Raw genomic sequence first — 144,179 nt, 5'->3', positions numbered from 1 at the left:
AAAGGATTTATGAGTATTTTATTTAAATATTTTGAATGATAATTTTCTCATTCATCAATTTAAGTGAGAAATTCATAATTTCAGGGTGAAATCTGCGTTGGATTTTAATTAAAAAAAAATCATATCACATAAAGGATTGTTTTCAACATCATAAAATCAGATGAATCGTTATATTTTTATATATATTAAGAGTTTTTATGAATATTGTTTATAGGCTTTTGATTGATTGAATAAAATATTTTTTGTCAAATAAATTCTTAAGTATGTCAGGAAATAATGTTAAGGTTACGTAAGACAAAAATTATCATAATTAGTACGGTATGTGCGATGAGTACGAGATTGGACCGAAAAATTAATACTATATGTAGCTATATGTAAATATATCTAGATATATGTTGCTATATTCAGAAACAGGATAATAATAAATCAAACATTAAAAATAGAGCTAAAATATACTGAGGTAAAACTAATGCGATTTAAATAATATATGAGATGTATTTTTAAAGAAAAATCGTCTATATTGTGAACTGACAAAGTCCATACTTAAAAGTTCAACCAAGTGAATGTTATGACAGCAAAGAACAGCTTCAGCAATATTTACTACCATCCGATCTAGAAAACTATGAACACTTGACTTGAACTTTAGTTAGAGTAAACATTATGCTGACAATATGATTACAAAATGCTGTGATGATTTCTTCATTCAATTTATATGTATGTATGTATATGCAGCAACGTTGTGTACGTTACTTACTCGTATATGTACATTATTTAACACAATATTTAATATAATAATTAAGATTTCAAATAAAAAAAAATCTAAATTTACTTACATGTTAAATGATTTCAAAACGAAGCTCTTATTAAGTTCAGTTGATGAAATCTAGTATGAAATTATTCCATATCGATAAGATTTCTAACGAACTAGGTCAGAACGTCGGAGGGAGACGGCGATCAGATTAAGCTATTTATTACATGCTATCTTCTTAAATAACTTAACGGAGTTTCTGTTACAGCTAAGAATTACTAAGCTTGATCGATAAAGAAGCAGTCTGTCCGTAGTTTGTTGAAGCCTCACAAAGTGCTAATGAGGTGGGTGTTGTAGAAGCAGTAATAATTAATTTTATGTCCATAAATCTTTTTAATACAATCTTCAAGTTTGTTCAGTTGCGGAACCTTTTAATAAGAATGCTTGATAAAAAAATATCTTTAATTGGAAGTAATAGACGTATATGTATATCGAAAGGAAAAAATTTTTTTGTGACGACGTTTCAGTTTTTTTTCCTGCTACCAGTCACTGTTAGCTGCAGTTGTGTGATATCATTGAATGGACCTCCGTTTTCAAAACGTACTCTCAAGTTTGAGCTGAAAACATTCATATCAAACGGGGCGTAGTTAAAAAGTCTGTAGGGCTGGAGTTTTCGATTAAATGGGTTTTGTTTACACAAGTTCAATCAAATTTATATATTTGAAGAACATATCGATTTGTACTTGGCGATGTATTCAGATTAACTTCTATATTCAACAACTTTTAATTCCCTGAATTAGTTACGAAAATTTACATATTCATACGAGCCCTTTAACTTTGATAAAATATTAATAAGTGATCACCTTCAATTAAACAAGCTTATTTTATTTATAATATTGATAAGAGCAATTTATATTCTGATTTTTCAAAACTACCTTCAAACTAAGGTTTATTAAGGCACGTCTACTTAATTTTTTAAGATTGTCTGAAAGTTGTAAATTTTAAAAAGTTGAAAAAGTTACTAAGCTAAAGAAAATTATTTCTATTAAAAAATTGAAAAAAAAAACATTTAAATACTGGTATGTTAATTATCTATTTTAAGAGTTCAATCTATATGTTTCTGACTTCAAAGGACAACGAAAAGTTAAGAACACAAGTTTACTAAAAGTTACAAACAAAACTCCCTTTAATGTTTAAAAATAATTACGTACGACTTCATTTCCATTTACATATTTAGATACAATAATTATAAAGCAATCCAAATCAGAGTATTAATTAATGTGATAAATATTTGTTGAAAAATATGAACCAACAAAAATTCAAATATCCCACAGATCCATTAAAATGTCGTTACACGGTATAAAAAGTAACTCAAACACCTCCCGTGACAGTTGTTGGCAAATATCATTTAATTTTAAAATTACTGGCTATAAAGAAAAATGTATCCCGAAATTAACAGCAATTACTGTCCTCCGAGTGAAGTAAAACATTTATGGCCTGAAGCTCCGACAACAGATTGACTCTGTTACTGACGATGTTTTTAAATTACGTTTTTCCTACGACTTTGGTAAGTATGCTGCTTATATTTGCTCGAAACTGTTGCACAACAAGTATATAACGCTATAAATATTCACGTCTAACAATTGATTAAAAGGTTTATGATAATTTCTCGAAATAAAAAATCTATTTCTGATTATATTTAATTTTCAGTTTTGACTCGTCGGGTAACAAATTCATGTTTTACATTGACATTTTTGTACTTCGAAGATATATCTATATAATCATAAAATTTAATCCAACGTAACGCAACTTGATTCGTCCAGGCCATGGGAACTGTAAAGGAAACAAACTTATTGGTAATTTTAATATATAGTTTTGATGTTAGACCGAGACAAGTGGTTAATTTATCAAAATTAAATTCGTTTTGACAAGAACAGAACATGATACCATTCATATTGTGTTTGCTAGGAGGCTACAAATCTAAATAATATTTAATTAGCGTAGCCGTCATATAAAATATATCGGCACAATTCTTATTATTTGAATAACTAATAATTGAGGGTAGTTGAAATGATCACCTGTCACCCGCATAACCACCTGCGTACCCACCTGTTTAAGTGTAGTCACAACAATGTTCGTATAAATATAGGCGAGAGTACAGATTATGGAGAGTCTCGCTCGAGCCGTTGCAGGTTTCGGACCTCTTCGAAGTAAGAGATTCGTCAAACCGTCTACGAGGTTACCTTCCAGAGTCTGAGGTCCTGATGTCATTCAAGAACAAAGGCATTGGTGACGCCAGTTATGCTCAAGTCACTCTTTTTAAAAACCATGGCTTGGATTTTACTCCGACAAATATTACAAAATAATATTATAACAGTTTTATTAAGAAATTACATTGAAAATTGTCTTCTTTATACTCGTATGTGTATTAAAAGTTTCAAATGATTTTGAGATGAATACGAAAAATATTTAATATATTTACGAATTTGAAAACCTTCTGTAATAGGATTTTCTTTAAATTATGTTATAAATTGTAATTTTCCAAATACAAGAAAATACTTGCTATCATTTCAACGTTTACGTGAATTTCACGTTCTGTATGTTTGTGATGAATTGGATTTGCGAGTCACAATTTGTATGTTGTCTGTCAGAGTAGCGATTGAATTTGAAGAGAGTAATAAAATAATCATAGCCATGGTACGAGCTTTCAAGATTGTGTTTTGTTAAAATAAATTACTGTTTTTTGTTATAAAATATCATTCAATCATTTATAATCTCGGGTCAGTTAGTTGATTTATCACGACGAACATCAATTTAAAAATATAGATATGAGAAAGATAAAAATTATGTTTTTCTGTTAATACAATATATAAAGGTACATATCCTAATAATTATTAAATATATCTGTTTTAAAAAAATATAGAATTATGAAAAATCCATCATTATTAATTGAAATTTGTAGAAGTAATCATTTAATTGCTGTTAATAACTTATTCATTATACCGTTTTATTTCTTAAAATCTTTCGCAATTCTTTAAGATTATTAATTAGTTTGTAATATGAAAGAGTTCTGGTCACAAATCCATTTCAAATAAAATATATGATCACTGAAAACGAATAAAATGCAGTGGTTTATATACTTAGTGTATAATGTTTTGTAGTTTTGATTTTAAGTAACATTTTAATGGACTGGTCATATATCTATATATGCAATGCACTAGTCTGTGATCATAATTGCCGCAGTCCAGTTGGAAGCGAACTGTTACATGTAATGTAAATTGAATATCCTTTCACTTCAACGTCCTTCTAACCTAACTTCAAGCATAGATAAATCTCACCTTACGTACATCCGTATCTGTATTTCGAAGTATCACACCAAGGTTAAAGTTGTATTTCTTTAAGTAAAATTTGTTTAAATTAGAATTCCTAGTAGCAACTATGACTTGTAAATTTATTAGGATCTGAACCTGTAATCACCAGTTACCGCTTTTTAGTTGCTTTACCAATTAAACCTTCGTGCTCTGACCCGAGTCGGTGACATAAGCATTCTTTATATTTCTATTCCAGAACTAGAGTAACATTATTATGAATTTAAAATCGGTAAACAAAGATTTTCATAAAGGTACCCTAAATGTATTATAAAATTTCTAGAAAACAATGTAATATGAGAAATAATAATACTGGTGCCTTTGATTTTTATGAAAAGTACGTTATCCGTTATTTTATATGAAACACAAAAGGTATGTTCTCAATATTAAAACTAGGAGACGGAAAGAAAAGGATCTCTGCTATATAGTAAGCATAATTTTACGTCCTTACATATTCCACTACAATTCCAATTTTCTCCAAACTGCGAACGACTCCTATAATTAGACTATTTCAGCGTAGTTAGTTTAATAAAACAGATATTTCCCGTTCATAAAGTGCCCTAATTGGCTCCGTATGTAGATAAACTCAGTATGGGAAAACGGTCGACCATGTTCACAAAATAATAGATTTTATTATACATTTATTCACTTCAATAGTCGTTTAGAATTTTTACAGCTGCCATTACTTGTGTTATTCTGTAGAGACTGTATAATGCAAAGTGAAATGACTCTACTTTCATAAATTCCTTTCATTTCATTTATTGAATTCAAAACAACAAAAAAATCAATAACTTGGGTAATTGTGGTCTGTATGTTAAATTTAACTTTTGAAAAATAACTCTTAACTTCTTATGTATAGGGTTAGAAATTTAAGTGAAAATTTTCATTAACAAAAATATTATATATAAAGTCTCGTTTTGTTCTCCGCTCCGTTTATCACACACTCGCTAAACATGACACACAAATGTGAGATAACAGTCTCTGCTGTCTTCGCTTTTATAATGTTTTTGATATTAAATAAATAACATATTTATTTAACTTACACAAGCTCCAGTCATAAAGATTTCTGATTTTTTCTAAAGTAGTTTAATAGCTATATTAAGTTGAAAATATTAAATATAAATTTAAATAAAGAATTTATTCAATTTACTTCTGGTTTTTAATACTTAAAAATTTAAAAACATATATCCATCTCTTTCTAACGAAATATGTACTGTATCTTACCTGTTATTCTAACTTTATTATGTTAAGTTACCTTATTAATGAAGCTACCTTATCAAAAATGTATTTCACTTTAAATTGTAAAATAATTTTACAACGGAATTTGCTGTCTGGTGTACTACAAAACCACTTGTATTCATTTTTTATTCCAAATGAAGAAATTTCAAAGTTTTTCAAAGCTCAAGAACTTAAAAATTTAATAGTTGCAAGAATCATGAGGGCTTTCAGAGTAGATATTATGAAAATAATTTGATTTGTTGTTTTCTGTAGTCAGAATTATAACCAGCAGTTTCTAAGCTCAAAATGAAGCAGAAAAAACAGATAATGTCAGATATATTATAAAAACATCGTACAAAGCCCACCAAAATATACCAACAGAAGCTTCCGGCTATGCATATATAAATAAAAAATAACTTGGTTCCCTGTTAGAATATCAAGCTTTACGCTTTATTTTTATAATAATAGAGTTGAAAGTATTCAGCAAAGATTTGCTTTTTGTGTCAGCGACAGTATAAATCGCACGCTCCATCCACGTTGTTAGCATTTTAAAATTTTAAGATACGTGTGTACCAGAAATACATTCTTATAATAACAATTTAATTAAAACATTAAAATTAGAAAAACGCAAACGAGATTTAATCTAATTATAATTTCACAACTTTATGGTTAATATATTCAAATGTAATTATGATAACATTTTTATAAGAATAGACGTTCACTCATTGTCATAAAACAAGCGAACCTTCTCTCCTAATAAGACTATTCCATTTCCATGACAAAGAGATATTGCCATATATTAGATAATAATGTTAGTTTTATGCGTTTTGTTAGCAGTATATTACGAGATTACAATGAGGTCGCATGTAGTGATGGAAAAGATACTAAAATCTACTTATTATTGAAGTTTATTTTAAGCAACATTTTTTTGTATGATTTGAAAACTGTGGCGATTCGTTTTCCGGCAAAAAAAAATCAATTGTGGTTTAAAAATTAATTAACTTGTAGATTTGGTTAGGTTTGGAACAGCTGACAAAAAAGAGGTTCTTCACCATATAAATCTAAATTAAAAACATTAAAAAGTAACAGTGCAAACGATATTCACCGTAGGTTATGTCGTATATATATGTTTATGTACGCAATAGTTACTGCTAAAAAAACAAGAATCCCTCGTGTAAAATCACATGCAAATGAAAATGCACAAGCTTTATCCATAATAAACTAAGCTGTTAAATGTTTTGTGCCATTTTTCATAACAGGTTTATCCCAATTTGGGTAACAAAAAATACAGTAACATAAAAATCTAAAATCAGAAAACGAGAAGGGATTCTAATTGTTATGCCGTAATTCATTTTTTAAACAGGAAGAACTTACGCTGATTATATAAACTTATTGCGAATGTCACGTCCAAGTTTCTAAAAAAAACCTTAAAGTAACGAGTAGTAAATTCGTGTGTCACTCTGTAGGTGCTAATCATGTACTTACTCTGGTTCTTCAACCAATTCCAAGACTTGATCTTTTCAATCAAGCATCTTAGTCTAATTTTTGGTCTCAATTCCGAATTTAAAGATATTCTGTTCGATTCATAATATCAAGTCTTTGCAACTAAGGCTGAATATTATATTTTGTATATAATTTGGTGATTACATGGTACTTTCTTGGATTTGCTTAATTTCTTTCTGCTATTTTGACGTAACTCTCAGCTCCCAAGTAATATAATAATAAATGATTATATAATCTACACTTGTCTCTATGAAACACAATATTTTTATTCGTTTTAAATTGCAGAAAAAACCCTTACCATTTCTAAATTTCAAAATCCAACTTGTATGAACTGTCTTCTGTTTGAACAACAGAAAGAAGTCTACGATAGCATTAAAGGAGAAGGTAGTTTATATTATAACAAAACTAAGGCTTAGAAATAACAGGGGAACGAAACCGGTTCATTAAAACACAAAATTAAAGGAAAATTAGGTAATCTCAGTTTTTAATAGATAATACATTTAAAAAAAAATTCACTACTGAAAGAAATAACGAGAAATAAACACACCATTGTAAGTTTCTAAGTCCCATTAAAGATAGGACATATTACATTAATTGAACTCGATTCTTATCAATGGCCGATACAATAGATTCTTTTTACTCCATTTCAATCTATTAGCATTTGTATGCCGCATGGACTAACAAACCTGGAATGCATCTGGCAGGGAACCAATTTTTAGAGTTTTTAGATTTAAGCTCTATTGAAAAGATCTAGTCTTCCAATATAATAGAATCCAAAAATAAACTTTATAAAGGTTTTCGGTTCACTATACATTTTGTGTGATAATAAACCTTCACAATTTTTTTTTACTTCCACACTTCCTTCAGAGCAGTCTTTTTTAATTACAAATAAGACCACATTTGAACGAACAATAATAAATGTTTATGACTTGAATATGACACACTATTGGGTCAATTACATCTTAAAAAAAAATGTGAACCAATTTGTAAGAAGAAAACTAATTACTGTAATAGCAACAAGAAAATAGATAACACAGTCGAAGGCTATTAGGCGAGAGCTTAAGAACATTGCATAAAGCTCCTTAAAATATACGACGAAAAACGTTCTCTTATGCAGAAAACAATAGAAAGGAAATTCTTATGACGGCCGAAGATAATTAAAGTCTTATTTATATAACATTAGAGTACAATGTATTAAGCGTAAAGAAGATAAAATTTGCAGTTATATGTATAATGGAGTGTACACAAAAAATGCCATCTGAATTATATATGCCCAAATAGAAATTGTCTACATTTGGCAAGGTTCTTAAATAACATTTTTAAACAATCATTTTTATGAGCCAGATATATTGTTACTAAATCAAATAATCCATCAATATAAATAAAATAAAAATCAAATTTTGTAGGTGGCAGAGCCTAGCTGTAGTCATATAACTACAGATCGCACATGGGCTGGCTCGACCAGGGAAGTACCACCCTCCCACAGAAGATCGGGGTGAAGTAGCCTTTAATGGCTGCGTTCCGTCCGATGAGTGAGACAGCCAGTTGCATTTTCGCAATTCCCACCATTTACTGTAATTTCCTTTTTTCTTACCCCTCCCTCTCCCTAAAAAACCAAGGCTCGCGACGCATCCGCAACAGAGATGTTGTGGATGTCCATGGGCGGCGGTTACTACTGCTCACCAAGTAGGCCGTCCGCTCGTTTGCCACCTTTCAGATTAAAAAAAAATAATCTAATATTTTTTGTATCAGCCTTATTAGAGGCATCCTTTAATTAAAAAGTATAAAGTACCTACACCACTCAAGTATCAAACGAATCATTCTCACTGACAAACAACCTTCACACATTTAAATACACTCACACAGTCCATTTGTCTAAGTACATTTCTAGTACGAATAAAATATGTATAATACGACATAAATATGTATGTATACATACAATAAAATCGTTCACGGGGTCAATTCTGTACATTGGAAATAAAAGAGAATATACGCTATAGGGGTATTCATAGAAGAAAAAGATGCCAAAAATATGATTTTTGAATTTTTTGTCTGTCTGTTGTACACTTATAACTTAAAAAACAACTGGACGGATTTCAATACAATTTTATATGGGGGTTACTGATCACCTGATGCAACATTTAGGGTATCTTTTGCCATAGGAAAATGCCTCATTCCCATGGGAATATTTTAAACTACTTTGAAGCAAACTTATTTAAAGTTAATTACATTGAACACTTAATGGCTTCAATAATGACATATTGTATATAAATTAATATAGTATTTTCCGAGGGAAAATTCAATCCAATCGGCCCAGTGGTTTAAAAGTTTTTATACCATTGGCAGCGCCACCTACTGGAATCAGTTATTATGATACCGAAAGCTAATAAATTTTACAAAAGATGCAAATTTTAAATTGTATTTAACAGGAAATAAAAATCGATAAACAGGTATACCCCTGTTACGTACGCGCTAGATATTATAAAATAAATGAACATCGCCGGAGTGACATCGTTGTATGGATAAAATATCATATAACGAGTGACGCTGCTGACTCCGCTCAACGAACACCAAGCCGTGTGAACCAAAGGATTCCTGATACCAAACAAGCTATGGAATGGGATTGCTATCCTAACATCGGGGCAATCATGTAGTCTTAGGTATAAGTTGTAAGTTTTTGTATGTATATTTATTATAATACACATATAAGTAAGTTTTGTAGTTTTCCTGGAACCTCCGGTTGCCACCTTATATAACTCACCATAGCGAAGTAAAAAAAATATATTTTGAGACCATGCCGACAACAGTGTCACCTACCGTGTTTAATAGTTATAGCATTTAGAACTAACTCAAAACTCTGCTACTTATATAGATAAAATTTCAACCAAATCAGCCCAGTCGTTTAATAAGTTTCATACCAATAGCAGCACCACCTACCGGGTCAAGCTGTAATAGTCCCGAAAACTAAAGAAATACTTATAGGTACATACGAATTACTAACTTACGCCCGTTATTCCTAGGCCTTATCAATGGTTAGCAAAACCTGATTAAATCGCTCTTACTTACCGTGAGTTCACGTACACAGCGTGAACTTGTATGAAGAAATTTTGTATTGAGGTACTTTTTCTACGCGAACAAAGTCGAGGGCACAGCTAGTGACCTATAAGAATATATATAATTTGTTTTGGTATCTGTATTTGACAATAACACATGAATAAATGATACAATCAGAATGTGCTTAATAAATACCATAATTCAGATGATTGATGCATGCTAAAGCCGACAATAATATTAATTTTAATTACTAACACACATATGAGCACACACACACACACACACACACACACACACACACACGCGTACCACGAAGCTCTTACACTCGTGTTTTAGAATATCAATTTTGGCATTGACACATCTATATTGAACTTTTCTGCTATAACGACCACTTTATACATTTTTCTCATTTTACTACCGTCTAGAAAGACTAGTTACTGCAAAGACTACAAAGTAAATAGACAATAGTAATGCAACATGACTTTGAAGTTAATGCAAGCATTTCATTATTATTATAAAAATATTTTTTATTTTTAATCTTATATTATAACTCTAATTACAAATAATACTTTGGGTTTTTGTTTTCAAAAGAAAGATTAAAAACTGTAAAATAACAAGTACTAATATTTCACTATTTATTATTTAATTACCTTTTATATTATTATTTTATCTTTTTTTCACAGTGCGATTTATGGTTATTATATTTTTACTTTCTTATTTTTTTGGTTTATCAGAATCTGTTTAATGTTCTAAACGATTCACTGAAAGTTTTCTTTTGTAGTCGAACATAATATTAAACTACGTGATTTTATTCAATTATCTTTATAATTTCCCAACATTTCGAGTGTTTTAGAGCAAACCTGATTAAGATTAATCCAACAAGCAATTAAAATTAGAGAAACATTCTAATTTCAATAGAGAATGGCTGACAATAAACTAACACATGGGATCGTAAATCAATAAATAAAATCCCATTTCCGTGACAACACAGCAAGAACTCAAGACACAGTTAGCGCATCTTACGAACATCGAGAGCAGTAAGCTGGAAAATTAAGAAATCGTTGAACGTACCTGACAAATAACAAGACTCACAGAACTCTCATCTCGTCTGACCGTGACCACATAGTTTCATTTTAAAGGTGTACGGGAAACACTTTGATGTTATTATAATATTAAACAATAATTTTATGAGTTCATCTTATCATTATAAAAAAATACTATGCCTTAGAAGGCTCCGGATCTGTTACAAAGTGTTAGCACCGCTTAAAAATAACAGCATTTTCTCCCTTGACATTCATAGCAAGCATCTCGTAATTTGATAAAAAAATATACAAACGTGTCCCTTAATGAACAACAATTTCCGCTATGTAAGTAATTTGTACCCTTTTGTAGGTTGTTATTAATATTTTGCGTTTTGTGATTTGCGTTTGGGGAAAATTGTTCATGTCCTACCTTCGTAATATGTCATACCATTATGAGGATGCGTAATTATGCTTTATAAAAATGTTGATATTGCTTTCACCTAAACCTTATTTTTTTTTTTGATAACCTATAAAAGATTTAACAATCAGATACATAATATTATCAACTGATTATTCTTGATTAATTTTTATATTATAATTTATTACGCGACTTAGAATATCAAACTGTAGTATTTTTTATAAGTACGAAACTAAAATTGTTACAACCAAGTATAATTCTTATGTATTATATAGACAGCATTGTTCTTCAAAGAGCATCGGTTGCGATAGTTTTAATTTTATTACTTCAAAGATGTATTTGAAAATATATATTTTATTTTTTGTTACAGATCATTTAAACTCAAAGTTGTATTGCTATTTGTTTGTTCCAATAAATAAACCTCCTAAGAAGCATTGAAAACTATCACTTAAATAATTACTTTTTTTAATAAAACAAAAACACACGTTGATTATAATTGTGCTTTAAGTACACATTATTTAATAAAAGTAATGATCAGTAAGTTTAAAGAGAAATATTTATTCTTCAATATTTTTTCTTTCAAGAGGGTTTGTAAATTAAATGAACCTTGAATACTTAATCCTAAAAAATCACTTATAAACTCAATCTTCTTTCAATTCTCCGTCCTTATCTCAGGTCTCCCCAAACAAACTCGATTAATATTTATACTCCCTTAGTGCAACTTTGTGATCAGATTTCTGTTTACTATACAGGGTGGAACAAACGAAACGGCCACTGAGGGAGGATAAATATTGAAAATATCAAATTTTATACTTAATGAAATTTATTTTAAAAATCAATTCCCACTATTTCGAGATAACTAATAAAGGGAAATATTTATATTTGACGCATACAAAGACCATGCATCCATTAAATGGAAGGGACAGCTAATTTTATATTATTAAAAACATTTATCACGTTTAATATATTGTGTAATGAGATTTACGATTTTCGCGAGTATTCATGGAAATAAAACTAACATTTTTCGGATTTACTACGCCTTTATAATTATTTTTAACAACATAGTCCCAACGTTTCTGTTACTTTGACCCCGGTTGCTACGAAGTTATAAACGCGAAGTAAGTAAAAACGTTACTTTTATTTTAATTTATTATGTCCTCACATATATTCACTTTCATTATGGCCAAGAAGAAGATAATTAATTTCTTTTCTTATTTTTTACTTTATTTTTATTTATGTACGCAGACAAATTTTTTCTCATGCATTAATAACTACTATTTTATATTTAAAACGTAACCATCTTAAAATCAATTTTTAAAAGTTTACATATAATTTGTGTTTATTCAAATCTTTTTGACCAAATTTATTGTGATTTATAAATAGGAAGTAAAATTATGAAGGCAGTGCTACGTTCCAAGTTTTGGGAGAAAATAAAATAAGTCATCCTAATAAGGTCAAGTCGACTATTTCTAGTCGGCCTTCGAATGGAGCGGACCTTTATAGGTAATCAATAAATCATTAAAGTAACAACTTTGTGGGATAATCAAGTTTTATGGGGCACATGGCAATTTATGGTACGCACATGACATGCTTTTCTGAATGACGAATACATTAATACAAAATTTGTGCTGTAATTTATGATTGAAAAGCTTTTCATGCTTTTCCAATATCAACATATAATTAAAGTAAAGAATACTAGCTGTTGCCCTCGACTGCATCTATATGCTAAAAGTTTGATACTTCACAGGTTAATGATTCAAAGGCTGTTTGAATTGATGTACCTTGACATGCAAATTTATTTGCAAATTAAAGTTTTGTAATTTTTTTTTATCAACCTAATAATTTTTTTCAGGTACATTATGCAAACAAGAGGTTTCAAACTATTTCATTAGAAACAAAAAAAAGTAATAATATTTATAATGTTTCTCAAAAAGTTGTTACTTTCTGAAACATATTCATCTATAGGTAGTAATAAAGATATAAGCTTTAAGGCACTAGCCTTGTCTGAAGCAGTTAATATCATTTATAGTTAGAGAAAATCCAAGATTCATTTGTCGTATCAGATTATCATTATATATTAAAATGTTATAAATATGTATGACACAACCCTCTTCCTTGTTACCTTGGGGTAAATATGATCTTGAGGGTAAATATGATATGTATGGAAAATTACGGTATTAATATACGATAAAATATATGATAAAGCTAATTTGTTTTGTCTTTTGAAATTACCGTTTTGTATTCCTTTTGATTAAAGTTTAAAGATTTAATATTTATTCCCATTTATCTTGCTACGAACCAGACACTAGCTATAAGAGCGATATTTTTTTGTTTTAAAGCCAAAGTGTTAGAATTTCCTTGCAAAAGATCGATTTTTAAAATTTTCCTTTCTTATTTAAGTGGTTCACGCAACATTTCGTTGAGTAATATTAATTTACAAAAACTTGGAAACAAAAATATATCATTACATAGTCGGAGAAATAAAATGTATTACTTAAAACGATTAATGTTAGTAACTCGTATAACACTACTTACAAGTTAAATTTCAATCATTATGAAATAAATAGGATGAAAATCTTGACTATCTCATAGAGCAAAAATAACAACCATAACTGAAGAATCCAAACAAGACAAAATAACAAGTTACACCTGAACCGCTGAGAAATACTCAAACCATTACCGAAAAAGAATTATCTAGCTCACATTTTCATTTGAGTTAATTTTTTCACTCCATTACAGTACATTTAACGAAACTGTCATTGAATGTTACATGCCAACAATAGTCAACGTGGTACGAATCATTTAACTCCAATTAGCTTGTGACGATGTTTTGATGAGGTAATTAGTGATGTGCTCAGATAATTAACGACTGATGCGGACATTCACTTGATGCATGAATATGTTTTGTAGCTTTGAAGTTACAGTGCTCTTAACGTGTCCTCGTAATTTATAAATTTGATATAAAACATTAAAGTTTATATAACGAGTAAACTTTGGAAAATAAATAGCCTGCTTAATGGCGCTTTGATCATGTTCTAAGCGCTTAGTTCTCCATAGGTCTCTCTGTAAAGCTTTCAGAGCTTATCGGCTAATCTCTTTTAGTTTCAATATCTGGGCTATATATCTAATACTGTAAGTTGTTTTATAACTACTTTTCCAGTTAATGGTTGAATTATGATTTTTTTTTTAACAATTCATAGTAATGAATACTTCTAAGCACAGTAATTACAAGTAAATAATAATAGAGAATCCTTAATATTACAAGCGAAAATCCTACATTTTTTTATAATTGATTAGTAATTAATTAATTATCGATCACAAGGGTGCTCCTCATTAAATTTCCTTGAAGCGAAGATTTTAGAAAATGTACTCGGAAATATTTGTTTGGTTTGCAATCTTTTAAAAGTATCACCAAAATCTTGTACCAATTAACGCTTATTGAAGTCCGTACCTTAAAAGACTTACCTTTAAAGATACGTAAAATATCATTAAGCTCTTTAGTAATTTCGTAAATAATCACGTGATTTTAAGGCTCTTAAGACTCAATACTCTTATATTTTTTCTCCTATTAATGAAAAAATGTCTAATTTGTCTCGTCATTTATTTGAATTTTGTGATACATAACAAAATTTTATTGAATTTTGAAAAACTCTAACGTTTTCATTGTGATATCATGATGACTCTGATACGTAATTAATGGAGTAATCAAAATAATAAAATTATTTAAAGTCAAAAAAGAATAAAACAGAAATAATATCCAAATAGCTATAATATTACCCTAAGGCATCAACTTCAAAAGGTGTTTAGATATTAAGAAATTGTATATATTTAAATAGGCATTAAAAGTAAATAAAAATAAAGTTAGTCTATCTACATTATAAAATAAATACGTCGGATAAAATGAGTAGAGTAGCTGTTTTAAAATGGGTAGACCTTGCTTAAATGCATCGCGTATTAGAAAAGTAGAGCTCAGAAGTCAGAAATTGACAAAAATGAGCGTCTAAGGCGTCATAGAGAAAGAAATATAGCACGACGTCTTCAAGAGTCATCAGAATAACTTGAAGAGAGACGTTCTCAAAGGCGCATTTATGTATAAACAAATCATTACCCAATTTTTTTTTTACATTTTCCTCTTTTTTAGAAGATACCAATTTAAAAATCTGGCTTGGCGACCATTTGACTTCCTCCTTTTTTGAAGACGGTTGAAAAAATGCTCACATCGTTTTGTAAAAGGGCGAATACTCTTACACTACTGGTCTGATATTAACTAAATACAGCTACTGAAAGAATATTCGGTTTCAAATGAATAAAACCCCAATCGAAATCGATCGATCCATTTGAAAGCTACGATGCCACAGACACGCACACGCACACGTACACACACAAACGTCAACGTAAACCTTATAACACCTCTCTTTCTCCCTCGGAGGTTTATATGTTAAAATGATAAGTAAATACAATATAAAATGTATTTTAGAATTAAATAATGATATCTGCTACCAATAAATTTATCAAACGAAGCAAACTCAAATTCTAATTGAGTTTAGGATGGCAAAATGAAAATGAATGTCTACTTTCACTCTAATATGAACGTTTAATTAGGTTCCTTGAGTGTTAATGTAGACATAGCAACAGCAATTAAAGCAATCTAAATTTAATATTTTCGCTAAACTGAAGTAAATTTTAGAGACACAATTTATTCATATTACATCAGTCAGAGATATAGAAATATAATTACTCACATTTATATATATTTTTTTATTTTTTGGATTTATTTGAACTTTTGTAGGTTAGTGGTCTTCGAATTTAAGGTGAATAATACCTGGCAAATCACTGTCATATTTGAAGTGATTTGGGAATATTTTATTATTTATGAAAACAGGAAATTGAGAAAAAAGGCACTGGAGAGAAAAATTTCTTTCATATTACCTTTTCTTTTTCAACTTTAATGATATTAATTTAACATTTAGGAAAACGTAGCCTTAGATAAAGTATAGTATATAATATTTGCAATATGCAAAATAAGTAATTTGAATAGGAATGAGCTTGCTATTGTTGTGGCCAACTATAGGCAGAGTCAGATAGGCAACTCATTTTAGGGTCGCGGCTATTGTGGATGGAATTACCGTTGATTCTTTGTTAAGGAAATTAGTTTTGTTCGATTTGTATTGTTCTGTTCTTGGGTTACAAACCCTTTTACAACCAGTGATGGGAGAGGCTTAATACATTCAATAATAAATATTATTTTCGTTCAGGTCTGCTTTGGAGTTTATTTTAATTAAAATAAGGCTCTCAGATTTTTTTTTTATCTCTCAAAGTTTTTATTGCAAATTTAAATTATTTTCTACATTAACACTTCACATCTTTCTAAATAAGATTATTTAGCTCAGATGCCACAGATTTTTATGATACCCTTCCCTGCTTACTTTTCAAAATAAAACGTAAAAAATAAAACTTATCATTTATGCATTTCATTTTTCGGGAACTAAATCTGTAAATTCTTTAATGAGTCTATCATTCTTACCAACTCACTAGCGCTGTTAATAATACTGACCTCGGGAGTATTCAATTCTATTTCTAAAATATTTTTTTATAGTTTTTAATAAAGAAATCAAAATATATCAATAACTTGAAATTATATTTTATGTAAGTATATTTAAAAATTTTATTTTATACTACAAATCACATTTCGGGCCCATGTCTTAGTTTACTCGTATGCAAAAATAAAATATTTTTTGTTGCACAAAAGTTTTAAAGTACAAAAGTATTGTCACATGATAGAAACATCTGACTCAATATGCATGCTCTAATTCACTGAAGCATAGCGGACAGTTCCATTCCATTAGGCGAAAACCGAACCCTTTCAAGTTTAAACCTGCGCGGATTGATTGAATTCCTCAAGACGAAGGACTAAGCTGCGGCTTGGCGAAGGTATTCATTATGGATTATTGGAACCAGTCGGCGTGTTAATTAAGAGGCGCCTTTGACCAAGTTAAGTAGACTGTGGTATTTCATTTCTAGTATTCTTTACCTGAAATGGCAAAGGAAATATATAAAAGGTTTCTTTCTTCTGTATTACTTTTTTACGTCGGAAATATTTGTTATATTTTCCCTTCATGAAAGTAGTTGTTGATTAAATAAGGTTATATTTTAATCAAATTGTCAAACAAATGGAAAATATTATTTATTTAAATTTTATGACTCATATTTTATTTTATTTATTAAAATAAATAAAATTTCTGCAAAAAAAGTAGCTTCGATTATTAAATAAGCTATCTGCCCTTGAAAGTTGCGCCGCTATTGGTCTAGCCATTTCCGACAGTAAAACGACAAACAGGCAGAAATAAACATTGTAACATGGTATCTTAGTATAATATAGTCAATGTACACACGTTTAGTAAAAAGCGGTTATTTTAATATTATAAATAAAACTCAAATTTATATATTTGTGTATAAATTCAGTTTACTTTAATATAAATATAAAAAAATACAAAAGTGAGTCAGTAATAAGTATTGTATAACTACAAAGGAAAAAAGTTTACTTTTTTAAAATTAGGTGAGTCCTGGCCAAAAAATTTATAATTATTTAAAATTTTAATTTCAAACACTTAAAAAGTGAAAGTTAAATCCCGGATGACTAATATATTTGTTTTTCATTTTCGTCTTAGAGGGATTAGCTTGAAAATAATAATTATTATTGATTTTTTATTTAATATTTTATTTTTTAGTTATTATTAAATTGATAGACATGCATTTTTTCTTATAATGAAATAGAAAAATGTTGCAATTTAGATCTGTCGTAAGAGAAAACCATTTTCTATCCAGGTTATGCTCAAGCATTTCAACTAATTTGCGTTACATAAAGAAATGTACCTTACCATTGTTTCCTTTATAATAGAAGAACAGTATACTTTTTAAAACAAATAGAGGCGTTTCTTTTACATGCCTTACAGTAAAGTGAAGTGCCTTAAAATGTCAGTTTACTTAAAAGTTACAAATTAATTACATGCCCATGACTCCAATGTAAATACAAAAAATAAATTAACTTTTTATTAAATATTTCATTTGTGAATGAAGTCTAACGGTAATAAGACGGGGAGAAATATGATTTTATTACTAACTGGATAATCAATTCACCTGATAGTAACATGACAATGAAGAAATAAATAGTAAAAACTATCTTAGTAAAATTATATTCATTTTTGTCTTAAAAAATCTAGATTGTAATTGGTAGGAAACAGACAAAGTAAACTGTTTCAATACTTTACCGTGTCCATGAGGATGGAGAAAGTGTATCGTTTCGTCCCGATATGAGAATGATTTGTAACGAAAAGACGAAGATACACCGGCTACGCCCGACTATTTAACGATTGTGTTCAAGGCCAACTAAATTGAGTAAACCAAATCACGATCACAAGTAACCCTTTTTTAGCGAGTTTTTCCACAATTAATTGAAGTAATATGTTTTAAATTCTGTGTAACATTTTTAATAAACTTATAGAAATACTTTTATCTTAAATTATCCTCATAAAACCTTCTGAAATGATTAAACTTGTATTTTTATATATTAAAATATTCTGTTCCTGCATCCAAGTAAAAAATTAAAACTCAATTACACGGAACTGAACCGCTTATCTGTATTTATTTCTACGATAAAATCTTACATCAGTATGTTATGTTTGAATTTGTTTACGATAAAAGATATAACTTTATAAAATTGATTAATTTAATTTCTTACTTACAGCTTTTTTATTGATAAATATTGAAGTTAAATACAAATTACCGAGAAAAAGTACAAAAGATGACCGCTATAATTGTAGCGTCGAAATGTATGCAGTTCATAACTTAATGGATAAAAATACAGATTTTTAAAAAAAGGTTTCCTTATAAAGGGTTATCCAACTTCGTTGGTGAGAATTATTCACAAATTTTTTACACTCCAGATGGTATTTTGTGAACAAACCTTGTTCTTTTGTCATTATAATCAAAATTTTATGACAGAAATTCACGGGAATATAAGAATTGAGTGAATTCCATTTGTTGTAAAACATATTGCAAAACACAATTACGACCAAAACAAAATGCTTTACTGTTCATAAAAAAAAAATGTCCCTTTTTTTCTGGAACGAGTTTTATTTTTGGTATACAAGCTTCAATAAACCAAAAAATATTTAATAAATAAGATTTTCCATGATGTTCAATAATAAAACAGATTGGCTATTGAAAACATTTCAATAATATGTTTTTTGTCTTTGTCAAAGAACAAAGTATTGGGAAAAACCAGTACAAATAAAAAGCGTCAAAATAATATTAAACATACGATTGTGAATAAAAAGCGGAAGCCCGTTAACAAAAATACATTTTAAATCAAAATCACTCAATACAAAGTGGCAGTTTTTAACTTTTGTCATTCTCTGTACCGAATAATTCCATTTTAACGAACCAAACGCAACTTCCATAACTGACGGTCACGGCCCTAAAAACGTCCAATTAGAGATATTTACTGTACTGAAATACTTTCTAATATTTATTAAATATTTTTTTAAATATTTTGTTTTCTTTTAAATAGTGAGCATCACTGTAAACACAGGAGGGAGGAACATGGGACCGGTAAAAGAAGACACGGCAGCAATTTACTCTATTGTTTTATTTTAAATTATGTTCAGTGCAACCTCCAATAGACGGGGAACTAATTGAAACCGCCATGAGCACCTTTACTCCTCTAGTGGACTCAGAAATGGTCCAAGTTAGGAAAAAATACATTTTTATTCTTAATAATTATTAATAATAGAAAGAATAATAATTTTAACAGATGCTTTATAAATCAACGAGTGACAGTTGCTAATTTGTTATTCTTATACTGATACAATAAGGTGGCTTGCCCTCTCTTTACTTGCTTTGACTTTTAAAAGAAATACTTGCCTTTATCTGTAAGAACAATATATATATTTTTTCTTTTTACATTACTTTTGTAAGGAAATTTTCTTGAAATTCAAGAAATATGATAAAGATACCAGTTTAAAAAAACAGGGTATTTTGATGAAACCTAGTACAATATTTTATTTTTGGAATGTTGCCGATTCTGATCATATTTAAAAAAATATAAGTGAAAGGATATTGAGATTGAATGCTTCTTAATTTTTATAATAAAAGAAAAAATGGAAGACGAAAATAAATAAGACACTCATTTATAAATTACAATTTTATTGTGAATATCAAAGTACAGGATGTACAATTAAAAAAAAAATTCAGATCTGTTCGTGTTTGTTAATACAGATTTTGTTTAAAAATATGGCTTGTGGTTTTTCATGAAGCCTTTGGAAATAATTTTATGCAAATTACTATATAAGTTAAAATAAAAAGTAAAGAATAAAGACAACGTGAAAAATTATTTATGTGATAATTTTATTACATGCATCACTAAGGTTTATTTTTTTCTTTATTTAATCAGTGCTCAGCTTTGATATTTTAAAGTAACTAAAATTACTATACTAGTCTGCTTGTAACATTACATAACAATTTATTTATTTTTCAGATTAGACCAAACCAGCACACGAACTTTATTGCTAATTCCCGAAACCCAATAAACGTTTCACTTCGCCACTTTCACTGCACCTTTTTTAACCCCAATCTATATAAATTCAATTCGTTACTTTTCTTCGGTCTTGTTTTATAATAGTTTGTTGTTCTCTCACGTTTTCAAAAATTTTACAGAAATAAACACAAAGTAGAGCAACTGCTTTTAAAAAAATTGTTAATGATATAAAGAATCATCATCATCATCATTATCATCAGCCTATAGGAGCCCACTGCTGAGCACAGGCCTCTTCTCACATGGAAAAGATTAGAGTATTAATCACAACGCTTGCTCAAGACGGGTTGGAGATTTCAATCTTATAATTTTAAATTATAAGACCAGGTTTCCTCACGATCTTTACCTTCACCGTCCGTCAGTGGTGTCTAAATACTCTTAGAAAGTACCTATGAGTCGGAAAAGATCACATTGGTGCTTGCCAGGTTTGTAACCCGCGCCCTCACGTATGAGAGGCGGGTCTTTAACCTCCAGGCCACCACGACGGATATAAAAAATATATATATTAATAAAATTGATTTTTTAAATAAAAGTTCTTGGCAAATACCTAACTCTATCGGATCTCATTTGAAGTTGCAATAAAAGTTTAATTGAATTGTATGTGGTTTCTATCATGAAATTGTCTTCGGAAGTATAAAGCAATACAGCTCTATTGTGCATTTCATTTTTAGTAACTCGATAAAGTGTTCAAATATAAATAAAAGAGAACGAGTTTTGTATATATGAAAAAAAGCTACCTCTACAAAAATATAGTAAATGGTGTAACTGTGAACTAGTTTTAATCCGTTTAAAGGACAAACATGTTCGTGAAAAGGGCCTGGTGGGATTACGAATGGAATAGGAAAACTTTGAGGATCGCGTTTGAAACATCCCTGTACGAAACTAAAACGTTATGTACATAACGTTAACTGAACTTAGATATTGTAAATGTTTGCTAATATGCCATTATTTTGATAACCTATTTTTGGAGTTGGAGTTTCGAACAGTTTTCAAGCTCACGTTTCAGACGTGATGAAAGTGATTGTCAGCTGGTCTTGTATTGTCCTCTATCGTCCAAGATGTATTTATTTTCTCCCTTAGTATTTTTGATTAACGCAGAATTCACTAACTGTACCTTCAAGTCTATTGGTGTGGACATGGAAGTTTTTGATTTTGATGAGAAGATAATTTGGACCTTTTTGTTCTGATCTCCTCTTCAGATACGGACAGAGTTTTTGCGACATGTCTTCTTTAAATTTTGTTTCCTTTTTTTCTCAATATAAACACAGACACAAGAATTTTACTTGATTTTATTAAACAAATGAAAATTTAAATTGCTAAAAATATTTACAGCCAACTTTAGTAAATAAATTAAGGCATCAAATATCAAAGTTGTCGCTATTAATTCACTTTACAATCAAAATTCCGTTTAACATTCAGACTGTATAAGCGAAACGCTGCAATTCGATGTTGGATATGCAAATCCAGTCTTATCGATGTTAAGTCCTCCAATATTAATAATAGCTCCTCTAAGACGAATGTTGTAGGCAACGTTAACTTCATAATAGTATATTTATGGAAATAATTATGTACTTTTATGTCTTACTCTCTTAAATACACCCTAAATGTTTTGATGTAACCATAAAATATATCTTTATTTTCATTGAATGTTATACTTCTCCTTGCTTAAGCTAAAGTCATTATTATTTATGCAACTATTTTATAAATAAAATAATAATTATTATTATTTATTTTATCTCAGAAGCTTTTATGTTAAGAATATGTGACTTAATTTCATTCGAAAAATCTCAAGACCATTTAGTAGAAACTGACAGCTATTACTTAAGTATTCGATATGCAAGATGTCTCCAATAGAATGGTTTGAATTGAATGATTACTTTCCTTAAATATTAAACAGTGTATCAGCGGATTTAAGAAAAAAAATGCTATTATTATACAAATATATGCAACATTACAATTTGTAAAATTTAATTAAAAGAACATTTTAAAAACGAATTTTACATGTTTATTATCTAAAATACATAATGCTATCTGCCTTTATCATTCAACATTGTTAATAAACAATGTATATATCACTTGAAAAATCACAACAAATAAAGTTATAAAGAAATTGGATTGTGCGATATTTCCAAAACAGATTTGTAGCAAACTTAAAGCTTTTTGATATTTTAAGTATTTTTAAAATAAATGAAAAATTATGAATAAATGAGTTGAGGCGTTAAAATATTTAATGTCTAGGCTTTTCTAAAGGAAAAATTTTTAAACTTCAACACGTTAGAGTCAGTTCAAGCCAGACTCAAACTTCGTAAAATGGACTATTAAGAGATTTTTGCATAATTTTTAAGTTTACATCTGAGTCCTCATTTAAAGAGAACTTCTCAAACTACCGCAAAACTTGTTATGAACTTCGACCGTCTAAAGCCACTGACATGTTTTTTTTTATTTCCTTAAATGACATTAGTTAATAAGTTCGTCAGGTTATATTTTCTTTGTATTCCAAATAAAACAATTGCCGATTCAGGTCTGTTGCGAAATAAAAATGTCCTATGCATGTCAGTTCACGTACACAAAACAAAATTTTTTGTCTTAATTTTTAACAAAATGCGTGGTGTCACGTGTTAATAATAATAATTTGCTTTATTCTTACATGTTTAATTATTTTGTTCCATTTCTTTTAATTTTATTCCAGAAAAGATATATGAGATATACAACAATTTAATTTTTAAAAGCGTGAAGTTGAGTATTCCTACATATATACTAAGCACAAAAATATAAAGTCTTGAAAACGCGTTCAAAGACGAAGTTTAAATCAATTGAAGTGAGTTTTAATGGAATGCCGGTCTTATGGAAAATGTCCTACATACGAATAAGCTCATGACTGATTAAATATACCAAGTTCCATCAAGTTTGGTAAAGTTTAATGAAGCGTTCTGAAGTTTATATTTTTACTTACATTTTTAAATATCTAAGTAGTCTTAAGTCTGTTTCGAAGGAAATTATTTAGTATTTTAATAATGCTTACCAAAAGTGTATTTATTAGTCTCATTATATTTAAAGATAAAGGAGAACAGACTTTATCATCTTTACATCACTCAGATCTGTTACGTTATAAGATTAGTTTGTGGTCACTTTGTCGCTAACATAACTGATTTGTTATATTATATCAGATTTACATAGATTTATATATTAAAAGGGATTCTAGAAATTACATCGTATTACTCCCAAACACATACATTTACTTCAATTAATGTAACTAAGTGCCTTAATTTATTTTATTTTGCAGGATACATATTAAACATTTTTTTGATTAATAACATAAATGTTATTTATACTATTCGAATGAAAGTGAAGTAATTTAAAATGCCTATTGTATTGAAGTTTTATAAAAACAAGAAATTGAATAATTCAAATAACAACACAAATAAATGTGTAAACAAATTTGTAATATACAAGTTACATTTTGGATGCAGTGCAAATCCGTAAAAACTAATGTCGCCGAAATAGCTCAGTTGGGAGAGCGTTAGACTGAAGATCTAAAGGTCCCTGGTTCGATCCCGGGTTTCGGCAAATTTGCTTTTTATTCTTGCCTGTAATTTATCTGTCCGATAGAAATATTGTTTACTTGATTAATTATTGACGTACACATGTCGTAGATATGTAAGGAGTGCTTTAAATATTCACTTTATTTTATTAAAAAAAAAATTTCAAAGACAAACAGGCTGACCTAAAATTGCTTTAATATTCTTTTAAAATAATTGTTTTGAAAGTATGTTCACAAATATAGAAAATTAAATGTTAGTGAATGAACATAAAATAAGATGCAGCCGCTGTTACAAAGATTATATTTTTGATATTATTTTGAGAAAAAAAAAGATAAGAAAAAGATATCACACATTTAAATTATGCGTTTCTTTGCCATTGTGTGTTACTTACAAGTGTTTTTTACACACGTTACAAACGACAAGTACAATCGAATAAATAGTAATTTCTCAGTATTATTTGTAACACATTTATATCAGAAAATTATGTTATATTGAACTTATTGTAACATTATATGAAGCTTCGTAGTATGGATGCTTGGTTGTTTTAAATGCGGCCTTAGTTCCATATAGTAATAAATCAGTGTCTTATCTGTTATTGATGGAGTTGAACACACTGTTGTCACAATTATTACGATGTATAAAATTTATCATATCAATTACAAATGCAACTATAATATTGAGTTGGAATTGTGTTCACAGCAAAATAGCCATTACGGTCCGGGAAACATAACGTTAAATGAAATATTGCGAGTTAGACAGCAAACGTTTGTGGACAAAAACCAGATTGGGTTCCGATATCAGAAGATGTCTCCTATCGGACCATTCGTACCGACAGCTTTCCTCTCGTGAATATTAAACGGACCGCCGAGAGTACAGGGGGAACAAACACCGTCTTAAAACGGGTACATAATTCAATTATATCCAAAAATTATTCCATTTACTTCTTGAACATTTCGATTGGATTAACTGTCGTTTAATTTATAAAACACGTTTTTAAGGTGGGCTGCTTATATCTATATTTAGGGTTTACATTTAGACTAATAAATATTTAGATTAATTTATACAAACAAAAACAAACCAAGAGTTTGATAAAAAAAAGTTTTTTTTTTTGTATATAAAATGAAGCAGCCTGTAGGACAGGATGTTTTGAACGTATCTGGAACGATTTTAAACTAGCACCGTCAGTTTCAACGTCTAATTTGATATGTGTGGTTCAGATAAAACTTTTAATTTTTTATTATAAGTACGAAATAATAAACAAAACATTAATTCTGTGTTTTGGAACCTATGATTATTATACAATAGTTCGTTGTATCTTTTTAATTTTTACTTTAAAATATTTTGTGATTTTGAATCTAATAGAATTAATGGTTTCTCTTGCATCATATGAACGACGTATGGAGCCCGATACAATTTTTAAAATCTTTCATGAGTTTGGTAATAATCAAATGTTTATATATCGGTATTTTAATAGGTAAAAAGATATCTCATCTGTTTGTGGTACAAAAAATTTTATCTCGGGATGTGAAGATACCACCTAAAAAACAATGACTTGGGACTTATTATAAAAAACGCACTGGTCATTTTTTAACTGATAATAAAAAAGTATTGCGATATAATCTAAACAAGTTCCTTAGCGATAGGCAAAATGAGGTCACATTAAAATTTTGTTTATGGAAGAGAAAATCTTCAAAAACAAAAAACCGTATTTATACTAAGAGGTATACAAAATTTCCCAATTTGTCATCCGAATACAACTTAGGCACTATCCGACTTCAATAATGGTCAGTGGTGGAGATAGCTATGATTAAGAGACTGAGCCAAATTATTATTGAAAAGGTATCAAAACGTCGGCACGAGCTTATTAAGGTACCATTCTTGAGAAGATGGTTAATAAATATCAAGTTCAATAACCAAGAAGTCTTTTCAGCAAGACTCGATCCGGGTCATAAATCTGGATCCAACGTATTTTGGCTAGCAACGAATGTCCCGGAATTGATATCTGAAGACTGGTCGTCAAATAGTCCTGATTTTTATTCACTATAATGTGACTGATCGTGAATCTCATGATTTATGATCCGATTAAGGCAGTAGGACGGTAGAATTTGGAGTGCTTAAACAATCCATTTTATTACAATAAGGAATTTTCCCAAGAAAAAAGTGACTGCTATTGATAAATGGCCTCAACGTTATAAGGACTATGTTGCAGCCAACGAAGACCACTTTGAATAAACTCTTTATTTTTTTTATTCTCTACTTGATATATTACACAAACATACTGAGATAAAAATAAAAGTAACGTTATGATAAAAAAATGTTTTTCCTTATAACAATAACTATAATCTATAAATGTGTTTCCATTCTCTTCGTACTCAATAAAAAATAAGAAATAATTTTTAAAGGACAAGTTTAGACTTGATTTTTTTAATAATGAGAAGATTGTAGGTGGTAGAGCCCAGCTGTGGTCAAGTAAATACAGCTCTTAAATAACATTAAAAAAAATCATTTTAAATGAGCCAGATATGTTGTTACTAAATCAAATAATCCATCAATATAAATAAAATAACTATCAAATTTTGTAGGTGGCAGAGCCTAGCTGTAGTCATATAAGTACAGATCGCACATAGGCTGGCTCGACCGGAGAAGTACCACCCTCTCACAGAAGATCGGCGTGAAGTAGTCATGAATGACTGCGTTTCGTCCGATGAGTAAGGGAGGTGCCCTGAGGTTGCCCTTTCCTGTTCCCACCCTTTCCTGCCATTTACTTATTCCCACCCCTCCCTTTCCCTCAACAATAAAGGTTGGCTGGCATTGCATCCGCAATAGAGATGATGCTGATGTCTATGGGCGACGGTGACTATTGCCCATCAAGTAGGCCTTCTGCTCGTTTGCCACCTGTCACATAAAAAAAAATTAATTGACATAAAATATGAAATGAAACAAACATCAAACCTTCTTTAAATAAATAACTATGATTTCAATTTGCTTTAATTTTTTTTTAAGACGTTCATGAAGGAATATTTACTTTTATATTATCTCAAGATATTTATTAATTGCTAACAGTGCTTGAAACGAATAAATGAAACGGTAACCTAAATAAGTTACCCAAACATTAATCATGATTTCGCTAAAATTGATACGAGGACTTAGAGAGGTAACATTAATACCTAGTGTTTCCTTGTTTCCTTTGAATATGAATAATATTATAAAAAAAAGAGTAATTTAGTTCTTAAATAATTTATTGAAAAAAAAAAGAAAATGTGGTCTCTTCCATGAACTATATTGAAATTTTATTAGGGTTATCATTGTGACATATAGATAAAAAAAAGCCATCAAAAATACGAATCTAAAATAAGTAACTTGAATATACGCTTGCCAATACAAAACTGAAATGAACTAGTTATTGAGCAGGATTGATAAAAAAGTTTTTGATATAGGTTATTATTGAAGTTTCGAATTTGTGGGACAAGTTTTATTTAATGGAAAAGTCATATTGTCACTATGAATACCGAAGTTCGTCAAAAAATGTTACATTATAAGTTTCTTCTAGACGGAGGTCGTGAATAAATTGCCTGCCGAAGTTTTGCCGCAGTCGTAGAAAAGTTGGAATAAAAAGGTGCATTTTTTTATATAAGCCCATTAAATAAAATATTATTCGCAGATTTTTGCCTCATATAATATGCAGAAAATATTTTTTATATTTATGTAAAAGAGGTGAAATGGATACGTACCTTAAGAAAAAACCAACTAACTTTTCAATGAACGGATTAAAAATATATATTTTTTTTATGTAACTGTTAAAATGTGTATAAACTTAATAAACAAAAAAGAATCATTAATAATATAAATAACAATGCTTACGAATAGCTTTGTAATTTTTGGATAGGTTCCAGTATATACATTTTTTTTTTTTTATTTTACATCCTTTTTTTAAAAAGAGAAATTAATGCTGAATTTATTGTATTCTTAATAAAGTATTACTTATTATGTAAATCTATACTGCAAGTCCATTGAATGAAATAAATTTTCATTTCACGATATTTGATAGGAAGCAGCCGGTTTGGTGACAATTGGTTACTTTTGTCACGATGATGAATATGGAATGTAGCTGTAGGGTTAAGAAAACTAAGAAAATATTAATAATAATAATAACATGGGAGTCTTATCTTACATCCCAGTCAATGAATACGAGGCAAGTTTAAAAAAACTTAAATAATAATGCTTTATTATTTAATAAGCTTTAATATATTAGACTTAAAAATAAAAATTATCTTTGTCGATAATATAATTCTATTCCTGTGGAATAAAAGTGATTATATTTTCAGCCATTAGAATGAATTTTAACAGATTAATCAAAAAGTATTGCGTTTAAAGATATGGTTTTTTAATATTTTTATACATACCCGTGCAACAGTTCACAAATTAAAAAATATATATTTTTTTTACTTTTACTTTTCATCATAATTTAAAAAAAAAGCCGAGAGACTGCTTAAAACAATTTGACTATTGGAAAAGGAATTATTATTCAATAACTTATTTTAAATGGTGAAGGAAAAAAGGGTAGTTCGAACAAAGAAGTGGAATAAAAGTCGGTGTTCTGTCACTACTGACTTCTGTATCGACATACCGGTTGTTTGAAAATGTAATCATTCTGTTAATTTATGATGGAATTCATTTGTTGGACCAGGTATTGGAATATCAGAAACGTGAAAATGTTTTTTTTTTGTTGAGATTTCAATTTTAGATTGATTGTAATACAATGTTATGAAGAAACCACATTTCACGGTACATATACATGTATTATATATCTTGTGCAATGCATTCGCATCTAAATATGTAATGGCATCAAAATTCCTTCGGATCCTAAATTAGTTTGTACTGTGACAGCAGTCTAATACGACAGCTTGACACCTCTTAGTGCTCTACTAGGCTCTGTAATGAAATTTCAGTTAAATTGATGCAGCGGTTAATTTAACCCGAATAATGATTTCACCATGTGTTTGCTATTACCAAAAACTAGTTAAGTTATCCTGTTTTATTTTCATGTTTTCCATTCAACGAAAGTGAATCGAATAAACTATCCATTAATTCTATGGCACAGTTTTCTATCTCTAAATGGATTTACCGATAAGCTTGTCCCGGAAACTACGTCCGAGTTGTTCGAGACCGTGACAGTTGGATACATCTTAAAACGTGTACAATTTTTAATGCAACTTTTACTTTTATTATGAGTTGGTTATATAATAAGCTACTATGATAGCAATGAAATATTAGTTTTGTATCTTTATCTTCTCTCTGTTGACAATAAACATCACTTATCTATATTTTAACCTCACTCCTGGCTAGACTTTCTGTTATTTAAATCCACCATAAAGAAGCTATCGTTATATTTCAAAAACAACGTTTGAGTTTTTTTAAATACCGAGATTACACAAACTACGTCAGTTTTTGAGGTAGAATCAATTTTTCGCATATGTATAAACACACACGAATCAGTTCGATATTTTTGTTAAAGACATTCTTTTAATTCAAATAGTAATTTATAATATCAGGGCTTAAAATATACTACTTTATTAAAGCAAGTAATGGATTTTCGGTTATTTTGATAAGATATTATCATTAATAAGCACCCACATTATATTAGGATGTCATAAGTCATTGTGACGTCGCGAAAATAATTTACTTACGCGTCGTAACAAGATGGTTCCATTGGAGCATGTGACATGTTTCTCCTTATATTTACATTAAAATTAGTCGAAGATAGTTTATAGGTATGTATAATAGTAGATTTTCCAAGAACTTGGCGTTTTTACAGTTAAATTGTCATTATAAAAATTTAAAATCAATATTGCGACTTTCTCCGTTCATTATCTTGCCGAAATAGACGGTCGTAATTTTTCCTTGCAGTATTAATTATTAACTATATTAATATAAAAAAAGCTTATGCCGAAACCCGGGATCGAACCAGGGACCTTTAGATCTTCAGTCTAACGCTCTCCCAACTGAGCTATTTCGGCTGCGACTGCTTTTGTAAATAGAACATTCGGTACTTTTTTTTTCTGCTTAACTTAATAGTCTAGATAGAGCTAGGAATTTAACAAAATATCTAAAAATATGAGACGTGAAGATCCTCAGAAGGGTATACCAGAGTAAACTTGCAAAAAGTGAATTGCACGTTTACCTAGGTTAATAAAAAACTGGGGCACGCCCCAAGTGATATTCAGTACGTCCCCGTCGTGTGCCCTGGACCCCTTCCTGACCACCGTAACGGAGTGGCAGGTTGGGTGACCGAATCTGAATATCATTACTTGTGGCTTTTCGGAGTGTTTTCGTTGCGTTTTGTACTCTGCTATTTGATCCTCTCCACTTGGTGCGCGGTAACGCAGTGGCCAGTGGAAGGTGACTACTTTGCGGCTCTCCGTATTAACTGCTTTCTGTATTATCGATCCCTTATTGACTTGGCTTGCCTACTGGACCTTGTATCTATAGTGGTGTGGATCCGTTGATTTGTCTGATTGTTCCTTTAGTTGTTTGTGTTTGTCTGTTTTATTTTATATTTGTCGTTGGGGGAAAACATTTTTTCCCCAACAGAATCAGTCTTGGGCAGGGCCCTTGACTGGACTATGTCCGAGAACTCAGAGTCGTCGGACAGGAGAGGGGAAGCTCCTCGGAAAGTCTCCCCAATCCCCCGGCAGACTAGAAGCATGACGGCCGCTGGCTCGAGTGGCTTGGATTCCGAGGCTAACCCGAGGAAGCGGAAGGACTCGGACTCTCAGGGGGATTCTGCGTTGAAGTTCCCAATCGTTGTCCTTCCGAAAGTCCCCCGAAGTTCGACTGGTAGAGGGACCTACCACAATGCTGGTTTGTCCCAAGCCAGACGTGAGAGGAGGGAAGCGATGATGGTGGATACCGACACTGACTCCACCGTGACCGAAGTGGAGAAGGAACAAACGCGTTCCCCCAGAAAGGTGCAGGGTAGGAGGTCGCCAGACATTTCGATGGAGGACCTAGTGAATAAGGCCAAGGTGAGTTCCGAAAGGATTTGGATGCTGGTGTCCAAGTCCAAAAATCTGAAAGGAACCACCAAGAAAGAAATAAAGGATACCTCCATGGCCATAAACCAGCTGGTCGAATCAATCGCTGAAAGGTCCACGAGCGAGGAGCTCAAGAGGGTGCAGGCGGACAACAAGCGCCTAAGAAGCCAGCTGTCCGTACTCCAGGATGAAGTTGCTGCGCTCAGGCGAGCATTTGCTGAGCAGGGCAACCGAAGGAAGAGCCCTTTGGCCGAGGTGGAAGAAACCGTAGAGGAGATGCAGGCAAGCAAGCCTAGTGAAGGCGTCTCTAGGACGGAGCTGACCAACATCATGGAGCGCTTCCAGCAAGAGTTGACTGAGCAATTCGTGCGCATTCTGGGTGCCCGTTTGGAGGGGCTCGAGGTGGATGGCTGACTCCTTCCAGCCGTCTCGCACCGTCCAGCACTAACATCTGACACCCGGAAAAGGAGCAACGAGCCAGTACCCACCACTCTTGTCCCACCTGCGAACATGCCTAAGGAGGCAAGAGCTAAAAAGGGGGCCAAAGCAAAGGCTGTGGCAACGATCTTAGGTCGGGCTGCAGAGCAGACGGCGGGTCCCTCACACCAGGAGCCACCAATGGTTTTGGAAGGCTGGACAACCGTGGTGAAACAGGCAAAGCCCAAGAAGCCCGCGCCAGCTCCCGCTGCCCCCAAGGCTCAAAAGAAGAAGCCATCACTCCCGAAGCAGCCTAAAACCCTAGCGGTGGTCGTGACCCTCAAGCCAGAGGCCGTGGCTGAAGGCATCACATACAAGGATGCCATCACCAAGGCCAAACAATCCGTCAGCTTGGAAGAGCTGGGAATTGGCTCGACCAAATTTCGGACGGGGATAACGGGGGCTCGAATTATTGAGCTCCCTAAGGAGGTCTCTGCCGCCCAGGCGGACAACCTTGCGTCCAGGATTGGCCAAGCTCTAGGGGATGCCGCCAAGGTGACACGCCCGAGGAAAATGGCCAATGTCCGAATTTCCGGCCTGGACGACTCAGTAACCCCGGAGGAAATTCGTCTGGCGCTGGCAGAAAAAACTGGAGTCTCCCCGGAAGACTTCAAAGTCGGGCTTATTACCCACGGGTACACTGGAGTAGGCTCTACCATAACTGCCTGCCCCATTGAAACTGTTGCCAAGCTGGCGGAAGTGGGTCGGCTTTGTGTGGGCTGGAGCGCTGCCTCCATCAGGGTTCTGGAGCAGCGCCCAATGCGGTGTCACCGGTGCTACGGCATCGGACACCCGCAGCAACTCTGCCCCTCTAACAAGGACCGCAGTGGATTATGTTTCCGTTGCGGAGAAGAGGGGCACATATCTAAAGATTGCACAGCCCCACTTTGCTGCGCGGTGTGCAAGGACCGGGGCTTGGCATCGGGTCACCGAATGGGGGGAGCCCACTGTAACCCCCCTCCGGTCAAAGGCCGCTCCCTACAATGGGGATCAGCCCTCCGCTCGACTTCCGTGTCGGCCGCCCCTGTAGAGATGCCTATGGAAATCAACAATGCCAGTTAGGCCCATAGGTAAAGTTCTTCAGGGGAACTTAAACCACGCGGTCGCAGCACAGGACCTCTTGTGCCAGACTGTGGCCGAGTGGAACATAAATGTAGCTGTCATTGCGGAGCCATACTCTATACCCCGAACCCATAAATGGGCCGGGTCAGTGGATGGTTCCGCGGCTATTTTCTTTCCCGGCGTGGCCTGCACTCACTCCGTTGTGGAGAGAGGAGCGGGCTTTGTGGCAGCTCGATGGGGAGAAGTAGTGGTGGTCTCTACATACTTCTCCCCAAACCGCAGCCGGGCCGACTTTGAGTCGTTCCTGGCTACGGTTGAAGGAGTCATCCTTCGGGTGGCCCCCAGTCCGGTGCTGGTGGCTGGGGACCTCAATGCGTGGTCTCGCGCTTGGGGCTCTATCAGATCTAACGCCCGCGGTCGTGTCCTGGAGTCCTGGGTTCTGTCATTGGGACTCCAGATTCTCAATAGAGGCACCACCCCAACCTGCGTCCGGTGGCAAGGCACATCCATAGTGGACGTGACCTTTGCCACCCCATCACTTGCCGCCCGCATCAGGGACTGGCGGGTTATGGCGGAAGCGGTGACCCTTTCGGACCATCGGTACGTCCGATATGAGGTCTCCCCGACGTCCCCTGGGACACCTTTCCAGCTGGGTACCAGACCACCTTTCCCAAGGTGGTCACTTGTTCGCCTCCAACCCGATGTGGCTGAGGAGGCAGCGATGGTGAGAGCATGGGCCGAAGTGCCCGACACTATCGCTGGGGATGCGGACAGCATGGCGGACCTCTTTGCGGACGACATTAAGGTTGTCTGCAACGCCGCCATGCCGAAGACGCAGGCCTGCCCACGAAACAGGGGGAAAGTATATTGGTGGACGCAGGAACTGTCCAGCCTGCGTACCGCCAGTATGGGAGCCAGACGCGCCTACCAGCGTTGCCGTAGGCGCGCCCGAGGAACCCCCGTTGTAGAGGAAGCTCTATACCGGGCCTACCAGGACGCCAACAAGGCATTGCGGACGGCCATTCGCAAGGCCAAAGAGGATGCCTGGGACCAGTTTCTGGGTATCCTCAATAACGACCCTTGGGGTAGGCCCTACAGGGCGATTAGGGGGAAGTTGTCTACTGCAGCTTCCCTTACATCCTGTATGGAGCCTGGGCTGCTGCGGAGGGTACTGGGGACGTTGTTCCCTGATCCGGGACCTTTCGCACCTCCGTACATGGCAACCGCTGCTCTCGCTCAGGGAGAGCGGGTTGACGGCCCTCCTGTGTCGGACGTGGAATTCAATACGATCCGTTCAAGACTCCGTTACAAACGCAAGGCGCCGGGGCCGGACGGGGCCCCCTCTAAGGTGATGGATATCGCCTTGGGACCCCTGGAGGACCGGTTTCGAGCAGTGCTCGATACCTGCATGGCGGCGGCCCGCTTCCCCAGGCGATGGAAAGTAGGGCGGCTGTGCCTAATCCGTAAGGAGAGCCGTCCGGCGGATGCCCCAGAGGGATACCGGCCAGTGGTGCTACTGGATGAGGCGGGGAAGGCTTTCGAAAAGATTCTCGCCTCCCGCATCATCTAGCACCTGGAAGGTAGAGGACCCGACCTGGCGGAATGCCAGTACGGCTTCCGCACTGGTCGGTCTACGATCGACGCGGTGACCCGCCTAAAGAGGTGGACTGAGGCGGCTTTCAACAGGGGGGAGGTGGTGATTGCGGTGTCCCTGGACATCGCGAACGCGTTTAACACCATCCCCCATGAGTGTATCACGGAGGCACTCAAGTATCATCGAGTGCCTTCGTACCTTCGCGCCATAGTCAGGGACTACCTGCAGGACAGGATGGTCCTCTACGAGAGCGCGGAGGGCCGCGTCGAGTCGTGGAGAGTGGCGGCAGGAGTACCTCAGGGTTCCGTATTAGGCCCTCTATTATGGAACCTGGGGTACAATTGGGTTCTGCGGGGCGTGATGCCGCCGCGCATGGATGTCATCTGCTTTGCGGATGACACGCTGGTCGTGGCGGCAGCGAATGGTTGGAATGAGGCGGTCAACCTTGCGTCTTTCGGCACCTCTTTGGTCGTTCGGCGTATCCGCCTACTGGGTCTGGAAGTAGCCCTCAACAAAACGAGGGCCATCTCATTCCATGCCCCCCGACGCAGAGGCCACCTGGAGCTCAGAGTACTGGTAGAGGGGGTCCAAATTCCAGTAGAAATTCATACTAAGTACCTCGGCCTTATCTTGGACCCCCGGTGGAGCTTTGAGGAGCATTTCAAACTCCTAGCTCCCAGGCTATGCGCCGCCGCAGCCGGTCTTGGACGGCTCCTTCCCAACGCGGGAGGGCCGAACACAAAATGCCGTCGGCTGTATCACGGGGTAATACGGTCGATGGCACTATACGGAGCTCCGGTGTGGGCTGAGTGCCTCACATCCCGCACGCGAGCCCTTTTGCGCAGGCCGCAAAGAATAATCGCGACCAGAGCCGTGCGGGCATATCGTACGGTTAGCCATGAAGCGGCCTGTGTACTAGCGGCCACGCCTCCTTTGGAAATCGATGCACTTGTGCTTGCGGAGGTGTATCATCACAAAGTCGAGGCGAGACAGCGGGGTGATGAGCTTGCTCTGGTTGACATAGAGCAGGCCCGAACCGAGGCACAGAGAGAGGCTCTACACCGGTGGAAGGAGGCACTTGCCAACCCCACCGCAGGTCACTGGACGATAACGGCGTTTCGTCCGGTGTTAGAGGAGTGGGTGGGGCGCCAGCAGGGCAGCCTCACCTTCCGTGTGGTGCAGATATTGAGCGGACATGGTTGTTTCGGCCACTATCTGCACCGGATCGCAAGAAGAGAAGAGACGCCGCAGTGTCACCACTGCGGCGATCCTGACGACAATATCAGTGTGTCCGGCATGGCAGTATGAGCGCCGTGAACTCACTGCGGCGCTCGGCGGGAGGAGCCTCTCGCTTCAAAATATGGTCGAAGCCATGATTGACAGCGTTGAGGCTTGGGAGGCTGTCACTTGTTTCGCCGAAACAGTTATGTCGGCGAAGGAAGCCGCGGAGAGGGAGCGGGAGGAGGATGCTCTAGCCGCTCCCCTCCGGCGTAGACGAACGGGTCGGAGGAGACGGGTAAACTTGTAAACGCCTCTCTCCGATGACCTGGCGGTTTGACCAGTCTGCGTCAAATGGCACTGACGCAGGCATTGCATCTGGTCACCACGTCTGGGGGTTATCTTGGCTCTTCCGGGTAATCCCCTACCGGCGCGGTAGTCCGGCACACTGAAGTCGGGCGACCCGGGGGTGAATTTGGCGAATTGCTGTAGCAGGCCCCAAATCACCCTCAATATGGGCAGGAAAGGAAGCCGGGGAGTTTTAGTGGGTATTCCCAGTGCCAAAAACATCAGGCGCTGGGCGACCCCCACACACATCCCACTGTCGAGCCAGGGCAGTGGGCAGTCTGTAAGCGGATTTCTCCCCGAAAAAAAAAAAAAAAAAAAAAAAAAAAAAAAAAAAAAAAAAAAAAAAAAAAAGGTTAATAAAACTATTACAATTGTAACTTATGTAGAAATAATAATACCTGTTTGTGAAGTCATTTTTTTAACGAGGTCATGACTCCTGTTCTCGTTAGTGATAAGAAATGTGATTCCGCCGATTTTTATTTATTGGCTCCAATGGTGCAGTTCGAGATAATTATTCTTAAAAATATTATGGTGTCATTGCTCTTTAATCTCTCTTCTCCTCTTCTATGTCTCTTCTTGGTCCTATGTCCCTAGATGGGTCAGAGTGCGTCCACAGTACGCCGCCATCTCGTTCGGTCTTGAGCTTCGCCTTTCATGTCGCTCTCTAAGGTGGCAGCCCCACCAGTGAGCTAGGCTATAGGGGGCTTATCACTCCCTTACTTAAATTCAAAAAGATTAACGAAACCAACACACTACTGCTCTTTAATGAAATAAAATATTATATCAAAGTCAAACCAAGATCATCAATAAATTTTATTTGAGAATGTGTGTTTTTTAGCTGCCTTGGAAAAAAAATCCTCATGTGATAGCATGAATTTTTTTTATGTTCTCATAAATCTGTCGCTTATGAACCAATTATTATTTTTTTTTATTGGACAGGACATAATAACCCAAGGGGATACCAAGATCTGCAGATGTAACGAGGGAATTCTGCGAACTTCCTAGCTAATTATGAAATAAAGTCGTCTCCTCACTCTAGAAGTCGGCGCCAAGTAAATGATACAACAAATAACGAGAATATCATGTTACATAATATTACAAAGGCAAACAGTTACCGACTGATTACCGCATTTGACAAATATTGGTATAGAAATAGTTAATTTGATAGTATGTTCAGAGAATACATACTATGAATGTAACATTTTAAATATTAAGAACCTAAAAAAATGAATACAATTGAGACACAAATCAACTATGATTATAAAAAATGTTCTCTTAATATGACGTGACGAAGAAAAAAATATTTAAAAAAAGCTGCTTCAAAAAACAATATAGGTAGACAGTAAATAAGAGCAAAAAATTTTTTCTTAAAGGGAGAAGCTTAACTTTCGGTTTTTTTTTTCTATTTCTGTTCTACCTATTCATTTAAAATTTTTAGAAAAACTTATCAATGAGGAGTTGATCTCATTTCTTAAACATTTTTTTCGTATTACAACTACTCTCCTTTAAAAGGGGAGACATCGATTCTTCAACGAAATAATTAAAAGAAATACATTGACCAGAGACAGTCTTGGTAATTTCACGTTAAAGGCGTAGTAATCAACAGAGGAGAGGTAAATGGAAAATGCATACATGTACATACTCATATTCCGCATCAATATTCTTCAAAATTAGGTTGTCTAATTAATTATTCAATAAAAAAAGAAAACAAAAACAATGCCATTGTTCCTCTTGACACAAACTAATTAATTAAAAATTATTGATAAACAATATCAAAATATTGTTTATTATGTTGTGATTGGTAAATTTTACTGGTTTGAAGTCCTTTGTTTATTGGTTTAAAATAATTTTATTATTTTTATAGTTAATTGTTGAAAACTATATTTTTTACCGCTTAGCAATGGTGTTACAATTTAATTTAAGTATGCACTTGAAACAATACAAGACCAAATTGAGACCTAAAGAAAGTCGCCGTCGGGTGTTGAAAGTTCTTACTCTGAAATGAGCTAAAACTTCACAGTTTTATGAGTTTTGAGTTTAATTGAATTCTGAAACAGAAAAAGCAATACTATTCTCTGACGGTTACTTTCTTTAGATCGAGGGTGTTACAAAAAGTTATTCCTATTGCTTAAGTTGTAACGAGGCCAAAGATGGGCGGATGTATTTTATATATTTGCAATTGAGGTATAAAACATGATCTTGTTACGAATATCGATAAGAAGCTCTTGTGTTCATGAGTCGTAAAATTAACTTGGTGATGTGACGCAGTTGTCTCTAGCTATATCAAATATAAAAAATCACTTCATTTAAATTTTAGACACACTTTCATTTAAATATATTGATTGTCAATATATTGAGTAACAAGGAAAAACATTTATTTTATATATAATAATATATATTTTAATAAAAAATTAAAAGAAATTATATTGAATAACAAAGTTTTGAGGTAACAAATAAAAGGAATAGTTTTAATAGATATTCTTGTTTTTCCTGGTTATAAAATGTGTATGTTAGTTTTATAAAATAGAAATTACATTTTGTATGCAGTGAAAATGCACAAACACATTCATAGCCGAAATAGCTCAGTTGGGAGAGCGTTAGACTGAAGATCTAAAGGTCCCTGGTTCGATCCCGGGTTTCGGCATCTTCCCTTTTTATTCTTGCCTGTAATTTATCTCTATCCGATAGAAATATTGTTCAATTGATTACTTAGACATGTCGTACATACATAAGCAATACTTTTATTTTGGAATTGTATTATACTTAAACAACTTGCAACACGCTTAGGGTTGATTAAACACACTTTAATATTCATTAAAAAGGATATAATTTTATCGCTCCATACACATTCATAAATAACCATTACATGGAATTTAGTAAATTATTAATTTGGGAAGTTTTTATGTTTTTAAAAAATTTAAACAAATTTAGACAATAATTTAAGAAAACTTAAAAGTTGTAGAGAAAAACTCAATAAATCTAATGAAAATAACACCAGTTGAGTGCATCTCCCTTAACAAAAACTTATCGTCTACTGATCGTAACTACTACCACCTACAAACTTTCTGAAAGAGCGCTAAACATCCCAGTCCTTTATAGCCGGCTACTTGTTAAGTCGACAATCCATCGTGCTGTTAAGTGTCCTACGCCACCCAAAACCATTTTTTTTACTCTAGCATGCGTAAACTTCAATAACCATATATTATATATGTACAAAAATATTTCGTTATCAATTATAACACTTCAGCGTAATAAATGTTTTAAAAATTAATCGAAAAACAATCAAATTTCTTACAGATTTTAGATATTTAACTTTTTATACTACAAACGCTAAGAGTTTTACGCCTTGTTTCAAAACTGAGTTTCATTTCTTTTTTCATTTTTTATTCCGTTTGATGAATAAAAAAATATTACGAAAGGTTAAAGCTGATTCATTCACAAATTCGTCTAGCACGTATCTGTATAAATATTTCAAAGAACTTTATTTACACAAAACTGATCAATTTTCCATAATCACAATAATAAGATTGATAAAGCTATCATTTTTTTCATATTACACCAAAGTTATTATTTTTTTTATTAGATCATAACATTATTTTTATAACGATGAATAAAACTTTCACTATCTTTTTCCTTTTAACTTTACTTTTACTACTAATCTTTTATTTTAGGGTTGCCTTATATATTACTGCTAAAACATAATAGCGTATACGTTTCTAATAATTTACTCCTATTTATACATTTAATGTCATCATTTGAATAATTGCTTTTCATATGTCAAAGAGGAATGTTTCCCTGCAGTGTTTACAGCTAGGAAGAGGCGGAAGTAAATTAGCGTCATACATTTCATTTAAAATTTAAGAATTATCTTTCTTGTGTTCGTTTTTACTAAGTGAAGAGAATTAAATCAAGTGATGTGAAATATATATAGATAATTATTGCTTTTTTAAATCGAATAAAAAAACTCAATAATCTCTACCCATTCTTTAAAATGATAGTGAAATGTTTGAAAAAGCCGCAGTGTACGATGTTTCGGGACGCCATATCCGAAAATGCCTTTCAGACGATTTGAATCGATTGCTATTCTTTCGTGACTATAAAACAAAATATACAGAGTGTTCTCCAAATAAAACTTCAAATTAATTATTTCCAATCTCAATATAAAATCAAACAGATGTAGTACAAATTTTTGTACATTATTAATGTAACTCTATTATAATTGTCATAATCACCAAGTATAATTAAGCGTGTTGGTGTGCATTTTCAAACAATATTTAAAACTTTTAATTACGTTTCAACGTTCAAATTTAATAGTATCTTTTATGTAAAATAAATGTAATGATTACTATTAAAAGAAATTATATTATTACCAGTTACACACGTTTGAAAGACAATCATCCTCACTTTTTCAGTCACCCTTTGTTTTCGCAATTGCTGTGATAAGAATGTGAATGTAACACATCTATCGGATAGATTTAGCTATGCCAATATCGACTTGGATTGCTGATGACGACGATAACATTTCAGTCTGAATACCCATTTATAAAATCGCGACAGTATATAACGAGTTTAAAAAATTTAAGATTGTATTATGTTCAAATTAAACAAAAATAGTTCACAATATTTCCACTGGTAGAAGGTTAGAAAGTACAACTTTATGCTTACTCTATTCATCCAATCATAAATTTTCCTATATAAGAGCATTAACGTGTGTTATAGAATGAGAAACGGGAAAAGCTTCGTATGATGTTTAAAGGTGCAAACCTAGAATAAGCATACTTAACGCAAATATATCTGACTTGATACGCCTCCGAACACAACGTGTTTATATGTGAAGCCAATTTGAGGGTTCTGCCAAATAATAAAATAAATAACGGTCGTTATGTCATTGTTACCATTCAGTCTTACTGTATATCATTTCCAATAATATTTGACTAAAATAGATTATTATAAAATATATAGAACAAACTTTGATTAGTATCAAACGGTACGTAAATATAAAAAACTGAAAGGTTATTCTATTCTATAGCCTAGGACTTAGGTACTATTAGCGTAAGTTTTACAGAATGTGCGTCATAATTCTTTTGCAATCATTACTTTAACAGCTTCAGAGCTAGCTCATTATCATTATAATTGAGAGCCAATAAATGTAAAACATAATATATTTAAAACGATCAATGAAGGAACCTTAAAAAAGACTTTTACTAGTAAAAAGCTAACCAGTTCCTTATCGTTAAGTAAAACCATAGTTAGCGGTCAATAACGTAACATATTATCAAGATGGTAATAACAGAACAGTAATTTATTGTTTTTAGAATAAACGAAAATTACCTGCTTGAAATTGGGTTCTTTCTATTAAGTTTTATGAATGTGTCTAATGGGAATCTGTCACGAAGCACTTGTGTTTCATTTTACGTTCAAAACGTAAATTGATGGCAGATAGCGTGATTGATAGTAAGCTTTAAATTCCCTTTTTACATTATATACATAATATGTAGACGTCATAATTTAAAGTAATAAATTTTTAAACCATTCCCATTGATTTAAATAATTTATTAGTTTTATTCTATTTCGTTTTGTAATTAAATACTTAAACGGCAATGTCACAACCGTTTAAAAAAGGCCACTGAATAAAACCTAGTAGATATTTTAATAATGATCACAAATTTAAAAAGAAAAATCTTTAAAATAAAATAAAAACACCGCAATAAAGAAAGTTAGTAAGAATCGAAAAGAGTGTGTCAGTAATAAAACAACAGAAAATCTCAGGATATATACTAATACATTTATAAAATTTGAAGTAAATTGCCTAACTTAATTCTCTTTTTCGAGTGTTTTAAAGGATAAATTTTTAAAACACTTCTGTTCCACCGTAAAAATGAAATTTTTCTGTAAAACGTGCTATTAAATGTGTGATCCAATTTACTGCGATGCCCTGACTTTTTTATTTTTATCTGTTTTAAGATCATAAAATTAGTTTTTATTTCTAAATTCAGTGACTCAAATAATATTTAACTTAATACAATAAAGTTTGTTTTTTCATACATAAAATAATAATTAATAGTAGAAAAAAAATAAAGGTAAAAATATACATTGCAAACAAAACTAAAGCAAATATATAAAGGTGATGCAAATACAAATATGAAAAGCGAAATTGAAAATAAACAAGAGAAAAACGCGCACGTCATAATACTATAACGCTATGTGACTAAAAAAATTTGGTCGAAAATTAAGTAAATATTTAAGAGGAATTTCTTTTTAAAAATGTAAGGAATTTAAAAGATTTCTATTTAAATTAATACTAAATCTTATATGAAATACTCTTGTTCCGGAGTTTCTTACCAAACTCTTCGAAATAGCTGGACTGATTGTCATGAACTTTTTATGCATAGTGGTTAGTTTGTAAATCAGCTAACTTCTATCTGTTTTTCCTACCCTTACATAATATTTTTTTGAAATGAAACTAGTATTATTCGGATTTACTACGCGGATTTTATTATTTAAAAACTACATAATTCCGACGTTTCGGTTACTTTGCAGCAACCGTGATCACGGGCACACGAGGTGTGACACCACACACACACACACACGAGGTGTGACACAACGTCGGGATTATGTAGTTTTTAAATAATAAAATCCGCGTAGTAAATACGAATAATACTAGTTTCATTTAAATGAATACTCGCGAAAATCTTAGATCTCATTAATATTTTTTTTTATTTTATTATCATTTCACATTGAAAAATACATAAAATTTTCAGCCCTTCTCAATAAAAAACCGGTTTTTAATAGTCATATTGATATTATTTTGTTTATCTAGAGATCAAGAATAATGTCACATGATGGCAATAGAATATAACAATTACAGTACAATAAATTTTCATTTATAATTTATAAATACAATTCTTTAATCTATTTAATTTTGTTTTTGTTAATTAAAATTTATCTCAAAACCTTGACGATCGATAACCGATCTACTATCTACTGTCGATCAGTTATCTCCACCAGGTGACTTCAGTTGACACATCTCAATAAACTGAATCTCGGAGTAGGGATTCAAATCAAAAAAAAAAAATTCTCTAAGCATTACAAGGTTTCGATTCACTTTTTTGTGTCTGGATCGAGCAAGTGATTGTTCTCCGTCATTATATTATATACATATTTAAATATCATTCTCCTGTTAATTTTATTCTCAAAACGAATTAATTATTGTTTTTTAATGCCACCATTATTATTTAAAAAATAAATAAAAACATTTTTCACTGTTACCTGTTACTTTCTCTTTAACATTCGGCAAGGAACAGCGGTCTTACTGTAAGCGATGTTATCTATTATAAGTATTCATCAAGATGACTTCCTTTTTATTTGTTATATGGTATTATTCTTAACGTTTTCTTTAAATATTTTTAAATTTGAAATAGTATTAGTACATCAAATAATAAGCAAACGAGTACAATAAAAATTACATCATGTTTAACTTCTCACTGCTCCATATTAGTACCTACATTACGCCCGTCCGAAGCCGGCCGAGTCGTTAGTAGAATACAAAGATATCAATAGAGCTGAATTTGAATACATTACATAAGTGCTCTGTAAATGAAAACCATCTACCTAAAAATAATAATATTTGTTTTATTATTAACCATTTCACATGTTATATAAGACACTGAGCTTAAGGAATGTAAAATTTTCATCGCAATATATTTAATTATGTAGCTGTTTTATTAACTACGCATTTGAAAGGATTAGAAATGTTACGTCGACTTTAACTTGCTAGCCTTGGTTCTAAGTTCAGACATATTTTGCTATAGTTATAATAGAGAAAGTTGTATTTTCAAACTTATTTCATTCATCCTTACACCTTTACATTACAAGTTTTAGAAACCATATATTTCTTTAACAACCTTTTAAATATTTTTTTGACTTTATATGTACTTCTTTTTCCATTTCTATTGAAAAATTAAACGAAGTGGGATACAGTTTTATTTAACAGCTAAATCAAAATTATTATAGGACTGTGTGAATCTGGATTAAAATTCGTTTATTTTTAGTAAAGCCGCTGAAGTTGACCAACGCAGCGACATTCTCATCGTACAAAATACTCGTCTGTCAAACGATCTGAACCGATTGCCTTCCTTTCCTGAATATTAAATAAGAGGTCAACAGAGCAGATAGATAAATATTTTCAGAAAAGAAAATATATTATAATCTTAAGCTTGAAAAACATGTTTCAGAAGAATCACAATTTTGATATAATAAATGCAAGCTATTGTATAACAAAACGGTAACTTTAATTTTAACCTAGTAGTAAAAAACCTCCATAGAGGATTTCCCTAACTATAAGTAAAGACTTTCTTGTCTTTATCTCTTTTGCTCTTTAAACTATTTAATATTATTTAAGTAAAGCACCTAATTAAAAAAAAACTATTGTCGTTCTGTTTTTTAGAAACTTAAAGAATTAAGTTAATTGAGTGGAAGTTTCGGTGAATGATAAACGAATTTGAAGGAGGAGGAAGAAAATATAAAAATAAGATATAAAATAAAAATCAATTAGAAATATAATAAGAGTTTTTTCTTATCATTCCTATAAGCGACCAAATTGTTTTGACGAAATATTAGTTATTTATCAACATGGATATATGCTACCGTCTAAAAATTTTGAAACATCCTATTTTCATTTGATAAAAAAATTACCGCAAATAAATCTTTAACAATACACGTTCTTGTTAAAGTTCATTTATTTTTACAATCCTGCGTATAAAAATAATTAAGAAAACTACTTATTTCTTGTCAATTATTCCGTACTTTCACAAAAGACCGGCACACGTGTTTTATAACCACAAAAGAGGCTTTCTTAGAATTTAATTTCTTAGAATTGGTAGATACAAACATTGTTTTTATTTTGAATAGAAATCAGTTGTTTAAAATAAGTATATAATTCCATTAAGTATCCACTTTAGAGTTCACTGTATTTTGTGAGGTCCATGTGATAGTTACATCTGTTGATAACTGAATAAAATGGCAAAAAGGAAACAAATTTCTCTTGAAGATCGAAGTGTTATTTGTACTTTGAAAAGAGAAGGATATTCTTTATGCCAAAACGTGAAATAGGTTGGAGTTTCATGTAAAGGTGTACATTACACTCTTACACGAAAGCGAACTACGGGAGAAAATTGAGATAAGAAGAGATCTAGACGACCCAAATCCACAACGAAGCAGGAAGATCAGTTTATCAAAGTGTTATCAAAACGAGATCGACGTTTAAGCGCCACAAAATTGCTACTACTTTAAACACGAGAAAAGCCAGTTTCAATGACAACTGTAAAGAGACGTTTACCGTCTGCTGGCTTAAGAGGATGCGTTGTAGCCAAAAAACTAAGACTAACTATTACCCATAAGAAATATAACTAGAGTGGGCTAAAGCACTTTATATTTGGACGGAAAAAGACTGGAAAAAAGTCCTTTGGACGGATGAGTCTTAAGTTTCAAATTTTTGGATCTAATAGACGTGTTTTTGTGCGCCGATCAAACGACGAATGGGCTTTAGAAGCGTGTACTGTGCAGTCCGTTAAGCATGGTGGTGGCAGTGTAATGGTTTGAGGATGCATTTGTAATAATAAGCCCGGTCATTTGATTAAAATTGACGCAAATCTGAATAAAGAGGGTATCTGTAAATACTGCCAGAAAATGCAATTTCTTCTGGAATGAATCTGATTGGCCGAAATTTCATTTCAGCAAGATAACGACCCAAAACATTCATCAATATTATGTCAGGAGTTCTTACGGCAAAAATAAAACGAAAATTTTTTGTAAGTTATGAAATGGCCATCACAATCCCCAGATCTTGATGAGCTTCATAGAAGAGTTGAAAGTAGATGAGCTCAGCATAGTTGTGGCAACATTTACAAAATTAATGGAAGTCATTGGACCCCGAATACTTCTCTAAATTAATCAAAAGAATGAATATAATTTGTGAAGAAATAATTAAAAACAAGGGTAGTAATTTTGATGAGGCCAAAATTTTATGAAAATTACATTATTTTTGCACTTAATTGTACTGCCTATTTCTTACTTAATGTTAATCTAACGTTTGATTAAGATTTCACAGTAATAAATCATGACTTATATGTTTTATTGTTCTTTTTATTTTAATTACCAGAACTGAAGTCGTGGACAATATCGTCTAATATCATTTAATTAATTAAATTATTTAAAGTACTAAAGTACTAAACGAGTCATACTAAAGAAAATATCAACATTGAAATTGCAAAACAAAAAAAACTGTTGTTTTAAAAAAATCACACAATATTACTAACTAATTGAGTTTTTTCTTTGAAGTTTCATTTATGTGTCTAATGTGATTCCGTCACGAAGTACTTGAGTTTCATTTACGTCGAAAAAAGAAAATTTTATGTCGAATTACGTGATCTATAGTAATAAATTAAACATTGTGTTCCAATGTTATTTTACACTCTGAACATGCCCACATATTGATTTACTTTAAATAAAAACCACCTAGACAGCTGTTTTAGTAGCAAAATTTAATATTTAAACTAATATGATTTATTGAAACGAAATGTGTAAATGTAATTAAACCTGTAATTTTTTCTTCATATCTTCATGTTTATAAATAGCAATTGACATGTTTGGTTTAATGTCAAAATCCAAACTTATATTTAAATATTTAATTTCCAAGTAGTTTATATGATAACTAATAAAAACACGGCGGCACATTATGAGGGAGGCAAATTGTAATTATTTACGAAACCCTTAAATTCTGGTTTAGTTTTAAAAGTAATTGCAATATAAAGCAATAAAATATTGTCATACGAAAAACTTCAGGTATAATGTTAAAGTATGTATGTTAAAATTTTGCATATAGCCCAATATCCATTAGTTACCACTTTTTGAAACATTTTCCCATAAAATGTATTTTGTCATTGTGTGATAGGTTGAGTGTAAGTGTAATTGCTATGTAACTTGAACTTTCGCTCTTCGTAAATTATTGATAAATCACTTGTATTATTATAAGGTAATCGTGAAAGTGAATTAATTGAGTGACTATTTAAAACCCTCACTCTTAGTTATTTTGATATATAAACTATACAACTGTAAAGTTCGTTTATATTTTCTGCATAACGTAACTTATCAGTTCAGGTGTAAATACATTTATATGTTTTAGTTGTCAAATAAAACTGAAATATTAAAATTTGTTTTATTTTTACACTTAACGTCAATTACAATGTCATCGCTTAGTTACCTAGAGAACCATACTTTATTAATTTACATTACATTAGTCTTATATTTACAATTTGATACATTTATAAACAGTTGAGGCAATCCTTTGTAATGCAGATAAAATATAATAGAATAACATTTTATAATAATTAGTGAACATTGTTAACCATATTTATAAAACATGAATCCATGAAAATATACAGGATCCTGAAGTCCCTCACTAGACATATTGTAATGGAATAAGTCTTCAATTAAAATCCAGCGATCCGTTGATAAATGACGTTTTATTTCAGACAGTCTTCTGAGAATAGTAAGAAGTAGAAAATTATCCTGTTGTCATATTTATTACCGAAAACTAAAAAGAATTAAGAAAGTCGAATAAAGATATTCAGATGACACTAACCACATTTTAGTGTTGGTGTCCAGCTGTGACAGCGATGAAAAAAAAGTAATAAATATATATTCAAAAGTACTAAGAGACAATATATTACATACATAAACCTTACCTTCAGAGAATTTAACAAACAATCTTATTATAATAACGTCATTGTGATGAAGTGTTTATAGAAAGAAATAAACGAATTTATAATTATGAAGATCAAGCTAAATAAAACACGTAATATATTATATTTGATAAGCAAACTCAGGTCGAATTGAAGTCTGAAGTGTGATAAAATTTTTATTAAATTATGCTATTCTCGAGCCATGTAATTAGTTTGCAAGAAGATTGCATAATTCTTTCAATTTGTTCTTTATTGTACGCCTTCAATAAAATAAAAATCTTTTATGATATCTCTACACGGAACGGTTATAGTAGAAGAATAAAAATTTCTTTATCTTCTTTTCCTAGGCTGTTGTATTGTATTCCTATAAGTAATTTATGTTATTGTTAAGGTTCATAGAAAAACTATGTATATTTTGATTGTACAAGACTATTTAAATTATTTTTTAAGAGAGTGTTTATACCGCTGGCCTTCACGTGTAAGATATTCATACATTATAATGTATTATTATTTAATTTCATGAGGAAGACGTCATCATGAAGGTAGCCGATGATAGTTAATAAGTTGCAACAAATATCTGTGTAGGTGGATCTTACTTTTAATGTGATTTATATGATAATTTTTATAAAACGCACTGCTTACCAAAATACATTAGTTAGTTGCTAGAATTAGATATAAATGTCTCTATAGGCTGATAAATAGATAATAATTTTTTAATATTTATAATACAGTGAAACGGTGAAGAAAGTTATGGTTTTTATTTGGCCTTTCTCATACACAGAGATCCAGGTCAACCAGATTGCTCCATGCACTTACAGTGCGATGTGACCCTGACACGAACAAAACCATATTCTTTACCCTTTATTCTAGAACCATCAATACTTTATTAATTTCATCGTAATATCGTAATAACTAGATTCCACAACAATCTTTTACTGCTACCGCAAGTTTTATAGGATGCTGTTCATCCAGCAAGAAGTAAACTGCGAATCTGACGTGGATATTTATAATGGATATGATAAAAATAACATTTCTAAAACGTAGCCTTTAGACCTATGCATAATGCATATCTTATAGCTTTTTACAGTGTCACAAATCATCTGGTACAACGGCAAGGTTTCAACGTTTCTCGTCAAATGATTTTTTATCCATATGCTATTGTTTTCCCGCCCGTGTTCGTTCAATTTTCAAAATAAGAATCGCGTACTTAACTTTATATAAATAAATATAAAATACATATGTTAATTATGATCTAAACGTGATAGCAATATATAGTAAATATTTATTCCACAAATTTAAAACCAGAAGAGGACAGCTTTCTAAACTAACTAACTAACTTTCAAAAATTGATACCTATATATCTTAAGCACAGTGAAATATGTCTTAATATTTGCCCTTTTTATCATAATAGATTAAAACTATTTATGTCTTTAAATATATTTTAAAGTATTTTTCTTGAAAAGTGTAAACTTTTTCCTTTAACAATTCATAATATCAACAATATGTTACATACAATCAATGAGGTCAATTCTGTACATGAAATATATTTTCAAAATAACTATGGATGAGTGATCGAGACAGATGCCAAAAATACAATCAGTAAAATTTTTGCCTGTCTGTCTGTATGTTCTTTATAGAAACAAAAATTACTCAACGGATTTTAACAAAAAAATTTTACAATTATTTTTCATACTCCTGAGCAAGATATAGTATACTTTCCATTACGCTAGAATCAAAAGGAGCAGAGCAGTGAAGGGAAATGTTGGGAAAACGGGAGAAATTACTTCATGTTTTAAGCTTCCGTCGCGTGTGCAGCCTAAATGGTTAAAGCTTAATAGAAATGATGTATGACAGAAATATTTTACATAAAATTATATAAAAAATAGCCCACAACAGCATAGGTCTATTTTTTATGGTTTACTCACAATAACACATGTAACTCCCGATAACTTAGCAGTTCGATGCTTTCTGATTATATTTGTTTACTCTTACGTTTATAATACTCTCACTCATCCACAATTTAAAAAAAAAAACATAATCACCTATTCAATAAAAAATAATAATAGAAATCGATATAGAAACCCCAAACTTATACATGAAATACGCTAATAAGCAATCGCGTGAGAATATTGAATCATGTTATAAGAATTATTTTTGCGTAACGGTTGCCGCTATTGACGCGGCTCGCGGCGGTAGGGTATAAAAAGGCGAGTGGCGAGCGCAAGCTTCATTAAATTTTTGGCTGTTGATGCGTTCAGACCGTTCGACTTTTTTGACAGACAATAATTGATATTATAAACCGTGCTTATCTGCATGACTTATAGTCTCTAAATAGTTTATTTAAATTTCTTTTGCTGTTATTTTATAAAATATTTCAAAAAATAGAATGTTTGATGAACAAGAAGCCACAAATTACCCGATAGAATTTTTAAATTCTTTAGGTATGCCCGGACTTCCTTCTCATGAAATTTGTTTAAAAATTGGCATACTGATTATTCTGCTCCGAAATTTTACCACAACTTTGCAATGGAACTCGGCTAAAAGTAACCCAGTTGCAAAAAAACGCAATCGAGACTCAAATTTCAAAAGGTTTTAAAAGGCTGGAGAAACCGTCAATTTTCCCAGAATTCCCATAAAACCAAATCATTTTCCATTCCAATTTAAAAGAACGCAATTTTCATTATCGGTGTTTTATGCATTATGCATTTTATATCGGTGGATTAGATCTCGGTGTCAGTTGTTTCTCGCACGGTCAGTTAAACGGCGCTCTTTCCCGGGTAAGCAGTTCTAGAAATCTTTATGTTCACGTGCTGGACGGGTTAACTTTTAACACAGTTTTCCTGGAAGCTTTACGATGAGGTATTTTCATTCCATAGGCACTTAAGCCTCATGTGAAAGTGATCTCAACAATATTAGCAATACATTAATTAATAACAAACAAGAAGTTACACGCCGACGGAGTCGCGGGCTCAGATATTAGTAATAATATTCTGCGGTTCTTTACATTTTTTAACAGTATTGTGGAGTAACATACTGTATTGTCCTACTGAAAAACGAAGGTTAATCTGTCTGTTACATAAAAACTACTGAACCGCGAGGAAGTACATATGCTATTTTTTTACGAAAAATGAGAAAAACGCAGACGAAGTCGCGGGCAAAAGCTAGTATAAATTTAAGTTTTTGAAACAGTTTTCTTTTTTTTCTTATCATATTTGTGATATAACTTGTAATTTATCAAAATCAATAAAATATAATCAAGTAAAACAGTTATTCTTAACATCATAACCTCTCGGCTAATGTTCAATGTATATTTGTACAATATTTTTGAATCTCACATTTGTTGCTTGTGATATTTGATTAAAATACAAACTATTAAAAAACTCAAACTGCAAAAATGACGATTGAAAAAACAAATTATTATGACATATTCTTTGGACAATATTTTTATCCCTTAAATTTTAATAAACTTATTGTATACTTATTAGTTTTTGCCCGTAACTTTGTCGGTATGATTTTTGGAATTTGGCTCACAATTCTTCTTTTTGGCGTTCTTTTTATTATTATTGTTCGCTCTGTTGGTTTTATCAAAATCACCGAAGAGCATGGGTGGATTCAATGGGCGCTACCCTTGAAATACGGGCCTGAAGGGACGTGGAGGTGCACTTTTTCAAAGGGTATCTATTTAAGGCCGGCCATTGACTTAAGGTTTCTTTGAAGCGAAAGTTGCATCGAGGTATGTGAAAACGTCACGTCCAATAGGATAATGAAAACTGACTCCCAAGCATTATTGGAGCATTGCCTAACTTTTGCCCAGTGTGAGGCTTTGTGGTATCCACGATTTTTAAACAGATTACTCCGCTGACTCTACAGGACGCAGATGGGCAGATCCTGCACCGGCATAATTCTTATACAATCCGTGGTTGGGTAAACCCCAAACAAACTTAAGCAGCTTGGGCGTATACAGCAAAACCTCAAGGACTGGCCTTAGTCTTAGTATCTGTGACATTGTCCGGAGGTGCCAGGGTTTCTTAAGGTCTCTAGGTAGTTATAGTCTATGTCTTATTATGATGTTTAATGTATATTTCTGTAAAGTTTCCTTAAAACGTAACGTTAGTGTAGCATAACGTTAGTGTAGTATATACCTATTAAGTGTTTGAAATTGTATCTGTAATTTTATCGTATTCTTGTTTTAAGTGCTATATTTCAAATACTGTGGTGTATCGATTAAATAAATAAATAAATAAATACATTCGGCCATACATTTATAGATTTTAGCACACTATTGCCTTTATAGTATTAAAATGATAATACATTTTATATTGCAGTATTAAACGTGTCATAAAAAAAATAAAATACGTATAAACCCATTTATACCTTATGAACAAATATAGAAACTTTAATGTATAATATTCATATCTTGTATCTAAAATTTTGGTAATCGAAAAAAAAAATTATAATGCGACTAACTTATTAAAAATTTTTATGACTGACTTTCTCATCATCTTTTGTTTAAAATAAATCTCCGCGGGAATACTTAAACTGTATAAAACTTAATTGCTTCGTAAAACGTAACTCTACGGAATATTTTTTGTAATATGGTCATTTGTACCATTTTATATGACATTACTCTTTTAATATCAAAAAAGGAGGGGCTTTCTTAGCTTACAAAGATCCTGACAATGGTGCAATAAAATATATTTGAGTAGTTTTGAGGACAATAAAGAGGAAGTGACTGTCATGGTTTGTTCCTAAAACATCTCAAATATTGTATTTCTTGCGGTTTCCAGTCTTGCTCTTTCATTTTCTTGTCAAGCATTAATTTTTAGCGTCATAGCTGATAGACGTGATTTTTATAAACATCATTAAAAATAAAATCGACGATACACAAAACTCGATGCGGGGTCGATATTTTTATAAACACAACAATATAATCAATTGATTGATTAATCCACATGACAGCACGTCTCAAAATCTTGTTGTGACGTGCTTAGATACTAAAGAACATAGAATCAACATAGTACAACAACTAGATAAAAGACGACTTCATATAATATTTACGTACACTTGTTATTACACATAATACATCAACAAATAATATTAATTACAAAATATGTTGCTATAATTTCTTCAAACAATTTGACAACAAAGTAAGATTACTCATAATGTTGTAAACATTATTTCCCTGGTCACATTTATTCAGGCTAAGTTGGCATCCAATTAAATATACCAGCCTATTATTGAGCCTGTAATTATCATTTCTAATTGTCGGAAGAGTTGATTCCTATGACATGCTACAGTATGAGTTCAAGAACAAATTCCGACTCATAAAACTAATAATTTAGAAAAGGACTGAACAAATTTACAATATATCAAAGATAAATATATCTTAGATTATTATTAGACAAAGCACATTGAAGCAATGTCAGTAAATTGGTCCCAATAGCTTCCTATTTTAATTAACGTAATGAGAACAATGAAACTGAAAATTGAAACTTTGACGTTAATAAACAAAATATACCTTTTATTGTAACAGTCATTTTGCAAGTACTATTCATGAAATAATCACTTTAAAGTAACTCAACATAAGACAACTGAATTATTTAAAGAAGCTCACCTTTTCGTTTTCTGTGTATTCCGTCGAAGTTATATTCAAATATTTGAAAGAAAGCCCAGAGTTTTGTATTTAAGTCAATGGGATGAGAATAAGACAGTTCTATTTACTTAACCATTAAAAGGATTCAAAATGCTTTCAAATACCGCTGCCTTTCTTTGAATATTTGCATGTTTTTGTAGGACCTGAAGTTAGCAGGCGTATATTTAAGTGCTACAATATTTTTGTTATCTTAAGTCGCACCCTTTCTGTTGAACAATATACGAATGCGATATATGTGGATGTTTAATTTGTTTGAGCAATCAATAAAGAGGTTTATTAATAATTATTAGTTAAGAAAAGTTGTGCTTCAGCAAGCATCGGGAAAATGTCAAAAACATAATAATAATAATAAAATGGCATAGTCATATACGAAAAAGATAGTTTCATTTCAAATGGGTACTCGCGAAAATCTTAGATATTTTTATTAGAATTATAAAATCTTTTTATACATTGTAGCGACATATGAAACGATACGTAGACAACATCGTAAATAGAAACGAACTTTTGGTTTATTAGCAAAAAGATAGGCCTAGATAAAATTTCGGAAATATATTTCTTTCCATGAGTGTTTTAAAATATTAATTATAATTATAATATTTTTTCTATTATTACTAATAATTGCAACGATAAATACACAGCAGAAGTCTTTTAACCTATTTTGTACTAAACCTCATAAATCTTACAAAAGCACTCAAAGTGCTTTTTCAATCAACTCTAGTATGTACTCGTATATACTTCAGCATGAGATTAAGCCTACTGACAGAATAGGAAAAAAGGTCAATTGAGATTCAACCAAAAGGTACAATATCTGAACCTTTCATTTTCTCATTTCCAGTTATATATTTCTTATTGCTTTAGTCTGGTTTATAAGTACAAACGTACATAGTAGACGAATTCTCAAAAATATTTCATTATAATATTCGTACACAAAAGTGCTCGTTGTGTTTGAGTGCTCGCATGATAAATTGATGTCCAACAAACTGGAAAAATATTTAAATTTGTAATAAAACAATTATTAGTCCATCCTTTACACAAAATTTGCATTTGTACGTGAGACCGAAATGTATTTCCATTTTGTATGGAAAGTAAAAAAAATCCTATTGCATATTTTATTTAAACAGAATCCGACGTATAAATGAAATTTTATGTAGCATTTCTTCTCTGTGATACTATTAAATTACACATAAATTTTCACCTTGTCTCTTTTACGGACGCTATGAATGCTAATATGACATAAATACTTTTTGAAATTGTGATATGAACACACTTTCATAAGATTTCATCGGAGAAAATTTACATTGTTGTTATTGGAAATATATACAAAAAGAAATTATGATTATGATACAATATGTAGATTTACAGATACGTTAAGACTTTTTATTATTATATTAAGGAATGACTGAACAATTCATTTGTCTTTATCGTACTAAAGATTTCTGTATTAACAAGGCTGATCAGTTGCTGCAAACGTATTCAATAATATAAGAAGTTAATACCGTATGAAAGACGTTCTTTATTTACATAAAACGAAATACACATTCCTTAATAAATCAAAGTCGGCGGTTCTGAAGTTAAACAAGTTTATTAGGGACAACGTAATTTCATAAACAAATATACGTGATAGGTTCGAATAAATACAAAAGTAGAAGGCAGAAAAGAAAGAACAAAACAAAGTAATACTTCTACAAAGAATTACTTGGTCCTTCTTACATTATTATTATTTTTACTGTAAGTCTTTTCTGTACACGTAATTTTAGTCGGCTTTCTACTGATTAAAGTTGTTCAGTGGAATTATTAACCTATAATTCATGTATATGTAACCTTATTTAAAAATAAATTTCAACCTAATGGCCATCAAAGGCTATTAATAATGCCTTAAAATAGGGATAAGCCAATAGACTTATGTCTTTGATATGTGAATTACTAAGAAATTCCTCCGACAGTCTTGACGTTCACGTGTGGTTCCCATTACCCTCGTCAACGTCAGGAAGATTACTGTCACAATTGATTCCTGATGGTATGCTTTATGTTCCAAGAGTAATAGCTTTAAGCCGTTTCGTAGAATATTTGTCCGTTTTCAGGATTTTTGAGAGAAAAAATATAGAATTCACTGATTCAGTAATGACGCTGTACCGTCAGTTGAGCTTAATGTAAATTTTAAATAACGGGTTTATTTAAAAGTAAAAGAAGAAATATTAAAAGTAGATTCATATCACATCGACTTAAATAGTAAATAGTTAAGTAGATATTTACTACCGTCTTTCAAGTGCCTTCATATGTAGAAGTACTATTTTTCCATTGCAATTTAAACCGAAGAAATTTTTAATTAAAATATTCAAATAACTATTAATAAATACGTCGTCGTACTGATACCTTCCTATATTTAGTGTCTGAATTGTTGAAATTTTACCATTTGAAATATGAACAAATGTATTATCATTAAGTATAACGATGTAATTTTCTGTTAGGGAAGATGGTTGTGTGGGCTAAATAGATACTTCCAGCGAGTGTAAACAACTTTATTAATACGTTTTAACCTATTAAAAAATATACGCCCTTTGATAATATGCCATATTTTATAGGAAATATGGAATATTATTAGAACTGGCACAATTTTGATATTAGATTAGCGGTAATGTATACAATACAACGATTCTAATTTGTAAGCATAAAAATAAACAAAGGTTTTTTTTTAACTTATTTAAAGTTTTCTTTATCAGATTTATATTTTATGTTTTATACCATACGTTGTTAGGTAAACAGCCCTTCAGGATATTTAGATGAGTCCGGATATTGCTAAATGCGTGACGTTAAGTTTCAGAATACAAGGATGGGAAATTGAAAATATTATTTACAGTCACATTAAAATGTACTTCTCTTATCTTGAACAATAAAAACTAAATACAGTATTTGCTAACTCATTATTAGTCTCCAATATTTTATAAAATTTTATGAATCCATTAATATTACAAAACTAATATGACTATGAGCCTGTAGACTCATTTAAGTATTTGGTCCGTTTTTTAAGTCTTTACTGACTCTACCTATTTACTTAGAGTCATCATGAATATAAAATGTTTAAATTAAACTAATATATTTAAGATTACTACGCGTTTTTTTTATTTTAAAAACTGCATACTCCCGACGGCATGTGAAACATCTCGTCTGGCCGTCATAATGCTTGTTGCAAAGTAACCGAAACGTCGGGAGTATGTAGTTTTTAAAATAATAAAATAAGCGAAGTAATCCGAAAAATATATGTTTCATTTAAATGAATAGTCGTGAAAGTCTTAGATCTCATTATATGAAAAATTTTTGAAGAACGGTATATAAATATACATATATATGTACATAGACTTTGTAAAAAAAATACTGTTATTCTGACTGATTGGCTTGCCTACTGTAAGCAATCCGCTTAGAAAAAAGTGTTAGTTTTAAATATTTTTTTTTTATAATCTTGTAGGAATTTTATCGCAGAAAATGAAATATTATTCGTTATATTTATTTTGTTCTGACCAATTAAATCTTAGGACAGTATATTAATTAGCTAAAGTAAAAAAGAAACTGATGTCATGATGTTGTTGAGATTTTGGACAAAAAAGTGGAGGTTTCGGCAATATATTAGGAGAAAGATATTTCATAAATTTCCTTAATTAACTACCGGTGCTGTTATGCGTTTAATTAATATACAAAGAAAAACCAACCATGAAATAATAATTTCAAAGTAAAAGTGGACCAACATAAACCTAACTATAATGATATCTAAGATTATCGCGTTCACACATTTTAATGAAACTGAGTTTTTTTGGATGCTAGAAGTTTTTTATTATTTTATTTCTATATGATCACTTTTCAGAAACCTCGATTGTTTGCAGACAGCTACTGTCTGGCTGTGTCCATCGACAGACATATCGTGTAAAAACAAAATAATAAAAACTCGTAGTATCCGAAAAACTTAGTTTCATTTATAAATAAAAGAATTTAGAGTGAAATCCACAATGTAGTGCAACAGTTTTAGCTTTTTTACTTTTGTTTACCTAATGACAAATAAAAGAAAAATAATAATTACAACGAGACATGTAGTAGCTTTATTACTAATAATTTTCCTGATATTAAATATTTAGGGCTCCGTATAAGTTATAATTGTAGTGTCAAACCTACTAAATCTATTGATTTTTAAAATCGAAATGTGTTATTACCGCTTTAGTTAATATTACTTTTTTTTACCAGTGGGCTTAATGCAAGTTTGTAGTACAAAGTTTCCATTTTTTTAGCATTAAAGCAATACTCTCAATAAAAAACAATAAAATCGAGTAGAAAATATCGGAAGCACAATTTCATTTTCATACGAAAGTCTACTACAACTAAGCTCTCTACTAATGTACGAACAAAATATGTTTAATTCATCGACTCGAGGCAGGGCACAGTAGTTTGGATATTCCGAAGATTTAACGTTAGATTCCTGCTGGTTCCTATGAATTTGGCGTTAAATATTTTTTATCCAAATTTTAATTTCTGCACATAAATGAATAAAAGCCAAAATTGTAATTATTTTCAACGCTAATAATCAACAGAAGTATAGAAGTATGAGAAAGAAAATCTTTAAGATTCGGTTCGGTGTTTTGTTTGATCGTGTTTATTAAAACAGTATATTACGTTCGTGGTGTAACAGTTACACCATTGAAAGGAAATCAATGATCTAAACATAGCATTGTTACGAAATAGTACGTCAATATCCATGATAGTTCTCTGAGAAGCAATTATCAAGTTCTGATACTCTCATTGATAACACTTGTTCCTAGTGCTCTTTCACAGTGACATAAATGCTCCTACGAATTTTGAATTATTACAAGCTTAATTTGTAGCATCACTTCGTTTACATTGAAAGGTTAATGAAACAAATATTTGTTCTCGTTCATTTTATTAAAAGTTTTATTCTGGGTGAATTAAATTTAAGTCTCTGTACAGACTAGACACTTAATCAAAATACCAATTATCCCGTTAAAATTATACACAAACTTTTAACTAAATGTAAAAAATTAGAATTAAAATATTGTGAAAGAAAATATTGCAAGTATTCGCTGAGCTTAACATATGACTGTAATTTTGATTTAAAATCTTAATACATTTTTTGCATTATTTTATACAATACAAAAAAAAATATACAAATAATAAACAATAATCTGAAAAAAGTGTCATAGAATTAAAAAAAAATCTTAACAAAGAAAAATACGCCAAACCAAACATTAAAATTCACGGCGATAAAATAAAATGATTCATTGCTAGGCGAAGAATTCCATTACAACCTGTTATACCGATAGCTAAGATATTTACATATTTACAAAAAAAAACTATTGGTCCTTCTATGTTAAAACTTAAGTTAGAAACAATTATGCATCTCATATTTTATTGACTAATTTTAAAATAAACATACGTGCTTTAATCTAAACGATATTAATTCTAATTTACTGGATTTATACATAAGAATTGGTGTCTTTAAATTTTCACTTAAAAAGTTAAATTTTAAATTTCTTAATGGCAGTTAATACTTACATTAGCTTTTATAAAACTACAAGAAACTATATTCGGGGAAGTAAACAAATAAAGACTTTTTATTAATTTCTATAATTTAAAGTCAATGATTTTCTTTTTCCAACATAATAGTTATGAATTATTCCATTATAAGGATGGATATGCGGCTGGGTTTAACAGTTGTTATAGTATATACATAATTATTACCACTTATTTATTTACAACAATTTACAACGAATACATTAACGTCTCACACACTTTACCTCCGATCAATTCGAACTCTACTAATTTAACGTTTATTGGATATGATAATAATGTTATTGAATAGTTCTCAACGTCATAATCACTAGTAAATTCAAGTCTCATTAGTCACAGTTAACGCCTTCTAAATTGGAGCGCGTCAAAGTTATATATAGTCCGAAACGCACTCTAGAAGGTCCGGCGGGAGTCACACGATCTCGTCGTGGTGTACCACATCACTGCAACTGCCGGCCCGTTGCAGTCAGGCTCGCTGACGTCACACTCGCAACTCCTCCATAGTAACATTAGACTTCGCGTTCAACTGCGTATTCTTCTTTGTAAGTGTATTTGTGTTTATCATTTGCATCTGGTGAGCAGACAGCAATGGCTGATTTTCTTGTAACTGACCACTAGCTAATGTATTTATATTGGATTTTCCTATCTTAGGAGGTGGCGGCGCACGAGGTAACGTGGCCATCCCTGCGACATTATTACTTGGAAGATCAGCGAATTCTGGAGGTGGTAACTGATGGTGAGAGTGAGTGTGATGATGGCCTAAAATTGTAGCAGGGTCATTTTTGAGGCTTGTCTGATAAGTTAAAGCACTTTCTAAGTCACCACAAATATTGTTCGGCATTTGTCCGTTTTCCCCACGTTTCTTTAAATGTGATCCATTTGCATGATCTTGGCCATTCATTCTTGTTTTATCTCTTTGGTAATAGACACCAGCAAATATAAGAACATTAAGAATCAATAAGGAACAGCCTATTGCTATGGTCACGCTCAAAGCGGTCGAGTAAGCAGCAAAGCCGTCTTCAGGTGGTGCGACCGTCGTTGCATCAGACTTGTGAATATCAGTTACACCCGATGTACTGGAAGTCACTGGATTATGTCCGCCAACATTAAGGTTTAAGGAAGACGTCACATTTAAAAGTGATAGAAGTGGAACTTTTGTGGCCAAACCGGTATCCGTTAACAGCATTTCCGTTGTTTTCTTAAATGGTGGAGTAAAAGTTTTCAGTGTAGGCTGCAAGGATGACTCCTCATGATCTAGCTGATGATGCGATTGAGGTACATCCTCACCACCTGGTCTGTGAAGATCTGGTACCAAATTTAACCAAAATGATAACCTGTGGACAACACCGTGATTATATAAGGCTTAAATCAAATATGCATGTTTTAGCTGCATAAATAGCTGTAAAAATTACCTATGAGCACGGTAATGATTCTTTAGTTTAGATTTAATGTCAATATTCAAATATTTTTTATGGACGGCTTCATATGCAGTCCATTCGATGTTTTTCAGTCGTACTCTTTCTTGTCTTCCCGCTCGAATTATATCGCTATCTGGGGCTTCATTTGGATTACTAAAGAAAAGGAATGAACAATTAGCTCTTATTATTACCTTTTAGTTTAACTTATTCGAGAGAAACTTACCCTGACTTTACAAAATTGCCCCAATACAACATAACCGATTCCGACAATGCTACTTCAGATTTGGTATAGTTTCGGGGGAAGTGAGCCAACCCGCCGACTAAGGGTGCTCCAAATATATACGGCAACTCCTCGCCGTGTATACACCCTTGACGCTACGGAAACACACATAGAAAATGCGCTACGGGGCTTGTAAACATCACAACACAAAAAACCTGTAACTCATAACTCGCAACAAAAGTTAATATATATGGTTCCTAGTATAATTTTAAATCAATTATTTTAAAACGTCGTTAGTATAAAATCTTGAAAATTTTGTCTTAATCCTAAATATCCTACAAAGCCAAAACCAACAGAGTTTATTTGACTTTTGGAAGACGTCTCGATTCAACGTTAATATTAAAATATATTATGAAGAAACATTTTCATTTCATATATCGTTCAAACATAAGCTGGTATGATTTTGCGAAAAATTTATTAAATTTGTGATATATTCATACATTATGATAGGATGTATATAATAAAGTAAAAGAAAAATATTAAACAAGAAAAAGCTAAAGAATATAGAAAATTTATGTATTGTAACCAACTTCTGGATTCCGATGGAAATGTTACGAAAACAACATTTTAGTACTGAAATATTGCTGCCAGTCCATTTGTCACGCAGTGATTCCTTATTCTTAGAAATATCGGATTCAACATACCGATTTGAACTTCGCAGCGTGGGTTGAATGGTAATGGTAAGATTGATCCTAAATTCTAACATAAATATTGTGTGACTGCGTGTTCTACTTCAATAGAGTGAATTGAAACTAAAATTTAGGTCACTATAGAATTTTGCTTCTCTCAAATTAGTCGTTATAAATATGTCAAAAATAATATTGGGTGGTCGGTAGCTTTATTGCGATCTTATTTCCTGACATGCTTGTCTATAACTTGGTTAGATACCGACCAAAAAAATCCATTTTATATAAATAAATAATTATGATAGATGGTCTCGGAGGAATTTTAGGTACATATAAAATCTAACCTGGATTAAGTTATGCCTAAATATAGATTAAACGCAAAAGTATTCGTAATCAAACATAGGTTCTATGATAAACTGTAAATGAAACTTCAATTCATAATTAAAATTGTGCAAAATAAATAGTTAATTTAGTCCCATGTATACATGACAGATGATCTGTATAGAATATGACTGGCAAGCAAGTGATTAGCTTTAGTATATTTGAAAAATATAGAGCGCATGTTAATTGATTTAACACCATAAAAATGATTCCTTAATAGAAGCAAGCTAAGCCAAGTTAGTTAAGACTGAACCGCTATTGAGTTAGTATCTCGTTAGAAACTAGCTAACTGGAGATTTTCCGTAATATTGATATCAGCTTACACTGGCTAACTATCCTATTTATAAAGATTGCGGAACTTGTTCACAATAAACTATAATGTCAAGGGATTTATAACTGTCTTTCCTTATTTATCTCAGCTTAGTTGTTACAATATATTTTTCAATAATCAAAAGGAATTGAAGCTATTTTTCTCGTCTATATATTTATTTGAAATGCTATATATAATAACTTATTTAGCATTCTATATGCCATGTCAATTAGCACACTGTCGCAGTAAATTATCATACAAGAATTTCTAACAGTCTTGTTGACCCAATTTAAGGTTGGAGTAAATTTTTCTCGTTCCACTTTTTACGCGATCATTGAATTATAATATGTAATTGATATAAATATCGAGATGATAAGAACATGAAGATGTCTGATTTCTTTCATACGATTAATAAAACCTTCGAAGAAACATATACTCGTATATGTGCACTATTTCCGTAATTACATGTTACATTAAAATGTTTTCATTGAAATCGAACGGTAATGTCCTTTGTAATAATGTTTTCACAACATATACACGAGCGTCTACAACGTTAAACGTAATTACATAGTTGTTATGATAGATGAATCTCGGAATACTAACCAGCTTAATTACTTTGGGTAAATTAAGCGTTCGATCGCTGAACTTTAAACGCAAACAAAAGCCTCGCTAGTTCACGCAACAACTATATGCTTTAATTATGATCTTACTGCTTTTGATTGCACTTACCGCAATAAATATTTCAAGCCACGATACACTTCGCTATACGCTTATTTTATTGTTCCGGGGATGCAAATTAGCGGAATAACAAAAAACTCATCTAAATATATATATATATGTATTGGTCCGAAGACAATATTATAAACGTATAAGTTCTTAACGTTAAAAAACAAAATTTGTCGTAATATTAAAAAAAGGTAAATTAATTTTACTAAAGCTATTTTTTATTGATTGCATACTCGTATATTACAACATAGGACTACCTTAAATGCCAAAGAAGATTGTCTAAACATATCTCAGTTAATTTGTATGTGTGGAGAATTAGGGTGTATTTTGATTTTGGTGACTATTTCAATACATTAATCAATTATAAATTAATTATAAATAAATTATTTTTTTATGAATATAAATGAGTTATAAAATTGGGTAAGCAAATTGATATTTTTCATATTTCTTGCATTACAGATCTAAAGTTCCATCAAACCAGTTATTGCATGAATAAAAAAAACAGAAGATCCACATAATGCTTTTTGGCAAGGCCCGCAAGAAAATAATGTTAACGTTCCAAGTTTTGTAGTAAATTTCGAAAAAGCATTAAGCCACAGCGAACTCCATCATAAATGTTGTATTGAATTTGCCAAGTTTTCATTTTTATACAAAAGGCATTTATAGATTCGGAATTGCTTTCATAAATATATTTAAAGTAAATAATTTAAATTCAAAAATTTTTATACATATGGCATTCATTATTTGTCATTTTATAACTAAAAACTTATAAATCATATTTTAAATTTAAAACGATTTATGGCTTGCGGTTTTATTTCCCTGAAATTCGTATAATGCTCATAATTTACGTTGGGTCAGTATGTGTAATTATTAAATTTAATACAATGCTTTTGTTAACGGTAATTTCAATTATTACTTGTGAGTACGTTTTTTCAAAAGCCTTAAAAATATTATTATTATTTGTAAATGTGTAAGTAATGAGCAAATAACAAATTTGTAATGTTAATTGACAGCAAATAATAAAATATTTTATATGTTTTCCTATATGCCTTTTACGATTTCGTCCCCGGTTTCCCTCTTTGATCGACCCCGAGTATAGTGGAGTGTTGCTATACTTTCATGTTACCCTACAAACTCTATCATCCAACAAATGTTCTTTTGAAAACCATTCAGTCGTTCCAAAAGTCTCCTTACGAAAAGAAAACAGTCTCCGCATCGAGAATTTTTCAAAAAAAAAGCTCTTGTAAGTCTTGTTATCAAGAAAGCAAACATAAGCACTTGAGAAAACAAATTAACACATAAATATTAAGAAAATATGAATATACATACATGTATTACCTGTGGATAGTCTCCATACTTTGTCTGATAGTCGAAGACGTACAAGTAGGAGTTCCTCCTGAAAGAGGAGTGAGTATCCGCAGTAAGCACGGTCGGAGCAACTACCTGAGCGTCACTCAGAGCTTCTAAAGTCTCGTCTCTGTTTAAATAAATGTTAAAATTTCTAAAATATTTTGATTAATAGCAATTAATCTTAACTAAGTACAGCGATTATGTCAGAAAAAAATAATTTTATCGTATATTTTAAGATAACTATATCAAGATCGATATAACATAGAGCTTGTATTAATTAAAATAATTTTTCATTTAATTTTATCAATAAGAACTGTTGTTCAACTTATAGATGTATTTATTCACACTGTTGTTATTGTGACTAGGTAAAAATTTTAATTTACCAAGATAATATAGGAGTACCGCAAAAAATATATACAAAATACATTTTATTTATAAAAGTTCTGTAAAAAAATCAAAAAACAGTTTCATCCTTTCATTCTCAGTTTAATTTTAAATGAAATACTTTATATTTTTTCTTGTTACAATCAACATTTTTTGATATACAGTAAAGATAAAATGTTGCTCTTACAACATTCACGGCATGACATATTCATAGGCTGGAGCTCAGGATAACAACATTATTGTCGTTAAGGAGATACATATATACGCAGATTCGTTCACACTTGATAAAAAGGAATAGTGATAAAATTTGTGAACATTTATTTATTAAATTGATGTGGTGTATTACTTTTGTTATTATCAATAAAATAATATTCCCAGTCGACCTACTGAGGGTGTCCATACCTGATATTTATCGGATGTTGAACTGGTCTTTCCCAATCTGTGTATTCGTTAATAATAGTGGCCAGAATTTCTGATAAGTGATAAGAATACGTATTTCGAACAAAAGATTTTAAAATCTTCGATCTTCTGTCAGCTTCAATGCCATATTGTACATCGTCTCCACTGAAGGCAAAATACGCTTCCGCCTTAGTAACTCCGAGCATGAGGTCGTATCTATTAAAAGAAAGCAAAAGCTTGTAAAACACATTAAAAATTATTTTTTTTGTTTTTGTTTATCACGAAATTAACGTTCTTAATTCTTCAGTAAATTTTGAAGTTTCGTAGACGGAAGCGAGTAAACAAAAATAAGAGAGTATTTCAAGATTGCATTTATATTAAAACTTATACAGTTTTAGAATTTTACTTACTTCGTGAGCTGTGCAATGGCACTTTTACGCATGAGAACCGCATTTATTATGTTCACGGCGGTGGCACCCTTGCCGAGAGGAGCCCTCGCTGCTTGCCATTCAGAGCTTGGCTCGTGGTTAATGGAAGTATCTCCAGTGTCTACAAAACGTTAAATAAATTATTATTTTATCCGTCCGTTTCTTAACTTAAACTAAAATTACAAAAAAAAAACGTAATAATATGGTGATATTAATTACGTGTAGTGAAAGAAAGATTGTTAAGCTGTATTCTATAAAAAAATATCTAACATAAATATATTATTGAATCTATGTAGCGAAATATGTTACTTAAATAGCAAACAAAACTTAAATTATTTCTTAAAAATGTGAAACAATTCATTATATTTATTTAAAGTAAAATGTAAAGAAAATAACAAAACAAAACAAATACCATAACAATCTTTGTAAAAAAAAAGTTGTTGTACAGAATCAAAAGGATTCCTTGTTGAACGGACTGAGATAACTGAAAACGTCGACGACACGAGGAGGGAGATGAGAAAACTTTGTGGGGGACAATTTAATAACGGAGCTCGGACGCGAACGGCTTGTCAACCGGGAAATTCTAAGTTCACAGTTCGTGAATCGAAACTATCATATACAGAGTGATCGAAAGAATTTGAAATGTCGTACTATTTGTAGAACCGAAGTTATAAAAACAATACTCTGAGTTGAAGCTGGCCAAAAACCTGTTCTCGTTCTATGTACATATGTATCTTGATTAATTTGAAACTACGAGTGAAAACATTAAACAAAGTACTTTGAACTGAATTGATGTTGTTATATTTAAAACAATTTAATGTCTTAAGTAAAACTTATTATATGTAAATAACTTCAATGAAACTATTCGCGACTTTGTCCACTAAACACACAATGCTTAAGAATATAGAACCAGCAAGTTTTATAGAGAAAACGCGCTGGAATTATCTCTCATATTCTTGTCACGAACCGTCCATTCGACTTACGAATTTCCTCTAAATTGTTCTTCTGTTTATCTTTTAGTCTCAGTTTGTTCAGGCATTTACACTCCTAGCAAGCTATTTTTCACCGCCTTTACTTACCTTGCATATATTTTTTATTCATATTTATTAAAAAAAATATTTGATTCAATAATTTTAGTTCAAGGATGACATCAGTTTAAGAGTCGAATAGGATTTATAGAAACTTACCGATGACAACGCCATCCACACTAGGCCCAAATGCGTATGAGAAGTCTGGTGCCTGTATTGGAGCAGATAGAAGCGTTTCTAATGGCCTCTCTCGTAAACATCGGAGCACGTCCGGTGGAGTACGTTCTATGAAACAAATCTTTTGTTATTAATGTGATTATATCTTAATGATCTTAATAATCTATAAGCCTCATAATCCAATCTTACCAGGAGGGCAGTTGGCGTGATTTGCAACTATATCTGCATACTTATTGGGGTCGGCTACTAAAGACCACGGACTCAGTCCTGACCCTGACATTAAAATGGCCCTATGGAATAATAGACCTGAAATAATGTGAGATGTGTGCAATTATTTATAGTCTTATGTTTACCGTACTAACATATGATTTAATAATTACATATATTCAAAGTATCTTAAATAAGTTATAGGAATCGATGTCATTTAAGTAATTGTGAAGGTGGTAATAAAGTTTGTTTGGAAACATCTGTTGCTGACGCGTAACTTCCGACTACAAAGTACACACTTATTTGCAGATAAAGCGAACCTGAAATTTCAATGTAAAATCGAGTGAAGAAATTGAACTTTCTCCGAGAGTTACCTTTTATTTGTCAAGTCAAAGAGCTGACCTATCAAAGCTAACTTGGTCACTTTAATGTAGATATGTAGGTATTTTTTATTAAAAAAATCGAAATTATCATCTGAAATGTGAATTAAACGTTTCATTGGTTTCCGATACAAATTTGTCCATTATATGTTGAGGTTTACTACAACAAATGAAAATATGATCTCGACTACAAGCTATGAACAATTATTTCCTCATTAAAAGGTTAAATTTCAGGAAATAAAAACAGGCATTACGTTTATATATTAATAAAATTAAGTTTAAATTACAGACCGTTGCTTGTTTATAATAATTTAATTTAAAATGTAAAACATTATGCCATTGATTTAGTGGGTTTAAGTGTGCAAAAAAATCTATCTAAGTGAAGTAGCAGCAGAATTGTCTCTCAATTCATTCTTGATGTAAGTCAATTCTATCTTAAGTAGGTGTCTCGTCTGATATGTAATTTTTAATATCCGCAATGCGGGTATTTTATAATTGCCTCACCACAGCTTAAGTAGGCTAATTATGCTCTTAAAAATGTACTAGTTCTTATGTTCTTACGGACCTATCGTTAACTATTCAAAGGACTGTGGATGGGTGTTTCCGTTGCGGATTTTAAAACGACACAAAGTTAAATATAAGGCATAGTAGGTGACATTTAGGTATATTCATTCAGATTTTGATTTAAAATTTACATTTACCAGTTATTTATAGTTTCTTATTGACTCTTTTTTTATAAGAATAAATAAAAAACCCAAAAATTTTGGAAATATCAAATAAAGGAGCAGTGATAAAAACTATTCTATATTTATGTTAGCAGGTATATTTATTTTTAATAAAGATTTCTCTGATAGTGTTTTAAATAGTTCATTGTTACAACTGATTGTGCTTTTAATTAATGCGTATGGAATGGAAAAGCATCCAGTTACATTGATGAAACATACGCCAGCAAAAAAATAATCTCAAAACGCAAATAAAACAAATATTACAACAAAAAAATTAACGAGAAACTCATTAAATTCCAAGCCCATTAGCCTTTTAACAATATTGTTAAAACTGAACTATTATCGCAGTATTTTACAAAAAGTCCATCCCACTCGTTTTATATAACAAAGCAAATAAATCACGTTCCATTTATGTTTTGTCGTGAAATAATATTCGCTTACTACTTCCGATAGTTTCAGCACAGATCTGACATCGACAAATGGAATAGGACAAAGAAAATAGACAGAATAAAAAGTATGCATTCTGTTTGCTTCTAGAATTATTTTCTATCTGTTTTACAATCAGTTTCATGACGTGCTATTGTTATAAAAGTTGTGACGCACTTTATTCGTGTTTATATTAATAATGAAATATTTTACTGGACTTAATCTAGTATTACAATAAATATTAACTTTCTAGAATGTGTGTATGTACATATAATAGGTTGTCAAATATCTCCCTTCCGCTTTTTTGCTCTTTATTCAATGCTTTATAAAAAGTGTTACAGTGATCGGATTTAATTCAAATATGCGCAGTTTTGTTCGAGAATCTGTTTCCATCTAGATGGCAATTTCATAATACCCTCTCGTAGAAGCCTTCTTATTTGCGAAGAACTCGGACAGACACTTTTCACAAGCCTCTTTTGAGTTCAACATTACACCATCAAGGGCGTTCGCCATGGATAGAAACAGGGCGTAATCACATGGCACCTATGTCCGGGCTATACGGTGGATGCAATAAAACCTCCCATCCGAGCTCCCGTATCTTCTGACGAATCATTAACGACGTGTGTGTTCTGGCGTGGTTCTGGTGGAACACCACACCCTTCCTATTGGCCAATTCTGGACGCTTCTGGTCTATATCATACAAAACTACCAAACGGATTCTATTTAAACTCTAAGTAAAGTGGTCGTAAAATCAAAATAATATATAGGCTATAAGTTATTTCGAAACCAAGGTATAAAGGTTGTATTGTATATAAAGTCACCTGACACAGACCATACATATCGCTTCTGGTTGGTGGCCAAATCTATTGTTTTAATAATTTTTATATATTTCTCTATAAATTATTTCGAAGCCGCAGACATAAACCAGAACTTATGTAATAAACAAAATTACGTCACCTTTTTATCATCCACTTTAAAATCTAATATTCTTGGACTATTGAAATATATAGTGAAATGTATTTAATTTAAAATTTTCCATTACTATTTTGTTTTTTAAAGTAATATATAATTTTAAGTACTGTAATTAAAATCCTGAATACTGTTTATACAATACATAGAATGTAGAAGGATAAGAATATTTTTGATAGCAAATTTCAAAATTCTATAAAAATTTTCATAGAGTTTGGTGCTTTTAGTTAATTGTTTAGAAAATTGGCATGTCCGTAACAAAATTCTGTAGAGAGCGTATTCAACAGCTTGCGCTGTTTATTCTACAAAATTTATAAAACTTGAAAGTGAATAAATAACAAAACAATGATTTTTGTATTACTAGTTTAGACTTAATTTTGTTCCCAGATACGAATTTTTTTTTTGATATCACCAAAAATAACAAATTTACACAATAAAAAAAAGGATATATCTATGTAAGTGCTTTTTCCTGTTTCTTTCCGGAAATGGACAGGTTTCACAACAAAATAGTCGTTTTAAATTATATCCGCTACAAAAAAAACATGTTAGTGACAGCACTAATAGTTTCGTATTCATCTCCCAACTCGAAGAACGACGATCTTTTTACCTCACAACAATTTATTTTTACCTCAGCCCAATTTCTTTTCACCAAATCTAAACTTGCGAAGAGTATAAAGTCATGACGCGATGTGCGAATCATTAATCGTTTAATGTGTTTTGGCCCTTACGACTCAGAGAGGCCTATTAATTGTAAAAGGATTTTAATGTAAAATAGAACGGCTAAGCCTATAATTGTCTAACAGAATCATGCCGTTTCATCTGAACCTTATTTGGTAAATTCCTGCTAATGTTCCATTAATGGGGATAAGCCTTACCTTGTAATGGTAAGGATAAAATGTTATTTGTTAATAACCCATATTTATCCGGCTATTGAAATTAATAAAATGTATGAAAAGGTTTGCAAAGGCAGGCTTACAACTGACATCACATCTAAAATATCTAACACATAATAACAAAGGTTTTTATTTTCATATCACTTTTACATAATTTTAATCCACTTTCATAAACGTATTATAATAAATTGAGGTAAAACAACATTTTCAAAAGTATTCTCTTAATACAAACGATCTCATTTATTCTCCGGAAAGCAGAGGGCTCACCATTGTGCTATTTTGGGAATATGACAAGGAATTCGTGTAAGCTCGGCAATATTAATTAAAGTTTACGTTGAGGCATTGCAAAGGCATATGCAGAACATAAATGATATGACAGAAATTCACCGTCTTGATAACACGTAATGAGGGCGTGTTTCATAATTAAGAATAAAATTTATTTTGATTTTTGTTCTGATGATATGATGTATTTTATTGTAACGAAGGTGAATTTCAAATATCACATAGTCTCTTTTAAAGTTTCAATTTAATATATTAACACTATAAAAGTTAATGATAAATGAGAATTCATTTTACCGTACTTAGATAAATACCATTGAAAGGTTTTTAGGCATTTCTCGTGTAAAAGTACAGGCTTGTACATTATTCGTTCGTATAAGGTCTTACATTATTTACAAAAAAAAAAAAAAATTAAACTTGAACTACGATATATTAACCTTCTTTTCTTCATCCAGCTCGCATTCAAAATGTAGAAACGTAGTACGAAGCTGAAATTGCTTTTCTACAGTGCAATATTTCTTTTATGATTCACTGCTTTCTGAGTATTCATAACAGTTAATCTAGGTCTCAAACTAAGCTACGTAAGTACTATATAAATATATACATATAATAAAGGAATTTGAAAATTGTATGGTACATTTAGGTTGGTCTAATATATTAATTACAAAATGTTATATTAATATATATATGTATATGGAAAAATAAGAACGCTTCCAAGCTGTTTTGTTTTATAATAAACAAATATATTTCAAGGATAATGTGTATACTTGAGTTATACAACCAACGTATGAGCGTTTATCTGAAGAGAAATTGTGTCATATTTACAAAGACAAACAACTTGAATAAGCCAATATCGTGGAGTCAGTTTACATAGGACTGTTAGTTAATGTACATATTGACGATAAAAGTAGGGTTGGTAACAATGACCTCAGTGTTGCTACGAAACAGCCGAGTCAGTTTGGATTTGGGAATTAGATATCCAAATCTGTGTTTATTCTATGGCTTAGGAATGGTCTACTTAATAATCAAATAATTTATGGTCATAGTTCAAGTCTACTATCTCTCAAATATTGATACAGGATGGTCGTAATTAAAAACCGTACCCTCGCTTAAAGCTAATGACTTTTATATAACGACAGCATTATTCTTATACCTTCAGGCACAGCAAGCGAGGTAAGCAGGAAATGAACACACGCAGCGCCCGTCCCGTGTCCCATGAGAGTCACATTAGTGGGATCGCCTCCAAATACGGCCACGTTCTCTTTGATCCAGTGCAGAGCTGCTATCTGGTCCATTAAACCGTAGTTGGCGGGAGCACGTGGGTAGTCATCTGAACGAGGGTTGAGAAAACCTGCAAGTAATACTCTTTTTATACGGCATAAAAATTAAGTACCGACAATCTTGTATATATTGGTAGTAAAATTTGTTTTCTCTTTATTGCAAAATCTAAAATAGATTATTTATTTCACAATTTGACTAAACTTAATATTCCAATAGAAATAATAACTGTGAACAATCTATTTATCTTAATCGGCCGTCGAGGGTTTTGAAACTTCACCAGAATCTGTATTAGAATAAATTATCAAATTGCATCGTTGATAGCAACCGTCCCAACCGGAACAAAACTGAACTGAAATCTAAACCCGTGCAATAATAAACTTTGGGAAAGCGAACGATTACGCAAACGACGCTCGAAACGTTTAGATTAACGTTAACCCCTGTTTGTAAAGAAAGGAAGCGAAACATCTGGCAGACGAAGTTTTTGCTGATTATGACTTAGTAAATAATAAAATTTGTGTTATATCAAATGTATATAACATTAATCTGTTGTATATTTTTTTTAAATAGATTGTTTGTATATTAAATAATAATTTTAAGTACACTTACGTAGAAAAGGTTACATGAAATTTGTAAAATTTTTATAATTTTTTCTTAGCAGATATCAATTCCGAGTAAATTTCTCTTTATATAGGACTTCCATTTAATTTTGCAAAGGCGTACCCGGTTAGACAATTAATTACCATAACAATGATAGGATAACAGCGCTGTAATGAGTTCTTCAGAAGCAATCCTTTTGAATATAAAACGGATTTACCGGTGACATAAACGAATTAATACTTGCGGAGAAGGGGATTTATTGGCGTATATTCTGATTTACTTTACATTCTTTGTATTTCTTAGACCTTTTTTTATTATAACTTTCGTAAATATTTGACAAAAAATAAAATTTTTAAATATTTAGCCGTTTTTATGCGCGGTTTGATTGCATTTTGCTTATATATCATGCCAGAACAGCTAAATGGATATTGATAGAAACAAAAGATAAATACAAAAACTCATATTCTAATATGAAGTAGAAATAAATTTACGATAGGGGTATGACTACATGGTCTTAGTAAGAAATGAAGGGAAAATCTAGTAGCCTCTTTAAATAAGACTTTTATTTGTGATTAAGATGTTTTGAATATCACAGAAATGTGTATCACAATTTTTATGAATCAACGAAAAGTTCGAGTGCTAAATATTTAATATATAGAAATAGTCTCATAGAATTACATTTGTCTTTTCAGTATATGTTCCAAAATGAAAAAAAAAGACACCACTACCGAGCATTCTTTGTTAAATAACAGTCTATGTAAACGTTGTTTTAAACAACTTCCTAACTGGCATCCTTTTGATGACATAAACGGTAAACTTATATCAAAATTTCAGGTAACTTTGTTGATGGAAGTGTGGTTGCGGGGAATGCGGTGAATTCTCATCTTAACCTTTAGTTCGTACAAATACCTAGAATATGTTTCAAACAGTTGCGTCTGTAAGAAAATTATAAAGATATTAAAATTCTTAGACTGAAATCAGGTAGCGAAACTTACATTGTTTAATTTCATCCCGCCTGTCGTATGTAATAAAAAGTGAGATAAGTTTAAATAATTATTTTTTTATTTCTGATAGATAAATTAATATCAAAGACTTCTTATCTATTTTCGTAGCCGTAACAATAAAAGAACAATTTATACTTTATAAGAGTAACTTCAGTTCATCGGAAGGATATCAAATTACCCGGTAAACGAAAGAATAGCTTTTTGTAATAAAAATGTTTTTTCAAAAGATTTTTATTGAAGAAATGTAATTATTTTTTCGCTCCAAAAATATACACTCTTAAACAATATTAGGCAAATTGATTACGCTATAAAGAAAAGGAAAGTTAAAGTGAAAATATTCAATTAATCGTCAAGAATAAATACGAATTTTGTACTAAAATTGTTTTGGAAACTTTATCAAATATAACTGGTAACATTGTTAATATTCATGACTTCGATGAAATTCCATTTCTTGGAAATTGAAAGCCAATTTGAACTTGAATCAACTTTAAACATTCGAGTTCCTAATCGTTATCAATTAGAGGTCATCATTAAATCATTGACGTTTGGTTCTCACACTCAATGTACGGGATATAAAAACATTGTATGATGAAAATGTTTGTGACCTTATATTCAATCAATATCGGAAGCTATATTCTCATGTCTATTAAAACAATATTATTAAGAAAAGAAATCAATATCATGAATTTGCTAAAACGAAACTCAAAGTTTCCATTAATACCAGTCTGAATAAGTTGTATACATTTTAACCTCTTAAAGTACAATTCTTTCGCTGAAAACAATTTTTTCAGACTTTAAAACGCTCTATATTTTTGTCACTTCCAAATTTTTTACTAGCACAATAATAAAATATTGTGAGTATTTATTAAAAAATACATAATTAGCTGTGACAAATGAGAATTACATCATAAATCTTTTATCAAAGAACATTATTTTTTAGATCTTTTATTAAAAGGCTTGCTAAAACGGACACATTTTCTATTGCACGCAATTAAACACATACGTGTAATAAAACAGCGCACATCCCCATGATGATAATCTCAATAGCACCAGGTTATGATGCTGAAACACGCGATACTGTTATTATAGGTCATGTGATTGGGACGTTGAATGATTTTGTGTCTATCAGCGGTTTGAAATCGCATTGTAAGTTTTTGCGTATAGCATTCGTTAAATATAGTACTTTAGACAGTAATGGATTTTCTTTGACCTATTTACTTTGGATCCATATTGTAATATAAATTGATTATTGGTTTAAGGTTTGTTTTATATAAAGTACTCTGTGTGATTAATACATAATTAAAAAATACATACAAAGCTATAAAAATAATAATTATTGACGAATATTATTTTCCGTCGCTTTATCGCTGTCTCGTAAATTGTATATTGCTCATACTTGTATATGAAATTGTTGTTGTAGATGGAAAATGTATTAAATTTATATATATGCAAGTTTAATACACAATTTATATACAAAATACATTAACTGTTAACTTGAGTTACAACTTTAGATTTATTTAACCCATTTTTTTTACGAATATAACAATCTTTATGAAGTATAACTTGTTTCAGCAATTTAAAATGAACATGTGATTATAAGAAAAAAGGAATAGACCAATCCATAGTTAATATTGTAGAGACATTAAAATACCTCTTGCGTCTTGAAAAATATAGTGTATAAAAAATATAGAAAGAGTAACTGTGCCAGAATATTCAGTAAGTATAACTAGACGGTACATAAAAATTATAATAAGAAGACCTGGTATGGAGTTTAATATTTATAAATATAACGAGCAATAATAAAATATTAAAAAAATACATACGTATTATACGTGTGTATGTGCAAAATATCTTAAAACAAAATTAATGATAAACATTCCTATTTTACCTTCACACCGCTTACTTACAATCGAAGAACATGCTATAAATAATTATACACAAATATTTTGCTCCTAATTGGTAAACAAACAAACACGGATGAAAGTAAAAGTTAAATAATTTCCTACCAATAACTGCGTAGGTTCTATATCATGTAATATATAGCAATAAAATTATATGGTGAATAAGTATAGTACGTCGTTTTAGATTTGTGTACTTAAGTGTTTCAATATATTAAATTATTTACCCAAAATTCCCAATCTATAATTAATGGTAACAACCACAAGGCCGGCGTGGGACGAGAGCACGGTGCCATCGTATGGGTTGCCAGAACTCCATTCATAACTCTCTCCATGCACGAACACCAGGACTGGATATCTGGCTACCGCATCCCTTACACCTGCTGTTAAAGAAAACTTTCAATTAATATAAAAATAAACGTATGAACATAAATATAACTGTTCGGTACGCTCTCTTTGCTCAACCAAATTCTTTATTAAGTAAAATCGCTGAAAGTTTTTGTCCAACATGGTTGCTACGAGATGAATACTTTTTTATAGCACTTATTCTTTTTCATAATAACCTTAACAGAGATAAAACATTTGAAATTTCGACATTATTTCTACTTTTTTTTCGTTATATTTAAATATTTTCATGTATCCAAGATCTATCTAACTGTTAATGTAATGAAAGTGTTCGAGTGTTCGATAGAATAACTTGCGCACTTGTAATTACCCTTTCAAGTCCTTTAACAGAAACACAACTATGCACTTAACGTCGAATAAGTGGTGGCATTTCGAAAATTTATGTATCAATACTATTAAGACGAAATTTATTATAAGAAACTTATACAACAAAATGTTATTTCTTAAACGAGCGTTGTGTGCTGAAAATAGTACAACATTTTTAATTACAACCTATCGAACCCATATTGAATTAATTTAATTGTATCTTGAATTACTAGTAACATAAACCTATACTATGTAAGAATTTTAAAAAGTGGTTGCTTAAAGCAAAAACTGAGATTTGGTATATAATAAAAAAAAATCCCATCCGCACTACTGACCATGTACAAGGCAAACTACGCGATGAACGTCCGAGTAGTATTAAGCGACAAAAAACTCATTTTTTTTCTTTTTCACATTAATAATGATATGTATCCAAACTAAATCACTGCAGCAATGACATACGATATAAAAAGAAAATGGAAGGCATAAGACGCCATTTCGTTAAATGGGGGCTTTAATAAAATCGCCAACGGCCATCACTGGAGGTCAGTTTTTACACTTTATCTTAGTTTATATCCCGTAGCTTTAATACTTAATCTAGGAAAATGGACGCTCGTTTACAGACGATGTATATTAACTTAAAATATCAAATATCTAACAATATTATTTACTTTTATGTCGGCTATTATTTTGTAAGAATATTGCATTAATTTTATCATCTTTTTATGTGCTCGTTGCCGTTTTTATAACGCATAGGTACAAATCTTATTTTATTTCCACAGTTACATTTTGATGACATGTCACGTTTAAATATAATGTTACGTCATACAATATCTTCTTCTATTCTTTAGTTTACAAAGAAACATTACCCTTACAATAAAGAAAATATGTTTTTATTTCTAATGTATTGTAATCTTCGAAAACTAGAAAGTAATAAACATTTGGCAATAAAACTATCCGTAAAATATTACGAACAATACTTTCAGCACTCAAACTAATATGTGGACATTTATTGGAGAAGTCATATGTTCTAATCATTTTAGCTATGTATTAAATAATATATCTGAATTGGCTCTGAGTGGTTGTAGAGACGCTTCAAACTTGTACGATATTTTGACCTTTCAGGGATAGTTCTATGATAATACTCTGATACTCTTTTGTTTTTCAATAAGCCGGAAATGTCTTCGCATCGGGAAAATTTCTAGTTCTATTTATAATTAGAATAGAATATTAAAAAAAATCATCTATAATTTTAAAAGTAATTAAATGTCATGTTGTTCGTATATCGACATTGCTATTTACGTTTCATTTAAGATAGTATTGTGAATCGTGTATTCTTTAAATATAAACTTAACGTCTAACGAACTGAAAAATTTGAAATAAATATTTTGTGTATTCCTTTTAATCACAGTGAATTTAAAAGGCCGTAGGTATTTTTAAGCAATTATTTTATTAAATTGCTCGACGAGCGCCAACCGAAAACTCAATTATTACGTGGCAGCAGACTTAAATAATAACCCTGTATTTAAGTCTGATTTTAATTACAAAATGAGGCTTTTAATGTTTTATTATCTTTGTTATCAAAGTTTTGCAAGTTATTGAAATACTATCATTAAATTTTCTGTTGTTTGATAAAATTAAGACAATAAGTATGAAAATCATAAATAACATTGAAAGTATGTTAAGAATGTATCGAAAGTCACATGATTTCCCAAGGAGTAAAATGGTAAATTTTTATGATCCGTCCCGAATTTAACCAACGTTCAGAAAAAAACAAGATCCAGAACGAGAAATCATTTAATAATAGTCTTACACTTAAAAATTTATAAACATTTAATTTATCAGTAATATTTTTTTCTATTTCATTTCTTGAGCAATAAGCATTCAAAATAAACAAATGCCAAAAAACCAATCTGAATGAATCTAATAGTGTAAGCATTAAGCGTACTTCTTACTTTCACTATCTGAAATGTTTGCACGATTCGGACCACAATTGCCAAGTAATATCAATATATTACTTTTACGAGCTCAGTGAGACCAATAACAAAGTCAAGCGGTCACTCGATGTGTCTTTAAGAGGCTTATGTATAAGAAATTATATAAAGAAGTTGATTATGTTTACTGAAGCCCTTCGTTTCTCGATAATTTTTTGGCTTAATTAACGACGTCTTTACGCCTATCTTAAGCTTAACCTTGAAATGCTCAAATATTATAAATATATATCGACTTTTTAATTATTTTTTTTAATAATATTTTTTTTACATTCTTAATCTATAAACAAATAATTGCATATGCAACTTAATGTTCAATGTGAATGAATCTTCAAAGTGTTGAATAAGCTACCCGTATTTACAAAAAAAAAAAATACATTACAGGTATAAATTAGTTTTAATTAGCAAAAAAATAACCATTAGGCAACGTCTTCAACGAAATTAGTATTTAAATTAACTTATAAAAGTATTAAGTATTGGAGTGTAAAGGTTCTTTATTTTAGGAAAAAAAATATCGAGATGTAAAAGGATTTCAAGTTTCGTATCTTCTATTCAAATGCGAAAGGCAACAGAAAGGAAACCTTTGTATCTGCTGCGAAGAATTCGAAAGAGGTGGCTTATCGCCATGATGAATGCTAAGGGTATGGGTTAGGTGAGGCTGATTAAGAAAATGGATGGATTAAATTGCTTCTTACAATTGCTGATATCCTGGTATCAAAAGTAAGATTTTTTATGTAAGCAATTATTATTGCTTATAAATAATATGTACTATGTACGGACGTCGTTTTAACAAATGAAGAAAGTAATTTTAACGAATGTTCAAATAAAACAATGAAACATTTCAATTAATTTTCGGCTTTTATTGCACACAAACATTATCATTAATCAGAACCATATTTCTTGCCAAATAGGTCAGTTAATAATATCCAGAGTTAATACGAAGTTTACAGAGCGGAATAAAAACTAACCCAAGGCTTTTGATAACGTTGCACCATATAAATAACAAACCGATCCTAGAAATAACTATGGCTATAAATCGATATTATCTCTGAATTTAAGTTAATTGAAGATCACACAATCTCGTAGTAGTCATTTTTACTATATTATAAAAAAGTTATCTTGAAACGTGCAATTTTTTTTTTAAATAACATATTTTTCATTGGCATTTCCTAGATAATATATTTTTTTTTTATTTTATAAGTTCTTGCAAACTTTTACATGAATATTAAAAAGAAGAAATCAAACTTCAGATTGTTTGAATTTATTAAAAAAAAAAAAAACGATTTTCCTGGTCATCTTATTCATTAATAAAATTGTAATGCAGAAAATAAAGTCATTAAATTAAATCAGCAAAACATAACATCATTTTATATATATCTTCATCAATAATCGTTCACGAATTCTTTGAACCTAATCACTTCCAAAATTTCGTGAGAGGAATATTTCAGAGTACGTTGTAACTAATTTTAGCATTTTCAATTCGAATTCTGAATTCGGACCGTCCGGAGCATCGAGGCCGTGAAACAATTCCGTAATACAGGTAATACGCAGAATGAAACTGGAAGCAAATATGTAAATGCGGCAATTGATTGACGTATACGAGGGTAGTAATAAATGACCGTTATCTTAAAACATTGTTCGTCTGCGGAATCATTTATAAAGATTTGTGCCTTAACGTGACTAATGTCTTGCAGCGTTCAATTTCTTTAGCAGTCATAAAGGGTTGAAATAATATGAACAACATTTACGAACTCATCCATTTTAGTCTAATGTCTAAAAGTCATTACTCAGACGATTCGAAGAAAAGCTCTTTTGGTTTATGGTTGAAAACAAATACCTTATGAGTTATAATTTGTTTTAGTGTTGTAACCATAAAGTATCAAATTAGTTGATTTTCAATGTTTGTGATATTTTCATGAAATAGAGCAAGAAACCTATGTAATTATATTATTAAAAAAATATATATAATTTTAAACGATTCTTTTTCTTTACTTCCCAATTTTAAATAATGGCCTTCATTATTAAACTCACTTTATATCATAACTTTAAAGATATAAGTGAAATACATTTTTGGTGAATGAATATCCATATATATAAATGTATACATACATGTTAAGTTATTAAACCGTTTCATAATTTTTCATATATTTACATGATTAAGTTGTAAATGAGTCCTAAAAGCCTGTCTATACGTATTAGGTTGTATGTTCTGACAAAAGTGTTCTCAAAATATTACAAAGAATGTTTAGACCGTATAAGTTACGTTTATACGTATAAGAGCTATAACGTTGAATTTATGCTTTTCATTTCTAAAACATCTTAGTTACTTTCATTTTAATATATATATTTTAAGTTTTACATGTATATTAAACCTTGTTTTAAAAAGAAGCAAGACTTCAATACTGTACCTAATATGTTGTTTCTCATAGTTATTTAAATTTCCTAAATAAAACAGACATAAAATAAAATAAAAAATGCTTATAAATAAAAACTACAACGTTTCCTAATTTACACCATCCTCTAAAATATTCCGAAAGACCTACACTGTATACAAAGGCTAACAAAACCGGGCATATTCTGAAAACCTATTCGCGGCATTTTGCAATATCGAAGGCGAGAGCTGCTCATTTTTTTGGAAGCTTTTGTTACCTTTATGAGTGTCTGGTGCACAGAACCTGCTAGTTCTATTGGAAACTTTGTCATCTTTACTTTTTGACTTAAAATTATCGTGTTGATCAAAAAAAAAAAGGATAAATCATGGATACAAAACAATTTATTAAAAACTCTTGTTTTATTAACTGTTCCTTAATTTAAGTTTTCTTCATATTTTAAGTCTTTGTATTATCCTATCTATATTAAAAATGTTGAACTTTCTAAGAATGTATGGATCTTTATGTTCATATACCCCTTCAATCTAAACCTACTTAGCGGATTTTGATGAAACTAGAGAGTGATGTAACTTAGATATCATTATACGACGAGGCTAAATTATTCCGGAAATCAATCCAAGCATAATTGTTGAATTTTGCATAACATGTAGTTGGTTACCCATATCTATAGTTTTAATATATTTTATACATTTCTCTCTGAGGACCGTATCGAAGTTCACGTTGAAATGATCTCGATCCAAAAGCAGTATTTCCATAAAATATTGTGGAGTTTTTAGTGCTTAGTAATTATTAATTATTATTGGTCGATCCTTATTACAGTGGCCAAAAAAAACATAGAAATTTAATGCGAAATTGTGATATAACTCTAATAATAGTCAACAATAATAGTATGCTTTAAAATAATGTTAATGCTATCTTCTAAAAACATGACATTTAATGTTTATGAAATCTTTGACGAGATTAATTTTGTCTAAGAATATATTTTAATTGTTTTAATCAAAGGTAAATATTATTAGTCCTTCATTTTTATCCCAAAACAAAGCCACTATATTTTTTGTTCACAAAAATATTCACATAAGCATAGTAGCTTATATTTTGATACACTAACAACCAACAGCCTGCAGGAATTGGAAGTCGTCAGCCATTTAATTGTCCCAAATGGCAGGAATTCATAGCAAGTGAAAATCTTAATATACATTATTATTCTCGCTTTCAGCTTTCAGTAAAATGAATTTGATTTGTCTATAAGACAGAATTGCTTTCGTAAATCGCCAAACATATTTTACCCCTTTATAATTTACAAATCAAATTTTCTAACAACGTTTATTTAAAGTATTCACATTCAAATTTTAATAACTTTATTCAAATATTTGTCAAGGATTTATCAAAATTACAAGATACTGTAGAAATGAAAGTAAGAATTAATTAATATGTATAGGTTTCAAATAAACCATACTGTATTGAAAAATACAAAATATATTGAAAAAAATATTATCAGAAACTTAAAATTTACTCTTTTCCCTGTATCGCTTTTTTTTTTAAAAAGTTATTTTTTAAATTATAACTTATATGAATAATAGAAAAATATAAAACCATATACTGAGGCAGGATCTGATTCACCGATCTCTTGGATAATGTTTAATTTATTGGAATCTGAATATAAAATAGAAATGACATACTGATAGTATTATAATTGTAACATATATGTTTAATTAATATGTAGGAATTGCTAGACAGTTTTATAAAACCGTGTTTCATTGAAATTATCCTTAAATAAGTTATCTTAATGTATTTCAATGGCGAAGCTACAACGAAATCAACACGCAACTCTTCAAAAAGAATTTGCAAGAAACTCAACATTTACTCTTAACAGTATATATTACATTTTAAAATATATCATATCACAGCTGATAGTAGATCTTGGATTCATATAAGTTCTATTATATACATATACATGTATGTATATATTATAATTGTTTCTTAAAAAAAAATAAACAAAAACAAAAGTGGCAACCTTGCCCTTTCTCTTATTTCCCGTATTTTTATGTAATGTAATGTAACTTTTGTTGATATTATTCAAATTAAACGGATATTATTTCTCATTTGATAATCGCAAGCATAGTTTTTTTTTCTTTTGTAATATTTATGACAAACACTATGGTAATCATTAAAATAGCCAAGTCTATCTAAATTGTTTTTCCGTGCTGGCAGTCTCGGCAAGGCTAGTTTTATTTTGGCACAATTAAATGATATTGCTTTCTTTGGCATATTTATCTAGAGTTACATTTAAGAAAACCATTCAATAATCAAACTTTAGTACTTCATTATTAAGAAGCGAATTATGACTATGTTTATTGATCTATTCTAATAAAAATTTGGTATGAATAAAAAACTATATTACTAGGGATTTCGATTCATTCCTGTATCTCTTAAATGTAATTTAAAAACGTTTAACCCGCCACGCTAGTCATAGATTACTTTCCGTATAACCTTATTTTTCACTGTGAGAGATATTTTTAACCCCCGACGCAAAATAAGGGTGGGATAACTTTGACGTCGAAATCTGTTTGTTTGCATTTGTGTGTGTGTGTATATGTGTGTGTATCTAACTCTTCCATCGTCCTTTAATTCCAGCCCTTAAAGTCTCGTTCCATCAAACGGATCAACCGACATTGACTTTGTTTTTTTATAAAGAAATCTCCTTGCAGTGGTTGTTAGCTATGTTTAGTTAACATCTGCTCAGTAGTGTAAAATTATCAGCTATTTTTCAAATTGAAGTAAGGAATTTTGGGCCTATGGTTACATGGATATGTGCCTAACATGTACCGGCGTAATTGTTAAATTAAGTTATGTTAACTAAAAAAGTTTTTTACTGTAACATATTGTTATCTTTGATTTAAGTATTTCGCTTGAGGAAGGTAAAATATTCTAAACCTTCCAGGATCAGATTAACGACAATTCTTCAATGTGAATTTTTAAATATTTTTTTACATATATCATTATGGCAGAACACTTTTTGCAATAAAAGGTGCTCTAAAAATACTAGCAAAAAACATTATTTCAATTAGAAGACACAAGTTTTATCATTATGAAATATTTTTGTTGCAAGCTGCTACTGTAAAAATGTTCCAATTATCGGCAATCGTTTCACGTAACTAAAATGTTTTAATTATAATTACTGGGTTGGGGCGCGAAGTCACCTCGTGTAGATTTAATAAAAACATCACTCCTTTTCTCAGATGTTGTAAAAGTATTCCAGTCAAGATATAATAAGTGATCATAGGACAGTGTGTCATATTAATAACCAAAGATTCATAAATTTTTCGTTCATAATATTCATTCAGTTAACAGGACATAGAAAATGCATATAAAATTCACTTACTGATTTTTTTAAACATGTATTTCTATAAAAAATAATTGAAATAGTATTTTTATCAACAAACCATTATTTTCATTAAATAATTTTCATTTAAACTTAACGTTAATAATGCTGATTAAACAATAGTGTTAATAATATTATTTCTAAGACAAAGAAACAAAGTATGGACCTAAACAATTAGAAAAATAGTACCTCCTTCACATGCTAACTCACCCAAATACTTGTAGAAATGCTTGAACAGCATCTGTTATATGTATATTTATGTATACTGGAAACATCGTCACGAGAAAATTATAATTTATGCGACCAGAATAGCATTACCTGCCACCTAACTGGTAGATATTGTGTAAACAATAATATATGACATAGACGAAAAGATTAAGTAAATAAATTCTGATTCGATAAAAAATAATATATCATAGGATATATTAGTCCGTTGTTAATATCAATATTCATTTGAGATATAGATACTACCAATTGATACCACCAAATAAATTTGAAGATATTTATGAATTTTCTTGAACCATAAATGAAATAAATTTTGTTTTTAATAATTTAAAAATAGAGTACCAACCTTGCGCTGGAGCATAGATATTTAAATAAAGGCAGTCTTCTGATTGATTCGTCAAAAAGGGTAATATTTTTTTCAAATATTCCAGCCTTCCTTTAGATATTCTTTTTAAGACGGCAGTCTCATTTCTTATGTCAGGAAGAATTTGTGGACAAACTGGACTAAACTCTTCCGTTATCTTTACTCCGGACCACTGAGCTCCAGTAACAGGAGGCATAAATCTTAAATTACCGACTGGTGGTGATGCATATGGTATTCCTCGAAAAACTTCTACAGGTTCAAGGAATCTTGATTCCGGTGTCACGATAAAACCTCTGATGTCCCCATATTTTGTTCTAACAACTCTTGAGCTAATAAGTGGTACGTTTTTGTCTTCCATTGTGGTCTCTCCTCTGACAGTTCTCGAAGTCAGTACTGGGAGTGTGATGAATTGCACTATAATCAGTATTAACATTTTTCCGCTTCCACCACCACCGCTTAAGGTAGAGTACGTTAGCTAGTACTATAAATCGACCATTTTGTTTCATATAACTTTTCCCCCAAACCATTTACCACGTTATCTGTAACAAAGAATTGTCTTAAAAACATTTTAACATTGTCAACTCAGCGTTAGTTATATTTTATATGTTTATATTAATTGATACAAAACAATTTTCATAATCATAGTGTATTAATCTTAATATTTCAGATAAATCAAGAGTCAGTCAGCAGTCAACAAGGTATCGCATTTACAGTAGATGTTACGCATGCTTTTTGATGAATTCGCTAACACTCTCACTTCAGCATCTTGTTGTGGTTAATTAAAAATATTTAAAAAGTTAATATAAAGTAACGAATTTGACAAAGGTAATATGGTAAAAATATGTTGTGCTCAAAGAGTATTCGGCTTTTGCATGCATTTCTGAAACATTTCAACCATCATGTTGTGACCCACTTTATGTCAAATTGCTTTCGAAATACATGGCATGTAGGTGGGTCTTGTTTCCGCGTTTCAACCTCGAAACGAAAATGTAGAATTTGAAATAACATAAAACTGTCAACGGCATATTGAGGCCGAATGAATGTTTCAAAGCATATGTTTGATATTTAATGTAAAAGTCGTAGAATAAACAACATTTCTAACAGAAGCCTTTGATTTTTATACATTGTTATTAGCAAAGTTGCATATAAGTTGAACAAACAACTACTCTTTCATATTTAATTTCTATGTAGTTGGACAAACAACGTAGTTCTCTAGTTTCTTTAGAAAGTTCTGCGTGCCCATTAGTTAACTTATGAAGGGAAGCTTAGATAAATGATTTTTTTTTACTGTCACGTTTTATCCAAGAATATACAAAACGTCATAAAACACTTTCTTAATTGGTAAAATTAATAATAATTATTAGTTAAATTTACTAACAAAATATGTTAAATTTATTTTATTCTTTAGATATATGAAGAAATAAGAGCAAGTCTGTCAGACTATACTATTATTATTTATTTACCCCAAACGATTTCGATTAGAAACCTGACAAGAGGCCGATAAAAGACTTTATTTTGCGAGTTTCCAAATACATTTAAGCTTATTTTATAATTGGAAAGCTTCTGTTTATTCTAATAAATTTGAGTTCGCTCAAACAACTAGCTAAGCCTGTTTACATCATTAATTTTGATTACCTTTTATTAAACTTTAATAATAAGTCTAGTCTTAAAATATAATATTCATTATTATTACTTTAATTTAAACATTTGTTTCTTTATTTTGAAGGAGATAAAGTAGATATCAGAAGATTAATTATGAGAATTTTTTTAATGTCTAAAACCTAATATTTTTTAAGTCTCTAATAAAGGAAACGAAGCTAAGTCAGCTTGAGCTATTGTTTGATAATGTCATGCCTATTTACGTCATCGATATATAAATAAAAAAACATCGATTCTCTTTGTCAAATGTGTTATCTAAAATAATCAGGTTACAATGTCAAGTACTATTCACCTTTCTACCGCGAAGTATACAAAACTGTACTATTTATCTTGGAAACTATGAAACGCAGTGACAAAATGTTTTAAGCAAAATGGTTTTTAAAATTCCTTACGAACTTTTAACGCTACATTATTCATACGAAAATTTCTGTTCGTTTTATTTCTTGTATCCATTAATGATATCTTCTGTTTTTAAGACTTTAATCCAATTAATTGAAGATTTCTGTACTGATAACTAAGAAAACCTTACATCCAAGCACATATGTAGAGATAACTCAAATATCTCAAGTTATTGGCGTAATAAATTTAAGACAGATAAACATAGATGTCGTAAAATGTTACAAAGGAGCTCGAAGGCGGGTATAAAGATAACTCGAATATTTATTGTATGGACAAACAAACAAAACATCAAATACATTTGGACTTTGGGTTGAATGTGAACATCTTGGTTTTAATTTTGCTTTGATAACTGAATGTATATGTATGTTTTGTTGTTGTTGGTACAGTCTTTTATTTTAGAAAGTGATTATAACTACTTTTATTTTTCTATAGAATTACAATTAACTTTTTAAATAATTAAGTATTAAAAAGAAAAGTATTTTTTCCTTATAAGTTCAAAAATATATCAATTTTTGGTCTGTCTGTAATGATGACAAAATACCAGGTACAATTTCTTTCGCAACTAATTCGCATTACGGTTGATCAAACAAAATTTACATATAATGAACAGAATAAAAAATATGTATTCTTACGATGCATATTTATATGTAGATATTTATAAAATGGAATATTGATTAAAAAGAATATGTGTTTTCGTAATTTTTTAATAAATGTTTTGTAAAGTGAAAGTAATCGAATATAGAATTGATAAACTATTATATTAATTTAAGCTAAAACACCGAATATTAAATTACGAAAATATAATAATAATTACCTATTATACCTACGTATTTCGTTAATTAAATTACACCACAAATTGATGAAAGTTGTTCCATTTGGTTCTCATGGTATAATTAATTACTGCTATTTATTTTTGTTAATATATTTATATAGGCTAAGGTAAGAGTATAAATAAAATTCAGTAATTATAAATAAAAAATTAAACTAATATTATTCGGATTACTACGCGTATTTTCTTATTTTTAAAAACTACATTGCAGCAACCGAAACGTCGGAGATATGTAGTTTTTAAAAAAATAATGAAATACCCGTAGTAATCCGAATAATATTAGTTTCATTTAAATGAATACTAGCGAAAGTCTTAGATCTCATTGAAGTAGAAATATTCTAAATTAAAACTAGCATCTGGCCGCAACGTCTTTTGCGCAGAATTACAGTTTACTACACTTAGATACAACAGTATTCTATATAGCTGGTTTTCTTTCCCAGAGTCCTATCCATCTTTGTACCAAATTCATCAAAATAACATCTGACGCTAAGTCGTAACAAACAATGTACGTAGATAAGCCCTCCTATGATATAATAAATATTTTATAATTGGTAGAGCCTACCTCTTGTCAAGTAACAACATCTCAAATATGGGCTGGCTCGACCGGGGAAGTACCACGCTACGCTATGTAGCCACGAAGATCGGAGTCAAGTAGTCTTTAATTGCTGCGTTTTATCTGATGAGTAACACAGCCGGTCGCCCTTTCTATTTTCCCACCCTTTCTTGCCTTTTCCTTTTTCCTACCCGTTCCAATCCTTCTCCCACAATCGAGGTCAGCAACGCATCTGCCACATCCATCATGTCGCAGATGCATAGCAATCACCGCTTACCTTCCATCAGGTAAAAAATAATGTTTATTTCTCATCACAAAAGTTACCTCCTAATTATCTAATTAAACTAACTAATTATCAATTTACAATTATCCTTAAAGAATGCAACAATATGATATGTGGAACTCCTGACCACAAAAAGCTACCGATTTTGCTGTATTATATAACATAGTTACAATGTGTTTTTAACAAATCGCTAGTAGTAATCGCTAAATATTCGCAAAAGTGACACAAGGATCAACGGAATCAGCCCTAACTCATCTTCCCGCGTTCGGGTCGCGTACTTAGCGATTGGCGACTTCTCCGCATACTCTGCCCCCGGTCGGCAGTGCCTGATCGCCAAGCATTGAAATGCCCCTTTTCGTGGCCTACTGGATTTGGTATCATCGTCCTACTTTGAAACGATTTATCTAAATATTTTAGTCCATAGAACAAAGTATATCTACTTGGAAATCCAAAAGCAGTATATTTATTTATTTTGATTTCCGAACCTCTGAAGTATTCTATTGTGATTTTTTTTTGCAATTATAGCCTATATACATTCTAATAAATATATGAGGTAAATTATAATAAAATTTTATAAAAAAATATCCGTTGCTTTCGTGTGAAAGAACAACAAAAATGCTTATATCCTTAAAAACTTTCGCCATTACAATATAAATAGGATTGAGTGAAATTAAAGCTTGTTATAGAAGGCACGAACTATTTATTTTTGACTCATTAGTCAAACCCACACAGAGTTTTTGTAAACTTTATTTATTAAATATATTTTTATATTCGTATATTGCTTTATATCACGACATGTGCTTCATTTAAAATGAATTTATTAATAAGTAACGCTTATAAACATAAAAGCAGACGTGTCTATTAAAAATGTCCCTTTTGCCTCGAAAAGAAATTATACAACCAAAGTTGCAAATTACAATAAAATTATTGATTATAAAAGGCTTGTATTTATATCAGAAGTTGGTAAAGAATGAATAAAGTATAAGAGACAGGGAATTCTGTAAAGCGTTTTATGTTGTTTGTATTAAAAAAAAATATTTCTGATGTAATTTCCAATTCCGAGGTTATATAAGTAAATATTTTTATTAATATAAAAGTATAAACAACAATTTAATTCATAAAAAAATACATTTGCTTTTTAAAAATAAAGGATTCAAATTTATTTTGAAGATTAAATAAAATTTACAGAAAGAACATCGCCAATTATATCTATATATTCTCATTAAGAACATGGTTTTGATAATTACGAAGTGTATACCAGTTTTAAGCAATTAGCTTTAGATCCTATTTATTTTTAATGTAAGAGTTTTAAGAATAAAAGACGACCTAGAAGCATAAAGGAATAAAGAACTAGTTACTTTTCTTGGAACATAAAATTCTACACATGTGCTTGTTTTTAATTATGGATATAATTTTTATTACTAACAACTCATTAACAAAAACGATTAGTAAATTGAATCACCGTCTTGTTTTATAGTCAACGACTGAGTGGTTTCTTGATTCTATACAATCAATTTTCACTGTCTTGCCCAAGAATGTCACCGATCTCATGCTCCAGTTATTAGCAAAATGGGAAGTTTAAATCTCGATGGTCTTTGAGACCTACTTTGCCCCCCTAACTCTGACTGGGTAGACAATGATAACGGCTTTGTGGCTGAAGTTTTAGGTTCGCCCTCCCTAACTATCAAGTACTTATCATCTTATCATATTTAAGGTGGTAGAGTCTAGCAATGGTTAAGTAACCACAGCTCGAACATGAGCTGACTGGACCGGAAAAGTACCGCCCTCTCACAGAGGATCGGTGTAAAGTAGTCTTTAATGGCTGCGTTACGTCCGATGTGTCAGAGAACCGGTTGCCCTTTCCCTGTTCCTACCTTTTCCTGCCATTTCCTTTCTCCCAACCCTCCTTTTTTCTCAACAACCAAGGTAGGCAACGTATCCGCAACAGAGATATTTCAGATGTCCATGAGAGACGGTGGCTACTGCCCATCAAATAGGCCATCTGCTCTTTTGCCATCTTTCACATAAGAAAAAAACTTATCTCCAAAGCAGCTTATCGGAGTGGGAAAACTTCTACTAGTCCGTCAGAGCTACTGTGTGCAGAGAAACGACGGAGAAAATTTTATTCCTTGCCCACCAGAACACTAAGCTCGGGGCCTAGGGAAAATGCATCAAGACCTTAAAAGGTAGAGTTATGGAATACATTGCACCACTTTTTAATCTGTCTTAACTTGATAGAGAGAGCAAAACAAGGAGTTTCCATGATGAGAGTTTCGTTAGCTACCCTAACGGTCGGTGGTCGAATGTCCGTAACCACACCCCGAGGCCCACACACCGCACCCTGCTTGTATCCAGAGCAGTAAGTCAGAAAAAACCTAGAATTTTTAACGATAAATGATAAAAACGTGGTCACTGCAAAATATTTGAAACATTGTGTAATGTCCAAAGGAATAAAATCGTTTATTAAAATGTAGAAATAATAGTTATATTTAAATATGTATTCATGAAAGTCATAGATCTAAAAAAAACAAAGACAAAGAAGCACTATCTGGAAGAGTCAGCGTTGTGATGTGGCATTTGTGATCAGCGGAAAGATCACAAGACCATCGAAGTAGCTTAACATCGAGCCCGTTTGGGAAGCGATAATCTCGTTCTGTTTGAAAATCCTTGCCAAGAACGTGGCGGCTTAGAGAATCTGCAAGAGTGCCTTCTCTGAGGATCCACTCAGTGATTGACACCAAGAAGGCGCGTTCTCGAATTGGGGCCTGTCTGGTTTTGATTCTCCTCTTACCCGAATAAAGTAGTAGAGCGCTTTACATGCAACTTAAAAAAGTGTGACGGTATAGAACTGTATGACAAGACTTTCGATATCACTAGCTACGTTACACAAACTTTTAACAAAAAATAAATGATCAAACTAATTGGAAGAATTTACAAGTAACAAAAATAAATAGTAATCAATGATTAAAAACCTCTTTTATAAAAAAAACTGCTATATTTCCTTTGAAATGAAGCAAAGCTACTATTTGTTAGGAAATTTCATCAAGCGAATACTCTCATAGGCCTACGATAACTGAATCCAAGATTGAAAGTATTATCCAGATAACTCGTGCGTAAACATAAAAAATATACGACTTCGTGGAATGATCATTGGGTGTTTACTTATAATATACGTTAGTAATCGAACGTAAAATCTCTTTAAAACCTATTCATCCCAATTATCTTTTAGATATTATCTGCAAGAAATTTTAGACGTTCTGATAAGGTTTGAGCCGTTGAATTATTTTAATGACTTAATTTTTATTTGTAGTCTTTTAAACATAACTTTCTATTGTAAAATTAACAATAAATTATTTACCAATTTTAATTTAATTTGTATCAAATTTGCTTTTGTGATAACCTTCGTCTTGGACAATTTGATGTCATTTTAATGAGATCTAAGATTCGCGAGTACTCATTTAAATGAAACTAGTGTTATTCGGATTTACTACGCGGATTTTATTATTTAAAAACTACATAATCCCGACGTTTCGGTTACTTTGCAGCAACCGTGATCACGGGCAGACGAGGTGATGTCATTTTGTTGCCCTCTATTGGTACAAAAATTGGTGCGATCATTACATTTACATATGAAAAGAAAAGTATTTTATATTTATACATAGAAATTAAAACATTTATTCTTGGGAATATCAAATATTTCACGGACAGGACATTTATTCTACCTTACTATTGCTTTCGATCGATGAGTATTCAAACATTTCACCTTTTGAACGCATAGTTATTGAAATATAATGTGATAATTTTTACATGTATATATATATATCACAATATTATATATATATTATATATATATATAATATTGCGATTCGGATGACACAATCAATTAAACGATGAATGGTTTCTCTTCTTGGTAACAGTTTCGTTATACGTTATACAATTTTAAAATAAACCACAGATAACATATTTTGCGTTTTGACTATGACACGTGAAGAAAATTATATTTTTCTGTACACATATAAATGTATATTGCATGTTTAAATTATTATTTTTTTCTACTTGGTTCTGATTTAAACTATAAAAGTAAGTTCTAAAGCTGAACCTGAGTCCCGTTATGAAATGTGATAATTTCAAGCTTTCTAAACCTCATAAATACGGGTGAACTATTATAAAAGTGTTATTATAAAAGTATTATTAAAATAGGACATTTTTCGCATAAAAATATAGTAATGTAAATCTATTGTTATGAATACAGACAAACCTAATTACGTGGTCGATTTGTAAATCAGATTAGAGAACTGCATAAATCAGTCGTTTTCCGTTCAACCGTGATGTCATTTGGATTACAACTGTGAAAATCTACTGGAACCGTTCTCATTAGTCGTGTTGTTAATTCGTTATATATTGTGACACTGATATACATACGTACAATATGATATAATCTCAGCTAGATTAAAGATATGAATACAGTCTGCACTTGAGACAGTTTTATGAGATTTATCCTCCACCATATAATGTTTTTAATGTTCCTCGTGCAGCTAATCAACATTCTCAGTTTGATGTTGATCATTATTTTTGTTATATTCGTTCTCGGGTAGACGAATTAAACTATATCACATAATTAGATTGCCGCATACTGTTGTTATAGCTGAAATATTGCGTTTTAACTGCAACCATGATAATGAGGATTTCGTATTCAGGACTGTATTTGTATTTAATGTCTTGCCTACGTCTTTGATTTCAAAAATTTGTCTTTTAGCAATCGGAAACTTCAGTGCTATTTTATATTTATACTCTAATATATATTTTACGACTGTCTATTTTGATTGTAATAGAGAGAACATTTACCTATTTCAACTGAAGACCGGGATATTGTTCTCTCGATTCAATCTATTCAAGTGTCATGAACGTATTGGAAACATTTAGGAGAATAACAATTGTATTATTTTTAAAGACGAGAAAGAGATTTTATAAAAAAAAACATTGATTTCAATATATTAATAAATCTATGAAGGTATCATACACAAGAATACTATCTTCCCTGAGCGGAGAGAAACTTTATTGCTCGCGAAATGCTTGTTGTTCTAAGTCATAATACTTTAACATATTGACACAGCATCTCCCATCCTATAAAGCAAAATGTCTTTTTCATTTTCAACCGTACAGTGTTTTATTATAGAGTTTATTGACGCATATACGGCCTCATTTCATAAAAAATGCTTTTAATTTGTATAAAACATCTGCTTCTAAATCTTCCAAACTCAACTAACGGTAAAATTTGATTTGTGACTTTATCGTAATACCACTGTCCTTGATTTTGTTTTTAAATTGACTAAGATCGTTACAAACATAATTTAATATATTATTATCATACAAAACCTGAGAAAAATATCAAGACCACAACTGAATCTAAGTGGAAAAAAAATTATTTTAAAATAATCTTGGTATTTAGTGGGGATTATTTTGGAATAAAAAGAAATTAAATATTTTTTAACTATATGATATTTTTTCCATTTTCCTCAAAGTGACAACAGAGACAGCGTTGTTAGGAGAAATTGAAAGGAAAGGCTTAAAATGTGTATTTTTTATTTTTATGTAGAACCTTAAGGTAACAGATTATTGTATATTTTTTAAAATAAATCGTAGGTCGCGCAAACAGAATAGTATATTTTGCTTTACTTTGAGAATACAACATTTTAATATTTGACAATACTTAATGTTGGAGCTTTTAATGGAATTTATAGTGGTTGCTTTGTCAAAATCTAGATCATACTATTAAATATAGTTTATATTTTTGAGGCTGCATTTAAAATCATCGTATGTTTGCTTTGTTAGATTATTCCGTGCCAAATATGTATGCTTACTAAAAGCGGTATGGAATAATAATGTAAGGTTGCGTTCACGAGTAAACATAGACAACAGTGAATAAAAGATACATCTTTATTGTATTTTCATCAATCATTCTCCTTTGATGAATAAAACATATGTGTTTATTAGCTTTGGATTATATAATAAGGAAATGAGCTTTAAGAAATACGTGTTGTATGTGCTTTTTTATGTTTATTGGCCTCATAAGTTTATGACATTAGCGACCGAGATGACATTTATATCAGTATGTGAAGATGTCATCTCAATTTAGCACATAGTTGTGCATAGATTAACCTTTTTACATAATGTAGGGGTCATATGTAGAGATAGTGGCACAGTCCAAAACAAATGGCTTTAATGTTCTTTTTTTATTCCTAAGTACACATGCAATCTTAAATCTTTCAATCGCAACTAACTTCATTTTTAATAACTTGACAATGGCAATCTTTTATACCGTATTGACAAGTAAAGGTGTTGACAGTACAACATCAAAAATCAGTAGAAAACATTAATTATATATATATATATATACATATATATATATATATGTGTGTGTGTGTGTGTGTGTATAGGATTGATTTCAGAGGGCTTACCTCCACAGTTCTATACAAAAACATTTTGAGTCACCGCGAATTCGATTTATAAATCCAAAACATTACAGTATTAAAGAAGTTGTAATTTATATAAAATATTCAGCAATAAACCGTGACGGACGGGATCCGAAGTCGTAAACGTCTAGAAGCAATAAACCCGCGGAGACGTTCGATGAATAATAAGCTAGCTCATTGCAAGCAGTTGTAGAAAAGCATTTATATGGATTTTGGAAAAAATATGTTACATATATATAATACTGTATTTGTTGTATATATTAGTCGTAACAAAGGTTGTTAGCATTTATATAAATATTTTTTCGCTTCATATACACTATATATTAAAAAGATACGTTGTATTTTTAAAAAAAGGTGCCTTTTTCTATCTGAATATTATAAAATAAATATTTATATGTCATTTTTTGATACTTCAACAAATCCTTATAAGATAATTCGTTACTTAAAGTTATAATATTTTTTGTGTGCCCTTTACAAAAAATATAAAGTAGCGTATTTAATTTTGAGAATGATTACACTTATATTATGATAACTTTCAAATGGAACGCCCAATTTAGATGATTTAAAAAGTAATTTACAAATACTGATGTAGGCTTAAAACCTAAGTAATTTATTTTGATAAGCCTTAATACCGTAGTTATGCAAATAACTTTTCAATAAACGCTTTAGGAATGCCAATTTTTAAAAGTTGTAAATTAGATATAGTATGTTATCCTTAACGTTCTCGTATAGACATGTGCCACCGCGGACTTTTCTGTAAACCTATATAAGATACACAATTCCACCATATATGATTTTGTTATATCTCAAAGACTTAAGGCAGCGTCGTCGATAAAAGCTCTCAGATGGCTCATGATTTCCCGACATCTTCAACAAATATCGTTAACGTGCACACAAGTAAATACAAAAACTTAACAAATTATATACCAAAATCTTCCTCGAGAATCACACTATCGAATGGTGATAACTGTATGATAATCGGTGCAGTAGTTTTTCCGTTTATCTCGAACAGATAGACAGACAGACGCGGTGAGGGACTTTCTTTTTTAATATATATTGAATGATGATTGATGATTTGCCATGAAAATCACACTTCGTTTACTTTAGAAGTAATATTTTGGAATATACTTATCTAAATTATACAATATAATCGAAACATCTCGTTACAGATTTCATACCTACTTTCATATTTTGTTTTGACCGGAATGTTCATGCACTTAACGCGGAGAGTTTCTCAACATTACCCCAACAAACTGGCAAGCTATTCCATTAACCCACACAAAGCCAAGAAAACGTCTAAAATGCTTTATTCGTGCCAATTATGCTCCAGTAGTGGAAATTCACTTTTTCCTCGTTACTACTAAAGTTTCGAATTACTGTAGGCTTTATTGCGTTACTTCATTTTCTGATACTTGTTTATATAGTGGTTAGCAAATTTTAAGGAAAATATTATAGACTTAACTTATTGTATTAAAAAAAAAACATAAATAATAATACTTTATTGAAATTCGTCTTTGTGAAGTTCAACTTTTGTATTGCGCAAATTAACAAAGTTGAAAGAAAAATAACTGAAAAGACTTTATTCAAAGATGTCGAAAGAGGCAAAATGTCCTCATCTTAACTCGGTATCTGCTAAACAGACAAAGATATTTCAAGAGGGAAAACTATTTAGATGTTACCATTGTTGCATTTTACTTGCTTTAAATTAAAACGCTTCCTTTTCAGAGCGAGAACTGGATCTGCGGAAATTGCAACAATACTGTTTAAATTTAATTTTGTTGCATAATAAGCCCTATTTTTTCTCAATCTTAATAAACTGTGATATTAACAAAATTTTGGTAAGGCTAATTGAATTATTCTTAAAATACTACTCTAAAGTTTTCAGTACCACTTTTCTACGGAATCACAAAACTAGAAAATCACAAGACTATCTAAGAATATAATGTAAGAGTTATATATATTAGTGATAGGATTCTAAAAGTTATTAAAAAAAACAAACTTTCATGTATGACGCATTAAAAGACTGCGGACATAATTTTGTTCCAGTTAAATCCAATCCTTTCTGTATAAAACAAGCTACTCTCTGAAATAATTATTCTTTCTCAAACCTTTCCAAGTGAAGGTCTAATCAAGATTAATATTTAGTGCTCGGATGAGGGGAGAGAATTCCGTCAGGAAATTGCAAAGCGACCTATCTGTGACCAAAAGGTTTTACGAAAATACATTTTCATCAGTAGGTAATTTGGATTTTGTATTGTGGTAGTTTATCGTTCTTAGGATATTGGAGATTTTATCAAACAAATTCATAACCTATTCGACCCATATCGATAAAAAATGAGATTTTAAAATGACAAAGTTTTTTTAATGCATTTTTAAAATGACTTTACTTTAATTGAAGATGATTTAATGGAACGGATATTTAAAGTCTGTTTATTTATTGACAGGAATTTTCTGTATAATGATACAAATTTTACTTAGACTTTAAGTACGTCATGTAAAAGTTTGAGTTTTCTTTGAGACCATGACTATTACAAGCATCAAACATATGGTTTCCAATTAAGAACTATAAATAGAGGACCTATAATAGACGCGTGCTACATTTTACAGTCACATTATTTGGTCATGTACAAATATATAAATTAATTGTTTTTTTCTTTGGTTTCAAATAATAAACGGTAGTAATAACAAAAATTTCGTCTATAATCTGTTATCCTTATATTAAAATTGTGAAAGATATAATGCCTTAGGGTAATAAATTCTTTTCATGTACTTTAATAGCAAAAAAATTACATATGAGATGTCTTCGTTCTAATAGCATTCTTCAGTCCACTCACATAGCTTAACGACTATCTAACGACATGACTTTTCAAGGAAGTTCCCGGAATAGGGAGGCTGGCTGTGACCTAAATGGTTACAGATTGACCGGTTCGGGTTCACTTACAGTGAGTCGGCATAATATTAATTTATTTCGGCTAACTTTTATCATTAAAGCATGATTTTATGAAAAAAACACCTGCAACTAAATTCTATTCAAAGAAAATATCTGATGACATGTACATACTTGCATAAGCGACAGCGTTACTGATAGTATTGTGTCTGAATCTGGCTGTGATTAACGATGTATCCGTTAATCGAGATCTATTAATGACAGTCCGAATAATCGAATTAGGATCGGATAGATCGTCATATAACCTACGTGGGATATCATAGATTCCTTAAGAAGTTGATAAATACCCTCTCATAAATCATTACGTTTCACGCCAATTCATAATTTTTTTATGTTTTACAAGGTGATGTTATTATTATTATTTATTCGAGATAATTTGACAAATCACGTCAGGATAGATTATCATTCAAGCAGAAGTATAAAGAACATTGATCTTCGCTCTGTTGTCCTGTTTTGAAAGGTTTTAATATGAAATTTTCAAAGTTTTTCTGTTACATGTAATTGATGTCATAAAATTTCTCAGGTGCAAGAAGAAGTGAAGTGAAGAGTCCAAATACAAAAAAATATATACCCTATAATATATCAAAATTGAGACGTTTCAGATAAATGACAAACATTAAACATAGTATATGACGTTGAATTCCGGAAAGTTTTTTCATGCTAAATACTTAAAGTATGTTACATCGTTTGATCGATCTTGTAATAGGTTAAACTAAATTCAAAGCGTGGCTTAGAAATGTATAATCCATAATATTACATTGTTTGAGATGTCGTATAAATCTACTTTTAGTATACTTTCGGTAAACAGTACATATAGTACAGTGAAATTACCTAAATTAACATAAATTAAAAAAAAGTGGATTTGTGCATAATTTTTTAATCGTTTATAGAACTATTATCGTTATATAAGATTATTCGATACAACCTTACAATTCAAAGGAGTAAAGTATACACTACACATAATGTAACGATCACACTCAGTAATAAATTCTTATAATTTTTTTATTTAATGAACTAATTTCAACCATAACAATTAAAACGCAGAACATATGAATATGAAGCGTTTCCAATATATTATCTTAAAGTTTAAAAATATAGTATTTTATGTCCATGACTGGACAGTAGCTATTTATCATTCCACCCGTTGGTAGCTGGAAATGAAGTCGTATTTTGTGAACGCAATAATTCAGTAACAGTCTATTCAATCTAGGCTTGAAGACACAAAAAATATAATTATGAAGTATGGTTTCGTATACTACTTACTATGTATAAATATAACTAGTGTATCTATATGTATATATATATATATATACATATAGATACACTAGTATATATATATATATATATATATATATAAGCGATTACGCACTCAAGTAACAGAACGGTGTAAGTAATGAAAACAGGTAGCGAAAGTGAGAGAGTTGTATTAAGTAGCAGGTACATGTTAAGATCTTATTCTGCGTTTAGTCGTCCGAATGTCACTTACTTAGTCGCCACAATTGGAAGGAAGGAAACATAGACCCAGGCAAACTGTTCCAATCCCAGGATTGATATTAAAATTTTTGCTCGTTTTGTATTTTTAATTTGTAATGTTTGTATTAATTCTTATAGTGTCAAATTGAATGCGTATGTAGGATAAATGAAAATTTAGGTAACAAAATATGTTATTTAAAAATATCAAATTGGGCGTTTTGAAAAGTCATTCTTTTGTAATATTGGGATACATGTATATTTATTACCGAATGATTAATTTTAACGACTACTGCTGGCCTTTATTGAATAAATTAAATTCTTAACTCAATATTTGTTAAATAAAAGAAATTAAGTAAAAAACTATTTCAATCAAATTTTAATGACCGATGCAACCCTTTAGGTATATATTGTTAAAGTCAGCAATTTGCAAAAGTTTTACGAGTATGCAAATTGGTTTCGTCAGAATAAGAACATTAAAATTTAAATTTTAATAAACATTCTTGATTATATTTAAATTAAATAATACTCTTTTAGAATAAAAATGATACTGCATGAATAAAGAGTGGTTATTTATTTCATACAAAATGTTTATAAAACCATCAAAGTGGAACATTAGAACAGAATGTCATGAAAGAATCAGCTTGACCGTTAACAAGGAAAAGGCCTACGATTTCTGTGATTCGTTTTGATTTTGAATGTATTATTATACTTCTGCTTTCATCTGTATAACAATTTTAAATAAGGTAAAATAAGTAATCATATAAATAATTATAAAAATACAGAAAAAAAAAACAATTACCTGTACATATGATATCACGCGTATATTAAAAAAGTAAAGTTGAGATATGTTAAAAATATTTTTTTAATTAGGGATAGCAAAACAATTATAGCTGGGATTTTTGTTTAAGAAATAGAATTGGAACAAAAAAAGGTGAATTAATAATTGTTAGGTTCCTAAAACTATTGGAATACATGTATTCAATGCTTCCGATGAAGAGTAGAACTTTCAATTTATATTTAATGGTGTTTCTCTATAACAGTTATAGAAGAACATTTGAATGGTCTATGTCATTTATGAATACCTCTCAAATATATCATGATGAAATTAGCACAATTTTTCTGTTTAGTTAGAAAACAATAATGTTTGAAAGGAGCAATAAGCCTTGCTGTGAAATCCCGAACTTGCCATTCGTGTGTCACAAGATACGATGGACTTTTCCCTATTGATAATAGCATTGAAAGAAATCTTTCGATTTCTTAATAAATTAACGTCGTCTGTAAATAAAAGGTCATTCACCCTACCAACTGGCCGAAGTATATATTAAATTTGAGACGAAGGGTATAGCTGACTAGTGGTAAAGTGACACATAAAAAAAATTAAAAAGGTGTTATGAATAAACGAAATACATGACCGCTTTAATCTTAATAAGAAATCTTCCAATGTTAATGAATAATTAATTTAGAGTTGGGCCAACGCAAACAATAATCGAATATAAAACAACATTATTTTGAAAATGCTCTTAGGATTATATTGTTGTTGTTAGCTTAGCTCGGAAGATTCGTTATTAAGATTATAACGGTTTTAATTATTTTTACTTTTCTATTTACTTTTTGTGGTATGTAATGTAATACTATGGACTAAATAAAAAAAATGTAAATTTTTGCCCTAATTACATGTACAACGGAAAGATTTTTATTTATTTCATTACTTACGTGAAATAAAAAAGCAATCTTTTCTTTTGGGTTTGAGAGATCTACATCCACACAGTTGCAATATATGTATTATGACTAAAAGAAGAGCAAAATTTTACGAGTAAATGTTGAAGCATTTCTATTTAACGTCTATGAAACATAATTTTTGCGAAATATATCAAGGACACGTTCCCTTTGAAGGACTTATTATAGTTCACTTCATACATTTTTTCAGAAAATAGCGTTTTCTTGAAAAACCAAATTGTAATAAAACATATAAGTGCCTTTAACACAGTTTTTGTCTTAATTTCTATTAAAACAAAGTGCTGTGAAAAAAATTACAAATTCAATTTTTCATATATTTTACCCAGCACTCATTTTTTGACCATGCTTACATTAAAAGGACTCTTCTTTTTCTTAGTTTTGAACGACTCATATCGTTTTAAATTGTCCAATCCACTGAAATTTACGTTCCCATCTATAAGGGTCGATTTACTTTTTTAATATAAAAGTGAGGCTAATGACCCCCATCAGTTACGATAAACGAGAAAAGATTTCTTAAGATTAGTGACAATCAGGCTTCTCACGCTGCTCATTTCGCTCAACCGTTAATTTTAAAAAAGTCTCGAGACTTCCATTATTTTTATTACCAAATTAGCCATTAAATATTCAAAATTTAAATTAAAGCATGTGAAATACTTTTTGCGGCTCTGCTTCTGATATAGATTATTCAGCACACATTTTTTAAATGGCTGAAGGTATCATTTACAAAATCAAAAAACAATGTCAAATTCAAATCCGTTTGTTCCGGTACTTCTAATGAAATCAAATGAAATTAATGAAAGCCTTTTGAAGTTATCGCTTGGGACACGCAAGTACAGGTTACACTAGTTTGCTGTATAACATAAAAAGTATATATTTTACATGTATTTCATAAATTGCATTATTACAGTAGCTTCATGCAATTAATTTAAATCGCAAAGGGTTTCTATAGAAAGCTTTAATATTCTTTTATGTTGCTAACAAGTTTTTGTGTAACTTGTCTTATTTTTTTATTATACTGTTCGCATTTTGAACGGCCTTGATCCATATATTCATGTTTTTTAGAATATATAATCTGTTTTTTTTCCGCTTTAAAAAATTTAAAAGTTTTGCTGAAAATATCACAGCATTTTTATCCTGAAGGCCAAACCAGCTTAAAAAGGATTGACAAAAATCAAAAAATATATATCCTATTCATCATACGAGAATTTGAGAGCCTAATCCATGAATCTAATACATTTCCTTGAAAACATAAAGGAAGGTAAAAAGTAATAAAATACTGCCGAATGCTTATATTATATCGAGACCGGAGTCTAGCCAGCGCGTCGCCATCGATATTACGTTATGAAGGTTTAACGTTAAAAATATGTTTGTACAGGTACAGTAATTTTTTTCTCATTCCCTACAGTTTATACTGAGATGGGATCCAAGTAAGCTTAAAAAGAAAATATGCTTAAATTAGCCAAACGTGAACCAGTTATTTTCCATATTTCAATAAATTTTATTTTTTTCGAATTATATACAAAAGGTGTGTGAAGAACAATACTATTTTCAATGGAATTCCGCATTTTAACTTAACTCAAGCTTAATTTTTTACTAGTATTAATAGATTGAAAATTTTAAAAATTTGTAACAATCCAAAAAAAACAATCAACACTAATTCTATTTCAGGAATAAATTCCTAATCACTCTATTATCGTACAGTGAGACTCAAAAGCACATCTCACCTTACTTACTCCAGTAATAGCAATGTACACAGACTTAACGTGGTTGCCTTATACCTAAGTGCGATAACAGAACAAACAATAGCTCAGTGTTTAATTAAAACGATTGTTGCAATCGAAATTGAATGTGTCAGCGAATATCTGGGTCAGCGCGTCCTATTGTGTCGTGTCACTGTGAAATATTGATAATCAAAATAACCGTTTTGAGCATTTAACAATTAATAAGTTATTATTTGTTATACATCTCAGTTGTGTCAGTCTAACTGGGACTGTCATGGAAACATCCCCAATACTTTGAAATAGGCTTTGATATACGATAAAGATAATACAACGACTGACACAAACAAAACTTAATAAAAAGTATTTCTACAATTTGTAATCTGCGAGTAAAATCTGAATGACCTAAATTTTTTATAAACTCTACAAAATTTACTTTACAAACTTAATAATACATCGGAATGATTGCGTTTCTAATTAATGATACGGGTAATATAAAATAACAGAGTTTTGCGAAATTAAATACATGTATGGCTATAGTGAACTATTATCCATACTCCTGCTCTTTTGACTGACTTTCAAACGCTTTACTTACATTAGTCTGTTTGGAGTGGTTTGCAAAAATCTGAAGGTAGAAATTATTGACATAGATTTGTGGAGGAAAATAATAATTTGGATGTATGTAACCCTTACATCACGAGTTCAAATAAGAACACAATAGCTTAATTGGCAGTGCACGACATCGTGATAATTTTTTCATTATATTTTTTGTAATATAATTGGTTCGTTAAAAAGCACTCAAATTTAAAAAAATAACATATAACTCTTTACAGTAATGAAGATCTCTTATATATAAGACGAGTTTGGTTCATTTATCTTGTTATTTAATTGCCTTTATATTTTGGGGAGTGGAAGAAACTGCAAGGAGCAGCGGCCTGGAAATAAAAATATTTCTATTTCATTCCAGTCAAGAAATCGAATCATTACATACGTATGAAAGTATATTTATTGTGTTTTAGCGGTGGTTTATATAATACTAGTAAGTTAATCTTATAAACTGATTGGTGTAGTCGTCGCATAAAAATTTCTTACTTTGTATTTATAAAAGGAATATCGGTTTGTTACGTACGCGCTACATGTTATAAAATAAATGAACATCGCCGGGGCAACATCGTTGTATGGATAAAATATCATATAACGAGTGACGCCGCTTACTCCGCGGAACGAACACCAAGCCGTGTGAACCAGGAGATTCCTGATACCCTACAAGCTATGGAATGGCATTGCTATCCTAACGTCGGGGCAATCATGTAGTCTTAGGTATAGGTTATAAGTTTTAATATGTATTTTTTATTATAATATACATAATAAGTGAGTTTCGCAGTTTTCCTGGAGCCTCTGGTTGCCACCCGATATAATTGGTTTATGTAACATTATAAATAATAATAAGTTGAGCATATTTTGTCTGAGAAGAATTAAAAGAATTACTATATTCTTGTGATTCTACAAAGTAGAGCATTAATTATTCTCATTTACTAGAAGTAAAGTGAGTCTGATGACTCAGTGGTTTTATACTAAGTGGCAAAACCAAGATGAGGTAGATTAACATCATTTCAGAGTATTTTTTCTTCGTTGTTCCCGTACTCATGTTAAAAGAAAGTCTTTTGTGTTTTTATAAAATTTTAATATGTCTGATATATTTTGAAAAAACTTCTAAAATTTTATAATATTTTTTATCAAAAACATTTAATTCTCTTAAAGAATTGATTGTTATGCAAAAGTGTTTATTGGACTTGATTTTATATACAAGAAAGGTAAAAGGTCCCCAGTAGGATATAAAAAACCTGTGTTGTTCCCGCAAGGCTCAATATTTAATACTCTTCAGGTCATCCCCCAATATTCTATGAGCGGCCCTTTTCCTCCGTGAACGAATATTTAATGCTAGGGTCACCATCTGCGCGGATTTCGAAGGATTTATTCTCAATTGGGTATTCAAGATAGAAATATTTTTAGTTCCATAATTACTTATAAAACCTAAATATAATTTCAAATTTTTATTTAAAAATTCTTACATTCCAAATAATATACATATGTGATACTTTCAGATAATCTTTTTCCTCAGGTAAAGCAGAAAAAGATGAGTGTTTTTATAACCGATATATATATTTTGCATAACCGTGGAAGCTGCTTGAAGTAGCTATAAATAAATCACCGTAATCTTTATCTCCTTTAACACAAGCATATGTATATGAGACATATAATTTTTAGTAGTATAGAAATGCACAATTATAAAAAAAAAAATAAAGTCAAATCAAAAGGAAATTACAATTTCAATGACTCTCAAATAAATCACTTTTTTCAGCGATATGAGAACTCTTTTTGTATTAATGCACTATATTTTTACTTCTATGATTGATTAAACAAAATATGACAAAACAAGAGTTCAGAAAGGGTAGATTTAAAAAGAAATCTCTACAAGCCAGGACATAATATAAGAAAATGTTTTCTTCTAACAATTATAGCTAAAACATATGACAATATTGGTTCGCACACTTTAATCACACGGCTAAGCTGTATTCAACACTTACGGCAGTCAAATTTGCGAAAACTATAAGCACCATAAAATTTTTAAGGCTTTGATTAAACGAAAGAGACATCTTTCATCACCAATTTTTAAGAGTCAAAATAAAACTAATATTTTCGGATTCCTAAAGTTATTTTGTTATTTTAAAACTACATACTCCCGACGTTTAGGTTACTTTTCAGCAATCGTGATCACGGGCAGACGAGATGAAAAATTGTCTGTCTGTTTTGAGAGTTTACCATATAGAATGAACACAGCTATAATACCATCGAAAAGCGAGCGCGGAAAACTTATAGGTGGGGCGCTTAAAAACAAACAAATATAACTCACCTCACGGAAACTTTGAGATTGGTAATGTTTGCTTGCTTCTCTACGTGAAAATTGTGTTCCGATGTTATTGCATACAGTACAATACCTGGCTTTATGGTATTTTTCACTTGATTTTATTGGTCATAAAATAATTACGCTCCAAAACATCTCTTATTTTTCCTGAAGTATTTGAGTTTTGTAATAATATTTATAAAACTCTACATTTTATACTTTCCATATATAAAACATTTTCCTTATTGGTTTTTGTCCTTTCTTCGAAATCCTTATCTTTGCATCGGGGAAACGTTTCGGGGCGACTTATTTTCCCCGATGTTATAAAAATGATTCATTTCGTCCCGTCCCTTTGTCAAGTCTTTGTAGTTTGGTGTAAAATGCTTTTATGTTATTGCCTAATGGCTGTGTTGAATAGGTAACAATGTCAATTGATGGCGTAATAAATGATGATTCAAAAAGGCTACGGATGAACTAAACGTTTTTCAAAATTCACCTTTTATGTGTATTAATTTTATATAATACTATGAAATTTTATTTCATATGATTTTATATGACATTAAAAATTATAGAATTTTAATTTAAGGATTTTAATGACTCCATTTAATTGAAATATGGCTTAAAATATTACTTGTAGCTACATACTTTTCACTAATTTCTTAAATTGCTTTACATTTTAAATATTACGACTTAACATATAATACCTGTAACGAAATCTCTACAATATCGTTTCAGCTTTAAAATAAGGAAGCAAAAAATAAAAATGCAAGTACTCATATATATACAATGACCATGTAAAAATGAATATAATAAAGCTTAAAAAATATAAAAGATTAAATAAAAATAGAGAAATCGAATCAACTTAAATTACGAAGCTTTTAAGTAAAATAGTTTTTCATTTGGTACTATTCGGGCTATTAAACTTCATAGGATATTTCCGAACTCTCAAAATAATTTATACATTACAAATGACGTCATTTGAGCCTCAAGTTAACATGCACAGAAAAATCATAAAACTTGTTGAACATTTATTGGCATAGTGAGTTTATCGTCTAAAGCTACATTTCTACTTCTTTCATGAAAGAACTCTCTTATACTTTCATACATGTACGAGAGTATTAGAGAGTAGTTTGAGAGTCAAGCACCAAACGATAGAAATAAAAATAAATAAAATAATAGTCTATTTATCTTGAAACTCTAAATCAAATTGCTATTAAATTTATTAGAGATGTATTATCTTCAACAATATGAAAATAATTGTAAATCAGAAATTAAGACACTTATCAATAAAATGCAAAAAAAAGTTTTTGTTTTTTTTTTTTTAATTAAATTGATTATTGGGATTATCCCAACACAAGCAATAATTAACAATAAATATATATACACAATAAAACTGAAAACCGAAACAGAGAATCTTAATTTTTGTACAAACTTTTAATTTTAAGTACTAAAATATACAATTAAAACACTATTTCACTAACTTTAATATTCTTCCAGTGGGTTATTTAAATTTATGACCCAATATCTTTCCTCTGATTATTTCGTGAAGTAAATAAAATATTTTATGAGAGTCGATATTCAGATTTGCATTCGCAAACACGAGTGAACTGCAAGGTAAATTTGGATTTTGCAAATGGGCTCAAATCTCGAGCCAAATCGAGATCATCAGAAGTGATAGCATTCATGAACAACAGCTGACGTTGTTTGACACCCATGAACCAAATTAATACAATTTGAATTTTAATCTATGAAAGGTAAAGATTATTTTTTAATCGTGTGGAATAGTTTTTGTATATGTTTTTAATTGGATCAATCTCAACCACACACAAAAATACAACTAACAATTTTAAGAAAGTGTTTCATGCATCTATGTTTTCTAGAAACAAGTGACCAGAATTTTTTTTTTTATTTCCTATAAAAAAAATACCTAGGGAAAGAATTTGCCAGTTAATATAAACAAACTATCTTTTGCTAGTTGCACTATTTGCTATTCGTCCATTACTTAACCTAGATTTACAGCTGAGCTATTTTAGCAAAAGCTTAGTATATCACAGTGGATATATCTATCATTTCTATAACGGCGCTTATTCATATTTATTAGAATTAAATTCAGCTTTTAAATTGGAACCAACTTTACTTGGAATACAATCAAACAAGATACAAGAAACTTGGGGTTGCGTACACTACTCTGGGTACTGCAATAGGTGCGGAAACTTTGCTTAAAGTACTGCGAGAGATACACAACAAACAGATTATGGCGTCTAAGTTAGATTGATACATTAAAATTTTGTAATGTTTGCTTGCTAAATGTAATCCATAATAGATGCTATCCATAATAAATGAAGAATAAGTAATGAGGGAGTGCCAACGGATGAATGGTTTTGTTTAGTTAACAAATTATCAAATAATAATGAAATAAAACTTAAATCAGTTTAAATCTTAAGACAGATTTTAATGCGACTTTATACACGATACTTTATGTATGGAGTTAATTCCTTAAAATTGACATTTTTTTTTGTTAAGTTACATTAACTTATAGTTTTAGCATTTACTCATTTCGGATAGCGACTTTATTCTAGTGAACAAATTTAAATACCTTCTAAGAATCAGATTCACTCAACTGTGATATATGTTTAGTGCCTGAAGATATTCACGGCATTTTGTTTAAATTTGAACGTTATAAGTTGGAACGAAAAAATACTATGACAGAAGGAAATATCAATATGACAGATGAAGGAGCTTTTTTGATGTTTTTTCTAAATCCAACTCAAAAAGAGCAAAAAAAATTATATAATTTTGTTACGATAAGGATGGTACATATACTAAAGAATAAAAATCTACAATTAATATGAAATAAAAAAGTGCTAACCTACTAGAGATGAAATAATATAAATATTTGAAATAGGGTACCTACCATCTTTACAAGAGAACAATGTTAAAAGTTTCATAAATAGCGTTAAAATTGTTCTGTTTTGAACCACAACTATTCCCAAAGTTCGGAAATTTTCACAGTATTCGTAAGATCTCTGCAGTATCATTTTCAAATAATTGTTAGGAAAATGAGGCTATTACTATAAAAATGCCAGGTAAAAGCAGCTTCTACAAAGAAAAGTTTATAAGGATGCTCAAGAACTTGGCTTAATTACTCGTGTCTAGGGTACTTTTGAGGAAAATCCAAAGTTGCAACAATTACACTTCCAAGCTTCTTTTCTTTAGCCTTTTCGCTTTGGTTGTTGCGAACTATCTTATATGATTTCCTGTTAATTATACATCACAAATTTTATTATATTTTAGTCAACACTTGCACTAAGACTCTGTTGGAATGAGTTTTATACAGCAATATTAAAAATATTTAAACGACGACCGCAAAAAAAAAAAATTTTGTCCAGAACATTTGAAAAAACTTAAACAAAAGCGTCAAAACTTCAGACAGTTGTCTTTATTATTATAACCACTTAAGCGTGTGTAAACATTAGAATGAATTAGTAACTACTATTTATTAAAGTAAAACAAAAGAGATGTGATCTTCTTACCTAAAAAATATTCTATGCATACTCAGACAACAAAGTTATCATGTCGAAAGACGTATAGATAAATTGAGTAATATATATGTAAACCCTTTTTAGGATCGCGAGTGTCAAGTGGAATATTTCTTTGTGAGGTTTTTCACTGTCGGTAAATCTATGCTTTACCTCCAATAGAATTTTAGTTAGAGATGGAAATAATATTTATATTTTTAATAAATTGTTATCATAAAAACCATTTCTATGTAATCAATTCATTAGTTTTAAATTTATCAATAGAAAAATATTATGTCATTTACAACAACGCTCAATATTTTTTTCATATTTTAAGAGAAATTTAAAGTGTTATAATTCAAGAGGTAATCGTCACCATTTAAAGAGGGTGACATTACATTAATTGTAATAGGCAATTCAAAGTTTATCCCGAAGTTACGCGACTCATAGAACTTTAACCGCTTTATTGTAATATATTGGTCTCTGTGCCATGAGAGTTTACTTGTATAAAAAATCCTTTATTATGAAAATTATGAAAAATCATGTACATTTTAAGTCTTGAAGTAAGTAGAAATAAAAATCGATGTGATGTTTTACTTTGTTCAAACGAAATTTAAAGGGTGCCCGGCTATTTTTACCCGAGACTTCCTTTTCGGACGTCAACTGAAACAGGATCCTTTAACCCACTTACAGAACCTTCCAAGGCCTCACGGAATAGGAAAGGGACACTTAAAGTTGCTAATGGATGCTGACGTATGACTGACTATTAATGCAAGTAATTCTTTAAAAATTTTTAGAATTCATAATTATTGAATTTATAAGACATGATATTGAAGTATAAAATATTGTTTTTGTTTATTGATTTTGTTAAGGATTACAGTGTTATTATTTAAAGCCCTTTTTACTGATATATCGTCATAGAATGAGCTACGAAATTTTTTTTTGCTTCATTTCTGATGATTCGGAAATAAATAAAGCGTTTAAGAGTTATTGAGCGCCAAATGTTAAATGAATTATCACTTAAAATTAATGAAATGTTGTCTGATTAAAAATATACATTCATTAAAACCAAGCACGTATGTAAAATATTAAGAGGTTTTTACGTGGAAAAATGCACTTTAAATATGGCACAATACATAGTATTCTTTGTTCTACATTAGCATTTTGAAGAGGTGTCGGGTATTGATACAAAACTTGACATAGAATTTTCAAAAAGCCTGTACCGTATTTCTGATAAAGAAGCTATTATCAAAATGTATGCATGATCTATATGGGGTGGACTGAAAGCTATCTCTTACATGTTACACAAGAAAGTAGGACATCCTGTGCTACTTCGTTGCCTAAAATAGAAACGCGTTTTGTCTCTTAGTTTTCTGTCTTAGAAAACACTGGTTTTAATCAGTTATTTGCATTTATATATCTAATTATGGTAAATAAAATTTATCTATATTAAAAGTATATATATATATAGGTATATGTGTTGTAACTTCATACTTCACTAATGGTATTATTATAATTTTAAACTAGTTGTTTAAAACGATAAAAATGTCAATTTTTTCGTTATCATTTGTTGTTACATAAATGGCGTAATATTTGACCAATTAACTTCATAGGTTTTTCAGTTGCGGGCATCTATTTCGTTTACAATTATATAAATATAATTATGCAATCGAATACATGTATAATGATATCAAATATATACCAAGTTTCAAATACGAACATAGACTAAAATTGAGACTTATTTTATTTCATTAAACATTAACTTAATGATTGCGTAATAATCATCCCCTCCACATATTACTAAAACTGATTTTATTAATGCTCCAGTATTTAATAAGGTTTGTATAAAACACACACAGAATAAATTCTTACGTTCCAGTCATGTTGGTGAACTTGGGTATAGTGAGAATTATAATTCATATAGTGTGAAATACATCTGACATTTTGTTTATTTAGAATCTTTGAAATGGTAGCTATAAATAAAGTAATAGAAAACTGAAAACACTATTTATCACAAGACAACTTCGTTTCTTTTCCTTTGAATATATACAAATGACACTTCGGTTCCATTAAATCCATTTGCAAGTGGGATGATTGTGATGGTCAAAATCCCTATAGACTGTTGAAATCCATTATTAAGCATCCTTTGTACATAACATATTTGACTCGTGCCTGATTGGATGTCTGTGTGTCCACGTTCGTGCTGCCGTGTACGAAAGGCACTGCAGTTGATAGCACTTAGTCATTCATTAGTAACCCAGTAGTGAAACTTTGTATACTGTTACTATGTTTGAAATGAATTACTTTGCGTATTTCGTATTTATTTATTGAAAACATATTTTATTTTATTCCAAATTTAAATGTAACGATGTAATGCAGTATCTATTTAAGATTATTGTATTCATTTAAATATGATTACTCTCAACCGACTTCAAAAAAGGGGTTATGTTAACAATTCGTTTGTATTTTATTTTTACGTTTGTTACCTAATATCTTTCGACTGGACGAAGCGATTTTAATATTTTTTTTATTTGAAAGCTGGTGCTTCCCGTTTGTGCCATTTCCATTTGGTCCAGTTCTGATGATGAAAAATATGAGAAAACCATGTAAGTCTAAAATTCGCATTAAGTATGTTTGTGTGCGACAAATGAAAGAGTAACTTCAACGCCAACCAATTTTGATTTAAGTATTTATAAGAGTAAACTTTCCAAATGTTTCTATGATGATTACAATAAGACCTGATTATGGAACCCTGAGAAAATTGAGGAAAGTCCTCAAAATGTGCAGGAAACCATAATGCACATTAAATAATGACATTCATTTTTTAAGCCAGATTTTGTAATGTTTTTTTTATCCGACTTCAAAACAGAAGGAGGTTCTTAGTTCGCCGGATTTTTTTAATGTATGTTCCCCGATTTCTCGAAAACCAGATCGAATTAAAAAATATATTTTTTTATCTGAAAGTTAGCTTCCTCCGGGCAGTCTTATGGTCACCAAGTCAAGTTTTTATAATGAGATCTTCCAGAACTTGAATAATTAAAAAATCGAAGAATTAAAAAAATAGGGAAATCAATACTTTTTATATAAATGCGCATTTGACAAAGTCGTTCCTCAAGTTTTTCGGATGACTCTTGAAGACGCCGTGCTGTTTTTCTTTTTCCACTACGCTTTATACTCATTAGACTATTACATTTTTGGAGCTGACTTTTCTCATACAAGATGCACACAAGAAAGGTCTCACCATCTTGAAACACTTAAAACAGCTGCTGTATGATCTTTCTTACGTACTTATTTTATAATTACACTAAGGGGCAAGGAATGGAATTATTTTTGATTAAAAATAAAATACTTCATAAAACAACATAGGATGACAGGAACCGAAAAGAAAAAAAAAATTTTTTTCACGATAATATAATATTAATACTATTTTCTAACCTAACCTGTCTCTAATAACGAATTCTAAATATCTGCACATAAATCGTCTACGCTAATTTAGATACACAAACACTATTTTTATTTACTTTGCAATAATCTAATTGAATACTTAACTATATACATATATATACAATTTATTAATATCTAATCACCTTTTGAATACGGTGCCTTCTACAGATTATGCGACAAACCACTAATATATTATAGTAGAATACTAGTAGAATAAAAGTTCCCTTAACCTAAATTAATCTACACTTATTCTCATATAACTCTATAATTTCAACAAATAGCATGTAATCGGTATGAAACAAAAACTCGTAAATTGTCAACATAATTTGCAGCACAAGTACGACTATAAGATATACGAGCGAATTTTCGTTAGCGAAATAATTATATGGCAACAGAAAAACGTCGAATGGATAGGGACTGCACTCAGGTTCAAAACAAATAACGTAAGCGCGAAATTAGCTTTCAATTATGCTATTTACTAAGGAATATTACCCATATCGCTGTAAACCTAAGGTAGACTAGGTATTAAATTAGATTATTTGAAAGTAAATAAAATAGTGTTCGTTTATCTTCATTAGGTGTTTAGTCGATTTTTGTTCAGATATTTAGAATTTATTATTAGATAGGTTAAGTTAGGAAATAGGTATTAAAATGAAAAAATATTTTTTCCTTTCTAGTTCCTGTCTTGCTATGTTGTTTTTGAAGTTTTTTTTTACTTAAAAATTATTTTATTTAATTTTGTGTGATAACAAATATTATCAAATTTAATATATTACTTTATAAATTAATTTCACTCTATAAAATAAAGATGTTTCACTTTGTGTTATATATATATATATATATATATATATATATATATATATATGTATATGTATACATTTTTCTTGTTACCTTATTGTTGATTTCTTCCAGAACTACTTATGATTTTTTATTAAAAGAGCATAACTAGTTCAAGCAGATTTAACAGAAGCGAATATATGACTTGGTGAAAAGTAGCAACTTTTTTTTAATATTGAACCATGAATAGGTTATGTTTGTTTTTTTATATATAGATTTTCTTTTTTTTTAAAAATCACTAATCATGTCGATAACAAAAAGCAAAGATATGTGCAAAGAGCTGATATTTGATATTCCAATATAAAATCTTATATAGAACATATGAACAGTACATAATTTATTTTAAGACTCATTTCTCAATAAGATATATAAATTTGTGTACTTTAAAGTAACATTCTTACATATAGTTTATGAAAGATTATCACATATTAATTTGATTACTTGTTTGCTTCCCCGAATTAAATACAAAAAATATATGTAATCATTTATGGGTGTTTTCAAAAGTGTATCAGCTCTTGCTACATTGCTTTAAAATAGTCCAAGTAAATAAAGACGAAATATGATTACTATAAACCCTATCAACTCACCATTGTAAAATTTAAACTAGTTTTGAATATCTTGCAAACACAGTATTAAATATTCCATTGCACTGCACACACAACACTGGTCACTATTTCACATAACGATGGTACGAATACATCGAATTAATTACGTTACATTCGTATTTTTGACGCGGGCGTGTCAAGACGGCAACTTAGGTCGCCCCACTGATAGCGTTTGAGGCATCGTCCGCACTGCGCATGTGTGACCGCGCAGCATTGCACAGCCGATTGTGACCGACGATAACCGATTTGTCACGAATACATCGCTCGTTAACGGTTCGACTCGTCGTGATAAATCGCGGTTAATTCTGTCATTGTCAGTTTTGATTAAACATCTCGCTGATGCGGTACGTGATATATATATTTTTTTCATAAATGGCATTTAATGGTTAGTAGTGATGATATAGAAAATTCTACTTCCCTTTATGTCTAGCCGAAGTTATGGTTTAAAAATAAATCCGCATTTGTAAAAATCAAAAATGTTTAGAAAAATTTATTGTAGCAAATATTGTCGTGGGTTTTCATGTTATTAATGCGTGTTTAAAGCCACAACGATATGTCAAACAATCCAGTTACAATAACCATTAATTTTAACAAAGAGATTCCTCATAAATTGTAATATTCGATATAACAAGTCTATAAATTTTAGAAAATAAATTCATAGCTTCTGTTACTGACGGACAAAATAAAAGATATTCAAATGGAAGGATTTACATGAAAAGCTGTTTTTCCAAAAAGGATATTGGAGTTAATTGACTACAGAGGAAGGTCGTTGATTATACGCAAACGATTCGGATACATTCGACCAACTTCGGTCATCATCGGACTGAAACGAAGCCTTATTTTACGACTGCACGGTTTCATATTAAGATACAAATATATGAGAATAGCACTTGACCTTTATGAGTATAATACTAAAGCTGTTTTTAGAGTAACTTTGAAGAGGGGTTAGAATTTCTGTTTGAAAAGAATCAGCCCGTGATAGGATTTCGGCATTTTTTCTGGCCATCTTTCTTAGGGTAAAAGTAATAAATATGTGTGCTCGTATAAACGTATATATCTTTTCAATATTTTTGCGATTCTAACTTATATATTGAATATATATTTATTTAGTAAACAAATGTAATTCTCAAGTTGATCTAAGTGAGTAACAAGACTTATTGTATTTAATATTCAGTACGGTTTTGTTGCAAATCGTTGACGTCATAGCTATCAAGTGGCACTAGACGAGATCTGACCAGCGATAGACTGACCTTACTGATCTATATGTTTCAGGCTTAATTGGTAGCAATTACGAAATTTTAACATACAATTTTAATTTTTATAAGTCATTTTCTAAAATATTAGTTGATTAGATTATACTACTAATTTTTTTTATCTTAACATAAGGGTATTTTGCTAAATGTATGTATGTAAAGTAGTTTCTTTATAGAATTCTTTAAGAACATCAGTAAATAATTTCTAAGATAAAAATTATATCCATCAAACTTAAAGATTTTATAAGTACATGCAGGCGCTGGCGTTACGATTTAAATGCCGCATTTTTGTGCTCATAGCTTCGGCTGCTCAGTCTATTAAATGTTGATTTTTTCTTTTTATTTTCTTAATATGCAGGCAGTCCTTTGTTTTTTGTACTGTCCGTCCATTTAGGATGTTTAAGATTTTCCTTTTTTTGTTATTTTTCATATAAACACGTTTATGTTCATGTGGTACATACTTACATAATCAATACAGCTTAAATCATGACGCATATCTGTCGCTTCATCATAATTTGAGAAAAAATAAATATTTTTAAATTTTTGATTCACCTAATCATGATAATTATGTAGGATATAAAAAAATTACTACATAATTAGTTAAAAGAATCCATCTTCAAGCAAGCTTAAGGTTAAATATTCAAGTTATTTGAAAATTTTACAGTACATAAAGATTCCAAACAGCAGGTTGACGTAAATTATTCCTACTCTCGACCTAATTCCATCACCAATCTATTTTCATTTCCCTTTAATTTTCTTTATCTATACTAAAATAAAATCCTATATCCTACTTCTTTCATACTTAGACGCCGATCTTCACGCCAAAACTAAATACGCCATAGTTTGTATTAAATGATGTGTTAAGAAACACAAGCAAAGAAAAAACCAACAATACGTAATAATGGATTTAAGTTTCATCTTGTACAACGAAATCAAAGAGTCTTTGAATGTACTTCATATACTATTTATATTTTTAGATGTTCATATTTAAAACGAATAGTGTTTCCGATGTCTAAGCATTTTTTAACTACGGCCCACTTACCGAAAATTTTTTATGACTTAAACAAGATATAAATTTTTACAAAAATATAATAATAATTTTTATTATAATGTGAATCTCAAAAACAAAATTACATGAATATAGAATTTCAGTGATCTTCAATGTTAATTATTCGGTAGATTTAATTTTTTCATAAATCTTGTCTACAAATACTACTTGCTTTTGCCCGCATTATTACCTATCTTAGCTTTAAATCCGCAGCCTATCAAGATGCTTTCCAATCGATAACTTATTTTTAAATCTATATACGAGTACTTATACCTCGTAACAAACTACAATATAAAGTTAAGTAATTGTTTAAAGAATATATAAGTAGATAGTAAAATTTTTAAACTAATAATTTATTTTTTTCGTTTTAGTACAAAATAAAAGCTTGGATTTGATTTTTTTTTATGCTAAAGGGGGCAACCGTGCAGACGGCCTACCTGATGGTGGTAGTGCCGTCGCCCATGGACATTCGCAACATAGTTTTGCGGATGTGTTGCCAAACTTGATTAGTGAAGCGGGGGAGGAAAAAGTGAGAAAGGGTGGGAAAAGGGAAGGGGTAGGAAAGGGTGGGAAAAGTAAAAAGGCAACCGGCTCTCTCCCTTATCGGCCCAAACGCAGCCATTAAAGACTACTTCAAGCCGATCTTCTGTGAGAGGGTGGTACTTCCCCGGTCGAGCGAGCCCATATTAGAGATGCAGTAACTTGACCACAGCTAGGCTCTACCACCTACAAAAGTGATAAAGTTTTTAACTATTTTTATTCTTTAATTTTGTAAAAACCCATTATTTGCAGTGATTTTTTATACAAATTTTATATATATATGACCTTTTAACGTTTTATATGTTTTATTTTTATTGTTATTTTTGACGTCGACGAAATTATTACTGTAACAAACATTGATAAATCAGACGGACGACCACAAAATATATATATATATAAGCTAACAGTACTGATATCTAATTATTTTTAAACAAGTGGAAAACGTTTGATTCATTGGCACTGACCTCTTAATTATTTCAATAAGTCACTTGATTTAAAATACGACTCAATTACACTCTCTCAGTGTTGTTCCCTCCGGAGGCTGAGAGTTTTAATCGTTTTCCGTCTGAGAACTCGGTCGAAGGTGTTTAATTCTAAGGACTTTAACTTAAGACTATGCATTTCGTTCTGAATTGTGGAGGCTAGTACGTGAAAAGAAAGGAATTAATTCTATGAAAAATATATATTTTGTGGTCGTCTGTCTGATTCAGTTGTGTTTGTTACAGTAATAATTTCGTCGACGTCAAAAATAACAATAAAAATAAAACATATAAAACATTAAAAGTTCATTAATAATATTCATAAAATTTTTTGATTGTTATAAATTTACTTGTATTTCTTTGATCGTAATATTTATTTTCGCACTGAAATATGTGATTGTGATTTGGATTATCAAAAACTCGAGAACCATTATTAATATCGTTAATCACTGTCATTGTACTCTGTGATTGTGTTGACCTTCTTAGCTCTATTGAGATGGTGAGATTGACCCGAGGGTATAATACGCAAGCTGAGGGGTCCATATTCGAATAATGAAATATGTCACACGATATTCCTCTTTTAAAATCAGACTGGGTTAAAAATTCTTTATTGTATATACACTGTGACACAGAATTCTTATATTTATTATGTCCGTGAGGCAAATTATAAACTAAGTTATATTAACAATATTTTCTATTCGTGTCAAATCATTTGTATTAGGGTGAGTAGTAAATAAAACATAAATCATTACAATAAATTAGTGATATAAAGAAAAAAGGGGAGAAATATATGGCAACAACAATAGTTCATAAAAATGGCTTATAAGATCAAAACTAATTTTCAATTTTATAATATACTTATAATACAAACCCAGGGTAGTCAAAACATAACACAATATCAAAAAGCTTGGAATTATGAATGTTTAAGAAGTAACTATCAAAAAAAGGTTACATGTAATTAAAGGGAAAGATTTCTAGACTTTGTTATATTGTATTTGCCCCTTGACTCTTGTCAATAAGTTAAGTTTATGCATTAAGGTCATTAATTATCTCACCTTTTTTTATGCTTGAAAATTATAACACATTTCTTCAATTGCTACATAATAGACACAACGAGAACATACAACCTTAATTCAACGATACAGCGTTATAGATTATAAATAAAAAATAATATTATGTTATATAATATTTTTCTTTGACTAGAGGTAGAAAAAAAACATTTTAAGAAATTTTGTTTTGGAATATCATCTTTATGAAAAAAAAAACGAAGTCAAATTAAAAAATAGTTTCTCCTTAACACACATACAGCAAAAGTTGCTTATGCTATTTTTTTATTTGAAGCAAAAGAACAACAAACAGATATTTTTAAGTCTCACATATAAAGACAAATTCAGATAATTCCATTCTAAAATGTCGCAATTCCTACCAATTTAGCAAGAGACATCGGAATCATTAATGTCATTCTATAGTTGGCAGAATCGAGTTTAATAGTTGTGACATCAACGATATTCCACAAAATCGTAGAAAATACCAAAAATCGTAGATATTTTTTTTCATATGAACAGTTATATTAATTTTTATTCATATTTATGTACTTGTGATGGTATTAATTTGTAAGACCTATCTCACAAAACATATTGATTACTGTAAATCTCTAACAATATATAATTTATTGTTTAATTGCTCTGTTATTATGTAGAATTTTTGTGCTTGGCAACTAAATTTAATCCTTGTATGACTACTTCAAAAATAGACCCGAGTACATAAAAAAATATATTAATCTATTTTTTTTGCCGTGATAAGTGCTGTTATCAAACATCACATTCCAAACACAAATAACGAGGTATAATATATATATTTATTAAGTAAATTTTTTGACATTAAAATAAAATGATAAAATACAATTTCACATGGCAGTTCATTAGACTCAATAAAGAAAGAAAATTTCGAAGCATATATGAAAGATAAAATAAAAACCATAGTGTCTGGTTCAGTCATTGTAAGAGGCTAATGAGGGACGATGAGTTGCGGAGTCACGCACGTTCCGATATAAGCAAGGGAATTAATAACCACTCGTTTCTTTGTATTTCGTACGCAGTTTTTCATACATATTATTTTACATGTTTTCTTTTATTCCCTTAGACAATCACTAAAATGAGATTAGTTTATATTTTAAATGTTCTGTACAAATTATTATTTTCTTATTATCGAGGGCTTTAATGTGCAAATACTAATGAATTACAATTTATGGTTAGATTCTTGCTTAGTATCGGCTTACAGACTTACATATATACTTATGGCTTATATACTTTTATTTTAAAACAACAGGTACTACACCTTAAAGTTGTACTGTTTTGGAAAGTTTAATTTTCACGCATTAAGGCGTGTATTCCGATATAAATCATTTCATATTGTATTGGCTAACAGAGTTGAATGAACCTTGAAACTGTAACCTTTACCTTTTCACCGACAATCGGTATTTTATACGTGAGTTATATCATTTTCTATAACAACATTACAATACCCTTTTCATTTCTGTTTTCGTTTCTGTTTATATTGCTACAAAGAGAATATAGCTAAATCAAATTTTCAATATTGTATTATAAATTGAATATATATTTTTTTCTCTATCCTTTCAAAATATGTATATGTGAATTATTAAAACCTACTTTCACATATATCTCTAAAATTTTAACTTATAATATTACAATAACGCCTACTTTTTTATAACATGACTCTTATTAATAAAAAATAATTTTGTTGGAACATATGGAACTTTCTATATAGGAAATTTTGAACGTAATTGTTAGACCAGAACACCTATTATAGTGATATTATAATATGACGCTGTAAATGTTTGACTTTCACATAAATATATACAAAGAAAGGATAGAATAACTACAGAAGTATTCACCATTCACATACACTTTAGAAATGCTGTTCGTAGATGATTATGAATTTTCATTTTTCAACAGAGACTAAGCAAATGTTTTAAAGCCTGATACTTTCTAAACACAAGGTTTAGCACCCGTTATTTGATTGGAATAAATGTTATAAAATATATGAAGATACTTTAAGATGCAATGATAAGAAAGAATTTATAAAAACAAAATCTAACCCTAACGTAACTTTATTTGAACGAATAATTGTTTAAACCCTTTATTTGATTCTGATATTTGTATACCTACATAATAGGTATTTTGATACGGTAAAGTACAGTAGGAATTTAGATTGATAAATATATCGGATTTTTGAACTAAATTTGTATTTTTAACTCATTATATTTAATTAACAATAACCTTAAAAATTCTATCTTTGTATAAACAGAAACTATAAAGAAAAATTTTCAGTTCCTTATGAAATGTGGAGCTATTTGTTTATAATCCACCGTTTAAACATTACAGGGTTTTCTGGATATGGAACTGGAAAACAATAATCAAATCCTGGAGCTTGAGTAGCTAATGAGGGACTCAGTGCCGAGTCACGCACATTGTGATGTGCGCATCGAATTTAATGAGCACGTTTCGTGGACTTTTTGTTTTTATGTGGCTTTATTTTAGTTTCGTCCGTTAAAATGGAATATCTCGATGATTCAATCACGTATGGTTACATTAAATAAGCAATCTAATTGTGTATTATGAATTTTATTACACGGTTAGATGGTGGTAGCTGTTTTCCATAAAGAACATACGATTGTTTTGGATAGAATTTTTTCCCTTTCTGTTACAAATCTGTGTTTCCAATGTCATAAAAATCATATGAAACATAACAAAAAACTTAAAATAAATTTTTAAAAAATCGCCATTACAATAAATAACAAAGCTATATTTACTTCCCTGGTGGAAAGAAGCGATTACAAAATGAACATTTGTTTAAATCATACTTATTGAAAAAACTTATAATGTAGGTATATTTTAACAAAAAAAAAATAACTTTAATCTATAGAGTCGCTCTTTATAACAAAGAGAAGTGGTTATTAGTGAGTAACTAAAAATAATAGAAAAAAAATCCTATCATTTTTGAAATACTGCGAAAATCATTTGCTTTATTTTCGCCTACCTCAAACGAATGTCTCCGTTTTGTTTTATAATTGTTCAAGATATCAGCCGACTATGGAATAGAGTAGATTGGAGTGGACTGGAGTTGAATGAAATAGAAGGCCAGACAAAATATTCTCTAACTGATCTTAATTCTCTTTATTCTGGTTCACAATCGATTAACGTTACAAAAATGTCCAGATTAATTATCATAAATAACTAAAACTAATTTGCAGAAAATATTCGAGCTTAACAACTTGCACAAAATATGCAACATCAATTAATGATGAATACAGAATTTAACAGCGACCAAATATTACTTTTTACGTTTGCACTGCAAGCCGTTAAGATTAAAAAGAAAAATCAAAAAGATTATTAATAAATAAATCATATTAATAAACAAACATATCGTTGCTTCAACTATACTATTCTAAATATAAAAATATATGCACTCGACAAAATGAGATCTTAAGACTAAGAACACATGCTATAAATGTACTTACATTAGAAGAGGGAAAATTTATATGAGATTTTCTCAGCTAGGAGGGAATGTTATGTATATCAATAGATTCACAATAATTGTTTGGTTAAAATATATATATTTTAAACTTTTTAGAGTACCGCTAGTACAGAATAGCACAGGTATGAAACTATTTACGCAAATGTGTTCACTAGTTTCATAGACAAAAACAAATGGCAGAATTACGGAAAAAAATTATACCTAAGTTTTAAACAAACAAAAATATAGAACCATATGGTTTTTCCATGAATTATTTTTTATACAACAAACAGAAACGTTTCTTTGAAATAAGGCTATCGAGCTTAAAATTGTTGCTGTTCGTATTTTAATCCTTAATTTATTGAATGTCAAAATAACTACAAATATTAATAAATAAAAATGTTTGTTTTAAATTAACTGTGTATTTTAATCACAGACACAATTTCTGCACATAGGACATGTGATGTGATATGATGCATGGTAATCCTATTGACGGAATTATACACGCTTATGATAACAAAATATTTACTATTCCAGGAAATGTCCACGATACAGTGGCTTTTGTAGTGCTCATTCGTATCGAGGTCATGATTCAACGTTAACTTTATAAAATAGAACAGGGACAATAATAACACAAATTAATCAATAACTTTGGAAACATAAATAAACATAATTGTAGAATATTTGAAAATGTTTTTAACAAACATTTTAAAATTTAGACAAAGGTACACTTTGTTCGCGTGTGGATACACTTTCTTGTAGGCAATATTTAATTTTTTTTTTTGCTTATTGAATCTCTCGTTGCCCTATATTGAATAGTTTTGATTATATTTTTTTTTTTTAACATTTCCAACACTTTGTAATAATTTATATAAAATGTAATAATGTGTAAAAAAAGTTAAGTATGTGAATGAAAATCTACACACATTCAGGACTAATACACAATACAATTACAACAAGTTAATTTAATTAAAAATGAAAGTGTGATATCTTTTTACAAAATAATACTATAGTACTATATATATTTTTAAAGTGCCCATATTTTCTTTAGGTACAAAACTATTTTCATGATAAGGAATTAAAACAAATATTAATCTTACTTCACGAAAACCACTAATTTTTTCTAGTGCGTTCGGCCGCGTTGTATTCGGAGCTGAGTTCAGACAGAAATTAATAATACGTACCAGTTTTATTAGTTGTATTAAACAAACGTCAGCGACATCCATCATCTGTCACTTGATTTCGTACCACATACCATAGTTACAACGGCTCTCCGTTCACACTATACGGAAAGAATTAACAAACAACATTATAGGTTATTCTGATCTCTGAAGTATCAGTATAAAGAAATATAATATCAAGCAAAATAACACTGTTTTATTTAATTTTATTAAAAAATACACAGAAAATCTTTCAGACAAATATAAAAATAAACGAGCTATTTCGCATTACATGTACACAATAGAGCTTTGACGTAAGAGAGCATAATTGAAAGTTTCAAGATGATTCTTAAATTCAGATTTTCTAAAAAACCTCCAAATCGCTTTAACTAGTTGTATTAATGAATTGAAATTGGTAAAGGTCAAATAACACAGATATTATTCATTTAGGTCCAAGATTTTGAGATGTATTGCGAGCAATATTATAAAAAAAAATTGTTGGAAGACACAAAAACTCATCGTTTAAATTATAATATATTTAGACTATCACTGAAAGGAACAATAAATACTCGTTTATGTCATAGTTTAAACTAGGAATCTCTTTCTTATAGCGTAGTGTGATTAACGATTTCCTTATAAGAAAAAGATAGCAGTATTAGGTAAAACATACGTTAAAGGCAATTGTGTAACTGCTTTCAAATAAAATAAAAATGTAAATGATGAATACCAAAACATATTATGAAACATAAAGTAGAAATATTTCTCCTCACAGGCAGCTGTCGAAGAAATATGTACGAGTACATAATAAGTATTTCGTTATATTTGTGACGTTTAATATATTGAGAGTTAATTTTCCTTACCTTTATAATCTTGTACTATAAACATTTTACAAGCTCTTGTCCTTTATGACAGGCTTTCACACCACCCCTTTCACAGCGTTTGTTTAAACACGTCAGCATTTTGTGTGTACAAGAACATGGAAGGTTAGCAGCGTTATTTAGCAAATTATTAATACGTATATTTCATAGCAATCATTTAGTTATTGTTTTTTGTTTTCTTAAATTAACCTTCTTATTTCTTAACCTTCTTAGTATAAAGAAATAATAATTTGTTACTATAGCTTATTATACAATTTTTTCGTACATCCTTAAACAGCATACCTTACCGAATATTATAATTGAAAGAAAATTAAATTTAATGTCATATTGTACAGAATATGAAAATACGATTTTGTTGCGCGTTTTAAATTTATGTTATCAATTTGGTATTATAATATACATTTTTGAATCTAAGACCGATTCATGTCATTAGCACCAATAATTAATTGTTTACATATAAAAGTAATTAAAGTGGCAAATAATTTTCTTAGAATCTAAATTACAGATATAATTTAACCTTTTTCTAATGTCAAAGGTTATCGAACACGAGTCCTAGATCTTACCCGATTTTAACCACTAAGCTGAATTAAAATAATAATTTTCTAGTACCCTAAGGTTATTCTTTTAAAAGCTTTCCTTGCTTGTGGTGTCTAGCTTTTACAATATTTTTTTATGGCCAGTTCTAACACGTTCCGTTTGAAACATTCTTTTTAACGTAACTTAATTATTTTAACTTATATACTACTCGTATATTCTGATCACGCGTAGTTGATATTGCGGTGAGATACAAGTTTTTTGTTTGTAAGCGGATCAATTTCAAGAAAAGAAAAAATATTTTAAAAATTATCAATTTAAACAAACCAAAAGAAAGTGGTATGAAAGTAAGCGCATTATGCGTGCATCCAGAGCGATATGTGAGAAAATTAAGCAATCTTTGGCGGTAGAAGACAATTACCCAGGCAAACTGACAGACACTTTAATTCGCCAGTAATTACGGTTCATCATCATCATCATCAGCCTATCGGAGCCCACAGCTGAGCAAAGGCCTCTTCTCACATGGAGAAGGTTAGAGCATTAATTACCACGCTTGCTCAAGATGGTTTGGCGATTTCAATCTTATAATTTGAAATTATAAGACCAGGTTTCCTCACGTTTTGTCTTTCACCGTCTGTCAGTGGTGTCTAAATACTCTTAGAAAGTACATATGATTAGTTAGTAGAATTGGTACTTGCTAGGTTTCGAACCCCCGCCCTCGCGGATGAGAGGCCGGCCTTTAACCTCCAGGCCACCACGACTTACGACAATAATAATGGCTAGCTTACTTGATGAAATCATCTATAACTTAGCGGAATAAGTAGAGGGTAAGTACTTTAACTTATTTTTGAAAACGTTAACGTTCTCCATAATATTGTTGAGTTCCCTTTATAAGGATTTTTATCGCCTGGATTAAACAAAAAAAAAAATATTCTTATAACTGTACAAATTATAGTATTATTTCAACTCACAGAACAGAACTCAGGTCACGTGACCAGTTGAAACGAAACAAACATATAGAAACTGTTCATTTCATATACAATAATAACAGATAAAGGAGACATTGTCAGTATAAAATAATCAACTTAGTCTTTAAGTATTATTAATTCTTAAAAGATTCTGCGAAGTGTTATAAGGCGTTACACAAAGAATAATTTATTAATCGGTATAAACGTTCTGATGTAACAGCCTTTATCATTAATAATTTTTATCTTTGGTTCATATGTTGCATCTAATTCTTACAAGGATCATCCTCAATCTATTGTGATGAAATTTGCATACATTCTTCCTTTGAACAAAGGAATGTTATGTAACCTACGTGGTTAATCTAAAAATAATATGTCAGAATAATAAACTTTGTGGACTAGTTACTATTAGTTTCTTTAACATTCCTCTAAAACATAAATGCGTGTGAATAAAAGTAAACTTTTACCTAATAATTTTTGTACAGTCTCATGATGTTTTTGTAAATAAAATTTATTTTTTTGAAAAAACAGGAAAAATATGAAGTTCCTAATTAAATTAATAGATGGATTATATTTAAGCCAAGATAAAAATAAGATATTGGCAACAATAACAAAAAAAAAAAATATCTCATTATTCTAAAACAATAAAGGGGCGACTGATACAAAATATTGGTCTAATTTTTATGTAGGTTTTTTCGTTACTGATTCTGTTTTTAGATAAGAGTAAAGAACTTGTTACTAACTAAAAAGATTAAATAAAAGTTAATGACCCTTATTGAATAACAGTTAAAATATAAAAGTCCTAAAGCATTCGAGTATTTTATTGTACTGTGTATATCATTTGAAAATTTCAGTATTAATAATTTGATTTTCATCATAACATTTTCTTCATAATTATATAAAGAACCAGACAACAAAAAACACGTAAACTGATTTAGACTTCAAAACAACGTGGATTTAATTAAATATTGTAATTAATTATCAATTATAATCTAAAGTTGAACGTGTACAGCGTGTACAGACACGTCGCAACTATATTTTCTGTATAATATTTTGCAATTATCACGTTCCGTTCTTGGCTCTGTATTGCTTAATTGTTATGACGTCTGACATTATACAATTGTAGCATCTGAGTGTTATCATGTAGGTACTGCTGTGCAAATTATAATAAACGTAAGTGTAACATTTGATCTTGAGAAGGAGCAACATCGTAAAAAATATCTTACAAGTAAGTTTCCTTAAACATTATTTAAAGAAGTAAATTCAAAAGACTTTTTTAATCAAGTTTTCAAGACTATATTTTAAAAGCTTTTTTTGTATACATTCGAAAATGCGTGTAAAATTATAGTCGTAGTAATAAATAAAATCAAAATATTCTTACAATGTATAAAAGTTTTAATTTACTTACTTTGTTTCATTAAAATTAAGTAATATATGAAAGAAATTAATAAACACTCAAAAAGCGACGACTAAATTATATAAGAAAAAAGTGATTATGAGTTCTGGCAGTTTCACTACCTACCACCGAATTTGATTCATATGGGATGCTCGCCATAAAAATCTAACAAACGCTTTTAACCACAAAATATTAACGGAAAACTAAATTTTATTATTAACAATTTTTATATTTAACACCTATTAAACGATTATTTTTTAATTCCAATAAATCTGTTGTCATTTGTCAATCGATCAATCATTGTCATCAGTGCCCTTCAAATCAGTGATTTAAAGAGACAGTTCTAATTAGCAGTTTTGCTAAGTTAAAAATTTTGAATGGCACGTTCAACTAGTTAAGCAGTTAAAACTAAGCAGTAAAGTATACAAAAATGAGTAATAAAAAATAATGAAATGGATCAGTGAATATAAAATTAACCAGAAAAATAATTAAATGGGCGGTAAAAATTATTAAACGAGCGGTTACTTGTGGGCAGTAATAAACCTAACCTAACCAAACTAATTGATTTTTTATTACTGTCCATGTTTTACAGTCGCAATAATTAATCAGCCGCCATCAAATTAAATAACATCTCAATATGTTTTTCAACTAATCATAATAACATCTCGAATATTTAAATAACAACTCGAAAAATTACTTCCCATAAAAAAATAACAACCTTTATTGATCCAAGTCCCTTCAGAACAGTATATTAGTATTTTTTTTTCAAATAAAACAGTAAAACAATTCAAAATATTTTTTTTTAATCTGAACAAATTTTTCGTCGCCTTGCCCGCTAGTGCAATTTTTTGGACCTATGGAATAAATGCATTCTGTGGCTGGGTTGAATAAGAATGAACCAACAATAAAGTATTGCAATCACTTCATTTGTATCTTTTTATTTTGGATCTGTACGTCTAATTCAATCAGATACTCTTATTAAACGTAAGGAAAATTAAATATATATTCAATTATAGACAAAATTATACAATTATCTTTTGAGTCTTTCATGTTTTAGGTTATTTTTTCAGATAGGATTTCCTGATTTTGTATTAACTTTAGATATAAGTCCCACACAATATGATCAAGTTTTATTTTTAGTTTATAGAAGCTGGCTGAAGGCGAAATGCCAAAGTACTAATAAAAATTACAAGACATATGTAACAAAACCTTTTCAGGTATAATTTTATTTTAAAATTTATTTTTAAATATAAAATCGACAATCGAGTGTAAAACAAAACAATTTATTATTTACATAAGACTAGATTCACTGATCACCTCCATTATTCTAATGTCGCGTTAGTCTTGCGTAATTTATTTTAGAAGAACTTTTTTTTTATTTAATATATTCTCTTTACAATTTCATAATTATTATTTATTTTCAATTTCATACAAATTCTGCGAGCCTCCATACTCGCCGGGCTTAGAATTAAACAATTTTGCTGAAGCTTCCACGAGATGAGGATAATAATGATAAAAATCTCTGGAAAATGTACCGGTATAACGTCCATTGCCTAAGACAGAATGTCTCATATATCTGTCCCGAGTACCGGGAACGCGTCGCATGGGTGTAATTACAGCTCACTCTTTACTTTGAATTATTTCCTTACATTTAATTACGGGAATTACACCTGACTTAATTTACGACTAATGAAAATAAACTTTATTTTATTGTATAAAAAAAATATGTAGGGCATTAAAAGATATCAAATGTTGTAAACAAAGATAATGGTCTTTACATCATTTTTTAATTAATTCAAAAAGATATGAGGAAAGAAGACCTCTTGATTTTGTTGGAAATACTTTCATTGCATTGTTAACTTCACAAGAGTATTAGCTTTATTTCAAGGTTTTCATTAATTTTAAAGAAAATTTGAAAAACTTACTGTATTTTTTTTTTAAGAATTTGTATCTTTGTTCATAAGAATAAAGGAATTGCCTATTTCATGCACAACTTTTTTAGGGTTATAGTGTTAGTTAGTAGCGTTCATTTCTTTTCGTTATGATCTTTTTCTTAATTTATTACATTGTAATTAATTACAAAATAATTTCATAAACATTGTGATGAAAACGATATTTCCAAATTGTTATCACAAGGGTCCAATATATTATATGTCGGCTCGCGATTGGAGTATGGGCGAGCTATGTGGCTCTGAAGTCTCACGGTTGAGAGAATTATCCTCCATTTTATAGTACTTATTAAAATAAGTAGATGATTCAGGCGGATCCCTTGATCACAATTATGAATTGTGAACAGGACGGCTGCCGAATCACCACTGGCTTATCTTTTTTTTTTTTTTTTTTCGAGTTGACAGTAGCTGTTAGCCCTATTGGCTTTTACAGCGTCACCGGGAGGGGTGGGCGGCCCGATGGGACCTACCCGTTTAATTCGGGCCCAAAGGGCCCGACATAGGGATACGCCCGTCCCAAGGGTGCCTCTAAGAGGCCGGACCTCGGCTTAGGACGTCGTTGTAGTGGAGGATGATTTGGATATTGGAATACATGACGTCCCCCGACGGCAGAACGCCGGAGCGACGTGTTAGAAACGGGACCTCGTCTTCGCCGGCGAAGGCGGTGTGTTTGTGTCTTGTTGTCTTGTGTGTCTTGAGGACTTTTATGTCTGTACTGTCGGTCATATGTTTACTGTCAGGGTCTAGGAGGGGTGTCTGGGACGCCTAATCGTAAGTACTAATTGCCATTGGCTTTGAACGCTCCCACGGCACTCAACATGCCCGCGTGCTGGCACATTGCCAGCATGCGGGCCTGAGAATTGCCATCGGAGGCCCTCAGCTTGGCAGCGAACGTCTGCACCTCCGCGGGGTCTATAAGACTCGCGAAGTCACAGACTAACTGCAAGTCAGCTGCGAGGCCGGTTGCCGGTATGTGCGCGGGTGCCTGAGGGGCCTGTGTTGCCTTAGGGGCCTGGGTTGCCTGAGGGGCCATGGGTGCCTTAGGGGCCTGGGTTGCTGTCGGTTCGTTAATAACGCTAGGCCTATGCCAGGCGTTTTTTGCAGGAGGAGCAGCAGGGATGGGAGCCGGCTCTTGGGCTTTGATGGGTTTCCGCCCAGCTTTCGCCCAGTGCGGCGCTTTGGGACATCCGCGAAAGTTCGCGGGATGACCCTGCTGGCCGCACAGGACGCAGCTAGGCGGCTCCTCCGTAGGCCCGACCCTGCTGCAGTCGGATGTGCCATGGTCGCCTAGGCACTTTACGCAGCGCGGGCGTGCGTAGCAGAACCTCTGCGAATGGCCATATAGTTGGCATCGGTGGCATTGCCCCGGGGCGCCGCGGTTTCTCGGGGGCTCGATTTCCAAGCCCGACAATCGGCAAACTGAAGGTATATTATAAATTTTCTTACCTTCCGGGGTAAGGGACAGATGAACTAGTACCATGTCAAAGGGTTTTTTGTTGGGCCTGTGCATGCGATGCACTTCCAACACCGGCAGATTTTGGGACTGAAGGTCCTCTTTGATGACGTTCACAGGTATCTCCGCGGGGAGACCCTTGATTACTACCGTAAGCCTACGCTCCTCCGGGAGGGCGTAGGTGTGGTACTCAATATTTTTTTTCCGTAACATCGCGGTCAATGCACGGTGGTCGGTTGGAGTGGCTGCAGAGACCTTGATCCCTACTGCCGTGTTCCGAGCTGACGTAAAATTTATGTTTTTATCATTAAGTAAGCTGGAAATATCGTTCCAGCTTTTGTTTGTTCTAATGTAGAGCGGCGGAGGCAAAATCGATTTCCACGCGGTGGTCGGTATTGTTGTACCCGCAGCTGTGCGAACAGGTGCGGGCGCAGGTGCGGACACAGATGTGCCCACAGGTGCAGACACAGGTGTGCCCGCAGGTGCGCGCGCAGCCGCGCCGGCAGCTGCGGGTGACGTCACTATTTTCTTTACTGGCGTCGGAGCCTTCAGCGACTTCGCCGCCTTCCTCTTCCCCGATTTAGATACAACGGGCCTGAACCCGTCGTTGTCCTCCTCGGTGTCGGAAGTCAGCGAAGAAGAAGACTCCCACTCGTTTTCGGAGCATTCCATGTCGGATGGAATGCGGCGTTGTGGGCAGCCTGGTGAAGCCGGGCTATCCGTGTCGAAAGAGGCCATCCTCGGTGGCTTGCAAGGGTCGGTGTATTGTTGGTAGATATTTGGAAATTTGTTTTCGAGGAACTGTAGTAGTCCCTCGAATCGGACTTTATAATTGTCGCCCATGATGGACGACGGAACGGGGAGTGTCCTCCCTGCCTTGACAGGGAGGTGTATAAATATAAGAAAGTACGAATACTAGTCCCTGCTTTTAGGTAACAGGGGTGTACCTACTTTCCTATCGACTGTGATACCTGGCGGCAGAACAACGGCGACTAAGCGACGGTGACTGCTACCCTCTTCGGAGTCTGCTTGATCAACGCCGGACACGTTGATCTTCTAACCTCTTCTATCACTTTGTCACTTTCACACTAACAATCAGCATCGGAACACTTTGCCGCACGTCTGCACCGTGCGGAGGTCGGACTCGCTCCCACTGGCTTATCGACGATTAGCCCTACTTATATAGGAGCCGTCCCCTCCCTTCACAACACACCTGATTCACTGATTGGTGGATGAAGTCTGAGTCGTTTTACTTCTAAATAAAACTCAAATTATTATTTACAATCAAAAGTTATTTAACGAAACCAACAAATCAATTGAGTAATAATTAGTATTATTTTAATTATTACATATTTATCATTAACGCCGACATATATTTTCATATAATTATGAATATCAATATATATGTTTCATCGTGTGTATTTTTATGTCATTAAAACGTAATGATTTCAATTAATATACGTGTTATAATAAATAAGTCTAAGATTTTTTTTTAACCACATAAGAATTTAGTAAAAATAAAGAAACCGTGGTATTTAAAGTAGACGCCCTCAATGTCTGACAACAAACTGATATGACTTTGTATGACACTAAAGTAAAATAAAATTTTATAACACAGCTTAATCCATGAAATGGTCGTTTTTTAATACGTCAAAAAATGTTATAGGGTTTAAAACTTGTAGTCCATGTTTCCGAAGAAATTCTTCAAGATTTGAAAGGATTTGAGACAGATCAAACTTAATATTTCAATGACCTACTTCGCTGCATACTACAAATGCTACAAATGCTTTAATCTCTACAGCAAGGACAATTTGTACTGAGCTTAGACTATGTTCAGAGAAGCAGCACAAGTTTGAAATAATTCTAAAGACGGATGAATGTTAAAATTTATTATTTTCACTTGTTACTTTATAAAAAATATAAAATTATTATTTACAATAATCTATTAAGAGTTTAACTCGGAAACCTTATATTTCATTTCTAAGAGTGACTTCTGTATTGTTTTGGTTAGTTCGCTTTAAAACAAACAAAGATTTGTAAGTATTTAAATTCCCAATATGCTTAGCTCCCTAATAATACAAATGGAAACTCAATTTAAGATTAGATTGGGTTCAAGTGAATGTATTAATTATATTGTTAATCTTAATTAAAACCAATTTAGGCTTTTAAAGTATTCGCCTTCGTCTTGAACAGGTTTTATGGTTAAAATTTCACCAAAGATGCAATTTTACTCAGATAATGTTAATATCAAACACAATATTTTGAAACAAACTAATCCTGTAAAGAAACTTTTTTGATTTAATATTAATTTTTGTGGCATAACTGATGAGTTATTTAAAAAAAATAATACTTGCAATTGTTTTATAATATATAAAAATAAATATATATGCTATAACCACTGTTTCCATTACTTTAATAGCATATTGAAGAGTATCTGTTACCAATAACTTTTTAACTTTGACATAAATTTGTCCGAAGTCACAGCTTAATGCTCAAATCGATTTTTTAACTGTAATCTCTCATTTTGTAAATAATTGGCTAATTAAGGAGGATAAGGGGGAGGTGATTATCCTTTTAAAAAATTACCAATTCTCGGGCTTGCCCACTTCTGGCGGTAATAAAACTTCTGCTTTGGACGTGAAGCCACCCATCCCCTGTTTTAATATCTACTTAACTCTCTCGCATACTTGGCTTTATTATCAATTTTACCCTACTATATATTGTCATTTTAAACTTACACCATATTGGCCATATTAATATTTAAAGCCCATGATAGTTCCTAGTTTAATATCACACATTTCAAACATACTTCTCCTTAATATTTTGTATCGCTAAGCAAATTAACGACAAATGAAAATAGTATTCATGTTCAATTTAATTGCAACATTCTAAAAAAAATAAAAATAAACCGCATACATTTTAATCGGAATCTAATTTTTACAATTTGCTATGTGTTGACATCGAAAGAGTCGTCCTGGTTTAATTTTGTTTCTTTTGTTTCCAAAGCTCCGCCTGTAAATGAAATGCTGGCGAAAGATTTAAATCTGCACAAAATAGAAAAGAAATGAAATTAGAAACCATTTTTAATTCAACTCTTACTTCTTTTAAAATATCAGCTTATTACAATTAATACAGCGGAATAGTTTTGATTAAAAAAAAAAGTAAATAAGTTTTTCGGATTTTCTCTTATTAAATGACCTTGAAATATTTTACGGCAAAATTTTTAACAGTTTATTTTGATAAAATTTATTTAATACTTAGGTATTATACTGTTATCCCTGAAATTTAGTCCGAGACTTGCACCGTAAGATTACAATTTATTCCGATCCATGGCAAGATTTTATCGTGGATTTTTTTTTATCCCAAAGCAAATAATGAAAATGTAAAAGGGGAAATTTTTGCATCTTACCCAAAGAATAATGTTATAGGTTCAAAGAGGCTCACTGAAAGTTGAGTTAAAATCATAGACTTCGATGATAAATACTTCGTATACTAATCGTATGAAAAACGTAGTAGCTCAAAAATAGTATGAAAGATATGGTACCAAGCGCCCCATGCTTTTTTCATAACAGTACTAACATTTTCCACCCACTGTTATTGTTAATGTTAAAGATTATTTTTTACTTTTTAGTTGGGTTAATTAGAAAAGCATGTTTTTTAGTTCTAAGGCTTTTTGTGTTGTTAGCTTACATAGCTACACTTGCGATCAATGTAGTAGTGTAAGGATTTATGTAAAAAAGCCCTATTGGTCACTTTTTATAAATTAATAATCCATAACCGATCCATTTCATCTAATGCTATATATATATTAATCTCTCTATATTCACGAAGTTCGCTTCCGGAACACATCTCCCTGGTTGATGTTGCCAGTAGTCATATTTGTGACACGGCAATTTTTTTGTAATTATCGCGATTAAGTTAGTATCAGCTCAGTCACTTTGAAATTAAATATAAAATTCTCCTTATCAAAAGTTTTTGATTTTTTGGCTGTTGATAATGTAGCTTACCAATAAATACAATAGCGCTTGAGCGAGCACGCTCTATCTCTTTCACTCTCAGGTAAAGGATCTATGATATGATGATCCTGGGAATCCTAATGATAAAATTGATATAATTTCTACGAGATATTAATTTGCCACCGGTCCTTGATAAGCCTACAAAATTTGAGCGAAATTGGTCCGTTTAAAATGTGTCAAAATCGAGTTGGAAGAAGTCGGTTACAAATATACATACATACATAGATACAAGTGAAGCTAAATAAAAGCATGTATAAACAAAATGGAAGCAGTGCACGAAAAAGACTTTTCGGTTATCGGTCGTCGAGGTGACATCGCTGAAGGTTTCTACGTGTTACTATTATGTTAGCAATTATTTCTAAGGCTATTTCAAGGATATTCCTCTGTAAGTAAGTAAGTTTATTTGTTGTTATGCTGATGTTGACATTATTTTGTTCATTATATCGTTATATTTGTTCATTTTAATTAAAATCTCATTATTAAATAGTCAATTGTCAAATTGTTATTTTCTTATTAAAAATTCGGACGAAATTCCTAAATATAGATATAACGGATTTGATTAAAACAATGTAATTTCTTATCATTATATGACTTTTGGCCCTGTCAATTATTCTTTGATTAGAATTCAAGCGGTGATCACTGAAAATGTTGTTGACTTTTAAATTGATTGACAAAAGCGAATCGATTCGGGCAATTTGAATTGTAATTAATGATAATTTCAATACGAAATGTTATTCTTTATGTTAGTCACAACAGTTTGTAGTAGAAACTGTAGTTAGCTTTATTTTGCTTTACTTAATTCGTTAGAAGTTCCTACTGTACTTTAGGTAAAAACTACTTCAGTAGTTTTTTTTTGTCAAAGCGTTATGTTTAACAATGTCTTTAAATCTTTGACCTCAAATATTTTGCAAAAAAAACTTTTTGCAAAATTAACACCGGAAAATAAACAAGAATATAAATACTTTGGTCTGTTTGTTTCGAAATTTTAAAAATCAAAATGTAAGTATAAAACCACTTTCATCCCGCCATAAGCTTCAGTATCACATAAATTGTGTAAAGTAACGTTATGAGTTGATAGTAAAATTTGTATAATTAGAGTTTCCTTTATTTTCTCATAGGAATTAATATAAAAACTTTTATTTTATAGAGGTTTTCACTTTCAGTTTTCTTTCTAATCGTGATATTTATATATTTTATTACAACACAAATCTTTCTTTTCATTTTCAGTCATATTTATGTACTAAAGATCAAATGTGGCGTTCGTTAAGTTGTCGTATATCATGAAGTCTTAGAGGCGAGGAGAAATGAGTAGCTGGGAGCGATGCTACTTTTCCTTTGACGGTGTGTTTATAGAAGAAAGATCTTAAGGAAAGTGAAGTAGTTATATAAAGATTTATGTTGTGTTCTTTTAATTTTTTGTTGCGATTCTTTTTTTTATTAGTCTTTCAGATATTACAAGTTTTAAAAAGTTATCAAAAAAGTTTCAAAAAAACAGGTAAGCAAATAAAATTTAATTAAACATAGCAACATTTATTCTATTGCTCTCTTATTTGGTAACTCACTTACGACGAACGTAAGAGCCGTTAATTGTATTCAACAGTCAATAAATTTACGCAAGAGAGGGAAAATAATATTCATACAATTCGGATTTTGTTTGCAATAGAATTCTTAAATCTTTTTAATGTATATTGCATTCAAACATATTAATTTACCTTGATGCTTATATTGGCTTTCAAATAGGTGTTATTTTTTAGGTAAGTGCCACACGACCACGACTAGCTATGGAAAAAACATGTCACAGGGAAGCTTAAGAAAAACCAAGAACCGATGGATTTGATCTTTGAGAATTACACTGTTTATAGACCCTTTTAAACCCTTACGCAAAAGGAGAAGTGTTATAAGTTGGACGTCGATTTCTGTGTGTGCTAACGTTTGTCTGTATAGGGAATGAAAGTCCTCAAACGGATAGACTGATTTTAGACCTTTTTTTAAAGTAAAACCCTCTTTACAGTGGTTCCAAGCTATGGTTCCTGAAATTGATTCAGTGGTATAAAAGTATCAGCTCTTTTCCAAAAACGATGAACTTTTTTGGATCGCGATTACTTAATTAAATGCTTCATAATATAATAATCTTTAGATTACAATTAATACGTACGGTTCTTTTTTTTTATTTTTTGAATGTTGAAAATGCATCATATTTTAATAAATTTAAGAAAAACTTATACATTTTAAAAAGGCCACCTGATACAATTAAATTGCTCTAGTGTTATATTTCATTTTTAGTGTTATACTTAGAGACTTGTAACAACGTGGCCAACTTAAATATTATAATTAATTAAGTTATACTCCAAAAATATTTATCATATATTTAGGGGAAAATGTTTTGAAAAGTCTGACAACACTTTAAGGTCGAGAATGTAATATATATTCCTGAATGGTATTAGTTTCCCAACTCGTATTTGAAGTCATAAAGTAATCAAAGCTCGTTAAATGTTACATTTCATTTTAATATAAAAGAACTATTAAAATTGCTTTCGTTGAAATTATTGTTAATAAAAACAGAAATTCAGATTAAATAAATTTAATTAATCTTTCCCTTTTCATAGAAACACACATACATCTTTCGTCTTCTTAGAAACACTTGATCTTTTGTTTTGATTAAAATATAATTAATTACTTTTATTTTATATTATCTTTTATGAAATATTAAATTGACAATGTAGAATACAATAATTTGAAGTCATCATTACTTACAATTGGTATATACTCAATGTTATTGTGAGTAAACTGGTGTACCTGTGGGTACCTACATAATGTGGCCAGTCTAATAATGCTGTACGTCAATTTCGTTCGTAACGGTTATATTTGTACTAAAAACGTAACATCCATTGATTTATATCGCTCTAATATGAAAATAGTATTAGGAAAGGTAGACACGAAAATAGGGAGGAAAATACAGCTATTATTAATGAAATTGTTGTTTTCTGTAATGTACTAATTGATGTCGGCCACTTCTTCCAACATAAGGCAATTAAAAAATAATTATTTACGGTTTCTTCATATTTGTACGTAACAAATTATTTTTAAAGATCCTAACTTTAACAACTAATTGAATGACAGCCCAATTTCGTCCGGAATAATAAAAGCGATACTGCTTTTAATCCTCCTTTGTTAGCTCAAAAAAATTCTGTCAAAAGGACACACGGTGTTTAGTTGGCTGATAACGAAGTCGATTGGCAATTCGGTTAAAAGTTATTTTTCTTTCTCTATTATTTATTATATAAAAAAAATATTTACGTTAAATTATAAAATTATTAACAAAAAGGTTACACTGATTTAAATATATATTTTTATTGTTTTTTTTTGTTACCGTAGGCTTAAAGTAATTAACTTATGCGATCACTGTTTCATAACATATGTTAATATCTAACCACTCTCTGCGATGCAGAACCCATGAGCCTGTGTTGTCAGAGAACTGAATAAATTCCACCTACACGTTCTCCCATAACAGTTTTGGAATATAATCCTAATAAGGACAAGAGGAAAGGAAATATTTTGGATGTTCTTCGTAACCACGTGGATTTATTAGCATTTTAACCCATATCATTTTATCACAAAAATTTTTTGATCACCGTTGACTAATTCAATTGTCTATTTCTTAATACCGAGATTATTCGATAAAAACCTCATAATAATCGATGACTTTTATTACAATAACAGTCCTTTTCCATCAAAGACAAAACATGAATCAAGTTCTTACTTGATATTAGATCTCAAAAAAATGTTTGTTTGTAATAAATACTGTAAGCTAATACGATTAACTCGGAGAGTCTTTTTGCCGGTCACCGATACCTAATACTTTTATTTTTATGTAAGTTTTCTCCTCAGCTAGAGAACTGTATAAATATATATATTAATTTCAACTGTAATGTTACAAATTCATGAATAATGGTTTAAACTAGTTTAGGAACAAAATATGTTTTAAAACAAAGTTCCTTAGTTTACAAGGCATTTTTATGACTTTTCAACTTAAAACCTTAATAATGATATATTTGAATTGTTTTGAAATATTCCAACTAAATTTTAAGATGTTATAAGGACGAACCGTTCCATACTACATTTCTTATTTCAACCCTCATCATATTTAATGTACCCATAAATCGACTGAAACGAAAGTGTCAACGTATTTAATTTTCCTGAAAAATAAACTCTTATTATAAATAATGATACTATTTTTATTAACGCTTTACGATGGATAATAACAAAGTGTATTTGATTTTACGAAATTTTGGCAATATGAAATAAAAATATGTTTTTTTTTAAATGTAATCTAAATAATTCAATTGATTTATAAAAAGAGATCTGATAGGCTTGTGTTTATATCGTAATCATTTTTGATTTGGCACTTGTTTTTAGATAATTATTCAGACTATCACTCATACAGCAAATATTTTTAATTTGAATATTGTGAGGGACTGGGATGTTATAATAAGAAAGAAATTGTAACAATAAATTTAAAAATCTTCTGATATGTATGCTTGACACACACCGATCGCTTCAAGCTATTGTTTACTGAGATATCCTCAAATTAAAAACCTTAGGTTCGGGTGGCTTATTGAGCCCAAGGCTAAGACGGCTAAGTGACCTTAGTATCCTTTCTAAACTACTGCAGTACTTCATATCCAGACAATGTTAAATGTAACCTAACGTCTTTGCATTCTATTAAGAGACGTGTAAAATGGCTTATTATTGAACATGATTTGGTTGACACCAATTTCATAATCTTCTTTACAGGAGTAAAGTAGCCAGCACATCGATATTTTATATGATAAACTTTGTAGAGTGTGTGTCTTTATCGATACGTTTCATCCTCTCTTAAGTCCACCTTAAGGTATCAGAACACTTTGCCTGTCTCATTTTAATATATGGGAGCCCTTTAAATATTAACTTTAGCCAGTTTTCATAACTTGTTGTTATAGCGCCAACAATAATACATCATATATGAAAATTTTAGCTCTCTTTATATTTCACTCCCTGAGATACAACCTAATAACAGACGGATACACGAGTAGACTGACACAGAATGGAAAGCGGAATTGTAGCAATAAGGTCCCACTTTACATTTTCGTTACAGAACCCTAAAAAATTTTCTTAAACTAAAATTATTATCAAGGTTGGTTAAAATTAAATACAATATTGGTATAAGGCATCTTCAAATACCTAATAACTATTTGTACTCAATAATTAAAAAAATGAAACAATAGTGCTCTATCGAAGTGATTTAATAGTAAAGGATCTCAATGAGTAAAAGTTTGGTAATGTTTTATTGATTAAGGTTTTCGTTGCTTTTAACTCACAAAATTAATGCAAGAGAATAGATTTATATAAGCGCTCAAATCAAATTAATTGAAAAACACAGTATTAAAGATTAATTCGCCTGTATTTTTATCTAATAGTAGATTGACATTCGCGTACGAGTCGCGGACGAGGTAACAGCCGAAGCACAAGGTGAGAGTGTAAATAGTCGCTCCCAGCTCGCCTTTCGTCTTGTCTCGCACGTGACAGCGCTCGCGTCCGAAGGTGCGAGCTGTGATTCGAGACGAAGCACAAGACGAGGAACGAGGCGAGAGTGTAAATGTAGAATAAGAAATATGAAAAACAAGAAAAAAAAATTGAGGTGGAGGTATTTAGTGAAGAAATCTTAATATATTTACAAATAAACTCATATTTGCAATAACCATAAAAAAATTACGAATGTTTTATATTCATAGATATTTTGATATAATCAGGAGCTGAGAGCGAAAAACTAATTAAGCCTGCATTTAACAAACAGTGTAAAGTTAGTTGAAATGAAAATTGGAACAAACTAATAAATGATGTGGTTAAATCAGTTACGTAGCTGACAAATGTGGTAAACTGATGGGTAGCGCGCCACCTAATTAAGTCTGGGTGTTTAAGAATGACCCAAATTATCATTGCACTCAATAAAGGCCAGTTATATTCAAACTGCTATGACAACTATTGTTGACAAGGTTTTCCTGGGTGGATTTCAATTTCTACACCCATATGTAGATGTTTTGTAATACTAAAGCAATATCAGGGGTATCCTATGATAGTTTATCATTTTTTTATTCTTTTTAATCGGATGGATAGACTCGAATGCAATCATTTCAATCGAGACTGAAATTTTAGATATGAATTTAGATAAAATATTTGATTAGTTGAATTTCTCATTTATAAAACCCTTGTGCAATGAATATTGATTCAATTAAATTAAATTATTTTTTTAAAAATAGCTAAGGCATTTATATCAATTGTGCATTAACTTTAAAACTATATATGTATGCATAAATACTACAAATATATGAATGAATGGTATATTTATTAAAAAACTACATACACATTAAACTTTTAAAAAGTTTAAACGAGATTTGATATTTTAATAATTATTTATAGTGTTTCACGGGCAATTAAAATTTTTGAAGTGACAGAACATTATTTTCAACTTGAAGTCATCTCATTCATATGCGGTATTCAAGGGTTCTGTTAAGGGTCGATTAATCCCCGGCAAGGGATCCGGGACTTTGAAATCGTTTGCTCTTACTGGACTGTGAGTAATGGTTACACAAAACACTTTTTGGGAGAATATTAACTGCATTTAAAATGTTCTTTAGGAAGATCCACTTCCTATATGTAAACAAATACTAATCTTGTTTTAGTGTGTCTTACTGTCAGGTGATATCAAAGTAACAATAACAATACTTTCGATGAAAAACTGTATTTATTCACAGTGGCTCCTAATTCCGTCGAGAAAGTCACTAAAGAATACGAAATGTAATAAAATTCCCGTCGTGACTTGCACTAGCGACGATAAAAGCTAAGCTTATGCTTTCAGCTTTTTATTATGCAGTTGGCTCTGAAATATTTTGTGTGCTTTAAATGAAAGAAAATAGTTTTGTTTTTCCGAGATCAAAAAAACTTAAACCTCAATGTTTAATTTAAAATGTAAGTATCTACCACAAAATAATGAAGGTTGCATTTTGATATTACATATAATGAATAATTTTTCATTGAACGTCAATTACTACCAATGATAATTCACATTGACCGTAAATTATAACTAGAGACGGTGAAGAGTAGGAAGAAGAGGAAAAAACTTATTTAATTTCAAATTATTAAATATGTAAAGGTGCGTTGACTTCACATATTATCTTAACAGCTTTAAACATTCCAAATTTCTCAAACAATAGTCCTTACCGCTATATTCAATAAACCCTTTGAAGGACTTCAAGGCTACATTAGCTGTAACTCTCAATAGCCTTAACAAATATTCAATAAAATATTTTATTCTTTATTTTTGTGAAAATAAGTTTGTTCGCTGAGATTTTTGGACCTTAAAACAAGTTATTAATTTTACCACTTTGTATAATAATTCAAAAGTATAAAAATAATGAAATATTTTTACTTAATATAAAAAGTAATTACTAAAGATATCTATATCTATGTTTTATGGTTTTTGTTAAACGAATTACTACAGAAGTGGGTGAATTCTCTTGAGAATAAAGATATGGAAAACAATGCAAAATGATAGAAAAACAAGATATTTTGACAGTTTTCAATTAATTTAGCTAACTTATTTTTTTATTATTATTGATTGTTTGTATTGTTGAGAAAGTGTCAAAATATATTTCGGCATCTGTGGATATTTTCTATAATTCTTAAATATTTATACTTTTTGAGTTAGGCATCACATAATATATTAAATAAATAAATAATATAAATTAAAATATATTATATTTTGAACAGAATTGTAGACGGATGACTATACAACAGGCTAATGTGCTTATTAAATATAGGCTCCAAGCACTCTCAATCTTTTTAATGTTAATGTCACAGCAATCTTAACTGACTGCATGAGAATTCGTGATTATTGAAAATTAATTCCTTATGTGTTTCTGTACTTTTAATTCTAATATCATCGAGGACTTGAAATTCAGGTGGCACGCTTGTTTTTCGTGAATCCAATTCTACAAAATCAATTACTCGTTGAACTGTTTCCTTACTGAATTTCTATTTTTCCTGAAGCTGAAATGTATAAAATATAGTTACTTAGTTTGGTGTTTATGATATAATGGAATAAAAGAATTTACTAATTTGGCTTTTAGAGACAATGATAAGTTTACAGTGTTCAAATACTCTTATACTTTTGTATATTATTGTATGTTAGTACGGAGTTATCAATAAGTTACAAGTATAGTATAGTTATTTCATGATACATATATATATATACTTTATATTAACTGACAGACACTGTCGTATAAAATCTGAGTTTAGATTCGAAACTAAACTAAAAGATCCTGCAGTACCAAAAACTAACCAAGAGTATTAAATATGTCAGATGAGGTTTAACGGCTTGGAAGACGTACGTGATCAGACGTACGATATATCGACATACAAGAATTTTATAATCATACTGGATTTAATGGTTTGGAAACAAACGAAGAAGTCAAGGTGCATGATAAGACACGCCACCTGGTTTATGCTAATATCGCATTTGCTGCAATAACTTCCTGTAATTTAACAGAAAGGAATTACCTTTGATTTTTTTTTATTGACTAGATACCCGTTTACATTCACCAACTTTCCTGATGCTTCGAGTCCTTAAGTACGTGAACCACGTCACAGGAATTAATTTGATGGTAACACTTCTGTGGGACAAAGAATTCTGAAGTGCTGACCTCAAATATCGACCTTTATAGCTGATGAATCTGAAGGAATGTCTAGTTAACACGGGAACTGCTTACCACCTACAAAAGCGCAGGTCTATCCAGGAAGTCGGAATGTGTAGGAAGGGCAGAGAAATTAAAACTTTGTAACCATAACAAAATATTTTGGCTCAAACATCTTAGCGGTTAACCCTTCCAATAAGGATGCCTAAAATCGTTGACTGATAAGAGACATAAAACACTTGTACCTCAAATTTAATCGTAATAATAACCCATTCTTATTTGCATAAATGCAGTCCATTGCTAAATACCAACTAATCTGGCAAATAAAGTAATAATGTTTCAGTTAAACATAATTAAAAATCGATATATCTTAAAAATACGAAACCTATACCAGGAGCCCCTATCAGGGCTATTAATATTTTTGCAAATTTATCTTGTAAATTATTTTATATGTTTTAATAATACTTTTTTAAATTATTTTTTATACGGCAACATTACTGAGGATATTTTCGGGCCACGGAGTTCACATCTGACTTTGTTCGATATTTGTTATAATCAGCGTGTTGTTAAGAATGACTATATTATTAATGGCGTCTATTCTGAACAAAATAGACCGTACACATTCTTGACAATCAGGATAGAAGCATTTGTTGAATTCCGAGGAACATAATCCTAACCCCTAATAAACCAATTTGTTCATTTAATAAAAAAAAGTATTTCGTATGGTTCATCTGATTTATTTATTATTTTACGAGGCACGAAAAAACCTCAAAACTCGAGCTATGATCTCGGGGTGGATCTAAAGTTATGCGTGTGTGTGTGTGTGTGTGTGTGTGTGTGTGGTGGATCTCTTATGAGCGATGCTTTTATAACAGAAATTTCGATTAGTGTGCGTTCCGCAGTTGCACCCAAGAACTGCATTGTTACAATTTCTCTTGATGAAATTTTAGCTAGAGGGAATTGGAATACTGCACAAAATTTCCAGAATTTTTATGACCGCGAAATTAATTATTTTTGGTAGTAATAATTCATCCATTACTAGTTTTTCTGATCGTATTCTGTGATAAAATTAAGCTTCTAATAAGAACTTGGCTTTATGAAGCTTAATTTTATCTATAGATGGTGTAATTTGACGCAAAGAAGAATGGTGGGCTTGATTTGATACCAAGAAGAGATTACACCTACCACGCCTAGTGACTACAGGCAGATGAGAAAAATGGGAAGAAATGGGGTAAAAAGACAAGTAAAATACAACGGAAAATTGAAGTGCCATCTCATCGTTTAACCTTCCAATAAAGTAAATAATTTAAAATGCATTTCCTTTAAACGTATTTAATAATATTCGGATAGCATCAACTTCAAAAAATACTAAGCTAAAAAGAACAATAAAATAAAGATATATTATTAGAGAAAATGTGAAATATGTCTCTAGTTTCACCTCTTCAAATATCTCCTCCGATAGAAAATTCCTTCAACC

At 31.0% G+C, this 144,179-nt stretch overlaps 1 protein-coding gene and 3 non-coding genes across 5 annotated transcripts; 2 read left to right on the top strand and 2 right to left on the bottom strand.

Annotated features, from left to right (window-relative positions):
* The first annotated feature begins 24,417 nt into the window (after positions 1-24,417).
* Trnaf-gaa (transfer RNA phenylalanine (anticodon GAA)) lies at positions 24,418-24,490 on the top strand. The gene has a single exon. It is a non-coding gene; the product is annotated as a tRNA-Phe (tRNA).
* Positions 24,491-30,409: 5,919 nt separating this feature from the next.
* On the bottom strand, positions 30,410-30,482 carry Trnaf-gaa (transfer RNA phenylalanine (anticodon GAA)). Its single transcript has one exon. It is a non-coding gene; the product is annotated as a tRNA-Phe (tRNA).
* Positions 30,483-38,769: 8,287 nt separating this feature from the next.
* Trnaf-gaa (transfer RNA phenylalanine (anticodon GAA)) lies at positions 38,770-38,842 on the top strand. The gene has a single exon. It is a non-coding gene; the product is annotated as a tRNA-Phe (tRNA).
* A 19,654-nt stretch (positions 38,843-58,496) lies between these two features.
* Positions 58,497-113,920, bottom strand: LOC116765829 (neuroligin-4, X-linked). 2 transcript variants are annotated; one of them, XM_032655433.2, is made up of 12 exons: positions 113,749-113,920; positions 84,369-84,925; positions 75,554-75,709; positions 71,700-71,897; positions 66,857-66,973; positions 66,650-66,775; positions 65,445-65,583; positions 65,038-65,250; positions 64,231-64,378; positions 60,802-60,953; positions 60,573-60,731; positions 58,497-60,494 (listed from the first exon to the last, which is right to left on the bottom strand). In XM_032655433.2, exons 2-12 carry the CDS (start codon positions 84,817-84,819, stop codon positions 59,642-59,644), a joined length of 2,712 nt encoding a protein of 903 aa, XP_032511324.1. In that variant the 5' UTR covers positions 84,820-84,925; positions 113,749-113,920; the 3' UTR covers positions 58,497-59,641. The 2 variants fall into 2 exon arrangements, with proteins under 2 accessions (XP_032511324.1, XP_032511334.1); XM_032655443.2 differs by having other exon boundaries at positions 64,240-64,378.
* Between the last annotated feature and the right edge of the window lie 30,259 nt (positions 113,921-144,179).

This window comes from Danaus plexippus (genome assembly GCF_018135715.1).
Source record: "Danaus plexippus chromosome 3 unlocalized genomic scaffold, MEX_DaPlex mxdp_25, whole genome shotgun sequence".
Lineage (NCBI taxonomy): Eukaryota > Metazoa > Arthropoda > Insecta > Lepidoptera > Nymphalidae > Danaus > Danaus plexippus.
Note: the sequence above shows the minus strand (reverse complement) of the source record. Positions and strands in the feature narration are given on the sequence as shown.

Bases quoted from the DNA above. Each gene is read 5' to 3' on its own strand.
- LOC116765829 (XM_032655433.2), bottom strand. From the start codon at position 84,819: ATGTTAATACTGATTATAGTGCAATTCATCACACTCCCAGTACTGACT. The intron at 71,898-75,553 runs GTAAATAATTTA...TATTACTTGCAG, and splicing joins TTATAGATTGGGAATTTTGG to GTTTTCTCAACCCTCGTTCA. The intron at 65,584-66,649 runs GTAAGTTTCTAT...AACGTTTTGTAG, and splicing joins TGTGGATGGCGTTGTCATCG to ACACTGGAGATACTTCCATT.